The sequence below is a fragment of the Leucopleurus acutus genome (genome assembly GCF_964270905.1).
Source record: "Leucopleurus acutus genome assembly, chromosome: 2".
Classification (NCBI taxonomy): domain Eukaryota; kingdom Metazoa; phylum Chordata; class Mammalia; order Artiodactyla; family Delphinidae; genus Leucopleurus; species Leucopleurus acutus.
In genome coordinates, this window is record NC_139143.1 from 186,309,123 (window position 1) to 186,452,107 (window position 142,985).

A 142,985-nucleotide genomic window follows, 5' to 3' on the forward strand; every position below is an offset into this window, starting at 1 on the left:
ACTAGGATCCTGCATACCGCGTGGCACGGCCAAAAAATTTTAAAAAAGCACATTTGCTCCTGTCCCTCCTTTGCTTATACTCGACACTGGCTGTCCCTTTGTTTTTAGGATGAAATCTGAAATCCCTCATGTGCCCCTCATGGTACCCTTTGTGGGTGGCTTCTGCTCTCCTCCTGGGCTCACCTGGAGCTACTGGCACACTCCCTCCCTGGGTTCCTGCCGCACTAACCTTTCGATTCCTTGAAAGCCACCCCAGGGCCTTTGCATAAGCACTTACTCCCACTTACAGTGATACGTCTCATTTTGCCTTAAAGTTACATCTCCAACCTCAAGGGGCCGTGACCCATGACCTCACAGCTCTTTCAGGTGTGTAATTATGTACTGGGTACTTACCTAAGCCCACCCTCCTGCTCCAGGTAGGCTCTGGGGGGCAGGGGCATCTCTGTTCTGCCCACCATTGTAGCCCCAGTGCCTAGCACAGCCTGGCACATGCTAGGAGCACCACAATAATTACCGCGGAAATCTGGCTGGCAGTGGATGAAGATGCTGCGGAAATCCTGGATCTCTCGCCTCCTTCACTGTGATCCAGCTCGCCCTCACCTGCCAGACCCTTCGGGGACGGAGGGCAGCTTTCCCCACTTCTACCCTCTGCGGCAAAACGTCCTCAGAGCTGCTACCACAGAAACCATTTTGCAGCAGTGGAGCCACTCCGGACCCCTTAAACATCTTCTAATGGGGGGCTTCTGACTCTGATCACCCCTTAGACCCTTCTAAGGAGGTCATCATCTAGGTCCTTCAGCTCTTGTTGCACAGGGGGGTCCAGGCATCACACGGTTGGTAAGGTAGCTAGTATGCTAGCAGCGATTTACAAAACTTTTTCTTTTTAATCTGCAGAACTTTTTTCTGACATACAACCCAAGTGGAGCCCAGCACTTGAAAATTGAGCTGCTCTGCTAGACATGGTGCTGGGCACCCTGCTTGCTGCCCTTCATCCTCCACCAAGTCCCTCCCTGGAGCCTGAGGTGGGGCGGGAACCATCTCTTTACAAATGTGACCAGAACTTCGATCTGATCTTTCCACCCCACCACATAAGCTGTCTGGTAACCAGGTGCAGATTTCCAAAGCAAAAGTCAGCTCCAGATTTTTGAAAAAACAAACAAAAAACAACTCATCATTTTCTGTAGCTTTCTAGAATGCAACCAGGCAACGCATATAAAAAGCTTCAGAATCCTGAAAACCTTTGAATTATCCTAAGAAAAGTCTTCAGTACAGAAGACGTAGGTTCCTACAAGACGCTTACTGCTGTCCCAATTATAAAAGCAGGGAGAAATGATAAGCCTTCTAGATGCTCAGCAGTAAGGGAAGGTAAAATTACCTGCTTGTGCTCACGGGGAAGGCAGCCTTTAAGAGGGACGAGAAGTCACACTTGATATGGAAATAGGCCCATGATGGTGTAAAGTGAGAAGTAAAGTGACAAAATGTTGTGGACAGAAAGATCCCACTTTCGTAAAAGAAGAAAAAAAAAAGAAGATATGTATGTAGAAGAAAAGGGTAGATACCAATATTTTAATTGTGGGATTATGAGTCATTTTTTTTTTGCTCACTTGTATTTCTAGATTTTCTACAATAAACGTATTTCCCTTTTATAAGAAAACAACAGGACTTCCTTGGTGGTCCAGTGGTTAAGAATCCGCCTTCCAATGCAGGGGAACACGGGTTTTGATCTCTGGTCAGAGAACTAAGATCCCACATGCCACGGGGCAACTAAGCCCGCACACCGCAACTACTGAGCCCGCACGCCACAACTAGAGAGAAGCCCGCATGGCACAGTGAAGAGCCCGCGCGCTGCAACGGAAGATCCCATGTGCCGCAACCAAGACCCAATGCAGCCAAATAAATAAATATTAGAAAAAGAAAAGAAAAGAAAAAAAACAGATGACATTAGTAAGATAATAACAGACACACCTAAAGGAAGAAATCCCTCACAGAAACAACTGTGTTTGAGCCTCCCCGCGGCCCCCTCAGCTGGGTTTCCTCTTCCCAGCACAGGGCTGGGTGTGAGCCCTGAGCAAGGGGACCCGCGTGATTTTTAAGGGAGCCTCTGGTTCTTCCTGGGCAGGCACCTCGCAGGCTCAACGGAGGAGAGGGCTCCTAAGAAGTGGGCCCTTTGGCCCCCTGAGGTCACAGCCTCATGGGACATCACACCCCTGAGGTCAGTGAACTCAGGGTGTTTGTGGCTCCACCTGCAGGCAGCTTGGTCCTGCTGCCCCAGAAGGTCGGCTGTGACCTGAGTGCGGTCGGAGTGAGCAGTCCAGCCCCGTCCCTTCCCATCTGCCCCGCTGGCCTCAGGGAGCCAAGCACCCACCACTCACCCTCCCCATGGGTGCTGGGCCCGAATGAGGCCCTCTGCATCGTGTGGTGCTTTAATTATCCCCAGCTCAACCCTGGATGGTGGGCTTGTTACTTCACAGCATCAAAATGAAGCCCATAAAAATGCAGACTCCGCAGTCACCAGGCAGCCTGGGCCCAGAACCTGTGCTGGGACGCTTAGGACGCTGGCCCGCTGGTTGGGACGGGATCTCGCAGAGAGACGGCTAAGCCCCTGCTCACGCTGTTTGCCCAGAGCCTCCCGTCTCTGCTCAGCAGACTCTGGTTCACCCTCCCGCCGCCCAGGCCCGTCCAGGCCGATAACGTCCTGTTCAAACCCTTCAGTCCTTCTGGGGACACTGCCACTCAGAACCCACCACCCCGGGCTCTGTATCCAAGAAACAAGCGAGTGAAGTCACTTCCACGGCAGCCCGGGCTCCCCTGCCGCCACCCCGGCCCCCAATCCAAGGCCTGGGCTGCCCAAAGAGAATAAAGATGAGACAGACTGAGGTATAGTTCAAAGGTTGGTATCTTTTTTGGTTTCCTTTTTTTTTTTGCTTTTGTAAAGAAAAATAAGGTTGTGTTTTTTGTTTGAAAGAAAACGTAAGTCAGCCCCCTCCCCGCCCAGCCTCTCCCCTGCCCCTGGGGGGGCGCTAGGACCACCGGCCCTGGGCAGGAGGGGCCAGGCTGGCCCAGGCGCGAGAGGAGGGGGCTGGGCACTCAGTCAGGGCTTCCTCAGAGCCAGAGAGGAAGGGTATTCGGGAATGGAATTTGGCTTGGTTAGGCAAACAGTAAAATTAAAAAACTCGACGGCCACGCCCACGGTACGAATGGAGGCCAAGAGGCACCACCTCCGAGTTGGAACCATCTCTGGCAGCTGGAGTCTGGGACGTGGCGTGGCCCCTGGCCCCCAGTCCCCCTCGTTCTGGGGTGAGGGGGAGGGCAGGAAACAGTAGCTCTCAGGAGTGGGGGGATGTCAGAGCAACCTCCTTCCCCACATGGTAAAAAAAAATTACTAAAAAAGCACCCAAAGCTTAATAAAACTAAACCTCCCCGGCAGGGAGGACTGGGGGCATCCTGCTTCCCAGCAGAACGCCTTGCCTGGCAAAAATGTGTAGAAAAATAAAATTAAACTTTATCCCTGAATGACAGAGTGAAGACCCTTCCCCTGCCGTCGTGAGCCTCCCCACATGAGTCTCAGAATTCACAGAGGCTGCTGCTTCCTCCTGAAGTGGCACGAACGCGTGCACTGACACACGCACGAGTGTGCACGCACACACGCACACACACACACACACACACACACACAGCCCCACACCTGCGTCCAGGGCCCAGGGCAGCGGGACGGGGACTCTGACACCCACAGGCAGTCTCTCATTCCTCACGGCATCTTGAGGGTCCCTGTGCCAGACTGAGACCCACCCTTCCTCTTCGCGGGGGCAGGATGGGACCCCAGCACAAGGGCAGGTGGAGGGGGCAGACCTTCGGTCGGAAGGGCAGTGGCAGGACCAAGGGGCGTGGGGTAGGAAGCAGGCTGGCCACAGTGGCCTGGAGACAGAGGTCGCGCTGAGCCCACCGCGACAGCAGGATGCTGAGGGTGGGCGTGAGGGTCCAGTCTCATCAGAGACCTGCAGGCTGAGGGGGTCAAACAAGGCCCCCGTGGACAGTGCATGAGGGAGGGGCCTGGAAACGGGGCGGGGCGGGCCCTGGGTAGTGCTCTCACGGCTGCAGCGCTGCTGCCAGGGAAGGTCACCAGAGGTAATAAAATGGGGACACAAGCAGGGACAAGTGAGTCTGGGGGGTGGTGCTTATACGAGTCCAGTTGGGCCCCTGAGACCCAGGAACTCTGAGGGGCCCTGGGCAGGAAACTCACCTGCCCGCCCAGGAGAGCCAGAGGGAAGGCGTAGCCCACAGCCCACAGGAAGGGGCAGGACAACGGCAAAAGATGCCGGCCCTCACCGGGGCCTGCCAGGGGAGGTTTATCCTCCTCCCGGCTGGAGACCTCCCCTCCCTCCTCCCCCAGGGAGCCTGAGGCGGCCCACGGGACAGAGGGGTACAGTACGAAGATGTAATCACAGCCCGCGGCTGCGGGCTCAGGGCCACAGCTCCTGATCCCGTCACAGCAGTCGTGGGGTTCCCGCCAGGCAGGGCTGGATGGTGGGGAGGGACCCCAGGGTCATGCAGCCCCTCGGGGACCCCTGGCTTCAGGATCAGAGTGTCAGCACCAAACACACAACTGATGTCAGCCAAAGAGGTGGGCGGGGAGGGCTGGGACCCCCAAGACCATGCCCAGCCCCGCAGTCTGTTAGGTGGGGAGAAGGCTTCCGGGAACAGGGCTCCCTCTGGCGAGGTCCAGGGCCCTGGAGAAAAGGGCGGAGGCGGCAGCCCCTCGAGGAGGGCTGAGGCCGGCAGTGGTGGAAGCGGCATGCACCTGGGCGCACCCTCCGAGATTCTCTGGGTGCCGGGAGGCTGCGGACCGCGGGTCAGCGCAGGCTCTGGTACAGGTAGGCCGAGGTGAAGAGGGCGTTGACAGTCAAGCTCACGGCCAGGAGGCCCCGGATCAGCGAGGGGGCTAAACGACCTTCCAGAGAGAAAACGAGAGACCTGTGAGCAATGTGGGGCTGAGGCCCCGCCCCCAGGGGAGGTGCTCCTGGGCTGAGGCCCCGCCCCCAGGGGAGGTGCTCCCGGACTGAGGCCCCACCCCAGTTCTTTCGGGGCACCCGGAAGCCTCCCCATCTGAAAAGACCCAGGAACGTGGGGTCACTTAGTTAGATTCTGACTCCTTTTTTTTTTTCGGCTGTGCCCCACAGCTTGTGGGATGTTACTTCTCTGACCAGCTATTGAACCCGGGCCCTCAGCAGTGAAAGCGGAGTGCTAACCACTGGACCACCAGGGAATTCCCAAGTCCTGACTCCTTGAAGATGCCTCTCTTCCTGACCCTGTGCCACCAGGCAGGTACCGGGCTAGGGTGGTACACACCTGCACCTTGCCATGGGGTACACCAGCTTTATAGACAGGACAGGACGAGTACCCTGCCCAGGCCTCAAAGGCGATAAGCTGCTGACTGGGGTCCCCCACCCCAAGCTGATGCTGCTGGGTCACATCCCAGACCCCACCTGATTTGGGAGCAGCGCCCATTTCCAGTCAGCTCAAAACGATCATTACAGGAAAATCCTGTCAACATACACGTCTCCCACCCACCTGGAGGGGGTACCGGGAGCCGACCACTGGGCTTTACGCTGAACCGGGATCTGACGTCACAGCCCGCCCCCATCCCGCAAGCAGAGGAGCCAGGATTTGAACCCAGGCAACTCAGTGCCCTGCGCAGCCTGCAGCCTCTGCACTGGCCCCCAGGGCGCCCACGCTGCCACCCTCCTGGGGAACTTTCTCCAAATGTGAAAGTGTTCTGTATCTGTTCTGTCCAGTCAAGCAGCCACAGGCCACATGCGGCAGTGGAGCGCCTGCAATGCGGCTGGTGCAGCTAAGCAAGTAGATTTTTATTGTTGTTACATTTTAACTGTTAGACGTAAAGAGCCGCCTGTGGCCAGAGGCTCCTGTAAGAGCGCAGATCAGACCCGAATCTGAGTGGGGATGCTGTCGCAGACGGGGTCCAGGAGGCCTCGGGTGGGCCGTCTCACCCTCTTCTGTCACCCAAGAGCCCTCGAGGGGCTGTTCTCGGACAGCTCTCAGGAGGCGGCTGCAGACCCGGAGACCCCGCGCTACCCTGCCCCCCTCCCGCACGTCACACGGGGTGCAGACCTCGCCAGGTGGGGGCCTCCTCCGCGCACCCTCTGGTGGTGGTGTCCACCACACAGGAGGACGACCGGGACGAGTCGTCCTCTTTCTTGATAGAGCGGCTGCTGCACGTGCTGCCCCCCTCCGGCGCTGACTTCATGTCTGCAGGGAGAAGGGGCGTTTCAGTGGGAGCTCATGGCTCACCCCCAGGGACAGACGCGGGGCAGCTCCACCTCCAATCCCAGGATGGTCCTCAGACGTGGCCGGCCAGCCAGCCCTGCCGGTCCCAACTCGCTCGGCCTGCCCCAGGCAGTGGGCAGTGGGAGGCCAGGTCCTCATTCAGGTCCTGTCTGTGTAGCTGCCGTGAAGGGAGCTGGCTTTAGATCAGGAGCAACAAACTCCAACACCGCCAGGCGGTAGCAGACGACAGCCACAAGCGAGGCTGTGGAGGGGGCAGGTCGGTGGGGCAGGGAGTGGCAGAGGCTGGGGCGTGGGACCTCAGCCTGCCCTTCTACCTGTCTGGCCCAGCGTGGCCAGATCTTCTGATATAATACGAGACACAGGAAATCCACACATTCATGTGAAAGTTCTAGATTTTAAAGGTTGAGGCCTAATTTTAAAAATTCTAAAATGCTTTGCGGAAAAACTTCATTTGAGCAAAACAAATACATCTGCAACCAGATGCAGCCTGATGCATTTCTGACCATCCCAAGGGACAGAGGGGCCTCCAGGTCAATTGCAAAAGAAGAAAATAAAATCAGCCAAAAAAGGGCAACGTCCTGGAGGGTTCAAGGTCACCAGAAGCCAGGCCAGCCAGGCCAGGGACTTGGGAGAGTGGCCACACAGTCAGATAAGAGCCAGGACAGGCCCTGTGTGACCTCCTGACGGTGTCCCCACCGCTGCACACTGACCAGAGGCCTCCCACGGCCCGCTGGGCTCTCCTGCCTCCGAGAGGGCGGTCAGAGGGCCGTACCCACGGTGTGCTTCGTGTCCCGCACCGGCTGCCTCTGTGGGATGGCGGGCGGCTCGATGGTGAAGAGGCTGCCGTTGCGGGGCGAGTGTTCGTCGGAGCTGCTGGGGGTGTTAGGGGCCTCCCCGGGGGGCGACGGGAACAGCAGCAGCTTCTGCCCCTTCAGGTTGAGCCGGGCAGGGCTGATGAGCGGCCTGCGGTGGCGCAGGGAGCCAGAGCTGGAGGCCACGGAGCCAGCCACGGAGGGCGCTGGGGAAGGGACGGGGGAGGAGGGGCAGCTCCCCGACAGCAGAGAGAAGTAATCTGGAGGGTGGGAGGGTGACAGAAACAAAGATGACAATATCGTGTCAATGTCTGCTCTGGTTATAGGACCGGCTGTGGTCCTCGGGCTCTTTCCTGTATTGACCCAGGGAGAAAGGCGAGGCTGGGCCTAGACTGGGGGGCAGAAAGGAGCCCTGCTGAGGACTGAGGTAGGAGGGGCCTGCACCCCACCAGGCACCCGAGAGAGGGGAGAGGATCCCGGAGCCTCAGCCATGCCCGCCCCCTCTGCCCCCTTCCCCCTGACTTCTATCCAAAGCCCCTGGTTCCTCCCTCAGCTGAGAGCAAGGCCCGGGGAGAAACCAACCCTGGAGACCTGAGGTCAGCGACCCTGAGCCCCGCTGACGCCGGCACCCCCAGTGCCGCCTCCCTCCGTCACCACTGTGAGGACAGCAGCATCGCAGCTGATCCTAGAAACTCTCACGCCCACTTCCCGGAAGAGGAGACTGAGGCACAGGGCGTGAAGCACTTGCCCAGGGCTGCACAGCTGGGAGGCACAGGGTTGGGGTTTGAACGTGACCCCCTCTGGGGGCCCGTCTGACCCCAAAGCTCACGCTCAATGCGGCTGCTGTCCCGCCCTGCACACGCTCTGGAAACGCCGGCCCACGCGCTGCCCTGCCTCAGGCGGCTTCCCGGTCACTCCTCTTGGCGTTCTGTCCTCCTCACCTGAAACCGGAACCTCTCTGGATCGGGACACCTGAGACGGTGGGCGGCTCCCACTGAACAGATACCCTGAGTCTGGAGAGGAAAGAGAAAGGCAACACAGGTCCCTGCGGAGACAGGGCCCCGGCTCCGGCCCCCTCCCCCCTCGCTCTGCCAAGACCGTCACCCGTGTGGAGTTTTCACGAGGGCACGTTCCCGCCTCGCGGATGAGGAGGCCGAAGCCCACAGCAGGCCGCACGGGAGGTCGCGTCCCGGTACCTGACCTGCGCCTCCTTTGCTTCGGCCGTTTGGAGCCCTGCCCTGCTCCACTAAACCCGTCGCCTGACCCCCTGCGCTGGGCCTTGGTGCGCAGAGCCCGCTGCCCCTCCCTCAGCCGAGTGCGCCCCAAGGGCAGGGGCTCCATCTCACGAGCCCCTGGGTCCCCCGAGTGCCCCGCTGACAGCCGAGCGTGGAGAGAGCCGGCGGCCTCCACGCGCCCGCGTGGGGGCTGCTGCCCCACTGCCCCAAGGGCTCTGAGGGGTCCGTCGGCCACAGAGCCCCGCCTGCCCCTTCCACCCACCGGTCCGGGGACACAGACCCAGGTCAACCCCCAAGTGACTGTGTGAGGATGGCCACGTGGCCCAAGCACAGCCGGAGTCCTTTCGAGAACTGGGGAGGGGCCTTCCTGCTGGGGCTGAGCTGCAGGGACGCCGGGGTGAGGCCTGCAGCGAGAGGTGCAGAGGCAAGTAGAGCAGAGAGAGAGACGGGAAGATGGACCCTGGTACTGCGCCCGCGCCCCGGACCACCAGGGCCTCCTGACACCTGAGCCAAGGACCCGCCCCAGCAACGGAGACTCCAGGATCCCACCCTGAGACCAGCCTTCGTTCCACTGAACTGCTCTGCCACCCTCGGGGCAGGGGCCTCCTGAGCCCTTGCCTCGGGCCTCCCAGGGCAACCCGGAGGCTGCCTGTTGACACAGAGAACAGTCTTCTGGGGAAGGGCCCAGCTTCCGGGCCCTCCAGGTCCCTGGGTCCAGGGCATTCCATGTCCACTCTGCTCCCCTCCCCCCGACTCCAGCTGCTGTTCACGGAGGGCCCGCAGAGGCCCTGTCCGTCAGCCCGAAGGCCTGAGCTGCGACTCGCCGGCCACGGGCTCAGGAACTCTGCTGAACAGCCATTTCCAGAGGAGGGCAGGCGGCAGCCACCCTCCGCCAGCAACACGGCTCACATTCGGTGACACAGAAGTCCCTGGAGTCCAGGTCTTCATACCGCTCGGGGCTCTCACCCCTTCAATCCCAGCCTGAAGGCCTCAAACACTACCCACCGCTCAGCTCACGAGCTGTGTCCAGCGAGCCGTGTCTCCTGCACTGTGGCCCACCCTCTACCTACAAGGACGCTGGACTGCACACAGCAGACGCTGGGCGAGTCCCGGAGGGAAACAGGTCCAGAGGGGTGTCGGACTGGAGGGGGAGCCCCCTGCTTGGGGGAGCTGCTCAGGGGCTTAAGAGAGACACTGCACGTCAGCAAGCCCGGCTTAACCAAGATGCCGCCCACCTTCCTAGAGGCTGGATCCTGCCGCACAGCCCCGCACCCCAGGCCGCACCCCGAGGGTGAAGCAAACCCCGTGGGCACCGGGTGGCTTCCCAAGGTGAGGAGGGTCGTCACGGAAGACCCTGCTGGGGAAGGGGAGGGATGAGATAAAGCCTCCGGTGACAGGGACCAGGTGCTGGTCACTCCGGGGCTCCATAAACGTAGCAGACCTGAACCGAATCCCTGCCCTGTGGACCACACAGGAAGGCCAGGGGCACAATTCCCAGTCCCCAGTGTCTCAAAACAACGGCAGTTAATAATAACGGTGAGAACGGTGATAAAAGACAAAACCCCACGGGAGGGGACGTGGACCCACCGGACGCCTAAGCACTTTAAATCCACCACCCGGTTTAACCCTCACGACCACCCAGAGTGGGTTCCACCACTGGCCTCAAATTTGAAGGCAGCTGAGGCTCAGCATGGTTGAGCCCGTTGGCTAAGGCAGCCCGTGAGTGGACACAGCAGGGTCTGAACCCAGTTCCGCCCGTCTCTAAGCAGAAGCACCACCACCCACCCCGGGCTCAGCCAGAGTCCCCGAGCCCGGCTGCCCCCAGCCCCGCGCTGCCCACCACGGCCCGAGCGCCACTTACCTGCTCGCGTCAGAGAGGGGATGGTTCCCAGTGAGAGGGCCCGGCTGAGGCGGCCGGGCAGCGAGGAGGGCGAGGCCCGGCGGGGAGACCGGAACAGCTGCTGGTTGGCAAGTGGCAGGAAGCCGGGCGGGGCGGGGATGAACAGAGCCGGCGAGGGGCCTGCGACGCCTCGGCAGGGGACGGCCAGGCTGGGGCCGGCGGGGAAGGGGCCGGCGGGGAAGAGGCCGGCAGAGTCTCCCGGGAAGTACCTGCGAGAGAGAGCCCAGCGGGCATGGGAGAGGGGACTGGGTCAGCCCCGGGGGCCCCCGGAGCGGCCTCCGCACGGCGGGCCCCCTCCCCTCCCACGGTGCGAGGTGGGGCACGAGTCGGGGTCCCAGAGGAGGCGTGTGTTAGTTGCAGCAGAAAAGCAGTCCGACCACATTCACGCCATTAGGAGCGGGTGGCTGGGAGGCGCCAGCGTGACCCACCCCTCCCGGCATGCCCCCTCCGATCCCCTCAGCCTCACAGCAAACTAGGTCCACTACAAGTCTCGGTATTAAAGTGACACTGTCGCCCTCACCAGCCTCACGCCAACCCTTCACCTCGAAGCAAAAAACGCCCAGCCCTGCGCTGGCCGCTCAATTGGGCCGACGGCCTTGGGCTCCTCCGCGCCGCTACCCGCTTGGTGCCCAGAGCCTCCCGGCAGCGGCCGAGCTCGGGGAGCCCCTGCTCCCCAGGGCCCGACCCTGGGAGTCCTGCCGCTGCCCTCTGGTCTCAGACACTCCTCGAAAGCCCCTGGAAGAGCGGGGCGGAAGGCAGCCAAGCTTGGGAATCTCTGGGAAGAGGCTCTGGCCGGACACCAACTTGAACTTAGAAAGACCCGTAACGATCGCAAGGCTGCCCGAAAGACGGAAGGTGACAGTGTCTCTTTAACTCGAGAACGGTACAGATCACACGACAGGACCCGGTGGCCCCAAGCCAGAATGTCAACCATGCTTCTGATTAAGGCAACCGATTACAGAGGGGGAGGGACAGAGACAGTTAATACATGATTAGTCCGCCGTCTGGACGGAGCTGCGGGAGGTCCAGCCTTACCTCGGTCCCCAAGGGACAACTGAGCCCATGGATAATGTGCCGACGGACGGGCAGGCTGGCTCAGTCCCTGCAGCAGAGCCGGGGGGCTGCCTAAGGTACCCACCCCATGCCCACCACGACCTTGAGCTCGGGGCACTGCTGGCCAGTATCTCCACGCCACTGATTTCCCTATTTCTCATCCCTGCCCCTCTCTTTAAACAAGTTTTATGAGGAAAGTGTGGGGTCAGCTGACGCCCTCCTGGAGAATCGCGTGGCCTCCTTAAAGCCTTCCAAAGCACCAGGAAACCACCTGGACTTCAGAACCAAAGCCGGGGCCCAGTGTCTGGGGGACACGGGGAAATCAAGCAAATCTACGGCAGAGTCTGGGCAACCTGGCTGGCCCGAGGCTGGACGCGCCTGCATTCCACCCGCTGACCCATCCTGCCTAAGCCTGTCTGACCCCTACACCTCCTTTCCCCCAAAACACCTGCGGAAGGTTCTGCCTCTAAATACAAGATACGATTTTGTGCTGTCATTTTAGAATGACATACCGTTTGGCAGGACAGACGACCTTGAGGAGTGGCCTGCAAGGTGGGGGGACACTCAGCACGACAGTGAAGGGCGGTGAAGGTGCGCTGGGACCTTTGGCCAACTCGCTCCAATCACGCACAAAGCCCCGCCCGCTGCTGGGGCCTGCACCTCCCAGAGGACCCCGTCTGCCCTGTGCAGAAGCAGCCTGATGAGGGCGGGGCACGTGGGCCACGGGGGCGGGCACGCCCGGGCCCTTCCAGCGGGCGGCAGCGCGACTCTGCCTGCGCTGGGCTTCCTGTGCCGCCCCACCGGGCAGCCCACAGGCCAGGCCAGGCCGCGAGTCGGCCGAGGGCCACCTGCAGTAATCGGCAAGTAAGAGGAGAGGGTCCAAGTCGGGCTGCAGGTTTCAGAGGTGGCCAGCTGGGCCCAGGAGAAGCTGGGTCTTCTCAGCCCTTTCCTACGCTTCCCAGATCCTGCTCATACCTGGCGCTGCCCCAGAGCCTATAACCTGAGTCTCTCATCCGCCCGGCACAGGTGCTTTCCCAATCTCTGATGCTACTAAAAATGGTGGCGCCGAGGGGGAGACGGTTCTGTGGTCTGACCCTCTCACTGGGACATGCGGTGGCATCACTCAACTAGCAGATCCTTGTGAAGCGCCAAGCGTGAGCCCTTGTCCTGGTTCCGCAGAAGACAGGCCCCAGGAGGCCCCTGTCAAAGGAGCCCCATCTCCGCCAGGCTCCCAAGCGCTGCACGGGGACCGACACTTCCTCTGGCGAGGCCCGCCCAGACCGCCTGTGCCTTCAAATCCCATCTCAGAGAGGCCCCGGCCCGGATCCAAGTCTGTGTGTCCGCCGGGACACAGGGGCTCCAGCGAGGGGGCGGGCGGCTGGCTGCACTGCCTCCCATCTGACACTGAGGGGGACCTTTGATTTTCCAAGCCAACCCCAGGCCAAGCCGGGAACAACAGGAGAGAGGACTGCATTTTAAGCAGCAGTTTATGGAGACGAGGAGAAGCACGAGCCAGCAGGGTGCCCAAGGATGGTGGGCCCTGAGCCGCTTGGTGCCCACGCTGCCAGCTCCCAACCCTGGCTCTGGTGGGCACCCCCGTCCCCCGAAGCCCCCGCCCCCGGCACAGAAGCCTCTGAAGGAACGTGAAAGAAAAAAACCAGAAAAGACGTGGTGCCTGACGCCCACCGGTCAAAGCAGGGCCCCGGAGGCATTTATTGAAAATACAGCATCAAAAACACTACATCTATGGCCAGGAGTTGCGGTTACAGTAATTGGAGGATCACTAGACAATCATCCACGTCTGCACAAGAGAGGACGGGACACTCGGTGACAGCTGCGGGCAGAAGGGACACGGGCCCCTCCCGGCGGGCTCCTGGGCAAGCGTTACGAGTGAGCCTGCTCGGCCTGGGGCGGGGACCCCAGAGCTGGAGGGAGAAGATGGCCCCTTGATCCCAGATGGTCTGACTGTCGTCCCCAGCGGAGGGGAGAGAGGCCCCAAGCAGGGCCGACACGTTCCCAGGTAATAAGCCACGATCCCAGTGGTGCCCGCACTTCCTCAGCTGTCGCCAGTAATGTCGGAAGGTGCTGGAATATGCTCTATGTAATGAAACTTTAAGGGACAGGTGGGTGATTTTAAAACATCACACCAAACACTAAAGAGGCCAGGAAGCCTTCCTCGATGAGCTCCATCTCAGTGACATGAGGTGTCTTTCCGTCCCCACTAGAGGGCAGGAGCGACATCTGCTCAGCAGGCTCCTGGCCAGCAAGAGAGCTGGTTAGGGTTGTTATAAATAATTTAACTTAAATACACACGTACACACAGATGTCCTGCTTCTACTCAACACCAAGAAAAACAGTAATTAGCATCGCGCTGCCAGCTTCCTTGAGAACGGGAGATTCCAGAGGGCAGGGCACGCACAGCCAACAGACACTGGCTCCCTGCCTGGCGCCCGCCGCGCCTTCTCCCCGAGGCTGGCCGCCGGGCCGAGGGACGGCCAGCCCACTCCCCCTCTGCCTCGCCAGCGCCCTTCCATCTCATGCTCCACCCGGGTGCTCCCCACCCGGCCGCCGAGGGGTGAGTGGCGAGGGGTGGCCGCCTCGGAGCCCGAGAACGGAGGGGCCTGGGCACGACTCCTGTTCCCCGGGGGCTCTGCGAGGGGCCTGAGCCGGGCACGCTCCACCTGCCCCTCAGGCTCAGCCAGCTGGCCGCCCTTTCCTGAGTGTGACCCGCACATGCATGTGATCCGCTCTTGCCTTCCCTGGGCTCCCATGTGTACAGCGGAGGGGCTGGCGCACTTGGGGCCACACCTGGAGGGGGCTCGTGCCTGCAGTGAGGAGTTGCAGGACCCAGGGCCCTGGAGGGGCGCACGGCCTTGGTCCAGCCTCCTGCCACGGCCCTGGGAGGGCAGCCCCCAGGCTGGGAACTGCCTCCAAACGTGGACGGCACGTCAGCCTCCAGAGCACATCCACGCCAAGGTCAGCACTCAGGGGCCCTGGAGAGGGGTCCAGCTCTCCACCCACAGGCAGTAAACAGGCTGGCACAGCAGGGCCTGGCCCAGGGAGAGCGAGGATGAAGCCCTGTGCGGTCTGCGGCTGCCCTACAGGGAAGCGGGAAGCAGGAGCTGTGGTGCCCTCCCTGAGGGGCTCTAGAGGCCAGGAGGAGGGCGGTGACAGGCCAGAGAGGGACAAGGTGACAATGACCTGGTGTCATGGGCCTGCGTGTCCCTTGGGCTCCTTACTCCATGCTAACCTTGGGCAGTTGGGACATTTCCCAGGCATCATACTGGAGGAAGGGGGTGAGAGGAGGAAACTGGGGACACCCCTGGTATGGGGGGAAGGGAACAGGGCCAACGAGAGCAGTTCAGGTCCCGCGCTGCCTGCCAATCAGGGCCGCCTCGGCCCAGGAAGCCTGAACCCCAGTCCCTGCAGGGAATGAGTGGAGGGCTTGGCCATAACGGTTGGGGTCCTGCCTTTCGAGGGCAGAACCCAGGGGCTTCCCAGGAGAGTTGGCAGAGTGTGTGTGCCCAGGTTCTGCCTATCTGGCTCACAGTGGTGCCCAAAAGATAGAGAAGTAAAGGAGAGAGTATTTAGACCTTAGACCTCCCCCCAGCCTGGGCCAATTCTCACCACGGCCTGGCTGTTAAGATACCTGCTGACCACAGGAGAGGCAGGATTTCCTCCCGTCCACCTTGAGAAAGGCCTCCCCCCACACACTCATGGTCAAGGCCTGTCTGGGCCTAAGAACTGCACTCTCCATTCCTGGGGAAGGAGGCTGAGGGATAACAGGGTCTCAGAGCAGGGAACCCAGGGGGCAGCCCTGTCTCCTCCTGGTTTCACCAGCTCCACGGGGCTTACAGGGCAACGGGCAGGACCAAAGGGACAGACCAGAGAAGCGACGGTGGGACGAGGTAGGGGACTCTGCTCTGGCCCCGGCTCAGCACCACCTGCCCATGCCAAGCAGCCCACGTGGTCAGGCCATGCGGCCAGGGCCCACCCTGCAGCCACCACCACCAACCCGTGTCGGGGGCCCAGAGGCGGGGCAAGGTGAGAGGAGAAGCGGGCAGCAGGCCTGCAACGCTCTTCCCGTGGTGTCAGAGCCAGGAAAAGGGCCGTGGCCAGTGTGGGGTGCCTGGAGCTGCCAGCAGGAAGCCACGGGTCAGAGGCACGCAGCATGGGCGCTGCCCGTGTTCCAGGCTCAGGACGGTGAGGGGGTCTTTGGCCAGAGAGGTGGAGGCAGTGAGCAGCTAGAGAGCACTCGGTGGGCTGGGGGCCTGGGCTGGGGAATGGCTTGGTGGAGCCAGAAAGGAAAGGGGGGCAGGCCTGACTCCTCGGGGAAGTGGAGGGGCTGGGCCAGGACCGGGGGCCCTAGGTTGGGCGGGGCCGGAAGTGAGGCAGGTAAGAAAGATGCAAGACAGAGGGGCACTGTCTGCGCTGCGGGCAAAGCCCTGGGCCTGTCCGTCCGTCTGTCCTCCCCCCGCAGTCACTGCTGCTTCTCTGACCTTCGGGGCCGGAATCTCCGTGGGCCCGTCGCCTTCCTCGTGGCCACGGCTGCTGTGAAGCCCACCAGGCAGCACAGGGACGTGGTGCTGAACTTGAGCGTGTCCAGCCAGCTGGGCGAGGCAGCCTGCAGGTACTGCTCGGCCAGGTGCAGCGCCAGCAGCAGGGCCCACAGGCCAGTGGAGAAGGCGTCGATCCTCCGGAGCCTGCGGGGAGAGCGGGAGTGAGGGCCCAGCGAGGCGGGATAAGGCGACCCCTCCCACTCTGCCACCTTCATCCACCCCCAGCCCTGCTCAGAGGACAGAACCCAGGGCCATGAGGAGAGCGTGGGCCTCTGAATGCTGCTTCCAACAGTTACAGGCCGCATGACTCCGAGTCAGTGCTTCTCTGAGCCTCAGTGTTCTAGTCTGTACGATGGGGCTAAGAAACCTCCCTCAGAGTCACTGGGAGATGATGTGGACACCGTTCGGTACAGGGTCTGCAACCGCACGGGGAAGCAGAGCAAAGGCCCAAGGGCACCCACTCGACCCTCCAACAGCCCGTGAGCCAGGTTATCGTCAGCCGACTGTGCAGATGAGGAGTCTGAGGTGGAGCAGCGAGGCGGTGTGGCCCCAGTGGCCCCTCAGAGCCCCGCCCCTCCAGCCTGGAGCTTTGCTCCCACCATGCCCCGCCCGCCTGCCCCCCACGCACCTGAGGCGGCCGGCCAGCAGCATGGCCAGCAGGCAGGTGAGCAGGCCCAGCCCCACGACGCCCATCTGGTGGCTCTGCCCAAAGGCCCAGGCCTCGTGCAGCTTCTCCGCCGCATGCTTGGGCAGCAGGCCCAGCAGCTGCCGCCAGCCCTCGGCCCCAGGGGCTGTGCTGTTGTCAGGCGGGGCCGAGCCATTGCTACCAGGTGGCAGGGCCGGGGGCAGGGGCGCCCCTGGGGCAAAAGGGTTGCTGGTGCCGTACAGCGCGGTGGTCAGCAGGAAGGCGCAGGCCAGGAAGGCGAGGGCTCGGAGCACGATGACCTGGAGCGGGGCCTTCACCACGGACGAGCAGAAGCTCTGAGGGAGGGAGGGAGGGAGAGACTGGTCGGCAAGAGAGACAGAGCCACCGACACCCATCCTGGTGCCCACTCTGTGCACGGGGGCCTGGCCGGGGCCCACCTGCCGAAGAACCCACCAGTTCCTGATGATCAGAGACGCCCTAAATTCTCACACCCTCTTGGCTTTGTTTCTGGTTCACCACTGGGTCCCATTACTCTGTCTCACTTCTGGGCCGTCACCCCACTGCGAGCTCCTGTGTGGGGAAGAGCTGTGCTGCCACATTCTCTACAGAAATCCTTTTGAAGTGATGGTGACCTCTTCTTTCAAGTACGTTTTTTCCAATCGTTTTCAAATTCTCCTAAAAAATTCCTATTGCGGCTCTAACTGGAATTGTAATAAGTATACAGATAACTCTGGCCAAAATTAAGCTTAAAAAAACAGCAGTAAGTTGTTCAGTCTGGGAACACGGTGGAGAGGAGGAAAGCAAGGGTCAGAGCATCCCACTGTGCAAGTGGGCGTGTGGCTGGCGCGTGGCTGTGTGGTCGGGGGCCTGGCTGCAGACTGGAAACCACACACCAACCAGTCAGCGAGATGGCCACAACCAGAGGGTACCTCCGGGGACCCAGGGGGTGGGTGGGAGTTTCTTTGGGGAGGATGGATTTTACTTCTAAACCCACTTGCTACTTATATCACATTTTTTTAAGCCAGGACATTCCAGCATCTGAGTACAGAGATAAAAATGAACAATGGTTTTAGCCAGTCAGTCCTGGGCTCAAATCCTGGTGACACCACACACCAGGTAGGTGGCCCTCTGCAAGTGACTTAACCTCCCCAAGTCTGGTTTCCGTGGCGCCTTGGAGAGCACCCACCACGAAGGCGCTGGGAGGAACCCACACAGGTGTTGGCAGGTGCCCAGGCTCAGCAGGGCAGCTCAGAAACCCCTGTCACGCACGCAAATAACTAACATTCTCCTTAGGACCCCTGCTCCGCTCCGTGTCTGGGGACAGGTTGGGATGTGGCCCCATGGGACAGTTGTTGCCCCAGGGAAAAGGGCCTCAGCTCTGCAGAGCTGCCCCCCAGTCACTGGCCCAGCCTTCTGGGAAGGGGTTTCCTGCACAGACCCAAGGGCTGGGATGCCTGGAGTGCCCCATGGACGCCCCTCGGACCTGCGTGTGCGTCTGGTCGGCCTCCCGGCGCTTGAACTGGTGGCTGAGCAGCAGGGCACGCAGCTGGCGGTTCTGGTGCTTGATGTAGTGCTCGACGGCCGCCTGGCACGGCCGGCACAGCTTGTACATCTGCTCCAGGTGGTGCCGGTACACCTCGATCTCCTCGTCATATCTGCCCTGCGGAGGGAGACAGAGGCTCAGGGTCTCCAGGGGGCGACCGTGTGCAAGTCGTCCCCAATCTGCACCTGCTTCCCCCGCTGCCCAACAGGACAAACGGCTGGGAATAAGGGCCCCCCAGAGGCCGGGACACAGCAGGGCCCTCAGCTGACAGCAGACACTCCAGCCAATTCTGTCGCTCCGAAGGACGCACGTTGAGGCCAGAGTCTGGGACGTGGCCCCTGCTTCAGGCCCTGCTCCCGGACTCCAGAGCTCCAGGAAGGCAGGTGACCCACGGGGGAAGGTAGCTCTGGGCTGACACCACCTGGACGCGGGCAGATGGACAACCCAGAGGTGGGGCTGCTTCTGCCCTTAAGCCCAGTGGTCTAGAAGACACCGGAGAGCCCCTGGCCGGGCCAGGGCCCTAGCAGAAACCAAAGGGCCTTTACGTTTCAGGAACAGCCCAGGAGACTCGAGTCCCCTCCCACCCCTCCTCCCCCAAGAGATGCAGCAACACGCCCCTCCCTCCCTGCTGCCAGGGGAGGGCGGGAGGGTTATCAGTTTCATCTCTTGCTGGGACTGAATGTGCCAGAAGAGGTGCCCTGGCTGCCTCATCGCACATGCCTGCCCTTCTCTCTGCAGCCTCCCTGCCTCTCCCCTCCCAGCCCCAGCTCACCTCCATTTCCCTCCCTCCCCCACTCCCAGGCTGGGCCTTGGGAAAGTCAGTGTCTCTGGGCTTCAGCTGGGATTTTCTCCTGAGGTCACGGAACCCCCAGACTGGGTGAGGTGACACCAGCTAGATGACAAGGCTGCTGGGCTCCACGGTGGACCCGGGGGAGGCAAAGCCCTAACACCAAGCCTCTCGGCAGCACCTGTGTCCCCTCCTCTCCCACAAGCCGGGACATCGTCCACCAACTCCACAGCAAACTGCCCGCCAGCCAGTGGCTAAGACTGACTCAGAGGGACACGGACAGGATGGTCCAACAGGGCCCCAAGCTGGAGCCCAAGGACCCTACCTCCCCCTACCCAGGGACAAAGCCCTCTGGGCTGGCAGGAGCTGGGCTTTCCATGATGCTCCCAGGCTTGGGGCCCCCAGAGCAGTGACATGAGACAGAAAGAGCGAGAAGCGAGTGGCAGCTGAGATGGACTAGATCACACACGCGGAACACAGGGCCAGCACGGGGCTGGGGTGAGGAGGGGCCTCCCCTCCACTGCTTGGACCCCCAGCCCCTCCCACACTCGCTCACCTCGTCGCGCGGTGAGAAGGCGGCCAGTTGCTTGATCTTGGTGGTCTGGTGGTGACTGCACCGCCGGCACAGCAGCACCTGGCTGCTCACCCACTGCGGGGGCTGCATGGGGGCTCGGGGGCCGGGCGCCCCGCTCACCACGTGGTTCAGGTGCTCCAGGTACTGGGCGGGGATCGGCTTGTTGTAGTCGCCGTTCTGGGGGGGGAGGAGGACTTGAGTCAGGGGGAGCCCCTCCCTACGGGCAAGAGCCTCCCCACGGGTTCGGGCCAGGCGCCGGACGGAGGGCCCGCGTGCCCGCACTCCACGGAAGTGGATCGCTAACACTCCCTTGCTTTACGTGCAACGCAGAAGCTCTTCTTCCAAAAAAACTTCACGGGAACCCCCAACACAGGCGATACGCTGAGGGTGCATCCGGGACCCCGCCCCCTGCCCACACTCCCGCCTGGTGTCCCTCCTCAGGACCCAGCAGGGGCTGGCACAGGGGTCGGCAAACTCTGGCGGTGGGCTGGCTGCCCACGTCTGTGAGTAAAGCTTTCCTGGGCTTATTCACAGCCACACGCGCTCACACGTCTGTGGAGGCTCTGCAGTGCCGAGCAGGCGCAGGAGACCGCGTGGCCTGCAAAGCCTGGACTCCTCACTGCCCGGCCCGCAGAGAGCCTGCTGACCCCGGCCTGGGGCAAGGCAGAGACTGGGCTTCAGAGCCAGAAAGATCCGGGTCTGAACCCAAACCTGCCAGTTTCAGAGCTGGGACTTTGCACAAGTCACCCTAGCTGCCCAAGCCTGTCTGCTCCTCCTCAAAGGAGGGGCCCAGGGTCAGGGCCCAGGGCCCGCAGGTCCTGGATGGGAGGGCCGCACCTCCTGGAAGCCGTTGTACTGTTCGCAGTGGGGGCAGTCCCAGCAGTTGCGGTTCCCATAGGGCACCACCGTGTCCTGGTTGCAGAACCAGCAGTTGACGACGGTGTGTGTCGGCTTCATCCTGTGGACGAGCAGAGTGGAATCAGTGGGAAGACCTCCGTACCCATGCGACAGGAGACCAGGGAGAGCATGTGGGAAGCGGGATGGGGACCCCAAGCTGGAGATGCAGGCAGGCGGAGGAGGACAGGACGCTGTGTGTCCAACGGCAGGACCTTGGCTTCTCCTTGGCCTCTGAGGCCAAGCCTCCCCCGAGCTGGAGAGGCACCAAGAACCCAGGGCCAGCCAGGCCCGGGGCCGACAGGGACCAGGCTCTAGGACCACCCTCCACCCCCGCAAGGCCCGCAGACCTGGGCCTGTTCCCAGGATGCGGAAATGGTGCTCCCTGGGGAGTTTCCAGAGGGAAGGCACCTCCTGGGCTTCACAGAAGTCCCCAGGAGAGCGAGGGCCAAGGAGGCCAAGCGGTAGGGACTGCAGAAGGCTGCTCAGCCTGGGGCCACCCCTCCCCAGCAGGGGGACAGGACAGGCTGGCCACAGTGGCCCTTGCCGGCCACATGTGTGCTGACAGGTGGGGTGTGAAGGATAATCCCGGCCCAGACACCGACGGATCTGTGCTCTAGGGCCGTCCATCCATCTCCCTGGCTGGGGGGTGTGTGTGTCGAGGGGGTTGGGGAATGGACATGGCAACTACCAGGCAAACCCCTCTAGTCCCAAGAATCTAAAACAATGTGGGCAACAGGTGGCAGCTGCTTGAACCCTCGGGTCCCGGCCTTGCCACTCCTGTCTCCCTACTCACCCCCAGAGTCCACCTCCAGCTCTGGGGGTGCCGCCTGGGCCTTCGCTGGGATGGGCAGCCATACCACACACGGACACCCCTACTGTCCACAGGACAGCACGGCCCCAACCTTCTGCGAGCCAGAGCCCCTGGCTCTGCCACCTTCTCCTCTCCCAGCCTCGGCCCGCATCTGCAAAGTGGGAGCGATCACAGAACCAGGGCATCTGCGTGTTACAAGGACCCAATGACACAAGACACGTAAAGGTGCTTCGCGACGCAGGGCGCTGGCTGTCACTACCCTGTCCCCGGGACTGTCAGGGGCCTGGAAGAAAGGCTGGCCCCCCGGGAAGCAGAGCTGCTGCTTCTGACACTGCTGATGCTTCCTGGCCTTGCCCTTCCACTGACCGTGGGCAGGTTACTAGAGTTCTCCAAGCCTCAGTCTTCTCACCTGTCGACTGGGGACCTGTCGACTGTCAAGTGTGGGAAGCGCTTACAGTGCCCAGCTAAATACCCAATAAATGACAGCTTACATGGGGAGGGCAGGGGAGGGGAGGAGAAAGCCCGGACAGAGACAAGGACATGAAACCAGACCTTGCAGGGAAGGGTCCCAGGGTCCACAGAGGGCACCTGCAGCTCCAGTTCAGGCCAAGGCCCTCAGAATGGCCGACAAGGGACCGCACGTCTTCAGCATCACTGAACCAGAGGGCAAGGCCCAGAAACAGCAGCACTGGGCAGCGCGGCTCGTGGTCATGGTGTGGCCTTTGGGGAAAGTCATTTCTTTATCTGGCCAAGGGGGATAATGATAATCTCTGCCCACAAAAGGCTGCCGAGGGGCTCGGACGGAAGGCACCTCCTGGGCTTCACAGAAGTCTCCACCCCAGGAGAGCGGCTGCCACCTGTCGCCCACATTGTTTTAGATCCTTGGGACTGGAGGCGTTTGCTTGGTAGTTGCCACGTCCATTCCCCAAATGAGGGAATTCAGGAAAGCGCTGAGCTGGGCAGGTGATCAGCGGAGGCATTTTGACAGCTTCACCGGGCTTCAGGCAAAGAGCAGTGGAAGGAGGCGGCTAGCGGTATGGGAACCTGCTCTGCTGAGAAGCCGGCACTTGGCTTTCTCTTTGTTAATCTGTATCTGCTTTACAGGCTTCTCTGTTAGAGTGCACAGTGGTGCGTCCAAAGGGGTGATGAGGCAGGCCAGAAAACCTCTCCCCTCTGCCCCCAGGTCCTGCTGTCCTCGTGATGGGTCCCTCTGCCCCCTTCACCCCAGAAGCTCACGGCACCACACCCCACCTCTGGAAAGAAGCCAGCAGGAGAGCTGGCAGCCCACGAATAAAGAGAGATGGGAAGGGAATAAAGACGACCGGTGGCAGGTGAGCAGGAACTGAAGCTTTGGGCCAGGGGGCCAGGCACGAAGCCCCTCCCGCCCAGGAAGTCATCGTTTCTACCCTGAACCTCCAGCTCTGTTGCTAGGGAAGTGAGCCTGGCCTGGAAGGAGGTGGCACGAAGGGGAGGCTGGGGATACGTCCTGGTCCCTGGGCCAGCGGCTCTGGCTTGGTAATCCCTGCCCAGGGTTGGTGGGGTGAGGGTCCTCTCTCGCGGACAGGGCAGCTGCCTGCCACCTTGGCCAGATGGGGTCCCCGCGCCAGGAAGTCACCTCCCACAGCTCCCAAGGGGTGAGCCCTGAAAGCACGTGCAGGCCTGTGAGCGGCAGACGGACCAGCAAAGCTACGGGGAGCTGGGTGTGAATGTCGGCTCCCCAAGCACCAGCGCTGCCGCCGCCTGCCGGAAGCGCCACGCGTCAGACACGTGGATGAAGTGACTCACATTCGCGGGCTGCGCTTGACGGCTGACCTCACAGCTCGTACGTACTGTCCCCACAGCCACGGCGCGGGCCTGGCCTCTGGGCCTGAACCCACCTCTACCAGGCCTGGCGCAGGAGCCCTTGGGTCAGCCTACTCTGCGCCCGCTTAGCCGGGGTTCTGCTGCTGCTCAGGGAACAGCCCCTCCAGCCCGCCCCCCTCCTACCCCTCGCCCGCTTCTCCCGCAAGCCAACAACCTCCGTCCCCAGTGAGGCTCTGGGTCAAACCACTCTTCGTGGTGGACAAGATCTGAGGGGACAAGACAGAATGTCCCTGTGACACAGGCAGGAGCAAGTTAGGTGGGTCCAGGCCAGGCCACCTCAGGTGGAAGGCTGGGCCCCAGAGGGTGAGCGGCCGGGAGGGTCTGGAAGGTACTCACCCAGCTCCTGCCACCTGTGTGCTGAGCTCTCTCAGGCTCTGCGGGGGTTGGAGGAGGCCTGAGGCAGCCAAGGGCAGGATGGGCCCCTGGGGGGGAGCCAGGGGCAGCTGCATGCTCTGGAACCGCCCCTCCACACGCCCCAAACCCACAATGGGGAAGAAAAGATGAACAAAGGCCCCCAACAATGGTATCACCCCCTCAGCCCCACACACGGACAGCTAGTTACAACAGAGCTCATGCCCTGGCATCCCGCCGTGCCCTACAGGTCTGGTGGGAGCGGGGGGTGTCAGTTCTAGCCCACCACTGGCCCACCTCTCTGAGGGCTGCAGCTCCAGGCCCTCGGTCCAGGACCCTGCCAGGGGGTGGGCACCTGCTGTGAGCCCAGCACTGTGCCACATGGAAGAGACACTGATGGGGATCAGTCCCTGTTGGGGGGCTGGGGGGGTGCTCAGAATCTGGGGGAGGCCCATGCGTCCACCAGTCTCTGCCAGGCCCTGAGAAGTTCCCCGAGAGGGTCTGGCACACAGCCTGTGACCCTGGGCACCACGTGCTGGCCTGGCGGGGTCTGGAAGATGGTCTCTGAGAGTCAGGTTGGTTCCCTTGGGGGCCGAGAGGTCAGCCTCCAGCAGGGCCCCGAGGGGATCCCAGGACAGGCTCATAGGCGAGGGGTCCTTGTCGGACCCCACACGGCTCCTCACTTGCTCCTCTGTGCCCTGAGTGTTGTCCGATCCACCAGAGAGAATCCAAGGAGCAGGCTCCTGGGCAGCGGGACAGCGGCACCAATGTGCAGCTCAGTGCCACCAGGACCCAGCGGGCCTCCAGCCGCCCGCGCCAGCCTCAAGGCGAATCACACTTAGGCCCACAGCAGTCCAGCCAACACCAAGACAGAAAGCCCGGATCCGCCCTCGGTGGACTACACCGGTCCCTCAGCACAGCGCTGGCTGGGCACACGCTGGATCGCAGGGAGGCAGAGATGAGCGAGGCTCTCCACTCCTGACCCGGACACAAGGACGAGAACAACGACCTCACAGGGCAGCTGGTGACAGGTGCAATAGGAGAGAGCCAACAAGTGGTGCATTTGCCGTCACCCTCAAGAACGGGTTTGCCGGCCAGCAAGGCAAATGAGCAGGTGGCCCTCAAACAGATGGACTGCGGGCAAGGGGGGCACCACCCGGCATGCGTGTGGAGAGCAGGGTCCCCCCAGCCAGAGTGCGCAGCACCAGGAGAGCCTGGCAAGAGGTGAGCGGGAACCAGGGACCCTGGACGCCAGGTCGAGGCTTAACTCTTTTACCTGGGAGGCTGCATCCTCTCTGTTCCCAAACACCAGAAAGTGGACAATCCTACGGGGGCCTCCAGAGGTCTTGAGTAGGGATGTGATGGCAGGAGATGGATACGATGGCAAGCGGCAGAGCCTGGGGGTGGGAGTTTGGGTGGGGGAGGCACAGGAAGCCACCAAGACTGCCTGGGTACAGGGCGCGCCAGCCTGGGGAAGTGTAATTGGGGCTTCCACCTGGCCTCCTATGGGTGCAGAGTGACAGCCAAGTTGCTCAGTGAGGACCCAGAGCACGAGGCTTGGTTAGGAGCTGAAGGGCCAGAGTGAGGCAGGGCTCTGCCGTTTAGCAACTTGGTGTCATAGGGCATGAAGCCCAATCTCCCTGGGCCTCTGTTTCCTCATCTGTAGAATGGGGCCAACAGCAGCTCCTGCCCCACGCCAGGTCATAACACACAGTCCGGTCAAGAGGACTCCGCGGGTGGGAAGCCAGGGTTGGCCCTGCCGGAGGCTCTGGGGACCGCAGCCCTTCAGAGAAGCAGGCTCTTCCCCCTGCTCCCCGGCCGATCCTCCATCCAGGTCCCTCCATCGCTGTGCTGAGCCCCCAAACACCCAGCGGGCCAAGTCCATTTCCAGAAACAACTCTCCTCACATGCCCTCACCAGGGTCATTCTAAACCCACGCTGTGGCCAAAGCCATTCCTCACTGTCACTGTTTCCCCCACAGAGGAGAAGGGCTCAGCCTGGTCTTGCTTCTGAATCGTGACAGTGGCTAATTTATGACCCCCAGACAAAAGCCAGCGCTCTGGTAGAATCTCAGAGCCTCCTGGGAAAGGGCTGGTCCTTCTCAATCAAAAGGTCCCAATGCCACACCACGACTCTGGTGTCACGCCACACTGGTGCCCTCCTGGCTCCCCTCGAAGCAGCTCACCCAACACTGCACCAAGGCCTCAGACTCCTGTCTCCGGGAGAGGGAAAGCTGTGGCTGCCAGCCCAGGTGGGGAGACGGGACCCCCAGGAACAGCTGCAGCACAAGACAGGAGCTTGAGGCACAGTGAGCAAACCCAGTGCGAATCTAGCCACACCAACACAAGTGAGAGCTGCAAAGCCTGGAGACAAGACCTGGCCCAGGCTCTGGTCCTTGGGCTGACATTCCCTGCCCCCGGTTAACTGGGAGGCAAACCGGGCTCTGGACACACTTCTGCCGTCGACACGCTCTGGGAATCTGAGCAACAGCAGGCGGCATGCACCTCTGCACCTCAGTTCCCTCGTGCCTAAGATAACTGGTTTGAACCAGTTGGTCCGGCAAGCCCCTCCAGCTTCCAAATTTTGGGCAGAAGCTGGGACACGCAGAGCTGTGCGTTGTCAGGGACCCCTGAGGCCACCCCCTCCTCAGCCTGCCAGTCTGGCTCAACCTGCAGACACAGCTGATGTCCCTCCTACCCCTTCCTCCCCCAGGAAGCCTGTGACTCAGTCGCCCTCACTTCTTTTCCCTTTGGGTGAGAAGCAGTACACGGTGGTGGCTAAGGAAGAACAGACATGCCTTCCAGGTTCAAGTCCCAGCTCCCCCACTTGCTGCCGAGTGACCGTGGGCAAGTTCCTTCGCTTCTCCCACCTAAGAGCTGCGCTTCCACATCCCCTGCTGAAGCTACAAGCCCACCCATTCTGTCTCCAGAATGTTCTCACAACCCCACCTTTCTCCCCTATCCCCTGGGAAGGTGGATCAAGTGGGTTGACAGTGGGGCTGCCCCTGAGGTCCTCCTGAAGCAAGAGGCCATTAAGCTTTTATCCCTGACCATGGAGACCAGCTGTGCACAGTGGGGTCAGCATGATCTCAGAGCCAGGGTCGGGGGTGGGGAGCCGCCACTGAACCCGCTGGGCAGCCCAGCCCGGTTTAAACACCTCTGAAGTATGTCAGGCTTGCCTGCTCTTGGAGGCTGTGGAGCCCGGGGGTCAGGGATGCAGGCTCCAGGGTCAGGATACTTCAGCTCACACCCTGACTCGTCTAATTAATAACAATTTATGTAGCTCTTTTGTCCCTCAGCTTCTCTAGACAGAGCAGGGGTTGTGACTCTGAAATGGGCTTATGTGAGATTAGAACAACGCCCGAGACAGCGTATGCGGCTCAGAAACTACCGGTCGGTGTTCACGCGACCCAACGTGCCCCTGAGGACCAGGTATCGGGGCTCAAGACGGAAAGGAGCAAGGCCCGACCCCCGCTCGACGCTCCCGCAGGGTTTGGGGGCCCTGCAGACCCTGCAGCTGGGCCAGCGCAGATCTCCGCGGGGGAGGAAGTTCGTACGTCAAGCGCTGGCTGTCCCCGCCCGCCCCACATTCCTGGGGTCCCCCAACCCACTCCTCAGCCGCTTCCCGACTGGGGATCCCCAGTCCGGTTTTCCTTCCGGGGGCGGGGCGTGCACAGTGGGTCTCGGCGCGGGGACACACGGGCCGGGCCCCACCGCCGCGCCGCGGCCTCGCCGCGCTCACGGACAGTGAGGCGCGGGCGGCCCCGGAGCCGGCGGGCTTGGGAGGACAGCGGACGGAGGGCGGGTGCGGGGGCAGGGGCGCGGGCGTGATACTAGCCGGCCGCGTGGGCCGCGCGCACTCACCTCCGTGCGATCCGGTAGAGCAGCACGCCGGCGGCGGCGCACGCCGTGACCCCCAGGCCGCCGGCCAGGCCGGCCGTTGGGTAGCGGGCCAGCAGCGCGCTCATTCCCTCCATGGCTCCTGGCGCGGGCGATGGGCTGTGGGCAGCGGCAGGCGGCAGGCGGTAGGCGGCGGCGGTGGCGCTGGCGGCTGGACCGAGGGCCGCGGGCGGGACGCGGAGCGGCGGCGCGCGCCTCCTCCCGCCGTGACCTTCGCCGCTTTGTAGCCGGCGCGGGCCCGCCCCCTGACTCGGCGCGCTCCCGCCGCGCAGCCAATCGGAGCGTGGGGCGAGCCTGGTGGGCGGGGCGCCGGCGGAAGTCGCCGTACCGGCCAGAGAGCGCCCTCCCGCGGCCGGAGGGGGGAGGTGGCGCGGGGCCCGGCCCGGCCCTTCTCCGCTCCCGCTTCGCTCGCCCGGCGCCCCAACTTCAGCATCCCGGGCTAATAAGTCTTTCCCCGGCTAGTCCTGTCTTCCCAACGCCTAGCCAAACCGGGCCTATGCGCGCGACGCTGTTTTACGGCAAGTCGGAGCTTCTTAAGCCGCTTCCACTGAAGCCACTCCAATGGTCAAAAAATTAGTTTGCAGAAACATGAACCCCGCCCACTCCCGCCATAGGGAGGAAGGTAACTAGATCATGGGACAGCCATGCTACGGAACGTAATTCAACTATTAGAATGTCAGAGCTATAGGTATTGGCCTAGAGGGATGAAACACTTTAAAAAAAAAGCAACATGCACATTAATTTTGATAATACCTAAGTTTGAATAAACTCCTATAATATGTGTATGTTTATTGGAACAGACGATGGTTAACACTGAACTGCAAATAGCTACCTCGGGGGGGATGAAGATTCACTTCATGAAAGTGTTTTAGTATTATTGGTTTGTGCTAAATTACTTTTATAACTTAAAAAAAAAAGAAGCTCAAGTTGGGAATATTTGTATTTAATTCCGCAATATCTATTTCAGTGTTTCACAACTATTCGTGTTTTTTGAGGTCAACATTAGAATCCTTACCGTCCTGGGCAGTGATGGGTGATTTAGCAGCAAATGTTTCCTGTTTCCTGTTGCTGGTTAATCTGTCCCACATCCTAGTCCTGTGCCTTCACCAGGAACTGCAGACAAGGGAGCAGGGCACGAAGCCTGGGCAGTGATGAGAGTCTGCCTGCACGCTCCACTTTCTTGTAAGTTAAGTGTCAGAGTAGAGGCTTTCCTTTGCTTCATTTCTGCTTTCACCACAAATGAATGAATAGCAGTGAAGCTTCCCTTCAAAATGTGAGGCGTCGTATTTAAGCACCATTCTGTTTCCAAGGAAGATTGTCTGCAGAACGTCCCACTCAAAGGAAGGGCTCTGTGATCTATGTGGACAAAGAATGCACCCAACAGTTCTGTCCTGGGCATGGCTAGAAGCTCACCTTGACTGGGGTGGAATCGTAAGCCTTAAGTGAATTGAATGGAATGGTTTGCTGTACCTTAGCTTCAGAGTCAGATCATTGCGTAGGCTCGGATGCCCCTTCCACCTTACATTCATCTACTCAGCAAGCAGCACAGACCCATGATTGGTCCAGTTTACTACTTATCTCCGGCGAGCCAGGCAAGCCTCAGAGCCTCTCTCATTTGTAAAATGTGCATGATGGTAATACGTGCCTCACAAGTTTGTCAGAATTAATTTAAATGAGAAAGTAAGTAACACCTTGCACAGTGCATGGCACACATGGATAAGCAACGAGGGTTTAAAAAGTCTTATACGTATGACTACTGAAAAATGGTGAAATGTCAGTGACTAAGCTTGTGGAAAAGAGAGAAATCAATCATGGGATTTTTCCATTAACAGCTCAGTGATATATGCCACTTTAAAATCCAGTAAGCCCCTTTATAGAGGAAGCATCACTTTCTTCCTGCTTGTTCTCTTCCTACTTCTGGTACTCAACGTTTCTTTCATTTCAATGCCCTGGTGCAGAAGCAGAGAACTAAATTATACCAGCTTAATGTCAAACTTATTACCTCAAGAATGTATAAGTGAAAATTATTTCCAAATAATTCTCATACCCAACTAGTGAATATTAAGCAACCTAACTTTTGACCTTCATATTAGATAAAATCTTGAGGAAAAATTCAGGCTTTCGTATGAACATTAAAATAGGAAGGTGGTGCTAAGTGTCACTATTAACCAGTTAAAATGAGCTTCTGGAATAGAAATATCTTTGCTGTCACGCATTGTAGAATCACTGAAGTTTGACTAAAGTCATTTATTTTGACTTCCATTTAGTGTTGACAGTTGTAGCAAATTATGCTAGAGGGTTCAAAAACACCAACCAACCTCCTTTATGACCAAAGGTGAAGAGAATTAAACTCAATTGTATTTCAATTTGAAAATAACCTCTTCTCATTCCTACCAGAGTACCTGCCACTGAATCTGATGTGACAGTGCATCAGTGATTAGAATCAAGTATCTTTCTAGATATTCAGATTGAAAAATAACCTTAATGTACAGTATATGCAAATTCCAGTGGAAGAGTTCATGGGAAGACCATCTATCTTAACCTGCCTTCTGTCTTATTATCTTTCTGTCCTTTATTAAATTTCCTTTAAAAATGAGGGGGGGTTTAAAACTCTGGTGATTTCTCATTTCTAGGATTTTAACTTTTTAACCTTAAATTCTAGGGTATTTAAACAACACCAATGCCTCCTGTCAGAATAAAAGAGCACTCCCCTAGGGGTGGGCAGTCAACCGTGCTCCCTGCCCCTCTTCTCCAGTGGTGGAGCCCCGAGAACAGGGCTGCAGATGCGCCACGTTCCACACTTACAGCTGACTCGGGAGGCTGCCCTCTGACACTCTCACAAGGGACCTGGGCTTGACTAGGCTGAACTGGGGCAAGTACATCCAGGGCCAAGGTAATTGGTAAACCATTCTTTAAAACTCTTGCCTTTGGGCTTCCCTGGTGGCGCAGTGGTTGAGAGTCCGCCTGCCGATGCAGGGGACACGGGTTCGTGTCCCGGTCCGGGAGGATCCCACATGCCGTGGAGCGGCTGAGCCTGTGCTCCGCAACGGGAGAGGCCACGACAGTGAGAGGCCCGCGTAACGCAAAACAAACAAAATAAAACTCTTGCCTTTGGTTAAAACTGGGGATAGAGGATAACTTCTGGAAAAGGTTTATAGTTTAAAATATTTAGTGTCAGGAAGCTGTACTTATTTTTTTAAACTCAGCAGCCGGAGAGCTTAAATGATCAATCTGTGGGAGGTTTCTGGAGACTAGCTGGGGAGTCTGTCCTGGTCTGCCCTGTGTCATCAAGATGTGGCGCTTCCTACCGGTCTCGCAGTGCAGGATCTTAGTCAGACTAGAAAACAACTGTACCTTGACTTGATAGTTTTTCTCTGCGTTTCTAGGCTTATGCTTCACTGAAGTCCTTAGCTACAGTTTACCCTATGGGCGGACATAAAAGAGGACACAAAACAAATTTATACTTAAATACCATGATTTAATTTACTGGCTGCTTTATCCTGAATTCTCTTAAGTTAAAACAAAACAAAACAAAAACAACCGAAAGTTATAATTAACTGTTAACGTTAATGAAAATAAACCTTCCAGAAAGCATGAATCCAAAAGGAAATGTCCAACAGGTGACACAAGCCAGATATTCTACGGCCTTTCCTGTTTCGGTCTCAAACATTCTACACATCAATGGAAAAAAAAATTCTCTAGAGTTTCTCAGTTTTATTCTTCTAGACCACAATTTTATGGTCTGTTACTGAGCATGGTCTTCTAACAGGTACACAATTAACTCATAGGTAGACAACACAATGGCAGTATTTGGTATCTGCCGGATGAGCTGGGCAAAGAGTCCTCTATAAAAGGCCAGGTAGCCTTCTTCCCGGAAGACCAGCCGAGCAGTCTGGACAAAAGACTTGTACTTGGTGCCCTCCTCCCGGAGCCGTGTCCTTATGACTTCTGCAGAGAGAAACACACATTTCAGGCTACAGATGAACTGTACTTCCAAGCAACATGTGCAGAGAACGCGAAGCACACAGCTTTATAAACGTTAACGTACAGCTATGGCTCTTTGCCATCTCAGCTCTATTTGGTTGGGGTAGTCACAGAGAGACCATGAAAAGTTCTTTTCAGAACATTTTCTAACTCTGGGAATTGGTCAATTAGGGAATTGGTCAATTGTCCCAAGACTGATGTATACATACAAAAGTACCAAATAACTTCTAGGGGTTTAAAAAATAAGCTTAGTTTGAATGGGACTCAATTTTAAGATAGTTTACAGTTTTCTACTCTCAATGAAGTAAACACTGTCATTTCCCTGGAGGTGTATTTGTATCACGTATGGTGACATCTCCAACAAAACTTTCTTTCCATGTACTCCCCAACTTTCTCCTCCTACCAGGATCCTTCTCCACTCCGTCCAGCCTCCTCCTTTTTCATACCCTTGCCCACCTGGCCCTGCCTCACCCTGGCACCCACAGCATGACACCTGTGACTGCCTATCAAGCGGACTTCAGGGCACGTGACCCGGGAAGCATCCAACCCCCTCTCTGCAAGCCCGTGGGGCTGCCCGGTGCCCCAGCACATGACGGGGACTCAATGACCTGTGAGAAGTTGACCATGTGCATTTGTCACAGCTGACAGTGCAGCGGGTGTTTGAAAACAAAACTTGTTTTTCATGGCACAATAAAATAAGCTGTTTTTTTTTTTCTTTTAAAAGTAGTTCAGTAGAACATTAGGTCTATTATTAATTCCTTAAAAAGTAAACTTACCCAAAGTAGTTTTCCTCAGCACTCCATTCAAAATGGAAGCTGAAATTTTTTTTAAAGCTTGGCTCCTACATCATTTTTTTAAATTGAGGAATTTTAAATAAAATCCAGATTTTTGGCTTCTTTGGAAACATCAGAAGTTCCACAACCCAGGGCCCACATTCCACACAGCCGAGTTTTGGCCACAATCTGCCGCAGCCAAGTAAAGCGGAGCTCCCACTGCCCGTGTGAGCTGCATACGTGAGCTGAAGCCAGCCGAGCTGGGCTCAGCTACCCTGTCACCTGCAGGTGCTTGCACGTCCACCTGAGCTACGGAGGTCTGGATACACTGACACAAACTGATGGCTACTTTCCTGCTCCGGAAGGAAAAGCAAAACCTACCATGGGGGTAAGCGACACAGGAAGCACAGCCCTTGGAAAGAGCAGCAGCTGCCATAAGTCCAAAAAAGTTTGTGGAGTTTTTCTCAGTCCCATTTGTAGAAGAGGCTAAGGGGGCTTCTTTCAGATACTTCTTCAAATTTTCATAAATAGCAAAACAGATGATGGTTTCTGAAATTCCAGCGTACGAGGCAGTTAGTCCCCTGTAGAAACCACGAATGCCTTCCGTCTGGTAAACATAGCGAGCACACTGGAGCGTGTTCATCTGCTTGGAGCCTCTCACTCTGCACAAAGGAGACCAACGAGAGGCCGTTACGACACCACGCTCAGGAGCCTGCCTGCTGCACCGAGTCACAAAGATTAGCTAAAGAGAAATTGCATGGTGGGTGCCACAGTCTTCCCTGGTCTGTGGTTGGCTGAGCCCGGCCTGCTGTGAGGCCAGGCCCATCAGCCGGGACACCCGACAGGCCCACAGGATGGGACATGCACCTGTACTGGGTCACAGACTCGTGCTCAGGGTCTTCGATCTACTTTTGGAAAGAGCTATATGGAAGGTGTTCATCACAGAGGAAAATACGACTGCAACAGAATCAAAACAATCCCAACGTCTACACATGGGGACAGATACGTAAACCGTGGTACATATACTAGATTAAAACAGTTGTGAAGGCAGTCAGATGTGGGGAAGTGCTGGACAAAATTACACGTAAAGTATAATTGCGATTACTGTACACATACGCTTTAAGAAAATACTGAAGGAAAAACTCCCCAACATTCCGACAGGGTGGTGAGCGTGAGTATTCTTTCTTATCGTTCTAGTCTCCAAAGGGTGTATTTTGATTCCATTATTTCTACATTTGTAAAATTATAAACAGAATAGACTCTACAATAACTAAAAAGCCTTCGGCTTGGATGCTCCTACCCCACGACAGAAGTTTTCATAAACCGCCGGGATACAAACAGAATCCCAGGACTGGACAGTGTTCACACTGGGCGCACGTGGGAGGCCCCCTGTGGGGCAGCAGACCAGTGTCCTGGGCCCCCCAGCCCCACCCCCTACCTGGTGTGACCTTTGTGACACAAACGCCAAGCACCTCGCTCCCCTGCTTAACACCCTCTCGGACAGGGCTCCTTGACCATGGCACTATAGGTATTTGGGGCCAGGTAATTCTCCGCTGGGGGCGGGCCTATGCGTTGTAGAATATCTAGCAGCAGACCTGGCCTCCACCCACTAGATGCCACCTAAGTCGTGAGAGAGAAAGACATCTCCAGACATTGCCAAATATCCTCTAACGGAGGACAGACAGGCCCCCTGAACCACTGCTGCCTCAAAATAAAGCCGCGTCCAAATGCCCATCCCTCCCCAGGGCTTTTAAGGATGTGGCCCTCTCTTTTGGCTTCTCCCGTCTTATCTCCCTGCACCTCCCTCCTTCTCCAGCATATCTGCATGCAGGACACACCCCTTCTTTCTGCTGCTCGGAATGAACAATGCTTTCTTGCCTTCAGATTTTCTGCACAGCAGATTCCCTGCCTGAGGCACCTTCACACCTGCCGCTGCCCACCGGCTATCCTGTAGATGGGAGGGTGGATGCCACAAGAGCCCCTCCCTGGCTGCACGTCCTGCCCAGACTGCATTAAGGACCCTCCAGGGTCCTGGAGCACCTCAGGCCTCTTATCCCACCAGCCTAGAATTCTCTTTATTTTCTGTGAAGCTGTGAGCTTCTGGAAGGCAAGGCCCATGTCTTATTCCCTGCTGTTTCTGCTGTGACTAGTTGCACAGGAAGCATGCAACAAATACTCATTGTTGAGGGCTATGTTAACAGAGCCCACACAAACACGGCTTTCAAATGTCCTAAGCACAGGTCATTTCCAGCCAGATTTAAAAGAATGCGTATAAAGGAAGGCTCTCAGCTGACTCATGCATTTATCCGCTGCTAAACAGAAGTGACATTAGGACACTGTATGCACACCTGGAACTGGGAGCGATTGCCAAAGGTTTCCAGGAGAGGACACTGGTCTGCAGCTTGCAGGACAAGGTGTTCTTGAGGGACAAGAAGGGGAAACGGGATTCCTGGTGAGGGGACGGCAGATTCAGGGAGATGGAAGCATGAGAGCACATGACATTTTTAGAAAATCGCAAAGGACCTTGAATGTTAAGCTGAGGAGTGAGGATTTGACCCTGAGAGTAACTGACATTCATCGAAGGATTCTGAGCAAGCAATCTATTCAAAATGATTAGACCTGATGCATTTTAGAAGGTTCTTTCAGACAGAATGGATTAGGGGAAACACAGAATCAAAGACCAATTCAGAGGCTATGGGGGTCACTGAAGAGAAAAAACAAGCTAAGGCAGACCCCAGCTCCACTTCCAGGGGGCGCACTTGCTCGCTCTCTCCCCTGCTTTCTTTACTGGGTAGCTTAAGGTTAGACTGGACTAGCTGGAAGTTTCCGGCGCCCCACACAACGTTTCTAGGCAACCTAGTAACAGAAGGGCTCTTAGAATCCTATCACAAAGCATCGTTTACCGTCTTCACTAACTTGAAATTACAGTAGTTATGGGGCTGCTCTTTGATCTTGTTATTTAATGTGTTAAAGAATTATATTACTATATTGCAATTAAAAAAACCCACTGATAATTGTATTTCAATAATTGGTTTTCACTGCTTTTAAAAATATTGTTCTAAAAAGCACCTGCAGCCTTCACCAGAGACTGCCAAGAGAACCCACAGCACGAAAAAATCCCAAGAATCCCTGGCTAGTTTCAGCACAGGAATCTCGGATATCTGAGGGCCTTGGAGATTAGAATGCCCCTTCTGAGACCAGGGGCATTTGCTGTTCTGTCCTTCCTGGCATCTTCCCACTTGAAAGAGAGGCCACCTGGAGGAGAGCCCGCAGCACTCCAACTTGGGGGCGGTGGGGTCATCCAGGAGCAGAGACCCACCGACTACCCTGTAGATCAGGGGCCACAACTGAGCGAACTTCGACACCCCCTTGTGTGTTATTTCTGTTGGCCTTTGTCTCCCCACAAGGCTTGGCAGTATCAACCTCAAGACAAAAGGGGTTTCTACATATGCTTATATTCAGACAAAACAAGGATGGGGATGGCTAAGGACGATCTCACTCCACAGCTGGAACTGGTGGAAGAAAAAAGCCCTAAGAATTCTTATATTAAGGAAGGAACAATTAACAACTTACTTCCGTTCTAGCTGCATCCGGGTTTTAACCATCCATATAGGATTCATTAAGGAATTTGTGACAAAAGCTGGAAGAAAAAAAGAATAGAAAATGTTATCAGTGAACAGAGTCAATGCTTATTAAAGCTGTCTATTCCATGTGATAAACTTTGAAATCAGGCTTTCAATGGCTTAATAATAAAAACGGATGGTAGGAAGCAGTTATATTTCCATACTACAGATGGAAGCTATAGTCCCCTAAAATGTAACATCTACTGGTATGTAGGACCTAACATATATCTATTTTCTAGAGCCCTGTCTAGTCCATTCAGCCGCTAGGTGGTGCTGTTGATATTCCTGTTAGTGTGGTTCCATTGGTAAATATATACGAAACTATTCTAAAACTCAATTGAAAGGTTCAGGTTCAGAAATAAATTGTTTTAAAAAGTTGCTGATCTTATCCAAAAGGGTACCTGATATATAACTTAAAATAGAAGAAACTAAATCTCCATTTACCTGAATCCAAACTTCAACATTTTAATACCTGACCATTTTAGGAAATCAAAGTTTTAAGACTGATCTGCCTATAGTAACCATTTTTAAAGTAAGTCTTCTCCATCTTAATATTGTTAATCATTCCAGGCCAACCAAAAAAGCAGTATTGACCTGACACGCAGTGAGTCCTCTGGAATACCTCATCCCCTCCACAGCCTAAGTAGATTGATTAGATAATAGGACCCTAGATAGTGGTTTAAAAATCTCCCTCCACAGATGAACAACAAGGACCTACTGTACAGCACAGGGAACTATATTCAATATCTTATAATAAACCATAATGGAAAAGAAACTGAAAAAGAATATATATGTGTGTGTGTATATACATAAGAAACTAATCACTCTGCTGTACACCTGAAACAAAACTTTGTAAATCAACTATACTAGAATTATAAAAAAAACCCAAAAAACTGAATGTTACCAGGAAGGAGGAAAAAAAACAAAACAAAAAACAATAACAGCAACATTAGCTCCTTAAAACAGCAAATTAAAGACTTCATTAAAAAAAAAAAATCTCCCTCCAGGTCTGTTTTATTTACCAAGGTTCCTCTATGTTAATTTTGCAAAAGTTACAAAACTGGGGCACAGCCTTTCGCGTATGGCTAACTCCCTATCGGCCTTGGCAGTGAAGCCTGGCCTCCTCTGAACCCCACGCACTCCTCTCAGGCTCCGTATTCTGTAAAACACCTTTCTTGTTGTGAAGCAGCTCTGCTAATGTCATTTCCCATTTGGGGTCCAGAAATTACTATCCGTAACTACTCAGATGGATTGATTACTAATACTTTTATTTGGAGTAACAGGGACAAGACTGATATGTACAACTTGGAAGGTAGAAAGTTTTCATAAAATGCCAATTTAATTCTCTAAAACACCCTTCTATTTAAATAGACATAAAATTTACATCGAAAAAGACACAGTCTTCTCTCAGCAATCTACATGTCCATGTTTTTGCCAAGTATTTCCTGGGGAAAAAATCCTTTTGTGAATTTTCCATGGTAGGTGGAATGATTCCCTCAAAAAAGAACAGAAGCTACCTAATCTATCACTGATCCTACTGCAAGAATCCCGCTACAAGCCCTGAGCCCTCATCATAGAATCCAACTGTTAAGGACAGAAGTGCCAACTGTACTCAGGGTAGGCTAGACACCGTCGGGAGCCACAGAAAAAGCAGCTCGAACTTTAGAAAATAATGTAATAAAAAGGCATGAAAACACATTAATATTCCTTTAAAAGATACATCACACTAACCAGTAGCATGCATGAGAACATGTCAATTTTGAGGGAGAATAAAAAGCTTCAGGGTAAAAGGAAACGGAAGCAAGTTACAAACTGCTCTCAAACACTCATGTTTTATCACTTCTAACATAAAGCTTTAGGAAAATGATTTTAGATGCAAAAGAAGCAGAGACCTAATTTCTAAATCCTGGAGAAAGCTGTTTGGTACAACACATGCTTTAGGAAAGTGAGCAACTCATCTCCACTCACTACGGTAACATACCTGCAGAGCCAGCTGAGAAAATGTGCACAGTATTGCTATTAGGCACGAAAATGCCATTGAACTGCTCTTTGGCTTTGGAGTAGCATGCAAAGTACACAGCCCTGTTAGAACAAAGAGAGAATGCTATCAAGACATTGGTTCGACGCTATATAATATGTATGTCCTTCCACAACCCCTGAAAAATTTAGCAATATGGGAAAGAAGTTAACACGTAACCGAAAGCTTGACCTTATCTGTGCTAAAAACCAAAACTTGTTGCAGGCATCTTCAGGAAGCTCCTGATTGGCCCTCCAGAAAGTACTCAATGATGACAGGAGTGCCCAAAACAACTGAGGAAAATGAGGTTTTGGTAATATACATACAAAGTCCGTTTACAGTCTTCATCCTGGATGAATGCCAATCCTTTTAAGCACCAACATATACCACAACTGTTAAAATTTATAATACATTTCTAAAACATACCACACTTGTCCTGCCTTACACCAAAATGAGTATGTCAGATGTACTGTGAACTTTTTTCCTGATGACTCAGGATCACATAGGAACATGTACGGTGGCACACGTGTTTTCATCAAGTGCACCCTCCACTGATGTGCTCTCAGCCCCAAAAAGGGACTGCTGGGGGTGGCGGGTGCCCCACCTTGGCTCTCCGGTCTTCTCTGCCTCTGTCTGCTTCCCCGCTTCTGTCTCCTCTCCTGTTGGGGCTGGAGAGCAGAGCCTGGCTGTGATTTTCCCTGCTTCTTCACCAGCAATGTCGGGGAAAATGCTTTTTTTCAGCTGGCCCATGGATCAATTATAGAATGTATTTTTCAACTTAGGATCCTGACTACATATCATGAATGTGTTATAGAACAGTCTTTCGTTTTTTTCTAGGTCCCAACTGTTCTAAATGGGTGTGGTGGCCAGGACTCTATATCAGATTGACAGGTGTTACCAAATTAGCACTGTCCACAAGTAGATCTGACTCCATTTTAAAAATTTACTACATATATGCAGTATGTTTGCCTTCTCTTAACAATGCATACCTCATATAACCTCTATATTTTCAATAGATTATACACATAAGCTACAGAATTCCAAAGGAACAAAAGGATTTAATAAGAATCTGCATTTTTTTATTGGCGTATAATTGCTTTACAATGTTATGTTAGTTTCTGCTGTACAATGAAGTAAATCAGCTATATGTATACCTATATCCCCTCCCTCTTGGACTTCTGCATTTTTACAACATCCTCAGGAGATCTGCGTATAAACTGGAGCACTGATATGCAAGTATTCTAGAAGCTTTTAGTCTTAACTTTGTATAAAACAAAATTCTCATTTTTGTTATAAAGATGAATTTTGCTTAAAGTCTATTCAAGTACTATGTGGATTCACATAAGTGACCCTTGTCACTGTGCTCCCCCTCCCAGGAGGTAATTTCTAGAAGCAGTTTCTTACCTACTTTTCACAGATAAGCTGCTATGCACACACACACACACACACACACACACACACACACACACACACACACGCAGAGACATTCACTTTCATATCCACACACGCCTATCCTCTGTATCAGCACTGTCGAAAAGAACTTTCTGCAGAGATGGAAATGTTCTATACCTATGTTCTCCAATGCACGAGCCACTAGCTACATATGAATGCTAAGTAACTTGAAATGTGGCTGGTGAGACCAAGGAACTGAATTTTTAATTTTAATTGATTTAAGTAGCCCCACATGACCAGGGGCTACTGCACTGGGACAATGCAGCTTGATATATTCAAATAAGCTTTAAAGAGAATTAAACCTTGTAACACAAATAAGAATGTTTTAAATAAAGTAAGCTTGGAAGCCTTTAAAATTGCTTTAGATCAGTGCTTCCAAGTGCATATGAATCACCTGTGGGTTTTGGCAGAATGCAAATTCTGATGCAGGTCTGGGGTGTGGTCTGAGATCGTGCAGTTTTAACAAGCTCCTAGGTGATGCCAACGCTGCTGACCACACGCCATCCTTAGAGTAGCAAACACTCAGAGAAGACACCACGTGACGGGAGCAGAATAATTCTCCACTTAAGAATACAATAACTAAGAATCTCTTTCTCACGCACACACTGAAAGACATGCCAACAGTTATCACTACTTCTATATGTCAGATGCACTTTGGCAAATCCCCCACAGAAAAAGAAACTAGACATCTAGCGGTATTGCCCCTCCAGTAAGAAAGGACTCAGGGTATTAGATACTGTATGCAGTGAGCTAGCTGAAGGATTAATGCTTACCTTGATGGTGCAACTCCAACCAAATTTGGACCCAAGCCTCTAAAAAGTGACTTTGGTCCTTCCTTCTCCAAGATCGACCTGAATAACGAGAAAAGATGTATCTTTAAAAACCTTAGGCAAGGCCTGTGCAAAATGATAAGGGTTCAGCCTTCACATTAGCTCCCTGAATAAAGAACAGAATGTTTACAAAACCCCAGGGTCTTATCTGATTATATTACAATACAAAATCAGAAGACTGATGAATACTGCTTTCATTACTACAGTGAAAAAACATGCTTCAAAATCTCCCTTGTTCAGGCAGGAGCAAGGTGTTCAGGGTTTGCACTACCCACCGACATCCCAGGAAGGCAGAGAGCAGCAAAGGGTCTGATACAGGAAATGATGTCCTTGTTACGACAAGATTCACTGAGAAACAGGTTGAGAAATTTCTTCGGATGGTATTTCTTTTGGATTTATTCCTTATTTCTAACCTATCTTCTAGATCTTTACCCATTACAGGAGAGCCCTAAACAGGGAAATGAGGAACAGAAGAATCCAGTAACTTTCATGGGACGATGACTGCTCTTTAAAGCTAACGCTGAGTATCTCAGGTTCAAAGAGAATACTGTGCCTGCTCTTTCTTTAAAAACTTGTTTACTGTGGTACATAAATTTTTTACCATTTTCCATTTTTAAGTGTATAGTTCAGTGGCAATAAGCACATTCACACTGTTGTACAACCATCCCAGCATCCATCTCCAGAACTTTTTCATCTTCTCAAACAGATTCCAGAGATGGCCTCATCCACCAGAGGGCAGACAGCAGAAGCAAGGACTACAATTCTGCAGCCTGTGGAACAAAAACCACATTCAGAGAAAGACAGACAAGATGAAAAGGCAGAGGGCTATGTACCAGATGAAGGAACAAGATAAAACCCCAGATAAACAACTAAACGAAGTGGAGATAGGCAACCTTCCAGAAAAAGAATTCAGAATAATGATAGTGAAGATGATCCAGGACCTCGGAAAAAGAATGGAGGCAAAGATCGAGAAGATGCAAGAAATGTTTAACAGAGACCTAAAAGAATTAAAGAACAAACAAACAGAGATGAACAATACAATAACTGAAAAGAAAAATACACCAGAAGGAATCAATAGCAGAATAACTGAGGCAGAAGAACGGATAAGTGACCTGGAAGACAGAATGGTGGAACTCACTGCTGCAGAACACAATAAAGAAAAAAGAATGAAAAGAAATAAAGACAGCCTAAGAGACCTCTGGGACAACATTAAACACACCAACACTCACATTATAGGGGTCCCAGAAGGAGAAGAGAGAGAGAAAGAACCGGAGAAAATATTTGAAGAGGTTATAGAGGAAAACTTCCCTAACATGGGCAAGGAAATAGCCACCCAAGTCCAGGAAGCGCCGAGAGTCCTATACAGGAGAAACCCAAGGAGAAACACGCTGAGACACATAGTAATCAAACTGGCAAAAATTAAAGAAAAATTATTGAAAGCAGCAAGGGAAAAACGCCAAATAACATACAAGGGAACTCCCGTAAGGTTAACAGCTGATTTCTCAGCAGAAACTCTACAAGCCAGATGGGAGTGGCATGACATATTTACAGTGATGAAAGGGAAGAACCTACCTACAACCAAGATTACTCTACCCGGCAAGGATCTCATACAGATTTGATGGAGAAATCAAAAGCTTTACAGACAAGTAAAAGCTAAGAGAATCCAGCACCACCAAACCAGCTCTACAACAAATACTAAAGGAACTTCTCTAAGTGGGAAACACAAGAGAAGAAAAGGACCTACAAAAACAAACCCAAAACAATTAAGAAAATGGTAATAGGAACATACATATCGATAATTACCTTAAACGTGAATGGATTAAATGCTCCAACCAAAAGACACAGGCTTGCTGAACGGATACAAAAACAAGACCCATATATATACTGTCTACAAGAGACCCACTTCAGACCTAGGGACACATACAGACTGAAGGTGAGGGGATGGAAAAAGATATTCCACACAAATGGAAATCAAAAGAAAGCTGGAATAGCAATACTCATATCAGATAAAATAGACTTTAAAATAAAGAATGTTACGAGAGACAAGGATGCCTACATAATGATCAAGGGGTCAATCCAAGAAGAAGATATAACAGTTATAAATGTATATGCACCCAACATAGGAGCACCTCAATACATAAGGCAACTGTTAACAGCTATAAAAGAGGAAATCAACAGTAACACAATAATAGTGGGGGACTTTAACACCTCACTTACACCAACGGACAGATCACCCAAACAGAAAATAAATAAGGAAACAAAAGCTTTCAATGACACAACAGACCAGATAGATTTAATTGATATTTATAGGACATTCCATCCAAAAACAGCAGATTACACTTTCTTCTCAAGTGCGCACAGAACATTCTCCAGGATAGATCACATCTTGGGTCACAAATCAAGCCTCAGTAAATTTAAGAAAATTGAAATCACATCAAGCATCTTTTCTGACCACAGTGCTATGAGATTAGAAATCAATTACAGGGGAAAAAGTGTAAAAAACACAAACACATGGAGGCTAAACAATATGTTACTAAATAACCGAGATCACTGAAGAAATCAAAGAGGAAATCAAAAAATACCTAGAGACAAATGACAATGAAAACACAACAATCCAAAACCTATGGGATGCAGCTTTAAAAGCAGTTCTAAGAGGGAAGTTTATAGCAATGCAATCCTACCTCAAGAAACAACAAACATCTCAAATAAACAATCTAACCTTACACCTAAAGGAACTAGAGAAAGAACAAAACCCAAAGTTAGCAGAAGGAAAGAAATCATAAAGATCAGAGCAGAAATAAATGAAATAGAAACAAAGAAAACAATAGCAAAGATCAATAAAACTAAAAGCTGGTTCTGAGAAGATAAACAAAATTGATAAACCATTAGCCAGACTCATCAAGAAAAAGAGGGAGAGGACTCAAATCAATAAAATTAGAAATGAAAAAGAAGAAGTTACAACATACACCACAGAAATACAAAGCATCCTAAGAGACTACTACAAGCAACTCTATGCCAATAAAATGGACAACCTGGAAGAAATGGACAAATTCTTAGAAAGGTATAACCTTCCAAGACTGAACCAGGAAGAAATAGAAAGTATGAACAGACCAATCACAAGTAATGAAATTGAACCTGTGATTAAAAATCTTCCAACAAAAGTCCAGGACCAGATGGCTTCACAGGTAAATTCTATCAAACATTTAGAGAAGAGCTAACACCGATCCTTCTCAAACTCTTCCAAAAAATTGCAGAGGAAGGAACACTCCCAAACTCATTCTATGAGGCCACCATCACCCTGATACCAAAACCAGACAAAGATACTACAAAATAGAAAATTACAGACCAAAATCACTGATGAATATAGATGCAAAAATCCTCAACAAAATACGAGCAAACAGAATCCAACAACACATTAAAAGGATCATACACCATGATCAAGTGGGACTTATCCCAGGGATGCAAGGATTCAATATATGCAAATCAATCAATGTGAGATACCATATTAACAAACTGAAGAAAAACCATATGATCATCTCAATAGATGCAGAAAAAGCTTTTGACAAAATTCAACACCCATTTATGATAAAAGCTCTCCAGAAAGTGGGCATAGAGGAAACCTACCTCAACATAATAAAGGCCATATTTGACAAGCCCACAGCAAACATCATTCTCAATGGTGAAAAGCTGAAAGCATTTCCTCTAAGATCAGGAACAAGACAAGGATGTCCACTCTCACCACTATTATCCAACATAGTTTTGGAAGTCCTAGCCACGGCAATCAGAGAAGAAAAAGGAATACAAATTAGAAAAGAAGAAGTAAAGCTGTCACTGTTTGCAGATGACATGACACTAAACATAGAGAATCCTAAAGATGCCACCCGAAAACTACTAGAGCTAATCAATGAACTTGGTAAAGTTGCAGGATAGAAAATTAATGCACAGAAATCTCTTGCATTCCTATACACTAATGATGAAAAATCTGAAGGAGAAATTAAGGAAACACTCCCATTTACCACTGCAACAAAAAGAATAAAATACCTAGGAATAAACCTACCTAGGGAGACAAAATACCTGTATGCAGAAAACTATAAGACACTGATGAAAGAAATTAAAGATGATACCAACAGATGGAGAGATATACCATGTTCTTGGATTGGAAGAATCAATATTGTGAAAATGACTATACTACCCAAAGCAGTCTACAGATTCAGTGCAATCCCTGTCAAATTACCAATGGCATTTTTTACAGAACTAGAACAAAAAATCTTAAAATTTGTATGGAGACACGAAAGACCCCAAATAGCCAAAGCGGTCTTGAGGGAAAAAAATGGACCTGGAGGAATCAGACTCCCTGACCTCAGACTATACTACAAAGCTACAGTAATCAAGACAATATGGTACTGGCACAAAAACAGAAATATAGATCAATGGAACAGGATAGAAAGCCCAGAGATAAACCCATGCACCTGTGGTCAACTAATCTATCAAAGAAGGCAAGGATATACAATGGAGAAAAGACAGTCTCTTCAATAAGTGGTGCTGGGAAAACTGGACAGCCACATGTAAAAGAATGAAACTAGAACACTCCCTAACACCATACACAAAAATAAACTCAAAATGGATTAGAGACCTAAACGTAAGACTGGACACTATAAAACTCTTAGAAGAAAACAGGAAGAACAGTCTTTGACATAAATCACAGCAAGATCTTTTTTGATCCACCTCCCAGAGTAATGGAAATAAAAACAAAAAAAAAAACAAATGGGTCCTAAAGAAACATAAGTTTTTGCATAGCAAAGGAAACTACAAACAAGATGAAAGGACAATCCTCAGAATGGGAGAAAATATTTGCAAATTACAGACAAAGGATTAATCTCCAAAATATATAAACAGCTCATGCAGCTCAATATTAAAAAAACAAACAACCCAATCAAAAAATGGGCAGAAGACCTAAACAGACCTTTCTCCAAAGACGACGTACAGATGGCCAAGAAGCACATGAAAAGCTGCTCAACATCACTAATTATTAGAGAAATGCAAATCAAAACTACAATGAGGTATCACCTCATACCAGTTAGAATGGGCATCATCAGAAAATCTACAAACAAATGCTGGAGAGGGTGTGGAGAAAAGGGAACCCTCTTTCACTGTTGGTGGGAATGTAAATTGATACAGCCATTATGGAGAACAGTATGGAGGTTCCTTAAAAAACTAAAAATAAAATTACCATATGACCCAGCAATCCCATTACTGGGCATATACCCAGAGAAAACCATAATTGAAAAACACACATGCACCCCAGTGTTCACTGCAGCACTATTTACAATAGCCAGGACATGGAAGCAACCTAAGTGTCCATCGACAGATGAATGGATAAAGATGTGGCACATACATACAATGGAATATTACTCAGCCATAAAAAGGAATGAAATTGGGTCATCTGTAGAGACATGGATGGATCTAGAGACTGTCATACAGAGTGAAGTAAGTCAGAAAGAGAAAAACCAATATCGTATATTAACGCATATATGTGGAACTTAGAAAAATGGTACAGATGAACTGGTTTGCAGGGCAGAAATTGAGACATAGATGTAGAGAACAAACGTATAGACACCAAGGGAGGAAAGTGGCGGGGGTGTGATGAATTGGGAGATTAGGATTGAGATGTATACACTAATATGTATAAAATGGATAACTAATAAGAACCTGCTGTATTAAAAAAATAAAATAAAATTCAAACAGATTCCATACCCAGTAAACACTAACTCTCCATCCCCCCACCCCAGCCCTGGCAACCACCCTTCTATTTTCTGTCTCTATGAATTTGACTGCTCTAGGGATCTCATACAAGTAGAATCCTACAGTATCTGTCCTTTTCTGACTGGCTTCTTTCACTCAGCACAGTGTCATTAAGGTTCATCTATGTTATAGCATGTGTCAGAATTTCCTTCTTTTTAAGGCTAAATTATAAGTCCATTATATGGATGCCCCACATGTTGCTCACCCTTGGGCTGCTTCTGCCTTTTGGCTACTATGAACGTGAGTGTCCAAGTATCTGTTCAGGTCCTGGGGCAACTAAGCCCATGCGCCACAACTACTGAGCTGGCGCGCCTCAACTAGAGAGCCTGCATGACACAAACTACAGAGCCCACATGCTCTGGAACCTGCGTGCCACAACTAGACAAGAGAAAACCCTCAAGCCACAACTAGAGAGAAGCCCGCACACTACAACAAACATCTGGCGTGCCACAATTGAGACCCGACACAGCCAAAAAAAAAAAATAATAATAATAAATAAATCTTAAAAAAAAAAAGTAGGTTAAGTGAAAGGAGCTGGACACAAAAGGCCATATGCTGTATGATTTCATTTAGATGAAATATCCATGAGACAAATCTATATAGACAGAAGGAAGATTAGCAGTTGGTTGTCTAGGGCTGGGGTCCTAGGGATGGGGAGTGACTGCAAACAGGTTAGGGGACTCTTATAGTGGGGATGAAAACGTTCTAGAATTGTTGTGATGGGTGCACAAAACTCTGAACATACTACAATAGGAGAACTGTGTGCTCTAAGTGGGCACATTGTATGGCATGTAGATTACATCTTAATAAAGCAGTTAAACAAACAAAAAAACCCCAGAAAGCCTCACTGAAAAAGTTCTTGAAAACAGAAGACATATTTGTAGGAACAGAGTTTTAAAACAAAATTTAACCCTTGTGCTAAATCAATCGCTTAACAATAGATAAATGATAAAACTGGAATATAGACTGTAGTTAAAAAGCAGTACATCAGTATTAAATTTCCTGAATTTGAAAACTGTACTGTGGTTTTAAGAGAATATCCTTTTTGTAGGAAATAAATGCTAAAGAATTAAGGGTAAAGGGACATAATGCAATGTAACCTATTTTCAAATGGTTCAGAAAATAAAACCTGTATGTATATAGAGCAAAAACAAATAAGCAAATGTGGCAAAATGTTAAAGACAAGTGGCCTGAGGTAGAGTATATGAGCAAGTTATTTGTACTGTTCCTGTAACTTTTCTGTAAGTTAGAAATAATTTAAAAAAAAAAGTTCTTAAAAAAAAGCTATAGGTCATAGGTTATAAAAATACTGAACTCATGTTTGTAGCCCACAAAGCCATGAAACAAGGGTTGGGGTAAAGACAATTCGTGGGTTTCTGTAAACCTAACACTCCAAATGAAGGACACGGAGTTTCAGTGCATTTTCACACTGGCCAAAACCAAGCCATTTGGTCCTTAATACAGGCATCAGAGTTTAGTGTTTTCAACTTTAAATACTTTACTGTTACTCTTTCTCAAAACAGGACTGGGCTTTTAAAAAGCCAGGCTCTCTCAACCAAAACTTCTCTCAAATAACACCCTGAAGTGACCTACACCTTATAGTATAGCACGTAAAAGATTTCAAACGGTCAATACATTCAACATTTTTTAAAGTTCAGACTCCATCTTTGGTCCCCACGAATGTTCACCGTGCAGCCGGCCCAGGGGTCACCTACACACAATTAAGGGAATCTCTGGCTCCAGGGAGCTGGGAGCCGCTCATCTATAATGCAGTAGGGAACGCATGTCCTCAAGTGACTCAGGCCTTTTAAGAACTGCAGAAAGGCTGTCTCCATAGTTACGCATATTAACAGTGGGCAAAAAGTCAAATCTGTTACATAATTCAAACTGCTAACCTAGCTGGATGTTTACAAAACTTTTCTGGAACAATCAAGTGCCTACTATAAATGGTACTCCTCAGCTTGTTAGGACTCAGACTAATTTTCCCACAGTCATAGAAACTTTCATTTAGGAAAGAAATGCAGAAAGAAATTAGAGTCTCGTTTGGAGCGTTTCATTCTCTTCACTATTTTAGATCATACTATGCATACCACAGACCAATCCAGGACAAAGCTCTCATCTGAACCCATCAGTGTTTAAAAGAGAAACGGGGCTTCCCTGGTGGTGCAGTGGTTGAGAGTCCGCCTGCCGATGCAGGGGGCGCGGGTTCGTGCCCCGGTCTGGGAGGATCCCGCGTGCCGCGGAGCGGCTGGGCCCATGAGCCGTGGCCGCTGAGCCTGCGCATCCGGAGCCTGTGCTCCGCGGCTGGAGAGGTCACTGCAGTGAGAGGCCCGCGTACCGCAAAAAAAAAAAAGAGAAACGACCTCACTAACATATTACTTTTCAAAGAGGTACTTCAAAAAACAAAAATAAAGTAACCTGAAGTAGTTTAAAGAACAGGAGTTCTGATTAGGAAAAAAAAAAGACTAAGTCCTAAGACATTTTAAGGCAGATGCCTGAATAAAAGGATTATTAATTACCCCTTGGTAAATTTAATATTGAGAGCCTAATTGTTTTAACATCTGCCTTTTTTCTTTTTAAGTAACTATATTCAAAACATAAAGGTAATTGATGCTCCATTGGAGAATATTTTTTCTCTGATAGGTTAACCTAACACGAGACACAAGCAAACACTGATTTGTACTTTGAAAAATAAACTTCCTGTACACAAATTCTGTTGTCTGCTAAGTCTTTAAATGCAGTACTTCTTGGGCTTCCCTGGTGGCACAGTGGTTAAGAATCCGCCTGCCAATGCAGGGGACACGGATTTGAGCCTTGGTCCGGGAAGATCCCACATGCCGCAGAGCAATTAAGCTCGTGCGCCACAACTACTGAACCTGCACTCTAGAGCCCGTGAGCTACAACTACTGAGCCCGCGTGCCACAACTACTGAAGCCCATGTGCCTAGAGCCCGTGCTCCGCAACAAGGGAAGCCCGCACAGCACAACGAAGAGTAGCCCCTGCTTGCCGCAACGGGAGAAAGCCTGCATGCAGCAACCAAGACCCAACGCAGCCAAAAATAAAAATAAATTAAATAAATAAATAAAAAGAAGTAAAAAAAAAAAAAAAAGATAAATGCAGTGCTTCTTGGAAGAGTAAGACTAATAATAAGCAGCTTACTTTTAAATGAATAATCATCTGATAAACCCAATGGCTTCTAAAACTGTGAACAGACAACCTTGATGGGCTTTGTGGCATAGAGAAAAGGCCTGGATCTCTGTCCTGGTTTACTATTTCCTGGATAAGGAGCTGGCTCTGCCCTAGCCTAGGGGTGATAAGGGGAAGAATCAGAAAGCAGTCCAACGAGCCAGATGAGCCAGGAGGGTGGTGGTAAAGTGAAAAGCAGTCACCTTCCATTAAAGCATCCTAAAAGATATGCTGCTTATGCTGGTACACTGTCTGATGTAAGTACTGGGTAACAGACTGCTTTCAGAACTGATTAACAGGAAATGACATACATCTGCCCCGAAGAGCAAGTGTGCTTTCTCCAGATGAGAATTATGTAGTATGAGAGTCCCCTTTTTGCCTTGGCTACCAAGAAACTCAGTTATAATTCTTACGTTTCAAAAGTACAGAAAGTGTGTATTATGATAGCAGCTAATATTTATTATTTACACAGTGGGGGGAGGACTGTGTGTTAAGCTCTTTATATTCAGTATCTTACTGATGCGCCATGTTCTGTTTGTCCTGAATTCTTGCTGTGTGACAGGCGGCATTCTCAGTGCTCGGGGGTACCTCGGGGGTCAAAACAAACCGAAGTCCCTGCCTCTGAGGTACTTCCGTTCTGGTGGGGGCAGGGAGAGAAAAGAAACAATATAAATAAGTAAACTACACTGTGTGTTGGATAGAGGTGAGTGCTGTGGATAGAAATAAAGCAGGAAGGAGGCACAGGGCGTGATGGAAGGGCTCAGTTTTCAACAGCATGGTCACTGCAAGGCCTTCCCGCAAAGGTGACAACTGAGGGCCAGCCATGCAGATAATGTCCAGTAGAAAGGCCCTGATGTGGAATGTTCCAGAGTTCCCAGTCTTTTAAAGGGACAGGAGGAAGCTGATGTAGCCGAAAGGTTCGGGAGGGGAAATACGAGGAGGTGAAGTCAGGGAAGTAATGGGAGGGGTGGGTGACAGGGGTGCTGAGACCGGCAGGCCCCGGAGGTAGCTTTGGCTTTTACTGGGGGGTGGGGCATGGGCCTTGGAGGCATCTGGGCAGAAGTTTCTCCGCTGCTCCTGAGGATGGAGCAGGGGGCAAGGTCTCTCACCAGACCACTTAGGAAAATGGGTTGTCTTGCGTGCGGTGTGGGCACTGTTCATGTGTTTTAAAAGATGGAGAGGTTCTTCTTCCCCTTTGGTTTACATTTTAGTAAACAATTGTCCTAATTGGGGAAAAACATACATGGAGAGAGATTTATTGGAGATAGAGAGACAGAGGTACTGGGGGCGCAGAACACGCATCCTGAAACACTTGAACTAGAGAAGCAGTCCTATTTACCTTATGGGCTTGGCCCCGGTGACACCCTCAACTTCCGGGCAAGAGTTTCCCAGTTACAGTAAGTAGATGAATCCACTAGTCATGCGTTGTTGGCAAGCATGTAAGAGGAAGTTCACCTTGGATGTTAGCAGAATTGGCAAATTACTTGTTTCACTAGGTCCAAAGCATCTTAAGTTCCTCAGAAGAAAGGCGTCATTTGAGACACTGCTAGTGACTACACTTATAAAAAGGCGAACTGAGATGGGGTGTCTTCAGAGCCATGTTTTTGGAGGAAACGGGCTTGTCTCTCTCCTTACTGAGAGCAAAAGTGTGCCTCCCGTCTCTGTGCTTCCGCCTTCCCTGTGCCTGCCCCTAACTTTCTGCCTTTTGTGCCTCCCCAACATTTCTCAGCGTTCAATTAAAAAAAAAAAAAAAAAAAAAAAGATTCTCCTCGAGTCTTGGGTAGCAGCCGCCTCTTTCCCAAGTTGGGTTTCTGACTCTCCCACTTGGGACCTTGCCCTCGGCAGCTGGCCCTGCCGCCCAGTCTTGCCCGAGCTTGGACGCACCCTCGTACGTGTGTTTGGCATGGGTGCCTGAGTGACTCAGAAGTCGGCTTTACAAACAAAACGTACCTAAAAATAAATTAAGTGCTTTCCAATCCATTCTGCCTTATCTAAAATGTGACAGAACTCTGCCCAAAGTGCAAAGCGTTGTGGTTATTACGACAGAGCACTTCCACTGTACTGCATCTTTTTCTAACACTTTCCCAATTAAACATGCACACTCATACACAGCTGTGTCTCTCCTGAACCCATGCTCTCCCAATGATCAGTGCTAGAGTTCTGAATATCAGTGTAGTCAAATTCAACTATCATTTACTGAACATCTCTTTTAAAGCACAAGGCCCCAAGCTAAAACGCAGACACTGCCAAGCGCTCTTCTGAGTTACTGATTTTGCCTTACACATAGAGACTGATGAGCCAAATTTGACCTAAGAATATTTAGCTACTTTGTAAACAAATGAGATATTTTAATGCAGTAAAAATAATAAATTAGGCAGATAGCCTAGGTATGAAACAAAAATTTTAAAGACCATTTTACTAAATATATACTTCAGCTTTTCTATAAATGTAAAATTATTTCCAAATAAAAAGTAAAAAATTGCAACATTTTATTTCCATATTACTTCCTCTTAAAATATTCACAACCCTCCTCTTGTGTAATCTAAAAAATTTTAATTTCACCACCACCTCAGAGCTTCTCGCTAGCCCTCAGAAGATTTGGGGCAAGAGCAACACTTTGATGCAACAGTTTAAACATGGATGTTGGGTTTGTTTTGCTAGGTTTACTTTAACTGTCCTTGGACGTTGATCACGTGCACACAGGGAGCCCTCAGGCCAAGAGAGCAAGGTCAAAGTTCAAAGGTATTGGTACAGAAACCTAATTCTTAAATTTGGACAAAGCCTGTACAAACAGAACATTCCATCCGATGGGCCTGATAAACATTCTGCATTGACAGTGGGGGCGGGGGGCTGGGGGTAGGAGTTGGAACCGCCACTGAACTTACTTCAGAACCTGTAAGAGTCCAGGCGTCACTGACGTTGGTCTCACCATCCCAGCTCCGCTGATGGTCCCCAGATGAACCTGAGGATAATAGACTGTCCGAAGAGCTAATCTTGAAGACTGCAACCTCGTCTTAATGACTTCTAGTGGACAAGTGAAAATAGCACCAACCGTGCCTCCACACCTGTAAGAGAAGAAATCACAACAGGATCAGAAAAGCTATACTGTTCTGTACACAGATGAAATGGGAAACTGAACTTTTCTCTGTTAAAAAAAAAAAAGGTACCTATGTTCATCTCATAATTAGAGCATACCAAGAGTTTAAAAAAAAATTAGTCGAAATCCCAGCAGCTTAAAAAGATAACCACTGTTAGTTAACACGGTAGTACATCTTTTAGGGCTTTTCATTAGTGGTTTTTCAATCTCACATATTTTTCTTCTTATCTAGATATCGTGAATGTCTTTCCACGTCAATAGACACCTACGCCACCATTTGTAATGACTGCATACTATTCCTCTCTATCAGTGTAAAATATTTTAACCTATTTCCTACTGTTAGACATTCATGTCATTTCCAATTTCACTCTCATGTTGCAATGAATATTCTAGAGAATGCATCTTTTCACAGTGAAACAAAATAGTTATTCAGGTAATGCTACTATTTTGAAAATCAGTGTTTATTACAACCCAGATTTTCATTAAAATCTGATTAATCTGGACTCCGTTGAAAATCAAACTAAAGCTTACTTTTTAATCATTAAGTCCTTATGTTTCCCTCAGTCAGAACTAATCAATTCATCCTCTGAGATTTCATTAGATGCACTGTCTCTGTGGGTCAGCGTTCCCCAAACTACCCTTTACAATTTGTTCATATTGAAATATTACCTGAACTTAAAATTTAAATATTTTTCACCTATTTATCCTAGAATACCTACTTTCATCTTTTCTTAAACAATAATATCCACGAAACTGCACATCTGATGGGCTGGTTCTAGGTAACAATGTCCTGTACCATCTAAAGCCACCCCCATACCACCAGCGACACAGGTTCTACTCTTTGGAAAACACTGAAGATCAGGACCTGCGTTGTATTCATCTTTGTATCCCTAGCATTAAAATGCACAGGTTCGGGACTCCTCTAGTGGTTAAGATTCCGCACTCCCGATGCAGGGGGCCTGGGTTCGATCCCTGGCCAGGGAACTAGATCCCACATGCATGCCACAACTAAGAGTTTGCGTGCCACAACTAAGAAGCCCGCGTACCGCAACTAAAGAGCCCACCTGCCACAACTAACACCCAAGTGCAACCAAATAAATATTTTAAAAAAAGAGCCATGTGCTTGAAAAACAGTATAACATTTTAAACAATGGAAAACTTACAAGCTCCAGAGTAAGATAAAGAAATATCTGAAGTCAATAACCTGACTTCATGTCGCTGAAAAAAAATAAAAGTAAAAAAATAAACAGAGCTTTGGGTAAATTCTTTCAACAGAAAGTCGGAAAGTTCCAATACGACACGGGTCAACCACCTTTGGTTTGTCCCCAGGTCAGCAGTGCTCCTTACCTCGGCCAACTGTCATCCACACCAACGCCACCGATCAGAGGATGGCCTGCCGGACGGTGCCCGCTAACAAAGCGAACGCCCAGCGATAGCGAGCCAGGCACCTCCTGGGGATGGTGGGCCACACTCACTCCACAACCACCGTTCTACACATTACACCGTGCCCAGGGCAGGGGTGGGGTGGTGAAAAGGTCCTGGCCTCCTTCAGGGCAAGCTGAGGCTCTCCAGGTGCCTCTCCCACAAGAGGGATGAGGCAGCCTCACAGCATCGCGGGGAACAACTAAGAACTGGGAAAGCACTGCCAGCTGTAAACTCAGTAGCTAAGCCCGTCCTCATCTACCAGGAAAAAAAATCTTAGATGAAAAATACCCAAAGGACTTTTGTTTTTTTTCTTGGCTGCACAGCTGGGCATGCAGGTTGGCATGCGGGATCTTAGTTCCCTGACCAGGGATCGAACCCATGCCCCCTGCAGTGGGAGTGAGGAGTCTAAACCACTGGACTGCCAGGGAAGTCCCCCCAAAGGATATTTTAAATCATTAAGCTGTGTTGGATACAAATTCACGAAAATACTCTTAATTAGAAGACAAGTTCTGACATTAAACTAAATTGTCCAAAGAAGATTCTTCCTGAAATTTAAGACATTTCACAGCAGAATTTTAAACGTTAATCTTTCAGTTCAACTGCTTTTTCTTTCTTCACGAACCACATGTACTGGACATTCATCAGTCTGAGGAGATAACATCATATGAATCAAAACACTGCCTTCTCTAGATTGGCTTTCCAAATTTTCTAGAGATATTTAGTGAAGTTGAGCCCAAAGCACTTCAGAGTACAACAAATTATATTCTTTGTAGGAAAAAAACGTCCTGTCAATTCTCAATTCTTCAATGCAAAGACCTTCAATATTAGCCCGGCCCCTCACCCAGTCAACCAGCTGGGATGAAGCCCCATCCACCCTGACTCTGCAGAAGGCATTAACGGAGCTTTTCAGGAATCTCCATTCAGTCGGTGTAGACCTCCGCTCTGTTGGCCAGTCCTCCCTGGCACTGCTTTTCAGCTGTGCTCCACCGAATCCTGCCTCTCCTACCCTTGCAGTTGTTCAAATTCAGTCTCGTGAACACACTGAGGGGACTTGGTCTGCTCTTCCGTCTTTTTTTTTCTTCCCTTCCTTTTAGGGATCTCTGGGCATGAGGACTGGGAGAGAAGCAGTCTTATGTAAATGGTCCAGGTCTAGCTGTGGGTCCACCTGGCCATGTGTTACGTATATTGGTGGCCTCAGAGAACGTTAAGAGTCAGTGTAAATGGTGTGCAGGCCTCCCTGGGGTGGCGCTCAATCTCCCCAAGAGCCCCGACACTGAGAACCCCTGTATTCGGCCCACCAGCAGTCCAGCCCCCAACCTCCTTTTGGCCTAACTTGGCCTGGGAACCTTGCAGGCAGCACTTCCTCTGGTCCGCATGCTTCTTGACACCAAGCCAATGGAACCCACTAGTGTCCTTCCACACCCACCATGAAGCAACAAGACTGGCACTGGGTAGGAAGTCAGCCCTACATCCTTCCCAAGCACACCACACTGCCCCTTCTCACGCTGCTGGCATGGGCCAATAATGCAGCAGCCTCCCACCTTCAGGACGCCTCTGGACACAGAGCAAGGTGCCCATCTCTCAGCCTCACAACCTCCCTCAATCTATAGACCAGTAGGGGCTGGTGACAGGGAAGGGGACAGTGACGGGAAAAGCCTCTCTCAACACTCCAAATGCCACGATGCTGACAACCATAAGCTTTCTGCTCTGCATATACAGCCTGGGGTGCAGCGGTCAATGGCAGTCAGGCAAATTCTGCCACCTCCTGCTAAGTCTTAGAGTAGGTTCAGCTGAGGGTCCTGGTAGCCAATGCTCAGAAGGCAGGAAAAGTCACATTCGACATTGAGTTTCATGGTGACGCGGTCCTGGCATCACACAGTCAGGAAACTAATTCTGATTGGATACCCATATCCTGGACCACTAAAATATGCTAAGTACTCTCCTGAATCACCATCCTGCCACGTTGCTGCTTGTTCAGCAGTTAAATTACACATGTCTCAAAGCAGCCACAAGAGGTAGTTGTTCTCTGAAACCTATTTGCCTAATTTTCTAAAAAAAAAACCCATTACCTGTATTTTTCTGCACCTTTTTCATCTTTTACTACTTGTTCCTTCCCCTTCCCCTCATTCTCTACCTTCTCTCATTCTTCCTGCCCAGAACTGAAGTCTTGTATTTATTACATAAAGATGTATTTAACTGTTTACCTTTACCCACATAGAGCTTGCTTGTTTCTTCCACCTGTGGATCAGACTCCTCCCCTCCACTTTACAGCAGAGCAGAACTGGACTATTACTACTACAGTATGTACACTACATTAATCTACAATCTTTATGTGATCAGAGACAAAATTTTTAAATTATGTACACAAATTTTTACCTTTTAACTCTGAGTTTCAAGCAACAAGGAGGATTTTAAAACCTAGATGTTTTCAACAAGAAGCTATTTTCTATACACTCACTCATTTTAGACACTAAAGCCAAGACCAAGATGCTCTTTATTATAATTGCTACCCAACTGATAGTAAACTGGTTTCCAGACTCACAGCTTATACATTAACTACAATATGGATTCTACTAACTAATAATATGGCCAGACACCCTGTGATCCCAATCTTTGGAGCTTTTGGTAATTTCCTCCTTTTCATCTGCTACCTCTATTGTCACTACTTGAAAAAAAAGAGTGTCTCTTTATACACAATTGTCTGGAATGTTTTATTTGAATACCTAGCATAGGGCTCAGAAGATTTTGATTATGCAAATTCTGTATTCACTCAGTAAAAGCAAAACGCGTATTTTTTGATGCAGGTAGCTGTCCTTTAGATGCCATTTTCTATATTCTACCTCATTTAGAAAAAAAAATCTGAAACAGCACCCGAATAAAAAAACTCTGTAGGCTTCCCTGGTGGCGCAGTGGTTAAGAATCCGCCTGCCAGTGCATGGGACATGGGTTCGAGCCCTGGTCCGGGAAGATCTCACATGCCATGGAGCAACTAAGCCCATGGGCCGCAACTACTGAGCCTGTGCTCTAGAGCCTGCAAGCCACAACTACTGAGCCCACGAGCCACAACTACTGAGCCCTGTGCCACAACTACTGAGCTTGCATGCCATAACCACCGAGCCTGCGTCCCTAGAGCCCATGCTCCGTAGCAAGAGAAGCCACCGCAATGAGAAGCCCGCACACTGCAACGAAGCGTAGCCCCCACTCTCCGCAACTAGAGAAAGCCCTCGTGCAGCAACGAAGAGCCAACACAGTCAAAACTAACTAAATAAAATAAAAAAATTTATTTAAAAAAACCTCTACAGTACCTGCTGAATCTGAAGAGAATCATTATCTTTCACAAACACACAAATCCAAAATAATATTACCTTATGCCAATTCAGTTTCAGCAAATCTTACTACAGAACCATGTTCGTAATTCACAAATAAAGTACTGCTTTTCTTTATTTGGGACAATTTAACAGGCCACATCAATTAGTTACTCGTTAAACAAGTATCTCTAACATGTGGGGTGGGCAGTGTACTTAGGATGGACCAGTGAAGAAAACAGACACGGGTGCTACCCTCATGAAGCTTAAATTCTAGCAGGAATCTTTCATCCAAACACAATAAATTTTTTAAAAATGTCACATATATGAAATCAAAGTTAATTTATAGCCTTAATACATTTATATAAGCCTTATATAAGATAAATGGGCACACTATATCAAAACTTCTTTCATCACTGCAAATAAATCTTGCATCTTCTCTACATCGTTCCTTAGCAGATACATTAACATGTGTCTAACACTTCAAAACTAACCATTAGCTGATACAGATTAAATCGGCAGGGACAAGGACAGTATAGGAGTACACCAGGTGACAGCTGTCCGTAATGGGGGGAAATACTGAATTATGAACATTATCTTAGGTTACATATTTTAAAAACCTTAAAGACATACCGTATCCCCATTAAAATACATTTTAAAGGCTATGTAAGTACATTTAATGACAAAACCATGCCATAAAAATAAGGCTTAATGCAATATTATCGAGGCCATCAACCTCTAATCTAAGAGCAGCTTAGCACAGCTATTTCAGGTGCTGAGTACTCTCCTGAATCGCCACCCTGCCACGTTGGTTGCTTGTTCAGCAGGCGAAGGACGTCACTAACACTACACGCACAACCAGAATTCCCAAGTCATTTGATAGGGAAAGTTTAAGAAGAGATTTTTCTCAACGGACATAAGGCCTTAGACACAGAAGGGCCACTTCGGAGGATTTCAGTGTTTCTCTTAATGGTCTGGTTTAAACAGTAGAAAAGGAATGATAGGTTTACAAAAAAATTTGTTTAGGTTTTTTGTTTTGACAACAATACTACCCAGATTTTGGGATAGGAGGAGAGAAAGCAGAAAACAGCAGAATTCCTAAAAATACTAAAAATCGACATCAAATGAATGAGGTTCCCTCACACAGAAGCAAACCACCCTAAGAGATGGCTTATGAAGATGCTGGTAGCTAGCAAAAGCCTTAAAAATGTGTTTTGACTCAGCAATTGTACTTCTAATGGTTTATCCTAAGGAAGTAATCAGACAACTACACAGGTACACATAAGGATGTCCAGTTTATAAAGGCAAAAAATTAGCAATGAAAGATCAGAAAGAAATTATGTAATCAGAATAAATTAGGTAGCCCTGTCATAAATCACTATAAGAGCCTCCCTGAATTCCTGTCACTGGGCTTGGAAACTGTTTACCTTCTTCACTGCAACCACAGAACAGTAACGATTGATTAGGAGTACACTCAGAGAATTCACTACCATGCTGCCATCAAAACCCAACATATTTCTAAGGAGGAAGCAATGTATAAAGAATGGGAGCCTATTTTATTTTTTATTTTTTGTGGTACACGGGCCTCTCACTGTTGTGGCCTCTCCCATTGCGGAGCACAGGCTCCAGACGCGCAGGCTCAGTGGCCATGGCTCACGGGCCCAGCCGCTCCGCAGCATGTAGGATCTTCCGGACCGGGGCACGAACCCGTGTCCCCTGCATCGGCAGGCGGCTGCGCCACCAGGGAAGCCCGGGAGCCTATTTTAAAATTAACTATGAAATTACATTTGGTGCACATACACACACAGACCTGATTCTTAAGTGCTTATTTCTAGGTGTTGGTTTGTGGGTGGTTCTCCTCCAGTTCTCTTCTTTCTTAAAAGGCAACACTATATTAAAAAGATAACTATTACAGGTTAACTTAGGAGTATTTTTGCCTTGCAAAGAACACACAAAACTGCTTAAAAATTTTTTAAGAAATTTAAAAGACAGTGAGTTATTTTGGGTGTAGTTTTTACTTTCCAGGATCTAAAATTAATTTTCAACTATTCATAAGCCTGTTATACCTGATAAAAAAATTTACTCAGTATCATTAATTAGTTATAGCATTAAACTTGTTTGATGTTAGTTTCCAATGGCTATTCAATAATCAGGAGAAATGTCACAGAGCACCCCTTAAAAAGCAGGGGCTCTGACTCCTTTTCAAAGAAAGTACTCAGTTCTTTGGAAAGAGGCCAGCTTAACAGTGGAAACTAGTTACTTGGAGCAAAGCAACACAGCCCTCTACCACACAGGGGGGGACCACTGCACCACTGATTTTCACTGCATGACACACCCATTTGATACTTAGCTCCTTTAATGATCTTCCCTAAAAGAAATGGAAGTAGTATATTTGAGGCTAGTGGGAATGAGTCGAAATCCAATTAGTTACTCTGAAAGCATCCTTTCGAAGATTTATTTTCTTTCTTGAATATCTGCAAGGAATCCCAAACTGCTACTGAAGGAAAGGAAACCTATTAAATACAATAGCCCCAGGCACCCCTCTAATAAACTCCAAGTTTTAATCAGTCCAGAGCTGTGCTGGCTCCTGCAGTTTTCCTCCATCACAAGGTAAGAGGCTGGTGCTCCGGGAGGGGAATCAGCACCCAGAGGGCACTGTGAAGGGCGTGTAGGGAGATTCATGTCGACAGGGGAATCAATTACCAAGCAAGCCTCACAGAGGCTGCTCCAGAGCAAGTAACTCTCCCAGTTCGGAATACAAGAATTTTTTTAAAGACCACCTCACTTAAAAACTGTAAATCAAAATCACTGAGTATAAAATCATTAAAAAGAAAATGATTAGCTATCCTTCTTAGCTTGAGAAATGACTTAAATAACATGGTCAACTTGTTTAAAATTCCCCACAATGACAAATTAATGTACTGTCTTAATTTAGGAATCCCTCCCCAAACCTTGTGTTACTCTCAAAGTAAGTATCAAGGGGGAGATGAAGCAAAAGGAGGGGGATTGATAGGGAAGAGGTGAATGAGAAATCGTTCCTGTGTATGAAGAACCACCAATTTTCTGACCGGAGAAACAACGTAACTGGGTAATCCACTACGATAAAAAGGACAGAGCGCTCAGGAACACTTTCATCATGGTCATTTTTGCAAATAAATTCTCAACCATTACTTGTTTGTAATAAGGAACATATCTGGGTAGTAACTAAAACACTAAGCTGCAACTAAAATACACAAATCAAGATAATAATCCAGGATAAATTCTACTTTATGCAGAATGTCCTACACTTAAAAATGGCTGTGCCAGGCCTGTGAGGTCCTCAAATAAGACTCCAAACATCTAGAAGACTCCAAAAGGACCCAAAGGTTGTATTAAAAGAAAACAAATTACTAATACAAAACATTTTTACTTTTATTTTCTGAAATTAACAAAAACAACAGCTCCCTTCCTAACCCCCTACCACCCCACCTCCCTAAAAATACGTTGCCTCCACTGAAAAAATTCAAGGTGCCATGACGATTAAGCTAATGATACTTCAAAACAGGGCACATCTTAGATTTAATGTTGTTTCTGACGTTGGACGCTTCAACCAGCAGGTGAGAAGCATTTCAGCACACTTTCCCGACTCCACTTAGTCCCGAGGTCCCCCATCAGCTCTCCCACAGGTTGTTGACCGCTGCATCACGGTTCACTAGCACTTTCCAGGCCCCTGCTGATGCCCAATACCGGCAGCCCTCTCGACCATCTGAACTCGCCCCTGCGCTACCCTGAGGGACTCCCGGGCCAAACTAAGCATCCCCAAGACCGCCCAGAGCCTTCGGGAAAAGGCCCAGGAGGAGAATCTAGGCAGAGGGTCGTTAAGTGCAGCGTGGCCTGGCAGGACCGCCCCCGAGTGACACTCGTCAGACCCGCCGCTAACTGTTTAAAAGGAGAAAAAGCTGGAGGTGCCGCGGGGATGGGGGTGGGCGTGGGCGTGGGCGCGGCGCACGCGGCGTAAAATCACCCTCTGCGGATGCGGCCAGGAGGTGGGACAGGCCCTGCTCCCCCCGGGGCTCCCCACCACCCCCACGCCGGGACTTCCTCTTTCGGCAGGCGGAGCTTCAGCCCCGGGAGGGCCGGTAACCGGCCCCGGCGCACCGAGGGCGCGGCGCGGGGGCGCGGAGTCGGGCCGGGACACTCACCCGCCGGCGAAGAGGTGTAGCAACGTGTTCTCCTTCTGCTGACTGCCCGTCGCCATGGCCGCGCCGGCTCCGCGGCCCGCAGCCGCCGGGTGCCGCGGGCTCGAGGCGGCTTGACGGATGCACGAGGTGGCCTCTCCGCTCTCCCGGTTGTCCTCAGGCGGCCGCCGGCACCGCCTCCATGCGCGCGCGCCCCCACGACTGGTTCCCTCGGCCCGCGCCCTCTGCCGCGTGGCCACAGGCGCCTCACCTGCCTCTGCGGCGCGAGCCCGGCAGTCAGCGGGAGCCCAACGGCCAGCGGGAGCCCGGCGCGCCACTGTCACGTGCGGGGGCCGGGCCGTGACGTCACTCGGCGGCGCGGGCCCGGGGCGGTGCGCGGCGGGGGTGTGGACCCGGATCCCGCACGCCCATTGGCTAGCGGGCGGACATGGGCGGGGAGACTGCCTGAGCCAATGCGCGTGAAGCGAGAACCGGCCAAGGCTGCCTGGTCCCCGATGAGGGAGGTACAGAAACGGGGTCTTCGTTGAGCGTTGTGAGACCCTGCGCCTGGCCTTTTTTCCTTTTTTTAGTCAAGTTTACTTTGTGATACGCTGTGTAAAAACGTATATAAATTACATATGACATCTCACAGCTCTGTATTCATCGCCCAGTTTAGGGGAAAAACAAGATCCAAATAGCCTTAACCCCCAGTGTACCCGTGGTATCATTTTGTGTATCTTTGATTTTTCTAGAAATAGCATTATATGCTGCGATACGGTTTTTGGCCTCTTTTCTGATCATCTCCAGCCCAAATTTCTGAGCTTCTCTATCCGAGCTGCTTCTCTGCTTGTATGTCCTTGGGTCACCGTCAAACTCAGCCTGGCAACTTCTTAACTCCAAGTCTGGACACACAGGCCTTCCTTGGCCCCCCTTGCAGCACACTCAACCACACGACTCTGCTTAATTTCCTCACATAGGCTTCTGCAGTTACTTTGTTGTTTTATTTGTGTAAACTGTCCTTCCGCCCCTGGAGTGTAAGCTTCAGGATTGCAGGGACTTTGTTTCTTTTGTTCATGGTTTTTCTGACAAGGTATCTCCCACTAGCAATGCCCAAGAAACGAATGAATAAATGTCCTGAACAGAACTCGTGACTTAATTCTTCCCCTCCCCCAAACCTGTCTGCTTCTTGTATTTCCTGTCCTGGAAGATGGTGACACCACCATCTGCACAGTCACCAACGCCAGAAACTTTCCTGTTACTTTGGACTCCTCTATCTCTCCCCTACCCCCCCACCCCCAGTCCACCTGGCACTTCTGTTTCCTGGAATTCTCCCAAAGTATCCCCCTCTCTGTGCTCCTTCCACTGCTGCTGCTGGTTTCAAGTCCTCATGTCTCTTGTAACAAAACTCTTCTACCTGCTCTCACAGGCCAACCCTTGAGTCTGTCGGCCTCCACTCTCACCCCTCTCCAGAGGCACCAGGTACAGAATATACCAACACTTTGTCTTCAGTCTCCCAGAGCTGCTAAAAGCAGTACCTTGACCAGACCAAGCTGCTAGATGTCCTGTGTGTAAACACAACAAGAGCTTGAGCAGAAGGGAAATTGTGTGCAAACACAGGAGCTAGGTATTTGATTGCTGGGAGGACTCTTTAAAAACAGCTCTTAGGAGCAGTCATCCAAAATACAAATACAGTGAATGCTGTATATTAAAGCCATTACTGCCCCTGGGAAGGGGGAAAGCCATACTAGTGCTCCATATTTGGGGAAAAAGAAGGAAGGAAGGAAATGAGGGAGGCAGGGAAAAAAGAAAGGTTTTTCTTCATGCTTCCTGGATCTCCCAAATCCCTTGATTCAGTTGCTCAGAAAGTCAGTGCTGGTTTTAGCTGAAGACGATTTATGAGGCATGAGTAGAAACAGGAGAGAGTAATGCAACCCTATTAACCAGGAGGGAGCTGTTCCCATCCGGGTGGGATTCTAAACCCAAGGAGATTCCATCCTTGGAGCATAGCCCTCCATCTTGGCTGTGCTCCCGTAGAGGTGTCTGAGACTGGGACCCAGGCTTCTCACACCACAGCAGCACCCTGCCCCCTCCTTCTTTCCCTAAGGACTGTCAGTCTAGGCTGTGCTGGACACATAAACAGGCTTCCCCATCCCCTTGTTAATAGTAATGCTGCCTTCATGTTAAGAGTTTTTGCAAGGTCTTTCATGTATTTATCTCATTGGATACTCACACTCTTTGGCAGCCCTGTTGTTTTCCTTCCCTTTTTATGGATAAGCAGGATAGATTTGCCCAAGGTCACACATCTAGTTAGTGGCTGATGCAACAATCTTTCATGCCTCCCTGCCTTGGAACATGCTGTTGCTTAGGATGTCCCCTTCCTCCATTGGCCAGACTCCTCTGGACCTTTTCTGAGACCAGCTCAGAAGTCACCTTCTCTGTGAAGCTGCCCCCTGCTTGCCTGGGGAAGTGGAGTGCTTTTTTCTCCTATCCCTCACGGCTCAGCCAAGGGACTGTGGCTGTGGTTACCACGCCATGTTGCTGTGCCGTGTGGCAATGAGCTGGACCAGCATTCATTCCCTGATGTATGTGTTGGTGGGAGAGAAGACTGGGACATTTTCAGAGGGAAGTCTGGACATTTCTGACAAAATGTTGAAAAGCATATATTGTTTGATCCCCATGTCAAGGAAGCTATCTGATTCATTCATTCATTCAAGACATTTTTATTGAGTATCGACTCTGTGCAGAAAAAGCATTTGACAAAACAGGATACCCATTCCCGAAAAGAGTTCTTAGCAAACTGGAGCAAGGAATTCCTCTACCTGCTGAAGGGTGTCACAATAAACCTACAGCTGACATCATAATTAATGGCATAAGACTGCATGCCTGCCCCCCTAAGATTGGCAACAAGGAAAGATGTCTGCTCTTGCCATTTATTCAACATGGTACTAGAGGTTGTAATCAGTGCAATGAGGCAAGAAAAAGAAATAAAAAGCATAAAGATTGGAAAGGAAGAATTATAACTGTCTTTAGTCATAGGTGATGTAATAGTTTACTAGGAAATCCTAAGGAATCTATATAACAACTGCTAGAACTAATTAGTAAATTTAGCAAGCTCAAAGGAGACAAGGTCAATACACAAAAAAAGAAATACTTCTTTTGCTAGCTGCAAACAGTGTGAATATGAAGTTTAAAAATATTTTATTTACAATAGTATCAGAAAACCCCAACAATAACAACAAAGAAGCCGGACATAAAGGAGTACACGATTCTATATATGAAATTCTAGAAAAGGCAAAACTAATCTACAGTGACAGAGAACATATCAGTAGGTGCCTGGGGCTCGGGCTGAGCCTGGGGCTGGGAAGGGGATTAACTACAAAGAGGCCAGAGGAACTTCTTGGGGTGATGAAAGTGTTCTGTATTCTGGTCAGGGTATACACACTTGTCAAAACTCATTACAACTTACTCTTAAAATGGGTGCATTTTATTGTATGCAAATTATATCTCAATAATATTCATTAAAAAGAAAAAAGTAAGGCAGACTACATAACTGCATATGTGTACATCATATCAAGTTCAGAAATGTGGAAGGGCACAGACAGATAGCTACACCCAGAGACCCACTTAGGCATTGCTTAGTTTCAGACGTGGACTGCTCCCAGACTTGGTGGGGTCTGGAGGAGAGACTTGCTTGGGTTTTTGGTAACCAAACCTGAGGTTTTGGTTTTGAAGGTCCTGAGCCTTCCTGCTGACCTGTTACCAGTTTCTTTTTGCTTTCTTCTTCTGACAGCTGGCTGTCAAACCTGTAATTGCTTCTTTAATCCTTGTTTTTCTGCAAAAGGGACACTATTGGGAAAACATCCCACTACCCATCCCACCCCCAGGGCCTGAGATTTCATTTCTTTGCAGAGATTCGTAAGGAGCATTTCAGGTTCGCAGAGTCTAAGGCTGGGTCAGGGACAAGTCTCTCCTGAGGGGTCCCACATCTCAGGAGATGCTGAAAGGACTGTGCCTGCCTGGGGGCTGGAGGGAAGCAGGGGCAGGTGGTGTGACTGGGGGCAAAGGACACAGGCCAGCAGTCTCTCTCCCTCCTTTCCTTTCTCTTTACCAGACTCAGCCTGAGCCGGGTTTCTGGTTACAGTCCTAATGAGGCTCTGCAGGCCAAGCCTTCTCGTTAATGAAAGGCTGTGTTGTTCTGGCTCCTGCAAGGAGAAGCCTCTGCCAGTGGGTCTCCCTCTCCTTGTCCACAGGCTGGAACCTGTTTTTCCAAATGTTTTGTGAGCTCGTTATTCCCGACCCCACGTTTTCCTGACCGTTTCTTAGAAGGAAAGCGCCTTCGGTAAAATGTAAATTCTCGGAGGCCCGGACTTGTGCTTCTGCTATATTTTGAATAAAGCTTGGGACTTGACTGGACAGTCTGTCTGGCTGGGCAGGCGCTGCCGGGGTGGATAATGCCCTTTTTCTTCCCTCCTCCCTCCCTCCCACTCCTCCCTTTGTCCTGACTTCTGAGAGGCAGTGGAATATAGCACTGTGTCACCCAACTGCCAAGTTACTCAGTCTTCCCATGCCTCAGTCACCCCACTTGTTCAACCAGGCTAGTTATGGTATGTACTTCAAAGTGAAGATTAATAATAATAATTCTGCTAACACTGAGTATGTGCTACATGCTGTCCTAAGTCCTTCTAGGACACTTTCAGTTGGAACTATGACTGTATCCCCATTTATTATGTCATGGGGTGGGGGGAGGTCATCACACAGCAGGCCGTGCTAATAAGTGACAGAGCTGGGATTTGAACAAAGGGAATGTGCTTAACCACCCAGCTACGTGGTCTGAGGTAGGACACATGAAGAGCTTAGAGCCCTACCCATGATCAATACTGAATATACAGTAGTTATGACCAGGATTCTCACCAGGTATCTATTTGCATCCATTGAAATGCACAAGAACTGTCATTTCCAATTTAAAAGAGCAGAGCAGGCTGGAGAGAAGGGTTAAGGACGTGTGTAACCCTAAAAGAAGAGAGAACGGTTATTTACTGGTCACCTGCTATATGCCAGCCTTGTGCAGAGGATGCTATAAACACAACCCCTTATCCAAAACGCTGGGGTGTGTGTCACAAGTCAGAGCTATTCTGATGACTTTAGAAACACTGGACGGTGCATATACTGCATGCTAGATGACACCCCAGGCCCAGGGCAGCACTCCATCCGCAAGCACAGAACAGTTCTGGATAGTCACACTGTGTGGGATTAAAAAACACCGTGTAAACAGCTTCAGGATCCAGCAAGGTCAGAGTTTGCTGCCACATGAGGTGGCTCCAGGTCAGGTTCTGCTGCCGAGGGAGTTAGCTTCCAATTTGCGGGGCTTTCTGCATTTTAGGATGGTGGATGAGGGATTGTGGAGGAGTGGTTCACTTCATCCTCCCATCAAGGCTGGGAGGTGGGTATTATCCCACCAGGGCAGCCAGGCTGAGGACTTTGCCTGAGGTCACAGAGCCCTGAGACCATGGCAAGAGCATTCCCGCTAGCCAGGTCCAGTGCTATCTCATTTAATCCTCCCAACAAGCCACGACCTCTTATTATACCCATTTTGCAGCTGAGCAAACTGAGCTTAGGGGAGGTTAAGCAAGCTCCCCTGCCTGCAGAATGGGAGTGCTTTACCACCAAGTGGTGGCCAAGGTTAACCATACCCACCTAGAGTTAGGCCATGTGGGTTCAAGTTCAGGAACTTTGGGCAAGTCACTTAACCTCTCTGAGCATCTGTTCCCCTACTCTAAAGAGGAGATAGATACTAACGGCGCTTGCCTCTCGGGGTTGTGGAGAGGATTACATAAGCTAATTGTGCCTTGGCCAGAGAAACTGCCAGTAAACATAAGTCTCATTATTATCATGCTTTTTGGCTCCCCAGCCCCTTGATATGGGTTTAAGCTACACTGATTGGGGAGGGGGCTGCTGCTGGCAGTTGGCAAGGCTGTTGGGTGAGAGTCTTTGAGAAGTGGGGTCTGGGTTTTTGTCCACAGGGTGGGGCCTTGAACTGGGGAGAGGCCCCTTGCTCTCCTCAACCTGGTACCCAGTGCTGACTGTGCTGACCTCTGAGGGATGCTGGGCCAGGAGCATCAGCGTGGATGCAGCCATCCCACAGGGAGAGGCAATGGTGTCTAGACCCAAAGCAGCTTCCAACCACTGAGGCGGTTGGGGCTGAGCAGGAGAGAGAAACAGGGCAGACACTTCTCATTCATTCGTTCATGCATTCATGCAACAAATACTGATTTGCCCGCTTCTCTGTTGCAAACCTGAGCCTGGCACACGGCATCCTTAGTGGACGAATTTTATAGGGTCCTGCATGCCTGGGGCTTCAGTCTCTTGGAGACCTGAAGACTGACCTGGAATGAACCAGGCTAAAAGGAGGGGGGAGAATGGCCCATGGAGGAAGAGCAGCAGGGGCAAAGGGCCTGAGGCCTGGAGAGAAAACAAGTCCCATGGGGCCGGAGAATGGCAGGGAGAGAGGACAGCCAGGTCAGACCAATAAAGCCCAGGATTTTGCACTTTATCCTGGGGGGAATGGGAAGCCACTGAAGGGTGGTGGTTTCAAAAGGGCAGTGGTACGACCTGAGAAGACCTCTGAAGAAGATGCTTCTGGCTGCTGTGTGGTCAAAGAATTGGTTGGTGGAAGATTAGAATCAGAGAGATGTTTGGATGGTGCAGACAAGGAAAGAGTGGTAGCCTAGAGCAGGGTCAGGACGTAGCGGGCAGAGGAAAGGGCTGTGCATTTATTTAGATGACAGACCATGTGAGGGATGGCTGTGAGGTGGGGATACAGACGATGGTCCCTGTGGCAGACAGCTGGTTTTCTGAGCCCATGTATAATGGAGTGGGGGGCACTCCTGTTACAGCCTTCGGCTGGCGGGAGAATGGCTTCCTCTACCTCCTTCCTACAACTTGATGACTGTCACGCTGGGCTCTCCTGGCCTAGCCTGAACCAGTTATGATTTTAAAGTGGGGGCCCAGGGACTTCCCTGGCGATCCAGTGGTTAGGACTCAGCACTTTCTTTGTTGTGTCCCCGGGGTTCGATCCCTGGTCGGGGAACTAAGATCCCGCAAGCCGCGCGGCAGGGCCAAAAAAAACAAAAAAAAATTGTGGGCCCAACGTAGATGGCCTAGAGCCAGGGTGCTCGTGCCAACTCCAACGCTGATGATGGCGGATGTCAGAGCCCAGTGACGACCCCAGTGTTCCCCTTCACCCTGCTCTGAAAACCACCCACCCGTGTAAGCAAAACAGGAGAAAGGCACTGAGGATCTGCCTTGGGGAAGCTGGGTGGAGAAGGGCTCTTTTTCTTGGGGCAGCTTCAACTCAGTTGTACCTGACAGAACTGGGGGAAATTACAGCTCTCTCTGGCTTTCTGTAGGACCACAGGGGAGTTGGTAGACAGGGGACATGAGAGTAGGGGTGGAGTCCCGGTGAGTCCCTGCAGATGTGCAGGAGGGCACAGGTGCCCGTGTATCCTGGGTCTGTCCTTCAGGCTCTGACGGCTGACTTCTCAATGGGCTTCTTTCCTGGGCTGCCTGGCCCAGGGAGGGGGAACCAGGGCACCAGGGTTTGAAGGCTTCATTAGCTCTTGGCAATTATCCCATGTTTGCTGTCCTCCCAGGGGGAGCTGGCTCTGGTTGCAGGCCTGGCAGCCCCCCAGTCTAAGTGGGGCAGAGCTGGGCTGCTATTACCCTGGGCCCAGGTCAAGGGAGGGGGCAGGTGTACAAAAGGGAGCCAGAATCCTAGTAGCCTTTATAGAGCACCTGTGTCTGTATTAACTCACGCAACTGTCCCAACAATCCCGTGAGGGGAGAATGTTATTCTTGTCCCTATTTTACAGATGAGGACACTGAGGCACAGAGGCTTTGAACCAGTGTGGTTGGGCTCCAGACTCTATGTTCCAACCTGCCAGGACTGGATTAGGGGCTCTCAGCGGAATGCATAGTTATTCTTTCTCCCTGATCTGTAAGCCACCTTGCCATCGATCACCCCTCTTTGTGCTGATTTGTAAATCTATTACTAGTGAAGGGAGAGGAAGGCAGGGGTAGGGAAAGAAGACAAGCTGGGTTCTCATTACCAGAGGGCTTTGGCTGCCACGACCATGGCCATGAGCATCAAAGCTAATGATAGCCGAGCATGTCACTGTGTGCTCTGCCACTTACGGGCTGTGTGACCTGCAGTGAACCTGACTTTCCTCTTTTATAAAAAGATGCTTAAAATGCTTACTTCATCGGGGTGTTCAGAATCTCCCCAACACACACCCTCTCTCAGAGTTAGAAGTGGTCCCTCCTGCTTCCTTGGGACTCAGCCCCCTCCTTCCTTGTAGCTCTCCCACTAAACTGTGGGGTCCAGGACAGGGACAGGTCGTTCCCAACACCAGCATGCGAGGGCACTGGGGGAGTGTAGTTGGACTATTGATAAATAAAGTAAGTCATGTGCCCCACAGTAATTTTACAGATGGGAAAGCTGAGGCTTAGAGACGTTGCATCTCGATAGCTCTACAGATTGTAAGGGACAGAAATAACAGGAGACCTGAGTCTTATCATTCCCGATTCCATGGGATCCCAATGCCCGTCACTGAGGGCTACGTGCTGGGTGGTTGACAAAGTGTTTTAAATGTGGTCCCTACCGCTCAAAGACAGCCAAGCCACCCAATGTTGTGATTGGGGGCCAAACCCTCTCTCTAGGTGACGTCATCAAGTTCCAAGACTTAAAAAACCATCCATATGACATTCGTGTTGACTCCCAATTTCTATCTGCAGCTCCACCCTTTCCCTAGATTTGTTCTGGAATATCCACCTACTTGACACTTCCAGATGGGGATTGAATAGGCAGGTGGGGACGAACATTGACAAAGCCCGTCTACTGATTCCTCAGCCCATCCTCCCCAGCCCACCTCACCTGCCCCACTGGATGGTCTCCATCAGAAGGACATCGCCACCCACGTGTTGCTTTCTAGGCCTGGAATCAGTTCAGGACTTAATGGAGTCACTGAATCATGAAAAATCTGATTTTTTTTTCTTTTTTCACAGCTTCTAGCTGAATTCCTTCTGATCTGAGCGCTAGGGACTCAGGTAAGAACAAGAAGTGGTCCCCACCCATCATGGAGCTCAAATTCCATTAGGCAAGACCATCAATAAACAAAGGAACAAATGGTACAATAAACTATAACCTCGTGTCCAATGCCACGAAGGAAGTAAGTGGAACACTGTGATGGTAAATGCTTTAAGTATCTAACATTTCCTTTGGAGAGGGTGGTCAGGGAAGGCCTGTCTGCAGAAGTGGCATTAGGCTAGATGTGGAAGATGCAAAGGAGCTAGACATGTAAGGACCTGGGGTGAGTGTCCCCACCAGCGATATAGCAGATGCAAAGGCCCTGAGGTGGGAGTGAGCTTGGATTGTGTGAGAAGCTGGAAGAAGGAGGCCTATGTGGCTGGGGGCTGGTGAGCAGGGGAGGGGAGATGCCAGGGGATGGAGAGGTAGGTCCTCACCAGGCCAGGCAGGCTGTGTGCACAGACACGGACTCCAACCTTCAGGACCTGTTTTTACCCCACCCCCACCCCCTCCCCCTGAGTCTGGGGATTGGTTTGCGGCAACTTACATTCTGAATACATCCTAGTTCACATGCCGAAACTTCACCGATTCAAGCCCCGTGTGTCTGTAGCAGTACAGACGTGGCTGAATCACACAGTCAGGGAGGAACAGGCTCTCAAAGCAAACCAACCGGGTTTACAAGTTTGTAAAGGGAATGGTGACAGGGACGCCGAGGGACCCTCAAGGCCCTTCACTCCTTGGTCCCAGAGCCTCTGTTTCTGGAAATACGGCTAATTTGAGGTCCCCAAAACACCCTTTGCTACAAAACTCCTCCAAATCCAAGATGAGACACAAAGGATAACGTTTAGAACACAAAACCAAGTTATTCTCTGTGTTTATTTTTAATTGTAGTAATACAGACATCACACGATTTACCATTTTAACCTTTTTCAAGAATACAGTTCAGTGGCGTTAAATACATTCACCTTGTTGTACAACCATCGCCCCCATCCATCTCTAGAACTATTTCATCCTCCCAAACAGAAATTCTGTCCCCTCTAAACATTATCTTTCCATTCCCCCCAGAGCCGCTGGCAACCACCCTTCTACTTTCTGTCTATGGATTTGACTGCTCGAAGTACTTCCTATACGTGGAATCCTACACTATTTGTCTTCTTCTGACTGGCTTATTTCACTCAGCATCATGTCCTCAGGGTTTGTCCATGTTGTTTTTGTCGGTCCTTCCTTTTTTTTTTTTTTTAAAGATTTATTTATTTATTTTAGGCTGCGTCGGGTCTTAGTTGTGGCACGCAGGATCTTTCATTGTGGCACGCGGCCTTCTCTCTAGTTGTGGCGTTTGGGTTTTCTCTCTCTAGTTGTAGCGCGGGCTCCAGAGCGCGTGGGCTCTGTAGTTTGAGGCACGCGGGCTCTAGTTGTGGTGCGAGCTCAGCAGTTGTGGTGTGCGGACTTAGTTGCCCCATGGCATGTGAGATCTTAGTTCCCTGACCAGGGATCGAACCGGTGTCCCCTGCATTGGAAGGTGGATTCTTTACCACTGGACCCCCAGGGCAGTCCCAGTCCTTCCTTTTTAAGGCTGAACAATATGGTACCATACTTTATTTACCCATTTATGCGTTGATGGTCACCTGGGTTGCTTCCACCTTTTGGCTTTTGTGAATAAGACTGTTCTGAATGTGGGTGTATAAATAAATGTCTGTTTAGGATTGCAGACAGCTTTCAGTTCTTTTGGGTATTCCACAGAAGTGGAATTGCTGGATCATGTGGTTGTTCTATTTTTAATTATTTGAGGAACTGCCATATTGTCTTCGATAAAACTTCGAGAAATTACTCCAGGGGATCTATGGAGAGGGAATCACGACTACCCTTCAGTTGTTGGCTGAACTTTGTAGCCAGGATGTTTGGCATGAGGAGACTGAAGGAATAAGGGTGCAGGGGCCCCTCCAGGGCCCAGAGCCTCTGTGAAGGTGGATTTTAACATAACTGCCAGCAAAGACAGGTGAAGAAACGTGTCTGTCCATCTGGACTCAGGAGGAAAGCAAAAAAAAGCTCCTCTGAAAATTTGTGGACTTCCCTGGTGGCGCAGTCGTTAAGAATCCACCTGACAATGCAGGGGACAAGGGTTCAAGCCCTGGTCAGGGAACTAAGATGCTGAGGAGCAACTAAGCCCGTGCCCTACAACTACTGAGCCCGCGAGCCACAACTCCTGAGCCTACGTGCCACACCTACTGAAGCCCATGCACCTAGAGCCCGTGCTCCGCAACGAGAGAAGCCACCGCAATGAGAAGCCCGCGCACCGCAACGAAGAGTAGCACCTGCTCACCGCAACTAGAGAAAAGCCTGCGCGCAGCAACAAAGACCCAATGTAGCTAAAAATAAATAAATAAATAAACTTATTTTTTTAAAAAGACAATTTGTGCCCACAGGCCCGCCTTCATGTGAGTCTGGGCTTTGAAGTTATACCGCCTTGGTGACCCAGAAAGACCCCAGGGCCTGTGAGAAAGCCCGGCTGTGGGCAGCTGGTGGGGCACATGGTCCCAGGCTGAGCAGGGTGGTGAGTGGAGGGAGGGAGGGTAAGCAGGTGCCAACGAGCTGTTACCACTGCGGGGATGTGGAGCCAGACCCCACGGGGCCCCAGGGAGGCGGAGTGGACGCAGCTCAGGACGTCCCCGAGGGGGCTGGGGGCTGGGCGTCTCTCCCTCAGATTTGCTCCTGGGCGACCAGCTCCTGGTTCCCTCCAACCGTGTGTGTGCCCGGCCCGGGCATGTCCTCATGGAGGATTCGGGAAGCCACTGGGGCTTGCCTGGGAAGTGCCCGCCATGACTCTGGGGCTGGCTGAGGGGATGCAGGTGGATGCCTGAAAACACTTAATCCATTAAGTTAAATAGTCCGGGGAGCAGGGTTGGGGGCGTCTAGCAGAAGGCCTATGCCCTCAACCATGGCTCTGCAGGATTCCCATCCTAAGGCGCAAGCTGAGTGTGAACTCAAAACCACCATTTCAAAGCACAATCAGGACTTCCCTGGCCGTCCAGTGGTTAAGACTCTGTGCTTCCACCGTAGGGGGCGCGGGTTCGATCCCTGCTGGGGGAACTAAGATCCTGCGTGCCCTGCATCTCGGCCAAAAAAAAAGCACCATCTACCCCGGGAGCGGTCCCAGATTCTTCTGCCGCGTGACACTCTGTCATGCCCGCGCCTTTTTATATGCTGTGCCCTCAGCCTGGGACTCTTTCTCCTTTCCCTGCTGTAGGTTTACCTTCTCCCCGACCCAAGCATTCTTCCCCTCTGCACCCCTAGGACACCTCAGCCAGATGTCCCATTTGTTTACATTTGTCTTTCCTGCCTTAGCGTTGACTGCCCAGCCGGTGGCCAGCCCAGGAAGTACACGTGAAGTGAGTAGATAACAGAGTGGTGAAAGGTACTGCCCTGCCCAGACCTCCCTCTCATCCCCTTGTCAAGGGTGAGCCTTGCTATGGGAAAGTTGGTCAACTTAGTTTCAGTAACCCTGTGTCTGCGAATGTAATAACACTTAATTCTTTAAAACAGTCTGTGAATTTTAGACCAGGTCTCCCTTGAAAGTGTGGATATCTATGTTTTTGTCTTTGTTTTAAATTGAGGTGAGATTCACCTCCCATTCAGTGTAGAGTGAGGTTTGTTGTGTTTTTTTAAATTTATCTTATTGAAGTATAGTTGATTTACAATGTTGTGTTAATTTCTGCTGTACGGCAAAATGATTCAGTTATACGTATGTACATATATATATACATTCTTTTCCATTATGGTTTATCACTGGATATTGAATATTATTCTCTGTGCTATCCAGTAGGGCCTCGTTGTTTATGCATAGAGTGAGGTTTTAAATGTGTCTCTTGGTTTGGGGCACGCACTGGCCAACTCGCTGCTGCTTCCTTTCCTTCTCTGTTTGTCCATCCCTGGGAGACCAGCTGGTCCTGGCAGTGGTCCCGGGAACTTGCTGTACTGTGAGGTTGGAGATGTTTCCTTCCTCCGGCTCTGCCCTCTCTCTCCAAAGGCCTTCCCCTGGGGGAAGATAGGGGGGCTCAGCTGATGCTCTAGGATAAGCCTGGGGTTGCCAGCATTTCTTAGGCAACCACAGGGCCAGGCCAGTCTTCCAACAGAGGAGCAGAGCCAGCACTTCAACCCTGGTTGTTAGGGACACCATGCAGGGACTTGGCCCCATCTGTGCCCTCACAGGGGACCCCACAGTCATGGATCACATTTCCATCCGCAGAATTTTAGAAGCAGATTGGTCACAAGTCACAGGTCTTGAGTGAGGAGTAAACTGGGAAAGTGAATTTAAGTGAATGTTTTCATTCCAGAATCAGCTTCCCAGGAGGAGCCGGAGGTGGGGGTACCTATCCTGCAGAAACACTCCTATCTTTTTTTTTTTCTTACTTTCTTTTTTTTGGCCATGCTGTGCAGCATGTGGGATCCTACTTCCCCGACCGGTGTTCCCTGCAGTGGAAGCGCGGAGACCTAACCACTGGACCGCTAGGGAAGTCCCGCCATCTTTTTCTTTTTTAACTGACGTATGGTTGATTTACAATGTTGTGTTAGTTTCTGCTGTACAGCAAAGTGATTCTTTTATATGTATATATATATATATACACACACACATTCTGTTTTTAGTATTCTTTTCCATTATGGTTTATCAAAGGCTATTGAATATAGTTCCCTGTGCTATACAGTAGGACCTTGTTGTTTATCCATTCTCTGTATAATAGTTTGCATCTGCTAATCCCAAACTACCAATCCATCCCTCCCTCGTCCTCCCTCCTTGGCAACCACAAGTCTGTTCTCTATGTCTGTGAGTCTGTTTCTGTTTTGTAGACAAGTTCATTTGTGTCATATTTTAGATTCCACATATAAGTGATATCATATAGTATTTGTTTTTCTCTTTCTGACTTACTTCACTTTGTGTGATAATCTCTAGGTGCATCCATGTTGCTGCAAGTGACATTATTTCATTCTTTTTTACGGCTGAGTAGTTTTCCATTGTATCTATAGGTCACACGTTCTTTATCCATTCTTCTGTCGATGGACATTTAGGTTGTTTCCATGTCTTGGCGATTGCGAATCATAGAAACAGCCCCATCTTAGCTTTGATTTTTGTAGCTCAGATATGACATCAAGAATCATATCCGTCAACAAGGACTGAAATAGAGGAACCCTGATGAATCAGTTAGACCCGGGGTCATCTTATACATCTGGTTCGATGAATTTTTTTTTTAATTAGAATAAGGGTCCTCAAACTATAGCCTGTAGGTCTGCTTTTGTATGTCTCGGAAGCTAAGAATGGTTTTTACATTTTTACTATTTTTTAAAATTTATTAAGAAATAAATAAATTTTTTGGTCATGCCATGCGGGATCTTAGTTCCCTGACCAGGGATTGAACCCGTGCCCCCTGCACTGGGAACGTGGAGTCCGAACCACTGGATCATCAGGGAAAGCCCTGGTTTTTACATTTTTTAAGGATTGGGAAAGAAGCACCAGAAGAATCATATTTCGTGACAGGTGAAAACTACAGAAATTTAAATTTCTGTGTTCTTAAAGTTTTGGTGGGGCACAGCCATGCCCATTCATTTACATATTGCTTGTGTGCTTTCCCTACGAAGGCAGAGCCATGTAATAGAGACATAGATGGGATGGCTGCAAAGCTGAAGTAACTCTTTGGCACTTTGCAGAAGGTTCACGGAGCCTTGGGTTGGGATATTGGCGATAAAGGAGTTCATGATGCTGCCGCACCCAGTAAAACGCCCCGCTACTGAGCATTCCTCGCATATCGAAGGACAGACGAAGGAATGGATGGAGTGAGGGAGCAAAAAGATCACACGGTCTCACGTGGAGACCATTCCCAGATCCAGGTTGCACCAATGTCAAGGCCTGAAAGAGGACGTGGTGGTCATGGCCCCCTGGAAACCCACACACTTCTGGAGAATGAAGGTTAATGCCAGCATGATGAGACTCAGGGCATCAGGAGACTGCCCCCTGGCCAGCCACCCAGGAACCCACCCACTCTACTCAGGAATTCACCCCTCCCCTCCAAGTGGGTGTCAATGCCATGCCCTCTTCTCAAATGTCAGGTTACCTAATGTCTTAGTCTGCTTGGGCTGCCTGAACAAAATACCAGACTGGGTGGCTTCAACCACAGAAATTAATTTCTCATAGTTCTGAAGGCTGGAAGTCCAAGATCAAGGTGCCGGAGGTTTGGTTTCTCCTGAGGCCTCTCTCCTTGGCTTGCAGACAGCCGCCATCTCCCTGTGTCCTCGCTCACCTGGTTTTCCCTCCCTGGTGTCTCCCTCTCTTCTTAGGAAGACACCAGTCCCATTGGATGAGAGCCCATCCGTATGACCTCACTCAATCTTAATCACATCTTTAAAGGCCCTGACTGCAAATACAGTCACATTCGGAGGTCCTAGGAGTTAGGACTTCTGAAACTGAGTCCATCTCAAACCGAGTTCTCCTGCCAAGTTTATGATTAACCTCTTTTTCCAAAACTTTATTCTCTTTCTCATCCTGTCCCCTGTTACCCTCAGGATTGAGGAGTATCTAAGAAAATGGGGACTGAAAGTAAGCAGGACCCTCCGGGGTCCTATTGGGTACAACAGCCCATCCGTGTCCCGTTTCTTTTTTGTAGAAAAAAGACTTTAGTCTCCTAGGCTTCCCCGCCCGGAGTTTCAAAGAGCAGATCCAGCAGTTAATGATCATAACAATACAGTTACAACAGGACTCCTAGTTCCTCCTGAAGAGACAGAGATAACAATCTGATGCACACCTTTGAGTTGTTCTGCAGAAACTAAGACTCCCACCTAGTGGAGGACGATGACGGCCTGCTAATCGCAAGCACTAGACCCCAGACTGGCTGGACCAGAGGTTGCTGATTGAGATTCTGGAAACATCTCCCTATTACCTCACCACCAACCAGTCAGAAGAAGGTGCATGAGCTGATCAGGCAACCTACCCCCTAACTCTGTCTTTAAAAACCCTTGCCTATAAGCCATTAGAGTTTGAGTCTTTTAATCATGAACTGCCCCTTCTCCTTGGTGCCCTGAAAATAAACCTTTCTTTGCTTCAAACTCTCTGACATTTTGGCTTGTTTGGTCCCACTGTTAGTCAGGCGCATGGATTTGGGTTCGACAATAACTTCAACATATGAATTTGGGGGGACACAGTTGACTCCATGACACTTTATTTTCTTCTTTTATTTTTTTGTTTGTTTTGCCGTACGCGGGCCTCTCACTGTTGTGGCCTCTCCCGTTGCAGAGCACAAGCTCCGGATGCGCAGGCTTAGTGGCCATGGCTCACGGGCCCAGCCGCTCCGCGGCATGTGGGATCTTCCCGGACCGCGGCACAAACCCGTGTCCCCTGCATCGGCAGGCGGACTCCCAACCACTGCGCCACCAGGGAAGCCCTCTTCTTTTTTTTAAATGGTAGCATGCCATACTTATTCTTTTTTTAAAAAATTAATTTATTTTATTTGGCTGCGTCGAGTCTTAGTTTTGGCATGCAGGACCTTTTGCTGTGGCGCACAGGCTTTTTGTTGCAGACGTGTGGGCTTCTCTATTTGTGGCGCGGGCTTCTCTCGCGCGTGGGCTCTAGAGCGCTTGGGCTCAATAGTTGAGATGCGTGGGCTTCGTTGCCCAACGGCATGTGGGGTCTTAGTTCCCTGACCAGGGATCGAACCCACGCCCCCTGCATTGGAAGGCAGATTCTTAACCACTGGACCAGCGGGGAAGTCCCCGGACACTTAATTTTCTTTAAATCAAAGTGTATCTGCTCTGGGGCTGGGTCATGCAGTACGGAAGGGAAATTCATGATCAGGCTTTACTGCAGCTCCGCCGTCCTGCTTTCCCACCTTCGGAGATGCTGAGGGTCCTCTCAGGCCATTGAGACGTTGGGGCAGGACTCTCGGAACTTCTGGCCTCACTGGTCGCTGCTGCTCTGCCCTCCGTCCTAGCTGCCCACTTCTGGATGAAGCTGGGAGGCCCAGTCCCACCTGGTCCCCACATCCTCCAGGTGGTTGTTGCACTTGGGCCCCCAAGGACACAGGCCGGCCCTCAGTCTGCCCTTTCCCTGCCTGCCACTCCCTCAGCTCCCGGCTGCAGACAATTCAACTCTTTTTGGAGACTAAAATACCTCTGAACTTTGTCCCAGAGCAGAGAATTCTGGGCGTCCAGCCCCGGAGCCCAGTCGGTGTGTCCTCAGGTGGCAAAAGGGGGAGAGTCACAGACAGTTGCGTTTTTTTCTTTTCCAAGAGTAGGGAGGCAAAATGCTCGTCTCCCATAGTTTAGTAGATGACGTCAGCACATTCAAGCTCTCTGCCCTCCGCTGGGTGCTCTCCCAGCAATGGCCTCTGCAAACCTCCTCTTTGCTCGGACTCCACCCACCCCCCTTCCCGGCCCCAGAAGACGCCAGCTTGTCTGCAAAGGGAAAACAGATGACGGGCTGCTGCCTTGAACTCCCGTGGCTTCCTGCCAGGGACCCATGCACACAGGCACCATCCCTTCTCCCCTCCTTCCTGGGAGGTGGAAGGGGGTGGGGCCCAAAGCTCCCACAGCCGCTCCAGCTCCATCCCGGTCCCCTCTTATACGTTGTGGCTCTGTTTTCAAATAGACCTTTTATGTTTAGAATTGTTTATGATTTACAGGAAAGTATACAGAGTGTTCCCATACACAGCCCTCCCACCCAGCTATACATTATTATTAACTAAAGTCCATACTCTATTCAGATTTCCTTAGGTTTCTCCTAATGTCCTTCTTCTGTTCCAGGATCCCACCCAGAACATCACATGACATTTCGTTGTCATGTCACCTTAGGCTGCTCTCGGCTGTGACAGTTTCTCAGACTTTCCTTGTCTTTGATAATCTTGACAGTTTGGGGAAGTGCGGGTCAGGTGTTTCTGTAGACTATCCCTCGTTCTGGGTTTGTGTGGTGGTTTTTGTTTTTTCCTCATGACTAGACTGGTGTTTATGGGCTCTTGGGAGGAAGACCACACAGGCAAAATGCAATTCTCGTCACGTCATATCGAGGGTGTCTGCTGCCAACATATCAGCTGACTGAGGTGATGTCTGTGAAGTTCTTTCTTGTCCTCCTTCCATACTGTGCTCCTTGGAAGAAGGCACTAGGTGCAGCCCCTACTTAGTGGGTGGGGAGTCACGCTTCACATCCTTGAGGGGGTCGATATATATATTTTTTAATCGGAGTATAGTTGCTTTACAATGTTGTGTTAGTTTCTGCTGTACAGCAAAGTGAATCAGCTATACGTGTACCTATCTCCCCTCTATTTTGGAGTTCCTTCCCATTTAGGTCACCACAGAGCACTGAGTGGAGTTCCTTGTGCTATAAGGAGGTCCTCATTAGTTATCTGTTTTATTCATAGTTGTGTATATATGTCAGTCCCAGTCTCCCAGTTCATCCCATCCCCTGAAGGGTCAATATTTACTTCAATTATTTAGAATTTTCTGTACGGGAGATTTCTCTCCCCCATTTATTTGCTTATTCAATCATTTATTTGTATCAGTGTAGACTCAGAGATATTTATTTTATTCTTCGAGTTGTTATCAAATACATTATTTTTTGTTCAAATTGTTCCAACGTTTGCCACTGGGGCTCTTCTGTTGGCTTTGTGTTCCTTTGACGTAGCCCCATCGCTTTGTTTTGGGAGCACTTCCTTCCTGACTTTACAGGATGCTGCAGGCTCCTCCCCCAGGCTAGAATCAGCCACTTCTCCAAGGAGCCCTGGTGTCTGTTACTGAGGAACGGGCTTAGGAATCCAGGTCTGGGTGCTGTGTGTGCTCCCTGCTATGTGGGTGTCGTTGCTTCCAGCCCTCTCAAGGGACAAAACTGGAAATGTATGTGTAAATATAAGAAACCTGTGTATAGACACGTACTTAGGATTTCTGTGTTTACGCATCTATATTTATATAAGCTAAACACGAGTCCCTACTGACGTCTCCAGCCCTAAACCAGTACCACGTGGTTCATTCTAGCCTCGCCTTGGCTTATCTGTAACTTCCCTCTCTGACTGGGAGAGACCAGGCTCCCACCACCCGTCATCCCTTTACTTGTTTATTTATCCGTGAGGTTCAGGGTTGTTAGCCTGTTTACCATGAGAAACGACTCTATCAGCAAGAGCACAGTGCTACGTGCAGCCCCTTTTGTCTGAAGACCCTGTCTAAAGTCTTATGGTTGCCACTCATTCCCAAAGTTGCTTAGGTAACTTTAGATCAGCACCTCTTCTCACCCACCTCCTTCAGGGAGGTTATGTCACTTTTCTAACGCAGTTAGATTCTCTTCTCACAGTCTGCATTCCATGCTGTCATCCCTCAACCTCCTAACTGAGTTTTTAAAAATTTGCCTCCATTAAGGTACTCTGTGCTGGGGGCTTGACAATGGGCAATGTCACACGTCCACCATCACAGTATCATACAAAACGGTTTCACACCCCCCCCACAAATCCCCTGTGCTTCACCTATTCAGCCCTCCTTCCTACCCTTGGCAAGCACTGATCAGTTTTCCATCTCCATCTTCTGTATTTTATTTATTTATTTTATGTTATTGTCTTTTCATAGCTTTATAGCTCATTTTCTTTTTAAAAAATTTTTTTATTGGAGTATAGTTGATTTACAATGTTGTGTTAGTTTCAGGTATACAGCAAAGTGAATCAGATATATATATATATCTCCACTCACTTTTAGATTCTTTTCCCATATAGGTCATTACAGAGTATTGAGTAGAGTTCCCTGTGCTATATACAGTAGGTCCTTATTAGTTATTTATTTTATATACAGTAATGTGTATATGTCCATCCCAATCTCCCAATTTATCCCTCCCTCCCTTACCCGCTGGTAACCATAACTTTGTTTTCTACATCTGTAACTCTACTTCTGTTTTGTAGATAAGTTCATTTGTACCCCTTTTTTAGAGTCTACATATAAGTGATATCATATGATATATGTCTCTGTCTGACTTACTTCACTCAGTATGACAATCTCTAGGTCCATCCATGTTGCTGCAAATGGCATTATTTTGTTCTTTTTTCCATCTTCTGCATTTTGACTGAATCGATTTTCTCCATGGGCTCCTGCCCACCAGCATTTAGCATCTTTGAAAACCCTTCTCTCCGATCACCTTGGGTATCTCCCACTACAGCATCACCTGTCATCTCCCTTTCACAGCCAAACTCTGTATTTGCCCTCAGCCTGACTTCTCTCTTCGCCACTGAAACTGCTCCTGCCAAGGTCCCCAATGGCTTCCTTGTTGCTAAACCCAGAGGGCCCTGCATCTCCTCTGTGGTCACCTCCTGGGGCTGGAAGCCTGGGCCCACCCTTCTCACTCTGCGGTGTCTCTCCTTGGTGACTCATTCCCTCTCTGGGTGCTAATAAGCTTCCACGTGGACCCCTCCCGCCTGAACTTGTTTGAACATCAGCTCCTCCGGATCTCCACTGGACCTCCCGCTCAGATGTTCTCACAGGTGCCTCTAGCACAGCAGGACCCAAACCAACCTCTGTTTCTGCTACCCTCCATGAGACAGGAAGAAATCATCACAAAGTGGGGAACAGACAAAAAAAAAAATCAATCCAGAAAAAAAAAATTTTTTTATTTTATTTAAAAATTATTTATTTATGTATTTGGCTATGCGGCATGCGGGATCTTAGTTCTCCGACCAGGGATTGAACCCATGCCCCCTGCACTGGGAACATGGAGTCCGAACCACTGGACCATCAGGGAAAACCCTGGTTTTTACATTTTTACATCCTAACCACTGGTCCGCCAGGGAATTCCCAGCATTAAAAAATTAACCAGCAGGACTTCCCTGCTGGTGGTGAAGAATCCGCCTTCCAATGCAGGGGATGCGGGTTTGATCCCTGGTCGGGGAACTAAGATGCCACATGCCGCGGGGCAACTAAGCCCGCGTGCCACAACTAGAGACAAGCCCTCGCGCTGCAATGAAGAGACCGCGTGCTGCATCTAAGACCCGACGCAGCCAAAAAAAAAAAAAAAAGAATAAATATTAAAAAAAAAATTAACCAGCTGCCCAGCAGGCAAGTTTCCTAGTGCTCTTTTCCCCACATTTGGCTGCAGGCTCTCTGACCTCGCACCACCGTCGCTGTGGGAGACGTGGGAGCAGTGGAGGCATTTCCGGCAGACTTTTCCACAATAACTTCACATATACCGACTTGACCATAAGCTGTATAAATATTCTCCACCAAACCCAACTCATCTTCCCCTGACCAGATCCCCAAACATGGTTTGCAGCCACTGTAATGTCCCCTGACAGGAGGGGAGGAGAGTTGGAGGGAAAGTCTGAATGGAAAGAAGCAATGTTTAACTAATAGCAGTTAAATATCTCACTTCTGCAAATATTTGACCACAAGAGGACCATTGCTAGGGTCCTTGATGCTTAAGTCACATCCACCTCTGTGTCAAGCCATTGAAGGATTTATAACCCACGCTTTCTTAGTGCTGCAGGCTAGACAGTGCGTGTGGCTCTCTTAAGGGCATTTGTACATCTTCTGGCTGGTGATTTCAGAAGGAAAGCAACATTTAAAAAACTTGCATACATGAATATTCATAGCAGCGTATTCATAATAGCCGAACAGCATAAAGATCTAAATGTCCATCAACTGATGAATGGATAAACGAAATGTGGTCCATCCACGCCATGGAACGTTACTCAGCGTAAAAAGGAATGAAGTGCTGAGACAGACTACGGCATGAATGAATCTTGAAAGCATTAAGCTATGGGAAGGAAACCAGACACAAAAGGCCACGTATTATGTGATTCCATTTATATGAAATGTCCAGAACAGGCAAATCTAGAGCCAGAAAGAAAAGACTAGTGGTTGTCACTGGCTGAGGGGAGGGAGAATTAGGGGGTGATGGCTAAGGGGTAAGGGGGGATGAACACGTTCTAAAATTGATTGTGGAGATGATTGCACAAGTCTGTGACTACACTAAAAACCATTGAATTGTACACTTTAGATGGGTGAATTGTATGCTATGTGAACTACAGTTTAATGAAGCTGTTACAAAACAAAACAAACAAAGCCATACCCTTATCGATTGCTTTAAGGTGATAGTCCACTGAGATTAGTCACACTCACGGTGAATTCTCAGGCTGACTCAGGGTTACTTTCATGACAGCGCCAACTGCGGCTTCAGGCTGACTCAGGACCTGCCAAGGAGGCTTATTCAAAGGTGCCCAGATCTGTCCTTACACAGGAGCTGGCCATGCACACCTGTGAAGCCTCTTAGGCTGTGGGTCCCAGAGGTGGAGAAGGTCGTGCACAAAGAAAACAGTCACGGTCGTTTCACCTTTGGGCCCTCGCCTCCCTCTGCTCTAAGACGCGAATTGGGATTGGAATGGGGGACAGTTTTGCAAATGACAGAATTTTAGCCCCGTCTGCAGGACTGTGGCCCTGTCTCGGGGCAGGGACCACTTTCTGATGCCAGATCAAATGTGATTACAGCAGCAGGGTTAGGAAATAGCAAAGCAGCCAAAGAAATCAGTTCCAGAAGCTAATCTGAGAGGGAGTGTCATGTGTACAGAGTCACACGCATCTGTTCTCAATGAGAGTGACTTGTCACGGGGGAAGCAGGGGGAGGCCAGGTGGCTTTTCAGAGCAATTACGAAGAATTCGCTCTCCCTCCATTTCCAGCTCTACCTGCAGACCTGTTGGCCTTGCTTGTAACCTCTCAGCACGTCGGTGGGGAATCTGGACGCTCCGTGTTTCCTGGTGCCCGGTTCTCCCCGTCCACCACCGGCGGGCACCGAAGGAGCTGGTTTATCTTCCCTTTCACCATGAACTCATATGGGGTGTTAGGCCCCGTGGTGGGTTGAATGGTGCCCTCCCTTCCCCAAAACATAGGTCCACCCAGAACCTGTGGACGTGACCTTATCTGGAAAAAAAGGATCTTTGCAGATGTAATTAAAAATCTCTACTTGAGATCATCCTGGATTATCTGTCATTGGCCCTAAATCTAATAACTGGTATTCTCACAGAAGACAGTAGGAGGAGAAGGTCGTGAGCAACAGAGGCAGAGACTGGGGTGGGGCAGCCACAAGGCAAGAAAGGCCTGGAGCTACTGGAAGCTGTTAGAGGCCAGGAAGTTTCGTCCCCTAGAGCCCTTGGAGGGAGCCAGGTCCTGCCGACACCTTGATTTCAGACTCTGCCTCTGGAACTGTGAGAGAGTACATTTCTGTTGTTTTCCACCACCCAGTTGGTAGAAATTTTTTATGACCGCCCCAGGAAGTTAATACAGTCCTGAGTCTCTGTTCTTCATCTGTAAGGGATCTTAAAATAGAGCAGCCTTCGCCGTGTGTCAGGGACTATGTAGGCTAAGCCTTAACCTACTTACACCATCTAATCCCTGGAATAACCTGCACGGTGGACACTAGTATTCCGCTTCGCCCACGCGGGAGGGAGATGCGGTAGGAGGCTGTGATCGGGCCGTGGCCGGGCAGGGACCTGCTCTGCGGTCAGCTCCCCCAGGGCTCTTGCCCTTGGCTCCCTCATACTCAAAAGAGCACTGGGAATCTAATTCAGAGAGCCTCTGGCCTGGCCTCTCCCTGAGATCTTCCATTCCGGCACCAGCTAGCACTGCAGGAACCTGAGGGGCGTGGGGTGGGGGGCTGGGGGGGATTAAAGGGTTAAACCCAAACCTCAGCGGCCAGGCCTTGGAAGTGGTCCTGGGGGTCATCCACTGCCCTGCCCAGAAGGTCCTCTCCTCGGCAGCTCTCCCCACCCCTAAAGTACCCTAGTCAGGAAAGGGATGCTTAGTCAGGCTGGGAGCCAGAGGTCAGACCCGGAAGTGGCCCCAGAGAGCATCTTCTCTTTATATAGGGAGACACTGAGTCTAAGCTGGATGGTGACAGGCAGGTTGGCCTGTTGCTTCTTTTTGGTGTGTGTAAGCGGGAGTGATGGCAAGATGTCGACAGCTTGGCAGGGCACAGACAGGCCCCGTGAGAAGGGACAGTGCCCACGGGACAATGGGCTCACTGAGACCCCCCAAGGGTGGTGACCGCTCGTCCCTGCACACAGCCACAGCTTCTAAGCCCGATGGCTCTTAGGAGTCTGCCCACATGCACCCCTCCTCTCGCATCCTTTCGCCCTGGAAGAAAGCAACATGGGTTGTTAAAACACATTCAAAAAGAATGTACCAAAATGTTCATTGCAGCTCTATTTACAGTAGCCCAGAGATGGAAGCAACCTAAGTACCCATCATCGGATGAATGGATAAAGAAGATGTGGCACATATATACAATGGAATATTACTCAGAATAAAGAGAAACGAAATTGAGCTATTTCTAATGAGATGGATAGACCTAGAGTCTGTCATACAGAGTGAAGTAAGTCAGAAGGAAAAAGACAAATACCGTATGGTAACACATATATATGGAATTTAAGAAAAAAAAAATGTCATGAAGAACCTAGGGGTAAGACAGGAATAAAGACACAGACCTACTGGAGAACGGATTTGAGGATATGGGGAGGGGGAAGGGTGAGCTGTGACAGGGCGAGAGAGAGGCATGGACATATATACACTACCAAACGTAAGGTAGATAGCTAGTGGGAAGCAGCCTCATGGCACAGGGATATCGGCTCGGTGCTTTGTGACCGCCTGGAGGGGTGGGATAGGGAGGGTGGGAGGGAGGGAGACGCAAGAGGGAAGAGATATGGGAACATATGTATATGTATAACTGATTCACTTTGTTGTAAAGCAGAAACTAACACACCATTGTAAAGCAATTATACCCCAATAAAGATGTTAAAAAAAAAAACACACATTTCATAATAAACATGTTTGGGTCCCAGGCTGCGGGGCTCTGAGGGACACTCGTTCAAAAGGCAAGTAACATTAGCCCCGTGACCTTTCCCACGCTGGCTGGCTGGGAGCCTGTCTACTTGTGGGACCAGAGCAAGTGCACCCATGAAAGTCACCTGAGCCGCCTTCTGCCACTCCCTCCTTCTCTAGCAGCAAATAACAGCTCGCTGATGCCACGGGTGCCAGCCGAGGCCCAGGCAGGACGGCCTGTACGCGCTGGCTCCAGGGCTGGGGCCACGCCACGGTTATTTATAAGCTCCGGCTGCCGCCAGCCCTCCTGGATCAGAGCGGTTTGTTTGAGTCTCTGGTGCCAAGTGTTTTCCTGTTTCTCTTTCTCCAACGAGAATCTGAACCTGACCATTGCCAGGGAAACCCAGAATCAATCACTGGATCAATACTTTCTGTCATCCACCGTCAAGGCCTCGAAGGTCCAGATGTGTGGTTTGTCTTCCGCTCTCCCTCAGGACAACAGTGGGGCTGTGGGCATGGTGGGGGGGCCCCAAGAGCATCTGCCTGGAATTTGTCCTCCACTGTGTCCTTTTCAGAGCTTCGTTGTTATTTGCAAAGTGGACTGACATCCCCGAAGAACGGGCGTCCAGAACGTTCGCACACTGTAGGGCTCAGGGCTGTGCTGCGACTTCCACGGGCCCCGAGAACTTCTGCTTTCCTGGGTCCCTTCCTTCATTGAAATTGTTTTAAGATATATTTTATAAGTGCACTGGTATAAAGACAAACATAATTCAGGCTGGATTTGCCGCTATACATTCATTACTAATATATTCACTTTTTTTCTTCCGATTTTGTAAAGTAATTAAAACAGGTATGTGGTCTCCTAAAGGCCCCAGAGCCCGGTGCCTCTTGCTGGGCCTCCATCCCACTGCTGTTTTATTCTCTGATGGTCACCCGCATCCGGGTTTATGTGCTAAGCGATTTACATGCAAAGTCCTATTTCTACTCCGCAAAAGGCCCGTGGGGTGGGTGGGTAGCCTCGCTGCCCCAAACCCACAGATGTGGAGGCTGAGAAATGAGATGACTGGCCCAAGGCCACGCACAGCTGGGGCTGAACCCGTTGTTCACCACACCCACAGCCTCGTTCTCGATCTCCATGCTAGATGCCTCTTCACCCACACTTGACTTTGAAAAGTTTACACGCCCACAGCTCATGGTAAGAGCCACACACAGCTGCCTGGAGGCCTCCGTTAATCAGTAGCCACTCGAACCTGGCCCAGTGGGAGCCACCAGGAGCAGAAAGTCCAGAACGGGGGAAGCCCAGGGCTGAGGCTGCGTCTGGAGCCATGCTCTCCCCTCCCCCTCCTTCCCTCAACTTCCCTGGGCCCAGCGTCCTGTGTTGTTCAGCACTCGAGGCAGCTGGCTTCCTCCAGCCTCGGCTACCTCAGGCCCAGGGCCATTGCCCTGTGAAAATTCGTAAAAGGCATCCCTTCCTCAAGACCCTTGATTGTCAAGAAACTGGTACACTAAACATACAAATCTAGGATGTCCAGCGTGCCCGTGATGTGAATGGTACCCCCTTTGATGTGCGATGTGCACATCCCGCCCAACCATACAGGGTGGCCCCGTCCGGGCTCCCAGTGCCCAGTGCCACTGAGCGCTTTCAAGGATGCTTTAAATGATGCTTCTCTAGTCTTGGGAGAAGGCTGGAGATTAAAGTGCTTGCAGCAGAAAGGAGGGGGACTGGGGAAGGTCTCATGCTGGCACCAGAGGGAGAATTGGGGGGATGCAGTTGGAGCTGAAAGCAGAAGCCCAGGCTGCCTGGTGGGACATGGTGGCCACATAGGGACCAGCATTACACTCTCCTAGGGAGTTGTACTTGGGGTCAGGAATATCCAGTGTAGCGTGAACCAAAGGTGGGCCTGGAGCATGCATCAAATGCTATAAGAGCAAAGACCAAGGGGCGATTAAGTCTGCCTGAGCAGAAAGGACAACCAAGAAACGATTCATGAAATAGAAAACATTTGAGCTGAGTTTTGTAGGATGAATAGGAGTTTGCTGCACCAAGAATCCAGGAAGAACTTTCTTTTTTGGCTGTGGCTCGTGGGATTTTAGTTCCCCAGCAGGGACTGAACCCAGCTACAGCAGTGAAAGCGCCGAGTCCTTAACCACTGGACCGCCAGGGAATTCCCCAGGAAGAACATTTAAAAAGGTGAGTAGGAGAGAAGGAACAGAGAGGCTGGAGACTGCAGAGCTTCCAAAGACCCCTATGTCACCCTTGTTCTGGCACTGACTCCCCAACTGTGTTACAGGGGTTGGTTTACTCACATCTCTTTCCCACAGCACTGAAGGCTCCTGAGAGCAGGGACCGGATCTAGTTCGCCTTGTATTGCAGAACCAAGCTTAGGGCCTGGCATAAAGGGGCCTTTGGTAATTATGTACAGGATGAATGCCCCACCCGTTGATTTATAGTCTGTTGTAGCCAGAGTTTAAGGGGCCGGGAACTGGAGTGCGGAGGTAAGAGGAAGCAAGGCTGAAAAGGCCAGCTGGGGACATTGTGTGGGCCTAGGGGCTCGGCCACGGAGCCTGTGTTTCACCACGTAGAGTCAACAGAAGGACGATCCAGACCTGCTAGGCCCCTGATCTGTCGCCTAAGTTTTGGGGTGGCTTCCAGTTCAAGTGGGCAGAGCCCTGAGGTAGCAGAGGAGAGAGGAGGAAAGTGTCAGGATTGTGGGCTCCTGGCCATATCTACTTGCTCTAAAAAGTTGGAAACTGAGGGAAGGAGGGAGTTCTCCAAATCAGAGGCATGAGTCAGGACGAGCATTGCAATCTCACGCACCAACTTGGTTGGGGTGGGCGGGTGTGGTAGCACTTGAGATGCATAACCTGTCACAGGGCTAGTGCATAACATTATTCGCTCAACACCGTGACCAAATGGGATTTATGCCAGGTATGTAAGGCTGATTCTACATTCAAATATCAGTGAATGTAATCTATCACATCAACAGCGTAAAGAAGAAAAATCACATGATCATATCAATAGATGCAGAAAAAGCATTTGACAAAATCCAACACTCATTCATGACTAAAACTCTCCGCAAACTAGGAAGAGGGGAACTTCTTCAACTTCATAAAAAAATCTACAAAAAAACTACAGCTAACATCATACTTTTTTAAAATGTATTTTTAAAAATTTAGTTTTGGCTGTGTTGGGTCTTTGTTGCTGCACGCGGGCTTTCTCTAGTTGTGGAGAGCAGGGGCTACTCTTTGTTGAGGTGTGCGGGGCTTCTCACTGCGGTGGCTTCTCCTGTTGCGGAGCACGGGCTCTAGGCACGTGGGCTTCAGTAGCTGTGGCTCGCGGGCTCTAGAGCGCAGGCTCAGCAGTTGTGGTGCACGGGCTTAGTTGCTCCGCGGCGCGGGGGATCTTCCCCGACCAGGGATTGAACCTGTGTCCCCTGCATTGGCAGGCGGATTCTTAACCCCTGTGCCACCAGGGAAGTCCCAAGACTATGGGAAACTTAAATGTATGTTAGTAAGTGACAGAAGCCAATCTGAAAAGGCTACATACTTTATGCTTCCAACTACATATATGACATTCTGGATAAAGGCAAAACTGTGGAGACGGTAAAGGATCAGTGGTTGCCAGGGGATGGGGAGAGAGAGGGATTGATAGGAGGAGCCCAGAGGATTTTTAGGCCATCAAACTGCTCTGTATGCCACTCCAATGATGGATACCTGTCCTTACACATTCCTCAAAACCCATAGAATGTACACCACCAAGAATGAACCGCACAGTCAGGTATGAACTTTGGGTGATGACGTGTCAACGTAGGTTCATTGACTGTAGCCACAGTACCACTTGGTGGTGGATGGTGGTAGTGGAGGAGGCTGTGAGTATGAGGGGGCAGGGGGTAAATGGGAAATCTCTGAACTTTCCCCTCTATTTTGCTGTGACCCTAAACCTGCTCTAAAATATAAAGTCCATTAAAAAATTATTCACTGGGCTTCCCTGGTGGCGCAGTGGTTGAGAGTCCGCCTGCCGATGCAGGGGACACGGGTTCGTGCCCCGGTCCGGGAAGATCCCACATGCCGCAGAGTGGCTGGGCCCGTGAGCCACGGCCGCTGAGCCTGCGCGTCCGGAGCCTGTGCTCCGCAACGGGAGAGGCCACAGCCGTGAGAGGCCTGCGTACCGCAAAAAAAAAAAAAAAAAAAAAAAAAAAAAAAAATTCACTGAGCCAAAAAACCCCTCACCCTGGTCATCAGCCCCTGAGCTGGGAGTGGAAGGAAAGCTGGGGCTCACAGGAGAAGGGTCCCCAGGAGAGGCTGTCTAGAGAGGTGAAGGACAGCCGTTGTCCCACATCCATGCCTGCCCGGGTCATCCTCATCTCCCCAGGCCTCATCAGCCTTGGAGGGGACACTTGAGGTGCCAATGGTGACCATAAAACAGGGGCTGGGTGGAGACTTCCTTGGCGGTCCAGTGGTTAACACTCCACGCCTCTACTGCAGGGGGCGTGGGTTCGATCCCTGGTCGGGGAACTAAGATCCCACATGCCGCGCAGCCGACAACAGCAGCAGCAGCAGCAGCAAAAATAAAACACAAGGGCTGGGTGGTTTCCCACCTGTGGGCAGACTGCGTCTGGGCTCCAGTCCTGCTTCACCACTTTTCAGCGGGGAAACTTGCCAAGTCTGTGGCTGTCTGTAACATGGCGATGGCACCCCCCGTGGGCGTCGGTGAAGATTACCGAGGTGACACGGGTGGATGGCCCGGGGTTGACAGTTGGACAGCAGTGGCGGGAGGGCATTGTTGGCGGGAGGGAATTGTCAGTTCCCCGAGTTCCTGCTGGCTCCGCTGCGTCGCCTGGTGGCCGCATCGGGAGCGGCCGCTCTGGCCGTCTCTTGGCCACACTCGCCCCTGCAGCTGCCTGCAGCTTGCTTTGCCAGCGGTTTATAACGTACTAATCAAGGTCCCCAAAGGTGGCCATGCTGAGTTTTCTCCCAGCTTCCTCTTCTCGGGTCCTGGGGTCGCCATCCCCAGGCCAGGACTGGTGGATGCTTGCAGGATTCTGCTCTAAACCCTTTCACACACCCATAACCATAACCCGGATGGAGACCCTAACCCTGGTCCTCTATCTCCGCCTACACCATGGCCCTTGGGCTCTCCCAGGACACATCCGCAGAGGTGAAAGGAGACAACCCCTTCCCCTCTGGAAAGCCCCACTAAGGCGGACTGCTAGGGCTGGGTATACAGACAGGTCCTCCCTTGGGACCCTCCCTCAAGGGGCAGGAAGTCCAGAGAAGGGCCCTGCCACCTGGTTTTTGAGGGACGCTGAGTGCCAGCACTTGGAGGGGATTTACCCACTCCCATCTTCTCCAGCAACCACAAATAAGGATAAAAAAATTGGCAAAGTACGTGTTTCAAATTCCCAGATTGATGGGACTACTGGTTAACTCATGAAAGGAAGAAATTAAGAGAAAATGATAATGTACTGGTGAAGTAATTGATCGGTCATTAGGGGAAAATTCTAGAGTCCACTTTAAAAAACCCTATTAGTAACGTGTTTGTAAGGAAAAGTATTTATTTATTTAAACATTTATTAAAAAAAATTTTTTTTAAATGTCATGAAGAACCTAGGGGTAAAACGGGAATAAAGACACAGACCTACTAGAGAATGGACTTGAGGATATGGGGAGGGGGAAGGGTAAGCTGTGACAAAGTGAGGGAGTGACATGGACATATATACACTACCAAGCGTAAAATAGATAGCTAGTGGGAAGCAGCCGCATAGCACAGGAAGATAATTTCCGTGCTTTGTGACCACCTAGAGGGGTGGGATAAGGAGAGTGGGAGGGAGGGAGACGCAAGAGGAAAGAGATATGGGAACATATGTATATCTGATTCACTTTGTTATAAAGCAGAAACTAACACACCATTGTAAAGCCATTATACTCCAATAAAGATGTAAAAAAATAGATAAAAAATAAATAAGTAAAAAATTTTTAATGTTATTGTTTTTTAAATTAAATTTATTTATTTTTGACTGTGTTGGGTCTTTGTTGCTGCGTGCGGGCTTTCTCTAGTTGCGGTGAGTGGGGGCTGCTCTTCGTTGCGGTGCGCGGGCTTCTCATTGCGGTGGCTTCTCTTGTTGCGGAGCACGGGCTCTAGGTGCGTAGGCTTCAGTAGTTGTGGCTTGTGAGCTCTAGAGCACAGGCTCAGTAGTTGTGGCACACGGGCTTAGTTGCTCCGCGGCATGTGGGATCTTCCCGGACCAGGGCTCGAACATGTGTCCCCTGCATCAGCAGACGGATTCTTAACCACTGTGCCACCAGGGAAGTCCCGGAAAAGTATTTATTAATAACATCTTTCTGGATTATTTTCTGGTGCTGTCCTCAGTTGACTGATGGCAACTTTCATGTCAATGTGCCCTCAGCTCTAGCCCAGCTAAAAAGCCACCCTCAAGCCCTCTGATGAGGGAGCCCTGGAGCCCCACCCACCTGGCCATTAGTATCTTAGTAAAGGTACCCATCCCAGGACATCCTAAGTGTGATTGGATTCTGGAGGAAACTGGCAAGGGGCACAGGTCTGCTGACCAGAAGCTGAATGGAGGTCCCCCAACCGCCACCACTGCTGGGAGAGCAGAGTGGGAACCACGGGGGAGGAAGGGAGAACACTGTGTGTCGTGTGTCCATTTGGGGTTTTGGTCTGGACCTGAGCCGGTTGTGAAATCAGGACATCTGAGCCATGTTTATCTAAATTTCAAAGGGCCAAGTTGGCCCAAAGTGACATCTGAATCGGTCACAATATTTAAAATCACTGATGTTGCCTTGGATATCAGAGTGCTGCCAGCAAACAGGCTGTGTGACGGGGCCACCAGGGCTGGAGGATGGCCGACTGTTCTGGAAGGAGAACAGAGGAGGGCCTCCGAGCTCAGGGAAGAGGGGCAGCTAAGAGAGAGAGGTCCAGGGCTCCCCGTGTAGACTGGGGCCAGCCTGGGAACCGAGCGGGGGCCTCACCTGCCCAGACCTGGACTCAGGATCTCAGAGATCCTTGTATTTCTCGCCGCCTCCTTCACAGGCTTGGAAATCTCAGAAGGACTTGGACAAATTTTAGGTTCTGGTCATCTGAAAGACATCAATTGTGTGGTATTTGTCAGTTTTCTCTGACAGAGTATCAGGTGTATTTTCTGTCTTAAAAATCGTTTTTCTACGATAAAAGTAATAGAGCTACAGAGAGCTGGGAAAACTGGGACAGAAAAGCAAATAAAACTGTAGCTCCAACCACAAACACGGTCGGCATGCGGCCATGCCCTCTGTTTGTGAACACGGCTGCAATCCCAGGCCACTTGCAAATCTAAATTATGTGTTAAAATAGAAAAACACTGAGAGAGTAGGTCTTAAGTGGTCTCACCACCACCACTCACCCCCCCCCCCCCACATAACTATGTGAAGTGATGGATGTGTTAATTAGCTCGATTATGGTAATCATTTCACAACGTATACGTATATCAAATCTTTTTGTTGTACATTTAACGTATATAATTTTTTGTCAATTTGCCTCAATAAAGCTGGAAAAAATAGAAGAGCAGTTTTCTTCAACAAATAAGAGGCAAGATGAACAGGGAGCCTATAACCTTTTTATCTAAAAGAAATTTAAATGTCAGACCAACCAAACTTAGTGGATCCTGATTCAGTCTGTTTAAAAAAAAAAAAACGAATATTTTTGGCATCGAGGAGACTATTGATAATAGGACACTAGTAATTTAATTATGTTGAAGATTTTTTTTAGGTGTGATAGTATTGTGATGAGATTAAAAAGAGTCTATCTTTCATGCATTCAGAAATATTTACAGATGGAATATTAGGCTCTCTGGGATTTGGTTTAAAATAATACAGTTGGAGGGAGTGGACGGAGGTCAAGACAAAATGAGGATGAGACTGGCCACACGTTGGTAATTGTTGAAGCAGAGTTGTGGCTACGTAGGGGTTCGTTAGACTATTTCTTTATTTTAAAAATGTTTGCAATTCTCTATAATAAACGCCCATAATAAAAAGGATTTAAATTTTTTTAAAAGGGTCACACAGGGGCTAGAACTGACCTTCTTTGGGTGCAAAGGGACTCAGACACCAAGAGGTACCCCTGTGGGCTGGGAAGAGTATGCCAGGCTCTTCAGACTGGTCCAGCCGCCAGCTCCCTCCGTATGCCCCTTTCTAAGGCTCAGTCCCCAGTGTCCACCAGGGGGCGGCTGAGACCACGTGAATTGACCCAGAGCAGAGGGGCTGGACAGGTCCTCCTGGCTCTTTTCTCCATCTCCTGTGAGATGTGCTGAGATTTGACTCCTCCGTGGGGGAAAGTTTGGGCACAAACCTAAGAGATGTGCATGAAGGCAAGGCGAGGACCGAGAGTGCAGGAATGTTGCTGAAAACTTGTAGATGAAAACTGGGCTTTCCTGCTGCTTTCTTCAGAGAACTTTATTTTGTTGGCTTCTGTCCCAGAGTTTCTCCAGTCTCCCTTGTGGGTTTTTTTTACACAATTGTTTTGGGGGATATAATTTACATATCATACGGATCGCCCACTTGAAGTGTACAATGCAGTCTTTTTTAGTATATTCAAAGATATGTGAAACTATCACCTCCTACAGTGTTAGTTCTTTTTTAAATCACTTTAAAAGGAAACCATATATGGTTTAGTTATCCCCCGACTATCTTCCCATCCCCTGTCCCCAGCCCTAAGTCACCATCAATCTACTTTCCGTCTGTAGATTTCTCTACGCTGGACATCCCCTTGTGGTTTTGATGAACGAGGAGGCTTTTTTCTCTCCCACCCTGGAAATGAGAGCATCACGGGACACCCCAGGGGCCTCCTGCCCCTCCCTCAGCGAGCTTGGTCCAGAACACGGAAGCTGCAGGTTGCCATGATACTCTCTAGACTGGTCGATAAAACTGGCTTCTCTAAAATTAGAGTCTAAAGAGGTTGGGGTCCACTGGATCACACCCACCCCATACACACATGTGTGCACACACAAAGAATTAGAGCAGGGTGATGAGCAGTTACAGTTCAAAAAGACTCTGACTGCCCTCATACATGGCTGGGGGATTGTACAAGGGCGCAGCCCCTGTGGAAAGTGAGCTGGTAGTTCCTCAAAAACTTAAAGTCACCACAAGACCCAGCAATTCCAAGACTAGGTTTACACCCAAGAGAATTGAAAACATAGGTCTGTACAAAGAACTCGTACACAGATGTTCATAGAAGCATTACGCACAATAGCCAAAAAGTGGAGACAACCCAAATGTCTATCAACAACATACAAGGTAGTATAGCCGTACCGAATACTATTCAGCCATAAAAAGCAACGAAGTGCTGATCCATGAGTGAACCCTGAAAACGTGATGCTCAGTGAAAGAAGCCAGACACAAAAGGCCACGTGTTGTATGATTCCACTGATAGGAAATGACCTGAATAAGCAAACTCACAGAGACAGAAAGTAGATTAGTGGTTGCCTGGGTTGGGGGAGGGGGAGTAGAAGTGACTGCCCATGGGGGTGGGGTTTCTTTTTGGGGTGATGAAAATGTTCTGGAGTCAGATAGTGGTGACGGTTGTGCAACATTGTGAATAGGCTCAAAACCAGTGAATTACACACTTTAGAATGGTTAAAATGGTGAGAGAAAAAAAAGACTGGACCTGGGGGGCCGTCTTTCACCCAGGTGGGCAGAAGGTCTGAGGTTTCCTTCTAGAACTGGGGTGCAGAGCGAGCTCTGGAACGTTCCCAGTCTCAGGCTCCGGGCTGCTGTTGCCCTCACCGTTCCCCTGAAATGGCTCTTGGGTCATGGGTGATGCTCCCCTGGTTTTCTCCTGCTTCTCTGGTGGCTGCTTCTCAGTTCCCCCTGCTGGTCCCTCCTCCTCTGCCAGCTGGCAATGCTGGTGTGCCCTACACCGAGCCCTTGGACCCCTGCTCTTCTGGTCACCCCCAGGTGCCTCCCAGCCATCAGTCCAGCCCGAACTGTCCCCTGACTCCAGACTGCCCCATCCACCTGCCTCTCCATCTTGCCGAGTTGCCCAATAGGAAGCTCAAACCTAACTTCTGCAAATCCACTTCTGCCCTCCCCACCCCAACCGGCTCCTGACCCCTGTGACCTGCACTCCATCCTGCCAGTTGCCCAGGCCAAAGACATCGGGGTCATCCCTGGCTCTTTCTCTCACACTCAACATCCAACCTGTCAGGAAATCCTTTCAGTTCTACGTGACATGAGAAGATGATCCGGATTTGACTGTTCTCACCACCTCCCCTCGCCCGATTACTGTAATAACCCCTTATGGAGTCTCCCTTTTGCCCTTCTAGAATCTTCTGAACACAGCAGCCACATTGATCCTTTTAACCATAAATCGGATCATGTTTCTGCTCAAAACCTCCTGTGGCCCCCATTTCACTCAGAGAAAAAGCTGAAGTTTGTACAAGGTTCACAGGACCCTCTTCGATCAGACCCCTTGTGTGGGCCAAATAACAGCGTCCCAAAAGATGGCCATGTCCTATCCCCTGGGACCGGTGAATATGTCACCTTACCTGGGAAAAGGGTCTATTGATGATGTGATCAAGTGAAGGATCTTGAGAGGAGGAGATCATCCTGGATTATCTGGGTGGGCCCTAAGTATGGTTTCAAGTGTCCTTATAAGAGGGAAGCAGAGGGAGATTTGACCCCAGAAGAGGAGAAGCCTCTGTGACCACAGAGGCAGAAGTGGAGGGGCCATGAGTCAGGGAATGCGGGCGGCCTCTGGAAGCTGGAAGATGCCCGGGAGCCTCCGGAGGGAACCAACCCTCCCCACACTTTGATTTTAGCCCCATAGGACTTGTTTTGGACTTCTGACCTCAGGACACCACAGGAAAATAAATTACTGATGTGTTAAGCCACTAAGTTTGTGATGATTTGCTACAGCAGCATCAGAAAACAAATACACCCTCCTCATCTCTTTGAACTCATGGCCTAGTCCCTGCTCCCCCCCTTCTCGTGGTGCCTCCAATTGGCCAGGCACTTGCTGGCCTTGGGGTGTTTGCTCTGGCTGACCTCTCTGCTGGGAACACCCCCAAATGAACCCATGGCCAGCTGTCTCGCCTCAAGTCCTGAGAAAAGCCACCTTCTCCGGGAGGCCCACCCTGACCACTCTGTTTAAAAAGACAGCCCACCCCCTCCTTCCACCCCGAGCACTTCCAAAATCCTTTCCTTGCTCTGCTTTTCATAGCACTTACAAGTATCACTTTGAGCACAGCATGCCAGTGACTTAGTAGCCAAAGCCAGGTACCACTGATGATAAGCTTCCGAAGTGATAAAGCATAGAACTTAGAGCATGATTTGCACATGCGTGTGGAAAAGACCCGGAGAGGATGGAACGAAGACACCACCAGGGATGGTCTCCAGGTGGTGGTATTCTAGATGACTGCTGCAGTCCGTAAACTTTCCTATATTTTCAAAAATTTCTGCCAAAGCTTAAAAAGTACCATTTTCATTTTTTTATTATGGAAAATGGTGAGCATATGCAGAAGTGGACAGAATATCATATGCATCTCTACTCGCCTGTCAGCCAGCGTCTGCAATGGTCAGCTCATGGCCAGTCCTGCTCTGCCTACATCTCCACTCACTCCTCCGCATATCCCCATCCTGTATTATTTTGAAGCAGATCTTGGCCATCATACTGTCTACAAATGACAAGACCCCCCGAGGCTAACTCCGCTTCGTTGCTGTAAGGAAAACGCCTGGGCCTCCATCGTATCTTGGAGGGCAGAATGGGCAAACGGGCAGTACGAGATCATATCAGGTTCCCTTCCAGCCACTTTACCCGGTGAAGGATGGTAGAGCTGTTGTGTCCGCCAAGAGGGGTCTGCAATGCCAGCCTGGAGCCCCATTTAATTTTCGTTGATTGCGGTAAAATACACATGACATGAAGTGTACCATTTTAATCATTTTAAAGTGTATACTTCAGTGGCATTAAATACATTCACCGTGTTGTGCAAGCATGACCGTTATTTAGTTCCTGACCTTTATCATCTCCCCAGAAGGAGCCCCCCCCCCCCATTAAGCAGCCACTTCTGGTTCCTTCTTCCCTCCAGCCCCTGGAAATCACTTGTCTGCCTTCTGTCTTTATGGATTTACCTATTCTGGACATTTCTTTTCTTTTTTTTTTTTTAATGAAAAAAAGAACTTAAAAAAAATTTTTTTTGGCCACGCCGCGTGGCTTGCGGGATCTTAGTTCCCCGACCAGGGATTGAACCTGTGGCCCCTGCCATGGAAGCCCAGAGTCCTAACCACTGGCTCACTAGGGAATTCCCTCTGGACATAAATAAAATGGAGTCATAGCATATGTGGCCCTTTGGGTCTGATTTCTTTCACTGAGCACGTTTACAAGGTTCACCCGGGCGGTGGCGTGTGCCAGCGTTTCGTTCCTTTTTGTGACCGAGTGACATTCCATTGCGTGGCTGCGCCACCCTGTGTTCATCCAGTCGTCTGTCTACGGACACGTGGGTGGTTTCCCCCTTGTGTGAATAGTGCTGCTGTGAACGTTCGTGTCCAAGTTTGTTTCATGTATTTAATGTTAAAGGGGTAAATGTTCAGGCCTACCTAGAAGAACGAAACACCACGTGCTCAAGCACAGGACAGTTCTGGGCCCCGAATCTGGAGCTTCCTGCATTCTCACCTCAGTCAGGACCGACGGTGCGATGCAGTGTTTGGGGAAGTAGATGCTCGAGTGGTCATTGGAGTATCTTTTGCTCAGCTTGGATCAGAGACCAGAAGCGCATTGGCTGTTTACTGTTGGAGGTAGAGCAGTGTCTGGAGAACAAGTCCCTCTTTTTTTTTTTTTTTTTTTTGCGGTACGTGGGCCTCTCACTGCTGTGGCCTCTCCCATTGCGGAGCACAAGCTCCGGACGCGCAGGCTCAGCGGCCATGGCTCACTGGCCCAGTTGCTCCGCGGCATGTGGGATCTTCCCGGACCGGGGCACGAACCCGCGTCCCCTGCATCGGCAGGCGGACTCTCAACCACTGCGCCGTCAGGGAAGCCCGAACAAGTCCCTCTTTACCAGAAGTACCAGCTCCATGGTGTCCCGGCTGATCGGCCACAGCCATTGAGGCATTACAGGTTCCACAGGAAAGGTGAGGCCTTGGGTTCAAATTCCAGTCTGGCTGCTTTCCGACTGTATGGCCAAGTTTGTTACTTAACCCGTCCAACCCTAGTGTCCACTCCCTATAATGGAAACCCTCTAGGATTGTTGCTTCAGAGGAAATAAGATAATGTGGCCAAGCCCTCCGGCGTTACCTGCCACATGGAAGATGCTCCACGGACATTTGCAGGGGCCCTGGGATGCAGGAACAACCAGCAGAGGCGGCTGGCGCGGGCCCAGGGCTCCAGGATTACCTGCTGAGCCCCACGGCTTTGTTCCTCAGGTTGAAAGTGCTTTAGGCAGAAACAGATCATAACACAAAGCAGTTTCCTCTTACAGCTTGATGAAGAGGATCCAGGGAGAGCAGGAAAGCAGGCTGGGAGTGGGGAGAAAGCCCACGCTCAGATAGAGCATGTGATACCACGAGTATCGCAAATATGCTCGATGCAGCCAAAATCGTGTCTGCAGTCAGGCTGATGAGAAGTCCTTGCACAAAAATAGCACCTTGGAGATAAGAGGATGGTTCTTATTGGGAGAATTTGCTTTTGGGTCTTCACATGGAGAGTGCACCGGCGACCCTGGAGGGAATTTTGAGGAGAAAAGGCAATAAAAGTGATGAAGAGGCTGGAGGGCCTGATTATGAGCAAAGATGAAACGACAGCTTGGCTGTAGCACAGATTTTGGGGAGACACGGCCTCATCTGGCAGATGTGAAGGGTCCCAGATGGAAGGAGAGGTTGGGAAAGTCTGGGAGGATGTAAGTAGGAGTAAGGGTGTGATATTATGAAAAGAAAGTGATAGGCTGTGGATCAAGATGATTTCTGGGCAAAGAGCCTGTTTAGGAGAATAATAGGATCCCAAGGGCCGTAGACATGCTCCAGGGCTTGATACAGCTAACATTTGACAAGATTAAAGTCTTAGAAGCTGCTCTGTTGGAAGTGGCCACCTCCTCCCCAACTCAGATGTTTCATCTCCAGGCCCCTTGTCTCTTTCACAAATTTGGAAATGCCGTGTGGGTTTGCAGCCCAGGTCTTCAGGGCGGTGGACAGGGCTCTGGCCTGTGAACACAGGCTTAGAAGAGAGCTTAGCAAAGAGAAGCAGATGCGTGAGCCGGCTGGAGAGCATCTCTATCCACACGGGGAGCGAAGGATGGATGGAGGACCAGATGAAGGGGATGCTGTTGGAACCCTGGGGTAAGCAAGCAATGCCCTTCCAGCCTCAGGTCTGAGCCGGGCACACGCTGGGCTGGTCGCTCCCAGGCCAGTCTCTGATTTCTATGGCTCCTCTGCCCACGGGGTCATGATGCCTCAACGTTTCCGGCTGACAAGGCACTTGCATGCCTATTACCTCCTTTATTATTGTTACTACTTGAAGCTGACCTTCAGAGCGGCAGAAGTACTCGCATCATCTTCTCTGGTCCCCCGATTCGCTGATGAGGAAATTGAGGCCTGCAGAGAACAAGTGACTTGATCAGAGGCAGCCAGCGCTCCCAGGCCTTGCACGTATAATGCGGAGACCACGGCGCATGACTCCATGCCCGTGACACCTACAAGGGTGACGCTTCTGAACTCCAGAAGGTTGCCTCTGGGAGGAGTGGGTGGCTGTGGGTGGACAGGGGTTGGAGAGAGATTTACTGTATTCCCCTTGCGTACATTAAATTTTTTTTTAAACATATATTTATTCTTTTTTGGCCACACCACATGACTTGCGGGATCTTAGTTCCCCGACCAGGGATCGAACCTGGGCCCCAGCAGTGAAAGGGCTGAGTCCTAACCACTGAACCGCCAGGGAAGTCCCCCCTTGTATACATTTTAAATTCGAGGCCATATACATGTAGTACTTATTGAAAAATAATATTTACAAGAAAGAAAGAAGGAGGGGACTAGGGTACCTGGGACAAAGGTGCTCCCTTTCTGGTGGAGCAGCTGACCTCAGAGAGTGTGATCAGGAAGGCCAGTGTCACGAATTTGAGTTCTATCATGGCTATAGCTGTGTGGCCTTGGGCAAGCTACTTAACCTCCCTGGGCCTTTGTTTCTCAGGCCCTACCTCAGGGCTCTCCTGAGGGACAATGAGTGAAGTGCTTCAGTGGTGCCTGGCAGACAGACCCCTCTTAAGATCATGTACTCGTCCATGGAGATGGGCGCCACGGGAGGGCTCTGAGCAGAGGCGTGACTTGCCCGAGAGCTTATGCTGTCACAGGGTCCCTCTGGCTGCTGTGTGAAAGGGGGTCAAGCAGAGACCAGGGAGAGAGGAGACCAGTTAAGAGGCTTCGCCTCCATCCAGGTGAGAGGCCAGTGGCTGGGGCCAGCAGGAGCAGTGAAGGTGGTGAATGTATTTTGAGAGTCTGGCCAATAGGATTTTCTGATGGATTAGACAGGGGCTGTGAGAGGAAGAGAGGGCTCAGGAGCGACCCCAGGGTTTGGGGGCATGGCACCTGAGATGGGGAAGCCCGTGAGAGGAGCAGGTGTGGGGCATGGAAGCCTCGAGATGCCTGCCCCATATCCACCTGGAGATATGAGTGGGAAGCTGATGGCCTTAAAGCCCCGACGTGGGGTGAGCTCACAGAAGGTGTGAGGGTGGATGGAGAAAAGAAGAGCCCAGGCCTGGGCCCTGGGGACCAACAACCTTAGGGACTAAGAGAGGAGGGGGAGGGGGAGGGGGAAGGACAAGGAGAAGGGGAAGAGGAAGGCTGAATTTTTCCTACAAGCCTTTATTGAGCACCTACCATGTTCCAAGCCCCGTGGAGGCCCTGGGATGGGGATGGAAAGCCCAGGCTCTGCACTTAGGAGCTTCCAGGCTGATGCCTGAGGCCAAGGAGCAAACCGCTGTCCTCAGACTTGGCATCAACCGCACCGGGGCCCAGTTTTGCGGCTCAAGCAATAAAGAGAAGGGCATCTAAACCCGACTGTGTATTGAGAGAGGCTTCCCAGAAGTGGGATGCTTGAACTGGGCCTTGAAAACAATCAAGCGGGGCTTCCCTGGTGGCGCAGTGGTTGAGAGTCCGCCTGCCGATGTAGGGGACACGGGTTCGTGCCCCGGTTCGGGAAGATCCCACATGCCGCGGAGCGGCTGGGCCCGCGAGCCATGGCCGCTAAGCCTGCGCGTCCGGAGCCTGTGCTCCGCAGCGGGAGAGGCCACAAGAGTGAGAGGCCCGCGTACCGCAAAAAAAAAAAAAAAAAATCAAGCGTAGGAAAGGGAGGAAGAATGATCCAGAAGAGCCCACAAGAGAGGTGTGAACTGAGAACCGCAGATGTTATGTGGGGTCCGTGGGGTTCCAGGGGGCCCTAACTGGCGGAGTGTGAGAAGCCTCGTGCTTGTGTTTGATCCCAAGGGTTGTGCAGCCACCACGTCAGGGGTCGTTGGCCAAATCCAGCTACAACCTGTTTTTGTACAGTCTGAAGACTAACGGTGGTTTTCACCTTTTTAAACGCTTAGAAGGGAAAAAAAGCAAAAGAAGAATGCTATTTCATGACACGTGAAAATAACATGAAGTTCAAATGTCAGTGTTCATAAATAAAGTTTTACTGGGACAAGCCAAGACCGTCCTTATGTACTGAACAAGGCAAAGCAGCTGTGGCAGAGTGATGGTCTCATACGGGTGGCGGGACCTGTGGACTTAAACAGCGGGTTGTCTTGTCCTTTACAGGATGATTGTGGGGCTTTGGGATGACAGACGTGGTGAAGAAGACAGAAGTCGGGCCCTGGTGGAGTTTCCATCTGGGTGAGGCTGTCCCAATCCAGAAGGTGCCCCTTTCTGAGAGCAGAGACCATTTGGAACATGATCCACTCCTGCTTCTAGAATTCACCTGTCCATTTTCCCAGGAGACAGTCAGCTCTCACGAGGGAGGCTGCAAGCTCCTAGCCGGGCCGCCCTCTCAGGCTCCCTCCCAAACCCCTGGGAGAGGCGATGAGGCCGCCGGGGCCTCGGAATGTTCTCTCTGGCTGGCATTCACGTGGTGGTCAGCGGTCCAGGCGGAAGGGACCGCATGGGTCCCGGAGCTCCCTCTCGGAGCCCATCCCCCCTCACTGGTAGAAGGAGAGGCCCTTTACCCAGTGTCAGGTTTCATTGTGTTGCTTTTCCTTCAAAAACAAACAGTTCATTCAAGTTGAATGGGGGTGTAAAACCTTGTTCTGAGGGGTGGGAGGCCACCTCCTGCTCTGCACTGCAGGGACCCATGTGGCTCCTGGAGTCCCCCCCTGATGGCTGGTGGACAGAGACAGAGCTATCCAGCCTGAGAGTCCTACAGCCCTGCGTGGAGCCCTCAGCTCGGCTGACCTCTGACCTCAGAGTCATTTAGATCCTGGTGGGCTGGTAAGAGCAGGGCCACAGCCAGACTGCTGGGGTACAAAGAGCACTCTGCCACTTAGCAGCTGTGTGACTTTGGGCAACTCAACCTCTCTGTGCCTTGTGCCCCCCAGCTTCCATAAAATATGGTTATAATAATACCGACCCCACAAAGCTCTTAGGAGAATGAAAGGGCCTAGTGTCTGTCCTTAGAACAACGCCTGGCACCGAAGGCTCTGTAAGTTCTTGTCACATAAACTAAATCAGGGAGGGCGAGAGCCTCGGAGGGACCCCAGCTCTCTCGTCCTCTCCCAGGTCCCAGAGCACTCTGTCACCGTGCTCTTCTGGCACTTAGCAAATGTGTTTTGTTTTTGGCATGCTGCACATCTTGCGGGATCTTAGTTCCCCTACCAGAGGTTGAACCCGGGCCCTTGGCAGTGAAATTGCAGAGTCCTAACCACTGGACTGCCAGGGGTTTCCTGGACACTCAGCTATTTTTAACTCATATTACTGTTATTGGGTGCAGGGTGGGCACTGCACCCCACACACTACCTAGCACAGCATCTGGTTCATAGTGGCTCTGGATGAAGGTTTAATAAATGAATAAGTGAATGAAACATCCCTCTTCTCCCACATGAATAGACTGTTCCTGGAAAAATGAATCCTTAAGAAGCAACCTTTGACTCCCGGGGCAGCTGGGTCCTGTGCTCATCCGCCGGGGCAGCTGGGTCTGGCTGGGAGCTTGTAGGGTCACTGAGTGACCCTGGAGGGGAGTACAAGGGCCACGCAGGTGCTCCAAATGCAGGCAGCTATCTGGTGAGTGGCTTGGCTTCTCAGAGGATGAGGCTTCCAGTGTGCCCGGTCCTGACCTGCTGACCGCAGGAGAGAAGCCAAGAGTGGGTTCCCCAATACCTGCCAGAACAGTGGGACCCATTCTCCCTGAGTGAGTCCTGGGATGGGCCGGGTCATTAGAATTCTAGGACCCAGGTGTGCAGTTGGTCCAGGGAAGTTAGACCAGCAGTTGTAGGAGGCACGAAGTGTCCAGAGAGGCAACATTTTTTTTTTAAATGTCATTTCTACAAATATATAGACTTCCTTTTATTTTTTTAAATAATTTTATTTTTATACTATTTGGAATACTGTGCATTTTAAATTTATTTATTTATTTATTTATTTTTGGCTGTGTTGGGTCTTCGTTTCTGTGCGAGGGCTTTCTCTAGTTGTGGCAAGCGGGGCCCCCTCTTCATCGCTGTGCGCGGGCCTCTCACTATTGTGGCCTCTCTTGTTGCGGAGCATAGGCTCCAGACACGCAGGCTCAGTAGTTGTGGCTCACGGGCCTACTTGCTCTGCGGCATGTGGGATCCTCCCAGACCAGGGCTCGAACCCGTGTCCCCTGCATTGGCAGGCAGATTCTCAACCACTGCGCCACCAGGGAAGCCCCAGAGAGGCAACTTTTACTCCCTGACAAGTAACTGGAGGGACTGGTGGGGGAAGGAAACCACTGCGAACCAGCTAAAGTTGCCTATTATTGAGACATCTTCATCCTTTGACTCAGGATAGCCAGTTCCCAATGTCCCCAGTACCCAGCTCAGCCCCACCCCACCTGTTCACACCTTAAGCAGCATCCAGAGGGGGGGGTCCCTTCTGGGACACCCAGAAACAAGGAAAGGCGTGCCTGGCAGGCTCCTAGCCCCACCCTGCCACTGTCACCTCCTGACGCCCCTCTCTGCTCACGGAGGCTCAGACATTGCATTTAAGTGCATGGAGCCAGCTAGCCCGAGGCAGGCAGAGGCCTGACATGATTGCCTCGGCCGGTCTGCAGATCAGTCATCGGTGAGGAAGAGGGGACGACAGGTGACCCCCTCTGACAGCCTCCGAGCTCTCACATTTAAAGACATGATTGTGGCCGCTACAAAAAGCCTTAGACAGGCTTTGGGTGGCATCGAAGGGCCTGATCGGGATCATCCCAGGCTGGGGGGGAGATCTCCGTGCTTCCCGGCCTCAACAGTAGGAGTCAGGCCTCCCTGTGAGCGGGTCCCATCTCTCCGCATTCTCGCCTTCCCCCAACCAGGGGCGGGGGTAGTGTGGCTCCAGGGAGAGGAGGGGTCCAGAGTCCAATCTCAGCCCAAACAAAGACCAACCACTGAAATATCAGATGTTGCATCCTTTTTTTTTGATTTTCAGAATCTGAATTTTTATTTTTTTATTAATTAATTTTTATTGCAGTATAGTTGCTTTACAATGTTGTGTTAGCGTCTACCGCACAGCAAAATGAATCAGCCACACATAAACATATATCCCCTCCCTTTTGGGTTTCCCTCCCATTTAGGACATCACAGTGCATTAAGTAGAGTTCCCTGTGTTATATGGTATGTTCCCATCAGTTCTCTATTTTATACCTAGTATTAATAGTGTATAGTGTCAATCCCAATCTCCCAGCTCCTCCCACCTCACCCTCCCTTCGCCCTTGGCATCCATACATTTGTTTTCTCTGTCTGTGTCTCTATTAGGACATTGCATCCTTAAGTACAGGACAGAACAGAGCTGACGCTTGCCTGGATGAAAGCATAAATTGAAATCTTTGGGAAAAACTTGGGAAATAAGCTTTCTTTGAAAGCAGTTCAGGGACCTCCCTGGTGGTCCAGTAGTAAAGAATCTGCCTTCCAATGCAGGGGATGCGGGTTGGATCCCTGGTCGGGAAACTAAGATCCCACATGCCTCAGGGCGACGAAGAGCCCGCACCACCGCATCGAAAGATCCTGCAGGCCTCAGCGAAGACCCCACATGCCGCAACTAAGACCCAAGGCAGCCGAAAAAATAAAGGAAAAAAAAAATAAAGCAGTTCAGCCTCACTGTGGCCCAAGCACTGTACTGTCAGCAGAGCCAGGCACACACTTGGCCCTGGAGGATCCCTGTTTGGGTGGGGGGGCGGGGGGGCGGGGTGGAGACCAGACTTGGGCAGATAATGAACAACAATGTGTGGGCAAGATCTGTGACTGAACCACACTCAGGGCTGTGTGGAGCCCGGGGGACACGCCTTTCTGCTGGAGGAGAGGTGGGACACTGAGTCAGGGAAGGCTTTTTGGAGGAGGTCATGCCTGAATCAAGTGATAAGGGATGAGTAAGTGTTTGGGAGTCGGGTGGGGGTGATGAGAGCATTCTGGACAGAGGAGACAGAAAGAGCAGAGACCCTAAGGCAGGAAAAGCATTGTGTGTGTGTGTGTGTGTGTGTGTGTGTATGAACTGTGTGGCTGGCATATTAAATGAGGAGGGGTGTTACAAGGGATGAAGGAAGAAGGAGACAGGGCCGCATCAGGAAGACTGTATGTTCCTTGCTAAGGAGTTGCATTTTATTTCATAAAGGATGGGAGTATGCAAAGGCAGGTGCGTGAAATGCCACATGTATTGTTTGGGTCCCTTTTAGTTGTGTATTACAGAAACCCAGTTCCAATCAGCTTGATCACAACAGGATGTGATCGACTTTCAAAAGTGAAATGTTTTGAGGATAGTGCTACCTTCAGGCAGAGTTGGATCCAGGTGCTCAGACAATGTGGACAAGAACCAGCCTCCCGCTGAAACCGACTAATTTATAATTAAGATAATTTATAAATAAAATTTAAAAATCTATAATTATAATTAAAATTTATTAGTCATTATAATGACTAATTTATAATTAAAATAACACCCAGGTTTCTGTTCTTGGTCTTCTTATTCCTCTCTGTCCTAGGCCATACCTGTTTGATCACATGTTTGCCTAATTAATAAGGAGTAGCGAAGGTCATGGGCCTTGAGCTGCAGCTTTCCAATAAGCATCGCCGTTTATGTGATGTTCTGGGATATCTTCCAGGTCAAGATGACCTGTACAGATTATGTTGACACAGATGCCCCCGGTTCACAGACCACAGGTTCAAAGACACATAGACCACAGATGATTAAGATGATTAACCCCAGCTCCTTTGTTCTCCGCCTTTAGAAATCCCTAACTCAGAGACCAAGTTGGAGTGGATCTGAGACTTGTCTCCCGTTCCCTTGCTTGGCACCCTGCAACAAAATCCTTGCTTTGTTGCAAACGCCCACCCTCAGTTTGGCTTTCTTTGCTCCGGACACACGAGCCCTTTGTGCGGATTCAGTGCTTTGTCCCTGCTTTCCTTCAGGTGCGTTTCTTTCCCAGGTGGGCAGTCCTTCCATGGTGACAAAGGTGGCTGCCAGCAGCCTCAGTCTCCCGTTCTGCTGATTCAGTGAGCCAAGCAGAGAAGCCGCTTGCTCCGGAAGTCCTGTGGCTGCTCTCATTGGGGGAGATCGAGTCACAAGCCCATCCCTGAACCAATCACGCTCACTGATTTGCCAGCTTTGAGTCATGCGCCCGCCCCTGCACGCAGCGGGTGGGCAGCCAAGTGGACTTAGGGGAGCCGTGGCGTGGCTTCTCCAAAGTGAAATATGGTCGCTGCGATCAGAAGAGGGGGAAATGGAGCACTGGGCAGCTACGAACAACAGATGTCTAGTTTCTTGTTGTATGACTCCATTTATATGAAACGTCCAGAACAGGTAAATCCAGAGACAGAAGGCAGATTGGTGGTTGCCAGGGGCTGGGAGGAGGGGTAACGGGAGTGATGGTGGTTTAATGGGCAGGGGGTTTCCTTTTGATGTGATAAACATGTTTTGGAACCAAATAGAGGTGGTGTTTGCCCAGCACCGTGAATGTACTAAATGCCACTGAGTTGCTCACTTTATAGTGGTTCATTTTATGTTATGTGAATCCCACCTCAATAAAAAATTGTTTAAAAACCCCAGAAAAGTGGCATACCCAAATTACGAGAAGAATTTCTTTCGAGAGGCATTAGATGAAGAAAATGTGACTCTTACATTGGTTCCAGTTAATGAGGGAATTGTTGAAGACCGTCAAAGGGAACCAGGTGTTTCTTCAACTTCACAAGTCAACGTGGAGGGACCTCCCTGGTGGCCCAGTGGGTAAGACTCCACGCTCCCAATGCACGGGGTCCGGGTTCGATCCCTGGTCAGGGAACTAGATCCCGCACGCACGCCGCAACTAAGAAGTCCGCGTGCCGCAACTAAGAAGTCTGCATGCCGCAACTAAATGATCCCACGGGCCACAACGAAGATCCCATGTGCCACAACTAAGACCCGGCACAGCCAAAATAAATAAATAAACAAAAATATAAAAAAAGAAGTCAGTGTGGAGCCACTGAATACAAATGATCAAGCTCATTCTCCTGAAACAAGTGAAGGGTTCAAGGCTTGCCCCAAATCTAGTTGTAGTAAACCAGTTTATCTCTTGCCGACCATGATGCCTCCAATTAATAAAGTGAGTTGGGCCGCCTTATGGAACTGTACCGATGGCCAGAAAATAGGGGTTTATCTGAGACTCCAGAAACATGCTTATCCCAAAAAGGATCAGTATATTCCTCAATCATCACAGGAGTCCAGATTGCAGTCACGTTCAAGGAAACGCGAGATGGTGACCAACAGAACAAGTGTTCGGAAAAGTAGGATGAGGGAGAGCAGGAAAGGACTACTGTGGGTGGAGTGATAACTTCAGCTCAGGAAGCCATGTTGGCAGCATGGTCAAGAATTGCTGCAAGAACGTTCAGCCTAACGCTGTGAATTCACAGCCCCTTCCCACCTCCGTTGAGTCCCTTCTGCCGCAAGCCTCAGCTGTCCAGTGGTGTGTGGTCCCTGGCAGACCGCTCTTGGCAGACACAGAAGGTTGGGCTCGCCTGCAGTTCCGTGCAGGTCAGGCCTGGGTGCCTGACACTCCCTGGGGGATGATCTCTCTCTTCATGTTACCTGCCTGCCCTTTCCCATCCCCAGACCTAGAAGATAATATGTTATACCCTGAATGTGCTAAGAGGAATAAGAAAATTATGAAAAGATAAATTGCAATGGGGAAGAGGAAGAAACTTGGTTTGGACACACCAGCGTCATTGCTTCTAGATGGTCCATGTCGGGAATTCCCCGGTGGTCCAGTGGTTATGACTCGGTGCTTCCACTGCACAGCCAAAAAAAAAAAAAAAGGAAGTTAAAGAAAAAAAGGGGTGCTTCCCTGGTGACGCAGTGTTTGAGAGTCCGCCTGCCGATGCAGGGGACACGGGTTCGTGCCCCGGTCCGGGAAGATCCCACATGCCGCGGAGCGGCTGGGCCCGTGAGCCGTGGCCGCTGAGCCTGCATGTCCGGAGCCTGTGCTCTGCAACGGGAAAGGCCACGACAGTGAGAGGCCCTCGTACCGCAAAAAAAAAAAAAAAAGAAAAAAAGGAACATAGATGGTCCATGTCTTAATACAAAATAAAAGGTTACCAGAGGAGAAGGGGGAGGGGTGGGTGAAATCGGCAAAGGGGCGTGATTGTATGGTAATAATGGTAACGAGACTTATTGTGGTCTATTATTTTGTAGTGTACACAAATTTCGAATTACCCTGTTGTACATCTGTAACATAATGTTATATACTAATTTTACCTCAATTAAAAAAATGTTTGTTAGAAACAAACAAACAAACAAACCCCAAACACAGTGGATGTCTACTCTCCAGGCATCTTGGGATGCTTCCTTATTTCACAGGGCCGCCTGGATGGTGCGACTCCTTTCTTTCCTTTACTCCCTGTTCTTTCCCTTCTTAAACCTCAGAGGGTTTGGGACTTGCAGTGAATTTTAAGCCAGAGGTGACTCTGGGTGTGGCCACCGGCAGAGCCACTGCCCACTGCAGTGGCCTTGGAGACCTGGGTGGTTGGTCCAAAAGCTGAGCTCATGTCTTTTCATGAGACCTGGTACAGAGGGCTCTAGTGAGATGCCAAGGACGTCTTGTTCACCAGCTGTACCTGTTTTCCTCCCCGCTTTGGGTGGTGGACAGGAGCTGTACTCCGTAGGGTACGAGGCTGCAGCTCCAATTGGCCGGAAAGACTTGGATGCCGATTTCCATCATCGCTTGGCACTGAGGATGCGCGGATGACGCCGCTCTGAAAGGGCTGGTTTGGGGAAAAGCTATTGGCGCTGGAATTGTAAAGGGGAAAGAGGCTTTTGGCTCATTCTCTGGGCCTTTCCAACTCCTCCGTGCTGGGGTTGGGCAGAGCCCAGAGCTGCCTTGGGGCTCTCCCAGAATGAGCTTGCATTAGCTCCTTCAGGAATGGGAGTTTGAATCCAAACACTCCTCCTTGGGTTGCTCGGCACCAGCTGGCTGTGGCGGGATGAGGCCCTCTGGTCCCTGGCAGGCCTGGCCCTCTGGGCTCATCTGGCACAGACACGGGGAGCGGTCGCTCTGGCTGAGCCGTGCTCCCTGCTCCTGCCTTGAGCTGTGACGGGCTGATCTCAACCCCAGGGTCTGATCTCAGTGATGCTTCGGGGATTCTCAGGTCATGGCTTTGGACCCGCCTGTATCACCTGTGCCTGGTCATCTGGGGTTTAGGGTCCTGTTTACAATGCAGGCCCAGCTGACTGGGTCAGAACCTCTGAGAGGGATTTTACAAACTCCGTTCGGGGATTTGTTCACCAGCTGAAGTTAGAGAGTGACTGGAGGATGGGGCTATGTTTGCTCCCAAAAGCTGAGGATTTCCTACTTGCTTTACCTCCTGCCTGGATGTGCAGGGTAGGAATTCTTGCAGATGCTGGGCTCTGGCAGAAATATTACAGTGGGTCCTGGGGCCATGGGGCCTGAGTTTGAATCCTGACTCCGCTCTGTCACTTTCCAGCTGGGGGACTCCGGACCAACCACCTTGCTTCACTGGTCCCCGGTTTCCTCATCTCTAAAAAGGGGTCCCTCAGGAATTCCCTGGTGGTCCAGTGGTTAGGACTCCTTGTTCTCATTGCTGAGGGCCCAGGTTCGATCCCTGGTGGGGGAACTAATATTCCACAAACCACACGGTGTAGGCAGAAAGTAAAAAAATAAAAAAACTAAAAAGGGGGCTCTCGAAATTCATGTCCACCCAGACCCTCTGAATATGACCTTATTTGGAACCAGGGTCCTTGCCTATGTCATTTGTTAAGGACCCCCAGATGACATCAGTCTGGATTTAGGGTGGACCCTAAGTCTGATGACTGGTGTCCTTGTAAGAAAAGGAGAGGAGGGGACTTCCCTGGTGGTGCAGTGGTTAAGAATCCGCCTGCCAATGCAGGGGACACGGGTTTGAGCCCTGGTCTGGGAAGATCCCACACGCCATGGAGCAACTAAGCCCGTGTGCCACAACTACTGAGCCTGTGTGCCGCAACTACTGAAGCCCGTGCACCCTATAGCGCATGCTCTGCAACAAGAGAAGCCACCGCCGTGAGAAGGCTGTGCACCGCAACGAAGAGTAGCCCCCGCTGGCCGCAACTAGAGAAAGCCCGTGCGCAGCAACGAAGACCCAACACAGCCCCAAAATAAAATTAATTAATTTAAAAAAAGAAAGAAAGAAAAGGAGAGGAGGACACACGGAGATATACACGGAGTGGAAAAGGCCATGTGAAGACAAGGCAGAGAGGGGAGTGATGTGGCCATAACCCAGGAAGGCCTGGAGCCCCCAGAGCTGGAGGAAGCCAGAGAGGATTCTCCCCAGCAGCCTTCAGAGAGAGCATGGGCTGCCAACACTTGGATTTCCAGCCTCCGGCCTCCTGAACTGTGAGAGAAAGAATTTCTGTTCTTTTAAACCACCCTGTTTATGGTCATTTGTAGTGGGCACCCTAGGAAACAAAAACACTGCCTCAAAGGACAGCCATCACCTAGAACATCTGACACACAGCATACAGAAGGGGCTCAATCACTGTGTAGACGGAACAGCAGAGAGCTCAGTAAATTTTCAGGGAGCAGCCCGTGGCTCTGGAGAGGACCAACCAGTCAAAAGGAGCATGCCCAGTGTGTCCGGGCCGGCCCTGCCGGTGCACTGCCTCACTCCACTCCCTCCTGGCTTCCAGAGGCTGGAGCCTGGGCAGGGAGCCGGGAGGGGACAGCACCAAGGAGAGGGCCGGGAAGGGCAGCCCTGGCCCAGGGAGAGGAATGCCCCCGCCCCTCGAATCATGGCATGCGGGCCAGTGGCTGCCTGCTGACATATCACACCCCAGGGGCAAGACAGTGGTGACCTAATGCTGGTGTCAAACACTCAGGGCCCCTCCCAGCACCGCCCTCATGCTTCAACGTTGCCCAGAGGGAGCTGTCCCCACCCCACCCCTGCCCAAGCTTGTGTGCTCTTCCCTCCCTTGCACACACAGCAGGACAAGCAGACTGCCTGAGCCAGGACTTCAGTGGAGGTTTATTATTTGGATGCTTCGGAATGGGCGAGGCGAACAGTTTCCACTTCCCCGAGGGCAGCCGCATCGTAAATCCTGGAATACGCACTGCACATCTGCCACAGCTGCCTGGGGAGCGTGTGATGGGATGAGCTTCGCAGGGACTGTTCCTGGGGCTGGAGTCCCACTCTCTCTCTCACCTCCGTCTATAAAAATAATGGCCTACAGGTGGGGAAATTGAGGCCCAGAGCTGCTGAGGACCTGTTATACACCTCCAAGTCAAAGAGCTTCTTGGCAACAGAGCCGGGACTGGAATGGAGAATTTATCTTGGGCAAAGTTCTGTTCTACTTCCTGGACCAGGGTTGTCATCTTCTCGGCCACTGCTGCTAATCTCGGCTCACCTGCTCCTGGGTCCTGGAGGTGCTCCCACGCCCACCCCGCCCCCGAGTCAGGGCATGGTGGCTTCTGGGCTCTAGAAACAGCTCTTATTTTCTTGGCCCTCACCTTCTGAAAGTGAGTCTATCTTACCTTCAGCAGTGACTTTAGCTCCATGAACTTCCTCTGCGCCCACCCCACCTTCAGAGAGAAAGTTTTCCCGAGGCTCTGGATTGGGGTTCTTGGCCTCTGTATCACCACACGACCGTGAGCAAGGATTTTAGGACAGTCTGTCGCGACCGGGCATCTAGTATGGTGAAGGGTCCCTGAGTATCCGGGACACACGCGGCCCCTAACCTGTGCTCCGTTCCCCAGGAGAGAGCTCCATGCTTCTCTGCTGGTGAGCCAAGTCCAAGTCCTCGCAAGGGCTTTGACAGGCATCTGGAACACCGGGCAGGGCCACTTAGAGCTCCCCAAGGCTTCTGCTTGTTTATTTTACCATCATAACCTGAAGCCAATATTTAAGCATTACCAAGGCAACAGCCGAAATCTCCCAGCCCTTGGCCCCCGGCCAGCCCCACATGGAGGGGACAAGGGCAGGAGGGGAGAAAGGAAAATGAGTCAACCGTCCCCCCACCCCCCCCCGACCACCTGGGAAAACAGTGACCCAAAAAACAGATCCCAGCTTCTCTTACAGGGTAACTGTTCTTTTCGGGGGGCCTACGACTCGGCGCTTTTCACACAACAGGAAGAGAATAGAGCAAGGCTCTACCCCGATATTTTATTTTGTTTTCGCCATTATGGTTGGAAACGAGAGGTTCTTCCAACGTTTATTGAAGCATAATGTGCGTGAGGAAAGTGGACAAGTTATAAAGGTACAATTTTTTTCCGCAAAGTGAACTCTCCCTTTCACCAGCACCCCAACAAGAGCAGCCCCCCCCAAAGGTCCCCTGTCCCCTCGTCACTATACCCCCAGGGTGACCATGATCCTAGCGGCTCACAGTTTTGCCTGTTTTTGTACTTCACATAGAGGGAAGTGTACGCTATGTTGCATCTTGGGTTGAAGCCAACAGCATGTTTAGGTTCTAGGAGGTTCCCGTGGCCCTTCTCACCACCATTCCGGGGAAGAGAGAACGCAGAGGAGGAGAAGACACCTTCCCTGTCCCACAGGCCATGTGGGTGTCAGGAGAGGGACGGAGAGCATGTAGAGAACGGGGCGGGGGTGGTCTGATATTAGAAAGAAGCCACAGCATCCTTTTCCCTTGTGCTGTGGATCTCAAGTCTCCACCCGACGTGCATGATGGGAGAAAGGAGGGGCCCGCGGGGTCACAACAAAGCCTGCCCAGTGGGTCTCCAGAGCCCCATTCCCAGAAGTCCTCGTGTCTCGTGGCAGGACGCTGGGGGCACCCACATCCTCTTTACTGTCCAGTGAACCTCTCCACTGCAGGGCTGGCTCTGATCGCCTTCGTTCTTATGCCTGGTCGGGGCAGGGCAGGGATAACCCTAACCTGTGTGTCTTGGTGGGGTTGGCAGTCCTGGGCTCAGTACCCCTGTGTAGCCCCTGCTGCCACGTGGATTTCACTCTCTGTCCCGGGATCGAGGGGGGGGTTCTTTTTTTCTGTCTCTCTCTCTCTTTCTTATTCGGGGGTGTCAGCTTGCGGGATTTTAGTTCCCCAGCCAGGGATTGAACCCGGACCCCCTGCAGTGGAAGTGCGGAAGCCTAACCACTGGACCGCCAGGGGAGTCCCGAGGAGGGGTTTATTTTCTTCGTGCTTCACATCCCTTGGGCCAGTGAGTATCTGCAGAGAAGGACCAGTTTTCAATATTTCCAGGCCATCACAGACTGCTGCCTTTGTGAAATACAACAGCCATGACACAGGTGAGAAAAAGAAATGCAAGAAATAAAAGCCATCCAAAGTACAAGCTCCCGCTTCTTTTCTTATCATTAGACTCAATGGCCACAAAATCGCATCTCACAAGATCGAACAGGACAAACCTAGCGAGGGGCAAAAGGCATGTAGAAATTTCTGAGTGCTGACGCTCGAGTTCTATACTTATTCCGTGGGTTGTGGGCACGCTGTTCGCTGACCAGCGCAGGTCTGTGGGCCACACTTGGAGCAGCCTTGCCTTAGACCGCCCTCTGCCCCGCCCTGGGCTGACCTGGAGTGGTCCCTGCTGTTTGCGTCTCCCTTCCCAGCTCCTTGCAGGTCCCATCCTCTTCCTATTCCCGTGTATGTTGCTTTAGCGGAAGTAAAAGAGAGAGAAGCCTCTGCCCACCTTGTAGGAGCCCCTGAGCGCAGAAGCCGTGCTCTTTTCAGTTTCTTACAGATCCTTAGGGATCACACCTTGCTCCTTTTGGCACCTCGTGGCTTCTCTGCCTTAGATGTGGGACAAGTTTCCTCTGGGGCTGGGCTGGAATACTGCACTGCTGACATGAAGACGGTGCCGCACCCCGATTTCCCTGTGCTGCCCCCCTCCCCAACCCACTGTATCCTGGCAGCCCGATGTCACCCTCCGGGAGATGCTGAGGGCATGGGAAGGGGGTTGCTCGAGGGGGTACGGGGCATCTCTGTCCCTTCCTTGCTTAAGAGTCTCCGTCCTGTGGTTCAGTCCTGAGCCCGCACGCCCTGGGCTTTTCCTTGAGGGGAGGCTCTCAGGATCCAAGTGGGCTGGCAGCTTCGTCCCGGCTGAGGTCACCACCAGGGACGTAACCACGCCCTCCGCCCACTTCGTCCTCCGTATTCCCGCAGGAGATCCGTGGTCTCGGCTCGTTTCGCTCAGGGGCGTCTCCGAGGTTGCTCATCGTCCGTCACCGTTGCGGAGGGACAGCTTCCCTGTGACCAGCCACGGTGTGACCGGCCCCTCCAGAGGGCAGCCCACGTGACCTCTGTGGCTCTAAGAGCCCCCAGCCCCATCTGGCCAGAGTGTCATGGGTACGTGTGGGATGGTGAGGAGGGAGGAGTGCGTTTTCTACCTGCGATTGGTTTTATTGGGGCTTCTTTTGGGACAGATGGGCTCAGTGAGGACCCAGGAAGCCCAGCCAGAGACACATGCAGAACCAGTGGCACTGGGATTTACGAGCTGTCACCGGTCCTGCTGTGTACAAGCCTTCCTGCCTTTCCCTTTCCTCTCCTCATTTTTCTGCTTTTTTTTTCTTTTAAACCCTGGCTGCATATTTTCTCTAAACCAAACCATCTGTTTACTAGCTTTTCTAAGCAGTAATAAAGACAGCAGAGACCTGAGAGCCCCTTGGGTCCAGGAACCTTCTCTGGCTGTCCCCAGGTGGCCCAAGGAAGGAGTTAAGTGCCCCAGAGTGGGCCCTGGAGGTCGCGTGTCTGGCAGGGTCCTTTCCTTTCTACCTGAAGTTGCCTGTGCAAAGCAGTGTCTCCTTGGAAAGGGGCTGTGTCTGCCTCTCCACTGCCGCCTTTTGCAGTTGATCACAGGACGGTGGGGTCACCTGCCCGCGGCAAGCTGCCTGCTGGATGCGGATGAAGCTGGAGCAGAGGCGCTGGGCAGTGAGGCTGCTGGGCCATCCGGGCTTCCCGGGCGCCAAGTTCTCTCCGAGGGAATGTACTGAGTTACCAGGATGGGTGAGCCCAGGAAAACATTTCGACAACAATGCCGAGCGCCTAGGTGACAGAGGAAGAAAAAAGAGGAGTCTGTTTGGGAACAGATTTCGGCCCTCACATCCAAGGCATTAGTAATTCAAGCAGCAGTGAGTGTCATATTTACTTGGGAAAGTATGAAAAGTCAAATAACAATGTTCTCTTTACAGCTTTCATCATCGGCTCGCTGGGTTCCCAGTGCAGTCAGCCACCTGATCATAAACAGGGGTGCGCTCTGCCATCTGGCAGCAAGGGTGAGCGTGCTGCTGGCAGCTGGGACCCAGGCCCCTCAGTGCCAGGTGGACTCCACCCCCGGGCCTGGTGTCAGCCGCGCGGCCCCTGGAAGCCCAGAATGTCCCCCCCAGGCACTGTTTTCAGGACGCACCACCGCACACCGCTTGGACGAGGAAGCGGCCGGGGATGGCGGTGCTGACAGCACCATGTCTGGCCCAGCAAGCTGGCCGGAGGAAAGATGAAATCTTAGGTCAAAAAACCTCCACTTTTTTGTGTTATGTCATGTCATCATTATTATTTTTTTGGCCGTACGGCACGGCTTTTGGGATCTTAGTTCCCCGACCAGGGATCGAACCCGGGCAGTGAAAGCACTGGGTCCTAACCACTGGACTGCCAGGGAATTCCCTCGTGATATGTTTTTTGTTGGGAGAGAAGGATGGAAAGTGAGAGGGAGGGTGACCAACCATCCCGGTTTATCTGGGACTGAGAGGGTTCCAGCCTACAGGACTTTATGTTCTAAAACTGGGATAAGCCGGTCACCTTGGTGGAGGAGATGTTCACAGCAGGAAAAGGCTCAGGCTTCAATGTCAGCATTCATGGTTTGCCCCTAACTCACTATTTGCAAAATGGGGTAAACTCCCTGGGGTTTATCTATAAAAAGGAGAGACTGACTATTAGGGGAGGAACAAACTCAGTTCTTTACAGGCAGAGTAGACAACCTGACAGGGAAGGGGGCAGGTCTGGGGACACAGGTGGCCTGTGGGATGGTGAGACCAAGGAGACCTGGAAAAGAGGCTCCTCCCCTCAGCCAGCCCATCACCTCCAGGCAAAATGTGGGCCCTGGGCTGCCAGACATCTGATTTTTTAAAGAATTTTTTGTGAAAATTCCCAAATTCTGAAATGTTGGCTCACAAGTTAAGGACATCCTGTATAGGCCACACAAACACCTCCGGTTGCCAAGTTGGCCTCTGGGCAACCAGTTTGCAACCTCTTCACTACACAATTTCTAAGTTTCCCGTCAGTTCTAAAGTTCAATGATTTTATTTAACCAGCCAGCCGTCCCCTCAGTTAACCGGAAACGAATCACATGGTTTACTTTGAGTGAGATATATAAGCAGATATATGTGTTACAAAAGCTGATTCCAGGGGGTTCATTCTAAAAAGCGTTTTCTCCAAAGGAGGCATTATGCTTCCAGAAGAATCTCAAGGGAAAGTATTGCAAGCAGCAGTAGTAGCTGTTGGATTGGGCTCTAAAGGAAAGGGTGGAGAAATTCCACCAGTTAGTGTTAAAGTTGGAGATAAAGTTCTACTAGAATGTGGAGGCACCAAAGTAGTTCTAGATGACAAGGATTACTTCTTATCTGGAGATGGTGACGTTCTTGGAAAATATGTGGACTGAAATACTTCACTATTGAAGTGGCAACATGTGAGGGTGCCCATTCCACTGAAGTTCTGAAATCTTTTCATCGTGTAAATAATTTCCATGTTTCTTATAATAAACTAATGATTTTTTTTTTTAAAGAGGTTTCTGCAAACTTTCCAAGTTGGTCTACCTCTCTGTTGATTTAGATGCTGTGGATCAATATTGTTAACATGTCTGTTATAACCTAGATGAACCTGGGGAACAATCTGCTCAGTGAAAGAAGCCTGACACAAAAGGTCACATGCTGTATGATTCCATTGATAGGAAATATCCAGAAGAAGCAAATTCATAGAGACAGAAAGTTGATTAGTGGTTGCCTGGGGGGAAGGAGCAATGGGAATTAACTGCTAATGGGTACAGGGTTTCCTTTTGGGGTGATGAAAACGTGCCGGAATTTGATAGTGGTGATGGTTACACAATGTCGTGAGCATACTACAAACCACCGAACAGTACACTTTAAAATGGTGAACTTTATGGTATGTAAATTGTATCTTAATTTAAAATATACTGTCAAGTTTTTAATTCTCAGATTGGTCTGTAGATTGTATGCAATCTCAGTCAAAGTTCCAGCAGGCTTTTTTGGGATAGAAATTGACAAACTGATTCTAGAATTCAAGTGGAAGTGCAGTGGACTTAGAATAGCCAAAACAACTTTGAAAATGAAGGGCAAAGGAGGAGGTCTCACACCACCTGATTTTAAGCCTTGTAACGCTACAGTAATCAAGACAGTGTGGTATTAGCATAAAGACAAATAGATCAGTGAAGCAGAATAGAGAGTCCAGAAATAGACCCAAACAAACACGGACAACGGATTTTCAACAAAGGTTCAAAGGCAATTCAATGGAAAAAGGAGAGTCGTTTTAACAAATGCTCTGGAAAAACTGGATATCCATATGCCAAAAAAAAAAAAAAAAAAAGAAAAGAAGAACCTTGATCCATACCTTGCATCATTTAAAAATATTAACCCCAAACAGACTTAAATGTAAAACTTAAAACTATAAACTTCTAGAAGAAAACACAGGAGAGAACCCTGTAATCTTGGGTTAGGCAAAGATTTCTTAGATATGTCGCCAAAAGCACAATCCATAAAATAACAAAAAATTGAGCTTATCCAGATTTAAAAGTTCTATTTTTTTGAAAGACACTGTTAGAGACTGAAGACAAGCCACAGACTGGTCGAAAATATTTACAAATCATATGTCTGATAAAATATATAAAGAACTTTCAAAAGTTAAGAAAAGAACCCATTAAAAAAGGGGTGAAATATCTGAACAAATAAATAATGCGTATTTTGTTTAATAAGCTTGTATTTTTGGATGGTCAATAAGCCTATGAGAAAATGCTAAAATCATTACTCACTAGGGAACTGCAAATTAAAACCACTGAGATAACGGCTACACACCTATTAGAATGGCTAAAATTCAAAAGACTGACCATGCCAAGTGATGGAGATGTGGAGCCACTGGAACTCTCATATATTTCTGGTGGGAATGAAAAATAGTACAACCACGTTGGAAGATAGTTTGGCAGTTTTAAAAAGAGTTAAACATACGCCAGCCTTGGGCTTCCCTGGTGGCGCAGTGGTTGAGAGTCCGCCTGCCGATGCAGGGGACGCAGGTTCGTGCCCCGGTCCGGGAGGATCCCACATGCCACGGAGCAGCTGGGCCCGTAAGCCATGGCCGCTGAGCCTGCGTGTCCGGAGCCTGTGTTCCGTAACAGGAGAGACCACAGCAGTGAGAGGCCCGCGTACCGCAAGAAAGAAAAAAAACAAAAAACAATACACCAGCCTTATGACCCAGCCATTCGACTCCTAAGAATTTATCCAAAGGAAAAGGAAATATATGTCCGTACAACAACAAACGTTCACAGCAGCATCATTTATAATAATCAAAAACTGGAAACAACCTGGGCCTCCATTAACAGGCGAGTGGATAAATTAATTGTGTATCCGTACAATGAAATATTGCTCAACGATAAAAAAATGAACTAGTGATACATGCAAAAGCATAGATGAATTTCAAAATAATGATGCCTCATGAAGAAAGAAAAAAACCCACACATACTTATATTAATTTGTTAGGGCTGCCATAACAAAGTACCACAGACTGTGTGGCTTAAACAACAGCAATTTATTTTCTCACATCTCTGGAGGCTGGAAGTCTGAGATCATAGCACTGGCAGGTCTGGTTTCTTCCCAGGCTTCTCTCCTTGGCTTATAGATGGACCTCCTTCTGGTGTCCTCACATGGTCATCCCTGTGTGTGTGTTTGTATTCTGATCTCCTCTTCTTATAAGGACACCAGTCGTATTGGATTAGGGCCCTCTAATGACCTCATTTTAACTTAATTACCTCTTAAAGACACTATTTCCCAGTTTTCTATTTTACATTTGTTCAATTTTTATGTTTTAATATATTTTTTGAACGGCCGCACCGTGTGGCATGTGGGGTCCTAGTTCCCCAGCCAGGGATGAATCTGCATCCCCTGCAGTGGAAGCATGGAATCTTAACCACTGGACCGCCAGGGAAATCCCCCTGAGGTCATGGGGGTCAGGAGTTCACCATATGAATTTGGGAAGGGGGGTACAATTCATTCCACAAAATACCGTATGATTGTTTTTATGTAAAAGTCTAGAAAATGCAAGCCAATCTATAGTGGCAGATCAGTGGCTGCCTGGGGATGGGGGAGCAGAAGCGGTAGGAGGAAGAACTAACAAGGGGCCTGAGGAAACGTTTTGGCATGATGGATATGTTCATTAGCTTGATTGTGGAGGTGTTTCCATGAGTGTATACGTATGTCAAAGGTTTCCAAATTGTACACTTTAACTATGTGCTGTGTATTGTGTGTCAGTTATATCTTAATCAAGCTATTTTTTTAAAAAAAAATAAATTTCAGGGGTTTAATTTTCAAAGGCAGTCTCCTCCAAGTGTCCTGGGCTTGGTTTACTTCCAGCTCTGCCCTGTCCACGGCTGTCTACCACAACCCTGATGGTTGAGAGGGTCTCGCCCTGCAGCTCACCCCCTCTCAAGCCATGCTCCACGTCACATGCTCTCCTGCAGCCCACGCTGGCCTTTCCGTCCCTCACACAGACCAAGCACCTTCCTCCCCCAGAGAGGATGCTGCCTCCAAAGCCCACATGTTCACCTCTTCCTCCTGCTCCAGGTCTCAGCATCAACCTCTGCTTTTGCAATCCCACTCCTGGGCATATATCCAGAGAAAGCCATAATTTGAAAAGATAACTTGCAACCGCAGTTCACTGCAGCACTATTTACAATAGCCAGGACATAGCAGCAACCTCAGTGTCCATCGATGGAGGAATGGATAAAGAAGATGTGGTACATACATACAATGGAATATTACTCAGTCATAAAAAAGAACGAAATAATACCATCTGCAGCGACATGGACGGACCTAGAGATTGTCATGCTGAGGGAAGTAAGTCAGACAGACGAAGACAAATATCATATGATATTGCTTATATGTGGAATCTAAAAAAATGGTACAAGTGAACTTGTTTACAAAACACAAATAGACCCACAGACGTAAAAAACAAACTTATGGTTACCAGGGGGGACTGGGTGGGGATAAATTGGGAGATTGGGATTGACATATACACACTACTATATATAAAATAGATAACTAATAAGGACCTACTGTATAGCACAGGGAACCCTACTCAATACTCTGTAATGACCTATATGGGAATAGAATCTAAAAAAGAGTGGATATATGTTGTATAAATGATTCACTTTGCTGTACAGAAGAAACTAACACAACATTGTAAATCAACTATACTCCAATAAAAATTAATTTAAAATATATAATAATCTCTAGGTCAAACAAACAAATAAACCTCTGTCCTTGGCAGAATTATAAAAATGCCCTTCCCCATTCTATGTCCTAAACCCTGGAAGCTGTGAATATGAGGAGACATCACATCACTCCTGCTGTTGTGCGATGTTCTATGACACAGCTGACCTTAAGGTGGGAAGACACGAGACCTTAAAAGCAGAGTGCTTTCTCCAGCTGGTGACAGAAGAAGTCGAGGGCTGCAAGGTACGAGGAAGACTGGATACTACTGTTGCTTTGAAGATAGAGGGGTCACGTGAGAAGGAATGTGGGTGCCGCAGAGCTGCTGAGAGTAACCAACCCTTTGCTGACACCGGCCAGAAGATAGTACCTCAGTCCTTGCTTTCGTTTTGTTTTGGCCGAGCCACGGGGCTCGCGGGATCTTAGTCACCAGACCAGGGATCGAACCCGTGGTGCCTGTAGTGGAAGTGCAGAGTCCTAACTATTTGACCACCAGGGAATTCCCATCTCAGTCCTTGCTATAGACTAAATGTTTGTGTTCCCCCAAATTCAGATGTTGAAACCTAGTCCCCAGTGTGGTGGTGTTTGGAGGTGGGGCCTTAGGGAGGTGATTAGGTCGGGAGGGTGGAGCCCTCAGGGATGGGATTAGTGCCCTTATAAAAGAGACCCCCGAGAGCTCCCTGACCCACTTCTGCCATGTGAGGACACAGCCAGAAGAGAGCTGTCTACGAACAAGGAAGTGGCCTCTCCCAAGACCCTGAATCTGCTGGCACCTTGATCTTGGACTTCCCAGTTTCCAGAACAGTGAGAAGTAGATGTTTGTTGTGTAAGCCGCCCAGTCTATGGTATTCTGTTACAGCAGCTCCAACAGAATAAGACAGAGTCCTATGGCTGCAAGAAACTGGATTCTGTGAACAACTGGAATACGCTTGGAAGTGGATTCTTTCTGAGAGCTTTCAGGGAAGACCCCAGCCCAGGCGACACCTTGATTTTGGCCGTGTGAGACCCTAAGCATAGAACCCAGGTGAGCCCAACCAGACTTCTGACAGAACTGAGAGCGAATGAATGGGTATTGTTCTAAACTGTTGAATTTGCGGTAACTTGTTATGGCAGCAAAACTACTCTACCTCCTCAGAGGGAATTCCCTGACCATCCTGTCTGAAGCAGCCCACCCCTGCCCCCGGCCACCCAACATCTTTGTAATTTTCTCTCATTCCTCTGTTACCTTCAAAGAAATAATTTTGTCTGCTTTGTCTGACTCTCTCTGCCACACTACAACTTAGCCCAGGAAGGGAAAGACACTGTCTATTTTGTTTGCCTGTGGATCTGGGGCACCCAGCCCCCAGGCCTGACCTGCAACTGGCCCTTAGTTCGTGCTAGTGAGGGGCGGAGGGAGGGAAAAATGAGGAGTTTGGGATTAACAGCTACACACTACTATATATAAAATAGATAAGCAACAAGGACCTACTGTACAGCACAGGGAACTATATTCAATATCTTGTACTAACTTATAGCAGAAAAGAATCTGAAAAAGAATACATATATATATGTGTAACTGAATCACTCTGCTGTACACCTGAAACTAACACAACATTGTAAATCAACTGTACTCCATTTAAGAAAATATTAGTGAACGGATGAGCGATCCTTGCAGGTGGTGCATCCTGGCTGACAAGGAAGGTCAGATGGTCTTCCCTGCGCCCTTCTTTCTGAGGGATGACATTGTAACGTGCCAAATTGGATTAGCATATTTCCCAGCAAAGTTAAAACAAAATGGGATTTTTAAAAAGTATTACCATTAATTTCTTCTACAAAGCAGCCAGTTAGCCAGCTTTCTTAGCGAAAATTGAAATTTAACCCTGGTACTTGTTTAGAATCTTTCTGGAAAGGTCCAGTGATTCTGTTATTGTTTTGCCAGACATGACTGACCAACTCTTAGATGTAAAGTGACTAGGGGTGGAAACAGCCTGGAAGTTCCTGGAAAGATTAAACATAGAATTTCCATATAATCCAGCAATTCCACTCTTTGGTGTCTACCCAAGAGAAATGAAAACCTATGTGTAAATAAAATTGTGTTCACAAGTGTTCATAGCAGCATTACTCATAATAGCCAAAAATTAGAAACAACCCAAACGACCATCAATTGGTGAATGGATAAATAAAACGTGGTATTTCCATGCAATGGAAAATTATTCATACCTAAAAAGAAATGAAGTAACGATGTATGCTACAACATGGATGAACCTTGAAATATTAACTAAAGAAGCCAGATACAAAAAGCAGAATATTGTACGATCCCGTTGATATGAAGTGTCCAAAACAGGCAAATTCATGGAGACAGAGAGTAGATTAGTGGCTTTCTAGGGCTAGAGGGGATGGGAAGACTGGGGATGATGGCTAAAGAGTGCAGGGTTTCCTTTTAGGGTGATACAAATGTTTTGAAATGGACTGTAGTGATGGTTACACAACTCTGTGAATATACTAAAAACCACAGCATTGTATAACTTTAAAAGGGTGAATTGTATTGTGTGTGAATTATATCTCAATAAAAAATGTATATGTCACAAAAGTAAGAATAAGAAAAAAGTGAATAGGGGTGAGAGCTGTAGACATCACAAAGATGAAGAATGGATTGGGACTTCCCTGGTGGTCCACTGCTTAAGACTCTGTGCTCCCAATGCAGAGGGCACGGGTTCCATCCCTGGTTGGGGAGCTAAGATATCCCACATGCCACACGGCCCAAAAAAAAAGAATGGATGGGGCTTCCCTGGTGGCGCAGTGGTTGAGAGTCCGCCTGCCGATGCAGGGGACGCGGGTTCGTGCCCCAGTCCGGGAAGATCCCACATGCCGCGGAGCGGCTGGGCCCGTGAGCCATGGCCGCTGAGCCTGCATGTCCGGAGCCTGCGCTCCGCAACGGGAGAGGCCACAACGGTGAGAGGCCCGCATACCGCAAAAAAAAAAAAAAAAAAAGAATGGATGGACACATCAGAGGGAGGAAGGGAGTGTGGAGGACTCTTCCCCCCAAGCCCAAGTCCCTCCTTGGAGGGCAGACTCCCCCCAGCACCACCACCAAGGCTCTGAATCTGAGACAGCTTTTGCTTTCCTGCTCCCCTGAAAGGACAAGGATGTTTTCAAGTTTGCTCATTGGTGCTCTTGTACTTCCAGAAAAAAACTATCTGAAATCTGGCATGTTAAGACCAGAGAGTATATGCAAGCTTCAGACTGTCTCTAGTGGGGCCCATAATGTTGTGAAGGAATCTTTTGAGTTTCTTTCTCGGGGTCCCTTCTGGGCCTTCCTAGAGCCCAGACTCAAGGACCTTCAAACCCTCTGCAGGAGGTGGGCGTCGGCCTCCTCCACGTGTCAGGGTCCACTGAAGCCCCTCTTGCCTGGCTCTGAGTCTGTGGCCAATCCCTCCAAGGAATATCAGAATGCTTGGAAGGAGCTCAGCTTCCAAATAACACATATGGCGGAGAGAGAAATTCCTGTTGGATCCCCGGTGACTCGCGGTTCACGCCCAGATCCCCTGATCAACGCTGCGCAGCCACATATGTTATTTACGGGAATCAGATCATCCGCCCCTGAATGGAATCTCGGTCTGGGACCTGGAAACGTCAGGCGTGTAAATCTGAGCCTGGAGAGACTCTTGCAGCATCGGGGCTGCGTCCAGAGCTCACTCCCTATAACTTCCTCTAGGCTGTAACTGGGCCCTGGAAAGCACAGAATCCATCTTCTTTGGCCTTTCGCAAACTTTTCCACTTGACCCAGAAGACGAGTCCGGGTGTTGGGTTGTTCCGAGAACAGGCCCTTTCACAAGCTTGTGGCTTTTGTTTTGAATCTTCCCTGGGAATTTCTGTAATCATATCTGACAAGTGTGCTCTGATCCCAGATGGACAGAGATGCTTGGTTCAACTTGGAGGCTTCCTGGTGTCTGCCAGGTCCTTCCTTATCTTGGAGGAACACCCTGGGGCCCCAGTAGTGACAGCTGGCCGGTTACGGCTTCCTTGCCTGAGTCCTGTGGTCAGCGTTTGGGACCACGAGGCCTGGACCCCTCAGCCATCTGGCTTTCCGTGATCTCAGCCCCTCCACGGTCTGTGTATCTCCCCTGGGATAAACACTTCCCTCCCCACTTGGCCAAATTCTCAATTAGGTCTTCCAAGATTGAACCGCGTCAGCTCCACACTGCCCGAGGATGCAGACTCCGAAGGGCCACGTGCAAAACTAGTCATCTTGGGTTTTGCACAAAGGTGGGAAGACGTTGGGCCTTAGGAGAAGGAGGCCCGAGTCCACGGGCGCCCACTCTGGGCGCTCGGGAGGGACGTTTTGATCCGCTCTCGCCAGAGGGCGCCACACTCCTTTACTGCTCCCCTGGTCCCGCTTCCAGATTTCAGAGGCTCAGGAAAGCGGGTGGGCGTGCCTTCCAGATTCTCACGATCACCATTTTGCAAACTACTCACCGGCATGGCATCAAGGTTGCCTCTTGGGGAGCCTGACGATTTTATGAGAGAAAACTCAGTGGACCTGACAAGGGCCTTCGATCAAATAACCAACTTTTGTACTGAACAACAGACTGCAAACGGGGTTTTCTTCTTCGTTTCCATTCCATTTAATGACTCAAAAATAATGTCCCCCTTTTCCAAGGACAGCATCAACCCCATTTGGGATCTTCAGTGGTAAAGAGATCTGAGAAAAGTACATCTGAAAAAATGGAGGCTTTCTCTAAGAAGAGCCTGTTTACAGACCTGTCGATCTTGGCTGCAGCTGCAACGCCGAGGAGCTACACCAAGACATTTTCCTTCTTGGTGCTGTTGGTCGTTCTAAGGAGACCAGGACGGAAGCGCTCAGCCACACAGGGGGTGGGCCACGGTCCTCGGCCAGGGGTGCCAGGGGAGGGTGTCCAAGGACAGACTCTCCAATGTCACAGTACTTCCTGTGATGGGCCCCATGCGTGAAAGCTGCTCAGAACACTATTTGGGGGAGCCCAGCCCAGGAGTCCTTGGAGAGGGATCTCAACTCTCCCACCAGGTGAGCGAAGGGAGGGGGTCGGACCACAAAACGGCGTGTGTGCACCTGTGTGAGGGCCTGTGTGTGTAAAAGTCACAAGGATGCAATCCGGGATGGTCCCTCCCCCCCTCCCCCCGCCCCATTCTGCCCATCAGTGCAGTTTGCATTCGGGCAGCAGAAGCGAGGCCCTAGAGCAGTCAACGTTCTTGGCCTGGGGGTCTGTGTTGTTTCTATTTCCCCAGGTGGCCGGTCTCACTGTGCCTCTTCCACCCATGGGTGTTTCTGGCCTCACAGGGCTCCATGTCGCTGACGATACAGGTGGCTTTCCCACCTGATCCCCACCCACCTGCTCCAGGGAGCCCGGAACGTTGGGGAGGACGGCCCAGGAGGCATCACAATCTAATACTTTAATTGCGGAGCCCCCAGGCCGCTCCTGGGATGGCTGGGGGCCCTGGATGGGAAAAGCAGCTCTGGTTTCAAACAGGGCCTCTACAGGTCAGCTTGGCCCTTGGTCCCCTGGGATCTGTGTTCTGGCCACCACCGGCCCGGATGGGACCGACCTCTGTGCACACACGCCAGGTCCCTGAGCCTAGTTTCAGCAAGCTTTTGCCCTGGGACATTTTTACAACAGAGACTTCATGTGGTGATTGTTGCGGGGCTGGGGGCGTGGAGAGAAAAGGAAGCTCGGTCTCGTTCCCAGAAAGAAGTCAGAAAAACTTGTTTCTCCCCCGCAGGCCTTCCTCTGGAGCTCTCCCTGCAGAGGGCCTCGCTTGCCAGTGCCAAGCTGGGCGATGGAGAGGTGCCCTCAAGTTCACGGCCTCCCAGAGCCACTGTTTTCCTTTTTAATTGGAAGGACTTAATGTTTCTGACTTCTTGCTTTGCCAAGTAAGAACTTTAAGGGCAACAGACACATACTATTCTTTTTTTTTTTTTTTTTAATTTGGCTGCATTGCGCCGCTGGCGGGGATGTTAGTTCCCCGACCAGGGATTGAACCCGTGCTCTCGGCTGTGAGAGCCAGGAGTCCTAACCGCTGGACCGCCAGGGAAGTCCCTATTCTGATCATTAAAAAAAATATTTTTTCATCTTTATTGGAGTATAGTTGCTTTACAATGGTGTGTTAGTTTCTGCTGTACAACAAAGTGAATCAGCTACACGTATACATATATCCCCATATCCCCTCCCTCTTGAGCTTCCCTCCCCGCCTCCCGATCCCACCCCTCTAGGTGGTCACAAAGCATCAAGCTGATCTCCCTGTGCTATGCAGCTCCTTCCCACTAGCCATCCATTTTACATTTGGTAGTGTATATATGTCCATGCCACTCTCTCACTTCGTCCCAGCTTGCCCTCCCCACCCACTGTGCCCTCAAGTCCGCTCTCTATGTCTGCATCTTCATTCCTGCCCTGCCACTGGGTTCATCAGTACCATTTTTTTAGATTCCATATATATGCGTTAGCATGCGGTATTTGTTTTTCCCTTTCTGACTTACTTCACTCTGTATGACAGACTCTAGGTCCATCCACCTCACTACAAATAACTCAATTTCGTTCCTTTTTATGGCTGAGTAATATTCCATTGTATATATGTGCCACATCTTCTCTATCCATTCATCTGTCGATGGACATTTAGGTTGCTTCCATGTCCTGGCTATTGTAAATAGTGCTGCAGTGGACATTGGGGTGCATGTGTCTTCTTGAATTATGGTTTTCTCTGGGTATATGCCCAGTAGTGGGGTTGCTGGGTCATATGGTAGTTCTAGTTTTAGTTTTTTAAGGGACCTCCATACTGTTCTCCATAGTGGCTGTATCAATTTACATTCCCACCAACAGGGCAGGAGGGCTCCCTTTTCTCCACACCCTCTCCAGCACTTACTGTTTCTAGGTTTTTGGCGATGGCCATTCTGCCCAATGTGAGGTGACACCTCATTGTGGTTTTGATTTGCACTTCTCTAATGATTAGTGGTGCTGAGCTGATCGTTTCTGAAACAGAAAGCTCTTCCCAAGGAACCGTTTACTCTTAGAATGAATGACCAACGGGTGGCCTTTTTTTTTTTTTGGCTGCACCACATGGCATGTGGGATCTTAGTTCCTGGACCAGGGATCGAACCCATGCCCCCTGCAGCGGAAACATGGCGTCTTAACCACTGGACCGCCAGGGAAGCCCTTTAAATGGCCTTTAAATGAAATGTAGGTTTGCTTTATGAAAAACTTGCCACCTTTGCCCTGGTGTTTTTGCATTTCCCTGCTCATCTGTGACCTGTCCTCAGGGCCCAGCAAGCCCTGCAGACCTGGGGCCTCTCTCTTACTGTCCTCTTCTACCTTGGGTCCTGTGTCTGCCTCTGGTGGGATTGGCACTGCTTTGTCACAAAGACACTTACTTGCATTGTAGCCTTTTGCACGTCTCTGCGTGCTTGTCCTAGTGCATGTCTCTAAGGCTCCTCCAAAGTGGCCTCATTACCTTGAATCATGGTGGGTGGGGGCGCTGCTCAGAGTGGCTGGACCGGTGGCACCCAGCTCGTGTGTTTCCTCGCTTCCTCTGCTAAGCCCTGACCAAGCCAAACGGATATGGGACAGAAATATATAAGTGAGGGGGGAAAAGTCTGGCTTTGCGTTGAAAACCTTTGAAGCATTCCAAGAAGAAACCAAGAGTTTGAGTCAAACATCGAAGGGTCGGGAACATACCAGAACTTTCAGCAAGTTCCCAATCCCTCTAAGACAAGGCACACTGAGAATCTGACACCCCCTGGGGGCTGAGGACCAGGTGCTGCCCCTGGAGATGTTCTCTGCTGAGCACGGCCCACACCTGCTGGTCCAGAGCATTCTCCAGGCCTGGCCTTGGTGCTGCCGGGCACTTCTTGTTCACAGCTCGCGTAGCTGCCTCTCGGCTTCTTCTACTTCATCTATTTAAAACTTATAAAGCACCGAGCTGATCTCCCTGTGCTATGTGGCTGCTTCCCACTAGTTTGGTAGTGGTGGGATAGGGAGGGTGGGAGGGAGGGAGACACAAGAGGGAAGAGATATGGGAACATATGTATATGTATAACTGATTCACTTTGTTATAAAGCAGAAACGAACACACTATTGTAAAGCAATGATACTCTAATGAAGATGTAAAAAAAAAAAACCAAACATATTTTCTCCTTCCTCCAAACGGCTTCTCTTTCCACCTTCCCCATTTCGTCATCGCCCTTCCCCACTCTCCCTCATCCCCAGAGCTGATCCAGCGAGCCCCTCCTCTTCCCTCCATCAGCTCCATCTCGGAAAACCAATTAGCTGCCCTGGAGTGTTAATTCTTCCCATACGAGGTCATGGGGAAGAGCGCTTTTCCCGTCCTGTCTGCTCCCAGCACCACGGGCACGTTTCACCTCTGCTTTCTACACTTTATACAGTGTGGCCACCCGTGGAACATGTGATTAAATACCAAGTCAAAGTGCTCTAGGTTAAGTCTTTTTTCCTGCTAAAGAAAAAATTATTCAGTGACAGTTGTTGAAGACGGGAAAGCAGACTTTATTCAAAGGGGGGCCATGGCGATGGGCGCAGGGACCCCTGCAGTGGGGTCTTGCAGTGGGAGAGAGATTGGTCTCAGCTCTGAACACAGCACAGGCAGGTGGGGATTTATAGCCAAGGAGCAGGGGTGGGGTCGGTGGGTGGAAAATTCCTAAGAGGAAACATCAGGGTTTAGGGGAGTTCTGGCTAAATGAACCTCAGAGGATTCTTGCTGAAAACAGGCCAGGGTGGGCAGACAGCCCTGGGGGCTAGTGGGGCATAAGAAACTGATCAAATATCAAGGGTTGGGGGCTCTTGCTGAACTGACTTAGCGGGGTTCTTGCTAAAACTGGATTTTACAAGGAAGGGCACAGATGGACCTAGAAGGTTCAGGAGTCTGAAAGAATTTGGTCAAGCAAAGAATCTTTGTCGTTTTCCAACATTTGCCCCAAGGACAGTTTTTATTTTTCTTGTCCCCTATGGTGCCAGGTATAAACTAAATCACACAGCTGCTCCATCATGCTGTGATATGGGAAAAAGGACTTTCTTACCTTATGGGACCAGCATTCTTCTTAGGGAACAAAAGGTCTTTGTTTACGAAAGTACACCACTAAAGGGTGAAAGGTGAACCGGTCAGAGTTCGCAGGAAAGGAGACCAAGAAACCAAACCAAACCCCAAACACCTTAAACTATCCCGCATAGTCAAAGAACAGGCACTTGGGAAGAGAGAGAAGGGGAGAAGCCTGGAGGGAGAGGAAGAAGCAAGAAGTGGGGGGAAGCAGAAACGGCTTACGGTTGTTTAAGAACAAGCAGAAGGCTAATACTCCGTTTTAAGTTGTTAGCGTTTGTAAACTTGCTTCAACTCCCCAAACCTTCAGCCAGAGCACACAGGAGTGTCTTTTGTTGTTGTTATGGTTATCACTTGGGTTTCAAGTAGAAGGCCTGAGGCCACACCCGTGCCAGGGTGGATGCCAAGGTGGAGATAAAGCAACAGGCAGAATCAGAGCGGAGGCAGGGCAGAGCTGGACTGTGGGGCAGAGAAGTGAGATGGGAAGAAACCTTGGGGAGGCTTGGACCCGCCTAAGGGGCTGGAGGGGACGGTGCCTGCAGCCGCCATCCGGCGCCCAGCGAGTCTGCCCGGACTCATCTCATGGACGGTCTGCACACATTACCTCCAGACAGGGGTGTAGATTGGTGAGTCTGCTCTTTCAACAGGCATTTATGCTGTACCAGCTGTGCCAGGCATGGTGCCACCAGAGACACAGGAGGAACTTGCCCACAGATCCACAGTTTCCCCTGCTCCCTGGAATAACGACCGCTTCCCGGCTTAGAAAGCTTTGCCAGCTCCTCCTGCCTGAAGGCGCAGTTGGCATTAGTGCGCATTCCTGGGCATGGACAGTGACCCTTTTCGGTCCAGCCCTGCTCACCTGTTCAGCCTTCGCCTCCGAAATCCCTCAGGAAGCCCCTCTCCCCTCAGGTCACGTCTGATTTCTGGATGTTCCCAGAATGCACCAGGTCAGGCTGCAAAACCTCCACACCCTGAATTCTATTCCTTCCTCCCTGGACCTTTCCTGTCCATCCCACTAAGCCAGGTTAACAGTCATGGCCTTGTGGTCCTCCCTGACCACTCCTTCCCCTCTCCCCACCCCATCTCCATTCCCCAAGGCCCAGCAGCCTCCATCACGTTGGTGTCTGTGTTCCCGGGGCGCTCTCAGCGGGCAGAGCTGGACCACATCATCACGGTTTACTTTCACAAGGTCTCCCCTCCTGGACTGTAACGAGGAGAGGGGCCTGTCTTACCTCAGGGCCTACCTGGCACCTGGTGCCCCACCAGCACCTGCTGAATTGAACTGTCTAGGCAGCAAGGCTGAGAGGTATTTTCACCTGAGGATCCCGAGGACTTTCCCCAGCGTTGAGAAGGCAAGGAACACCAACTATGGCTGCAGCCCGCCCTCTGGCTAATTTTCATCCAACTCCCGGTATAAACAGCTTCCTTTCCCCCTATCAGAAACCACCTGCTCCCACTAGCTGCTCTCATGTAGCAGCGCTATAAATATCCAGCTGGATCTAGCCTGCCTTGGCCCAGGGGCCCAGAGGACTCGGAGAGAGCCAGCACCAAGCGAGATGAGGGCAGCGGGGGTGAAGACGCAGAAATTGCCCAATCTCGTGCTTTTTGCACCTCTGGACACAGGCTGACGACGCTTCCCACATGGGCTTGGAAACCCCCGTGGTATCCCTGGGAATTCGACAGAGACAGATAAACATCAGCTACTCCTGGTCTGGTGGTTTTCAACACACTGTCTGCCGTGTCTCTCACCGGCTGAGACACAGCTTGGAACTCGATTTGGGGCCACCCTCCCAATTCCAGCGGGATTCTTGCAGGATGGGAAATGATACGGCTTTGGAAGGAGTTGCTTTTCAAGCACATTTAAAACGGAACTGTGTAATTCTATGCTCCTTGAAGCTACTTTTTACTTTTAATAAACCAAAGGTCTCAATTCCACACGTTATTGTGCTCTAAAACCTACGCAGATTGCCAAGGAGGGAGAAAGGAGTTTAGCGTTTGGGAGAAGAGACCTGGGAAATGTTTGGGTTCTGCCTAAACACACAAATCATCTGCAGGCGTCACGCACCATGTTTGTGAAAACGAGGTGCGGCGCTGATGGGGTTTGTGGGTGCAGCAGAGTGAAACTCTCTTCTTTAGTTTCCAGGGCCCCTCCCACACTTCCTGGGGGGCTGGTTTCTCTCTAGCCACCGCCACCCCCCTCCCCAGGGCAATCTCTGCAGCTCTGTGACCTTCCAGCAGCCGGTGGATGGAAGAAAGTCTTCTGGTAATTTCAAGTCCACAGGGTCTCTGTGCAACATGGATGTATAGAGGTTACATTTCTTCCCACTCAGCTCCAGAACTCCGCGCCCCGCCAGCAGCCTGCGGTGGGAGACGGCAGAGGTGCCCTTCTCGAAGTTCCCCCTGTGTTTAGGCTGGGGTCTCCAGAGGACGGATAGGAGACAGAGATATATATTTACCCTAAAGAACTGACCGTCACGGATCATGCAGGTGGAGCCGTTCAAGATCTGCAGACAGCAAGCTGGAGACTGAGGAGAGCTGAAGCCGTGAGTCCCAGTGCGAGCGTGAGTCCAAAGGCAGGAGCAGATGATGTCCCAGCTGGAAGACAGTCGGGCAGAGAGGGAACTTCCTTTCTTACTCAGGCCTTCAATGGATAGGATGAGGCCCACTCACGGGTTGGGGGGAGGGCGATCGGCTTCAGTCAGTCTACGGACTCACATGCTAATCTCGTCCACAAACACCTTCACAGACACACCCAGAAATAACGTTTGGCCCAGTATTTAGGCCCCCCGTGGCCTAGTCAAATTGACACATAAAATGAACCCTCACACTTGGTTTCTCCCCATTTTCTGTCTACTCTCTTCCCTCCCACTCACTGGGCCCCTCCAGAGTGAAGTGATTGGGGCCCCCATGTAATCAGCCATTGCCTCCTTTGGCCACTCAAAGCTGTGACGGGCTTTGGGGTTTCTCGGAGACTCCCCATGAGCTGGGGGATTGGCTCACATGTGGCTCCCTCGAGGGGGATGGAGACTTGCCCAGCCAGTGTTTTAGCCTCGTGGCTCAGCCCCTTTCTGCCGGCAGCCCTCTGGGGCCAGCTCTGCTCCGTGGGAAAACCAGGGGTGGGACTCTGTCCCTAATTGTGCAGCCACCTCTCCTGTAATGACTTTAGGGCTGCTTTCTTTCTTTCTTTCTTTGGTTGTGTCGGGTCTTAGTTGTGGCACGCGGGATCTTTGTTGTGGCGCGTGGGCTTCTCTCTAGTTGCGGCATTCGGCCTCCTGAGCACACGGGCTCAGTGGTTGCGGCGCGCGGGCTTAACTGCCCCGAGGCATGTGGGATCTTAGTTCCCCATCCAGGGATCGAACCCGAGTCCCCTGCACTAGAAGGCAGATTCTTAACCATTGGACCACCAAGGAAGTCCCAACTTTAGGGCTTCTTGCTGTTAAGATTTCTCGGGCACGTGACAGACACCAGTTGTCTGGTCCCCCAAACTACTGGGCACGTATGTCAGCCCTGTGAATGGCCTCCTCAAAGTCCTCCATAGTAGGCCCCCACCTCTCGTCCACAGCTGGGGCCACAGCATCCAACAACTACCTTTAAAGAAATCATCTAATTTCCAATCTCTCCCTCTAGGCCTTGCCACCTCCAACCCGTGGGTGGTCACAGCTCTGCAGGCCATGCAGACGTGGTCTAGTGCCTCCTTGCAACATGAGAGTAGTTGGGAACTACTGGTACTGCCTCAGGACCTTCGCCAGAGTTGAAACAGAATCATTTTTTAACATCTTGTTCCATTCGTATTAGCTGAGGGTAGTAGGCCAGCAGTTAATTTTAATAGTGCAGCTTGTCTTCTTTGGATTAATGATGTTCCAGGCATTTCTGATGTCCTGTGATGGCCATAGTTACACCCAGGGGAGAGAAGGTTGGCAGCTAGAGTAGCTTTTGTGCACTAGGCTACTAGCGGCTGTAGAGAGTTGGTTGGTCACCTCATGGTCATGAGTGGCTGCTGCCACTCCAGGAATCATGCCCACTGTCAAGGCAGGGAGAAGGGGAAGGGGCATCACCAGTTCTATCCACCTCATAGAAGAAAAGCAAAACCTCTTGCAGAGGGCCTCCAGAAGACACCCATGCCTGTGTCCTTTGGTAGAACTGGGCCAGGTGCATTTGGCTCTTGCAGCCTGAGTTGAGGTAGACAAGGGAGGAGGGGGCTGGGAATGGTAACTTGTTAGCCACAGTGAGTCAGTGTCTGTCTCACTGAGCAGCCCACCTCAGCCAAGATGGTAACTGAGCTCGGGAAAACCTTTTCCATCATCATCGCCATCCTCCTTCCCCAATTGTCAAATATTAATGGGCTCTCATGAATGATGCTGTGTGGACTAGACACACGACATATATGTAAATTAGATTTTGTTCTCAAGGGGCTCATCGTGGTTCTTGTGTAGTCCCTACGTAGGCAGATACAGAAACATTACACTTTTTACTGTCGCTGTCGATGTTAATAAGCCATGGTGGTATTTCAACCTTGGCTCAAGAAAACTCAGATGTTACCAAATGACCTGGATGTACTGGGATGGACTCAAGACATGAAAATGTGTATCAAACCATTAGGATGGGGGCTTCCCTGGTGGCGCAGTGGTTGGGAGTCCACCTGCCAATGCAGGAGACGTGGGTTTGAGCCCTGGTTTGGGAGGATCCCACATGCCGTGGAACAGTTAGGCCCGTGTGCCCCAACTACTGGGTCTGTGCTCTAGAGCCCGTGAGCCACAGCTGCTGAGCCCACGTGCCACAACTACTGAAGCCCACGCGCCTAGAGCCCATGCTCCGCAACAAAGAGTAGCCCCCGCTCGCCGCAACTGGAGAAAGTCCACGCGCAGCAACGAAGACCCAACAAAGCCTAAATAAATAAATAAATAAATAAATAAATAAATAAATAAAACATCATTTAGGAAAAAAAAAAAAACCATTAGGGCAGAAGAGGGAAGTTTTCTGCAACTCCTGATAAAAATTTGGATGTAGTCTTAATATCTGTTTTCTTTCATGGAAATTTTAGTTTGCAGTTGGTTCTATGTAGACATTTCCAGATAGACTTGTTGTATAGGCTGTAAGCAGTTAAATTTCTGGTCTAAAGTTAGTTTTTCAGTTGGATTTCCCTAAGGGATCAAATGATTACCTGAAAGTAGGCTGGCTGTGCTTCCAGGCTAGCTCAGTGCTTTTAATTAATTTACTACCTCAGTTCACTAAATCTTGTCCCTTGGGCCTAAAATAGCTTCAAAGTTACCAGATTCAGTGATGGTGGAGACACTTTGGCACCAGTAAGAATCTGGCTGATAAGGTGCTAAGAGCCTGTCAGAGCCACTCATGATGACATTATAGGTTTGGAAGTGGGTGTCCTCCCCACTTAAATCAGGACAACCAGTCAGAGGTAGGAGTCAGAGAAAATGAGATTGGGATGCTAGTGTCATTATTCTTATGAACCTGTTTGTAGGACATGGCTTGGGTGTGTGGGCCAGTGGGCTTCCTGATGTCACCTTCCTGAATTGGACCTGCTGATTTACACAGGCTGGCTGAGAGCTGACCAGCTGACCAGTGCGTGCTCCACAGCCAGGCTATCCCAGAGAGGAGCTGGGGGATACTCTGAGCATGCCCAGTTCTTCCCCATCTACCCAACTGGGAAAGTGGCTCCTCCTCCCCTGGGGTGCAAGGAGGAAGTGGTGTGGGGAGGCGGAGAGGCAAGGAGTGTTACTCTAAGGAATTCCCTTTGCCTGGCAACCTGAAGAGCTGGGAGTAAGGGTCCGTCCCCCTCCCCACATTTATCAACTTAAAACACTACTAACGGGCTTCCCTGGTGGCGCAGTGGTTAAGAATCCACCTGCCAGTGCAGGGGACACGGGTTTGAGCCCTGGTCCGGGAAGATCCCACATGCTGCGGAGCAGCTAAGCCCATGCACCACAACTACTGAGCCTGCGCTCTAGAGCCCGCGAGCCACAACCACTGAAGCCTGCGCACCTGGAGGCCGTGCTCCGCGACAAGAGAAGCCACCGCAATGAGAAGCTCGCACACCGCAACTAAGAGTAGCCCCCCGCTCGCCGCAACTAGAGAAAAGCCCACGCGCAGCAACGAAGACCCAACGCAGCCAAAAATAAATAAATAAATTTATATTAAAAAAACCACACTACTAACGTATTATTACGCTCTGATCTGAGCTAGAGCAAACAGCTGGGATTCTAGACTCTTCTGTTCTTTTTATGGATCTCCCCACACTAACTTAACTGTCAGGTCGTCTCTGTGCCTCAGTTTACTTATTACAACCAGAAGGATTGATAATAGCCCTCATATTAATAGGGTTGATATAGAGGTTGTTCCATTTAAGCCAAGTGTTGCCTTTATCTTATCATAGATTTTATTAGTAACTTATGTCACCCCATTAAAAAATCTGGCTGCTTAAATATATATGAAGATGGCTACATCTAGACAATGGCATATTGTTCAGCACGAAAAAGAAAGGAGCCATCACGCCATGAAAGACATGGAGGAACCTTACATGCATTACTGAGCGACAGAGGCCAATCTGAAAAGGCTGCATGATTCCGACTATAGAACATTCTGGAAAAGGTAAAACCATGGGGACAGTGAAGAGATCCGTGTTTGCCAGGGGTTGGAGGCAGGGGAGGGATGAATACGGGGAGCACGGAGGATTTTTAGGCCGTGTGACACCATGTCATTATACATTTGTCAACATTTTTGAATATGCAAAACACGGAGTGAACCCTAATGTGAGGTGTGGACTTTGGGTGACAGTGACGTCAGTGTGGTTTTGTTGAGCATGACGAACGTGCCGCTCTGGTGGGGGACGTTGATAGTGAGGAGCTGTGCGTGTGGGGACAGGGGGTAGATGGGCACTCTCTGTACTTTCCACTCACTTTGGCTGTAAATCTAATACTGCTCTAAAAAATAAAGTCGATGAAAATATATGTACATATGTGAAAATGGTTAATAGAGAGGCCTGGGTATATTTATCTTGAGAAGTCCAGCTCATTTCATTCCCAAGATCTGCCAACACGTTCTTCCTCCATATTTGAAATGGATTTCTTGTCCGGCGGGGGGAGAACACCCCCGATGTTCTTCCATAAAGACATTTATTCAGGCGGCCTCACCTTCCTCTGCCTCCATCTCCCTCCAGGCCGCCGGGGGCTCCTGGTGCCTGCCTCGCGCAGAGAACATTGCCAGGTCAGCAGTATACACCGTCCCTCAGACACAAGGAGTAGTATTTAGTCTACGAACTCTCAAAGGAAATATCCGCTTGCACGTGAAAAATCTCTGGAATTTCTCTGTTCCTCTCACTCCAACGTCCCTGTATCTGTGAAACCGCCTTGAAAAGCTTCTATATACACAAGTGCTGCCTTGTTCCAGGGCTGACTACTGCAGGCCCAGCTCCAGCACACCTCTGTCCCCACTGGTGTCACTCTTGCCCCTTTGTGACTGGCTGTGCCCAGGAGGAAGAGGAGGGAGATGAGGCGGGAGGAGGGAGATGAGGCAGGAGGAGGGAGGAAGGAAGATGGAGAAAAGGATGGAGGAGGGAGGAAGGAAGATGGAGTAAAGGATGGAGGAGGGAGGAGGGAGGAGGGAGGAGGGAGGAGGGAGGGGGAGGGTGGAGGAGGGAGGAGGAGGAGGGAGAAGAGAGGGAGGAGGGCTGATGAAGGAGGAGGGAGGAGGGAGGAGGGAGGTGGGAGGACGGCGAGGAGGGCCCTCTGAAGATCAGAAGGGAGAAGTCTTACGCAACTGGGGAAATATAGGAACAAAATCCACAGCCTTAAAGCCCCGGTCCTCGAGTACCCGAGCCTCACCACTTTTCATTCCGTAATTAAGGCGAGGAAGATTGGGGACCTACAAGATAATAAAGACTCTGGGCTCCCGTCCTGACACCCAGCTCATCCTTGGTCTCTGCCTTCGATTGCTTGTGCTGCAGATCCCTCCATTTCCCCGTTTCCAGCCCCGCTCACCCCACTTCTGAATTCTCCTTCTTCCTCTCTTGAGTGTCCCCTGCCCGCCATAGGCAACTGCTGTCCAGATCTGGAGTTTACTTAGATTAGGCGTCCTGGATCCCAGGGGGCACCCAAGGGCCTTACTAGACAGGTTGTGAAGGGATAAGTCCTGGGTGCCTGCCTTTGCCTCCTCTTTCACGCAAAGCCAGGGAAACACTCCTTCCTCGCCATCTCTGGCCGCTCTCCACCCCTCGCCCTCCAGCACTGTCTCCAGGGCTGTCTTGTCTTCATCTGAGCCTGGTTCCGGCAGCACAAGACCATAACTTCCCTGCTCCTTTTATCAATGTCCTTCTCTTCATGCCTTTGGGTTGGGTTTGACCCAGCAGGTTGGGTTAAACCAGACTAGCGTGGAAAACAATCCGAGGGAGAGAGGGTGCCCTTCGGACAACAAGAACTAGTCAAGTACCAGCTGTGAATGTTTTAAATAGAAACCTGCTTACACTGCACTTGTCATAACAACAGCTGGCACTCAGAGGTCCCAGTTCTTTTCAGAAGACTGACACTTAACTTCCAGATGGTTCCGGAACAGTCTTACCATCACATGAACTCATGACAGAAAATGCCCAGTGGCCTGTCTTGTCTGTGCATCTCAGATTCCTGGTTCTAAGTGATATGCTAAACCTCTCACATTCCGACACACACACAATGACTCCATTTTTCAAAATGCAGTCATACATGGGAATTTTATGACATCAAACCCTTAAAAATGTGGAAACTTCGGTTTCAAAATACTGCATAGGGGAGAAGAATAAACCTCTTGATTCGCAAGTTCTTCGCTCTGCTGCTGGTTCGTTTCTGAAACTGTGACTGGCTGGCGGCTCAGGAGGCATAATCGAGTATTCATATATGCCCGGGCTTGGCACTGCCGACTGCCCACTCTGATCTGGAAATATTTTCCCTTCAGACAGGAATAGAGAGGTTACTTGTGGGTCACTCCCAATCTCACAAAAGGCTTTTCAAAAGGGAGGAAAGAAAAGAAGTTCTGATTTGTTGGGAGAAACCAGCGAGCTTTTAAATGATCCAGAGGCAGGGAGCCTCCCGGGCTGCAAATCTCTGGGGTGGGGAGGGGGTGAGAAATGCAGGGTTACAGCGAGGTGGAGAGGGACGGAGGCCCCTCTTCCTCTAGGTGTCCTTTACGCAGACTTTCCAGCCAGGCCGCTGGCTGCAGGCTGCAGCCTCCGTCCCTCTGCTGTGGCTGAGGCATCAGCTCAGCCCGCCAGCCTCCCCCCTCCCCCCATCTCTCTGGAAAGCTTGTGTAACGGCCCCAGCCGCCTGCCTCGCCCACAGCTCCGCCAGTCCCAGGGCTCTCTGTTAACGACCGGGAGGTGACAGCACGTCAGATGCGTTTCCTCCTCAGAAGCTCATAAAGAGCAGGCTCAGTTGGCCCCGGCAGAGCGAACACCTGTGCTCCTAAATCATAGAAGGTTCTGCCTTTCCTCTGGAATGAGCCCCCTTTCCTGTGTCTGTTGGGAAAGCAGGATATACAGAATCAAGGGGGCAGCGAAGGAGAGGGAGAGAGGCAAAGTATTTATCCAAGTCCTCAAATCTCTGCGAGGAATCAGGAGACACACAGCTTCTTTCAGCTGATAGGACCTACTGAGCCAATGCCTCAATCAGTGGACAATTTTTTTTTTTTTTTTGCGGTACGTGGGCCTCTCACTGTTGTGGCCTCTCCCGTTGCGGAGCAGAGGCTCCGGACGCGCAGGCTCAGCGGCCATGGCTCACGGGCCCAGCCGCTCCGCGGCATGTGGGATCCTCCCGGACCGGGGCACGAACCCGTGTCCCCTGCATCGGCAGGCGGACTCTCAACCACTGCGCCACCAGGGAAGCCCTGGACAAACTTTTGCAAAAACATCCAGTGTCTAGACTGGTGCCTGGTGTGCAGGGAACACTCAGTAAATATTTCAGGGTGGATAAGCCAAGCACTGTTACAGGTACGAGTCTGTGACAGCGTGGAGCTGGCGTTCCAATGGGGGAGGTAGGTGGAGAACAGACAGGTAGTGGGTGCTGTCTGAGATGGGGTTAAAAGCTCCAGGGACAAACATGTATGGAAGGAGGACACACATGGGAGGGTCTGGGGAGGAGAGTGGTTGGGAAGGTCTCACTGGCCAGCAGGCATGTGGATGAAGACCTAAAAGAAGGGATTGATTGATGGAGCCACGTGGACAACCCAGAGAGAGTATTCCAGGCGGAGGAAGCAGCGCATGCCAAGGCCCTGAGGTGCATGTGTGTCTGGTGCGTTCAAGTGTCAGCAGCGGCAGCCAAGCGGGCAGAGGGCCAAGGTGACGAGGCCAGAGAGGGTGAGGAGTGAACTTTGTTCAGGGCCTCATCTTCAAAAACTTCCAGAAGCATATTCAAGGGAAAAGATCATCTAGACTAGAAGTTGACATGACAACGGTGGATACAACGGGCAACAGAATCGCCAGCAAGTAACGGGGGTCTGGGTCACAGGAATGGGTGGACGGAGCATCTTGGGGCTGAGGCAGGTTGTGCTCTTGAGGGAGCATGTCGGGGAAGTGATCTGAATCTGACTCGAGTCGAACAGGCTCTTTAGACCCTCCGGTGGGCAGAGACGTTCTGAAGTCTCCCGTGGCCGCTGGACCAACCCTTGAGATGAGAGAGAGAGTGAAGTCTTTATCCTAAAACGCCCTCTGCTGAGGTCAGTGGAGGAGAGAGCTCACCTCTTCACATCTGGGACTGTGGCTCCTCCACGCTGTTCTCTCGCACCTGTGTCAGCAGCCCCCGGTCTGTTAGGCGGTGACAACGTGGGTTGTGGCACATACTCTGCCTTGTCAGCGTGAGCAGGAGGAAGCCTCCTTGTTGAGTCTGCCTTTGCCTCATGCTCCTAAACCACGTCCTACTCCAGATTCCCCCCACAGCCCACAGATTTTGCGTGAAACTGTCTCAGCATATGATTGCCATGATCGTTGTGCAATCCAAACCAGGTCGCTGTCCCTAAGCTCCTACCACCTTCTCTCGCTGAGGTAAAGCCACCTGCCAGAGCTGAGAGGGCCGCTCCAGACTTGGACCCACGCTCTGTCGCTGCTGCTGTCCCAAGGCTGCGGCTCGGGACGCAGGGGAGCAGATCGGTGACGCTGAAGACCCCTGCAGCCGCTGCTGCAGTCACCTGGAGCGCCGCCCCTCCTCTCTGCCCTCGGCAGGCGTCCCTGTCACCTCCGTGAACCTTGGGGATGTCACTCCGTAAACGAGTGTTCTGAGCCCTCGTGAGCTTTTGTTCTTGTTTTCCCCAGTGTGGGGAGTTGGCCCAGAGAATGCTCTGGCCTGTGGGACACAGTTACCTCTGGAGGTGGCTTCCAAGGTATTCTGAGTCACTCTCACACCACACAAGTGGAACCAGCCTGGAATAAATAATTTTAAACAGCGACCCGGTTTCCTGGCAGTTCTGAACCTCAGAAGGGGCGAGATGTCGCAATGCTGGGGGGCAGGTTGAAGAGTGAACCGCTGGGCTGTGGGAAACTTGGATGTGATCTCATCACATTCAGGCTGCAGCTCGGGTTCCGTCTGCAGAGCAGGGAGGAGAGCCAAGCCCCAGAAAATGCCAGAGAGAGTGGCCAGCGTGGGTGAGCTGTGAGAAGGCGGCCCTGACATCCACGCTCAGAGGTGATTGGGAACGCTGTCTGCTGACCAGCGGCTCTGGTTCCTTTGCTGAAACCCCAGCTGTGCTGGGAACTGACCTCATTCATGAAGTAAACACTGAATCAGATACCAGCAGGCCTAACCCTGGATAAGTGGAAACAACACGGACGTTTCCATAATTATGAAGCTGCCAGTTGGATCTGGAGAGAGCAACTCTCAATATGTCAACTGGAGTGAGTTCATTACCTGCCCTTGCCAACTTCATCAGAAGCCAGTTTGCCTCGTTGCGGTTGAAATTATTTGTATGAAAATGCTTTCCTTACATTTTAGTTTTTATATCCCTAATCATGTACTGGAAAGCAGCGTAGTCTAGCAACTGGAAGACAATACTGGGACTCTGCCGATCAGAGCCCAGTCCTGGCCGGGTCTGCAGCCCTTCCTTCCCCTGCGCCAGTGGTCACTGCA

General features: G+C 50.6%; 2 protein-coding genes and 1 pseudogene across 5 annotated transcripts; 1 reads left to right on the plus strand and 2 right to left on the minus strand.

Annotated features, from left to right (window-relative positions):
- Positions 1–4,850: 4,850 nt before the first annotated feature.
- TMEM201 (transmembrane protein 201) lies at positions 4,851–27,310 on the minus strand (the record flags this gene model as incomplete). 3 transcript variants are annotated; one of them, XM_082832312.1, is made up of 11 exons in its annotated part: positions 4,851–4,948; positions 6,127–6,264; positions 7,076–7,321; positions 8,057–8,128; positions 10,212–10,459; positions 15,803–16,006; positions 16,491–16,843; positions 17,992–18,168; positions 19,395–19,589; positions 20,250–20,370; positions 27,198–27,310. In XM_082832312.1, 11 exons carry the CDS (start codon positions 27,308–27,310, stop codon positions 4,851–4,853), a joined length of 1,965 nt encoding a protein of 654 aa, XP_082688438.1. The 3 variants fall into 3 exon arrangements, with proteins under 3 accessions (XP_082688438.1, XP_082688437.1, XP_082688436.1); XM_082832311.1 differs by having other exon boundaries at positions 7,076–7,375; XM_082832310.1 differs by having other exon boundaries at positions 7,076–7,375; positions 20,250–20,394.
- A 3,399-nt stretch (positions 27,311–30,709) lies between these two features.
- On the minus strand, positions 30,710–61,188 carry SLC25A33 (solute carrier family 25 member 33). Its single transcript, XM_082865471.1, has 7 exons — positions 60,909–61,188; positions 51,786–51,965; positions 39,856–39,933; positions 37,595–37,695; positions 35,564–35,630; positions 32,372–32,652; positions 30,710–31,181 (listed from the first exon to the last, which is right to left on the minus strand). Exons 1-7 carry the CDS (start codon positions 60,962–60,964, stop codon positions 30,979–30,981), a joined length of 966 nt encoding a protein of 321 aa, XP_082721597.1. The 5' UTR covers positions 60,965–61,188; the 3' UTR covers positions 30,710–30,978.
- Positions 61,189–108,485: 47,297 nt separating this feature from the next.
- Positions 108,486–109,461, plus strand: LOC309975262 (developmental pluripotency-associated protein 2-like; annotated as a pseudogene). The gene has a single exon. The product of its transcript is annotated as a developmental pluripotency-associated protein 2-like (transcript).
- Positions 109,462–142,985: the final 33,524 nt, after the last annotated feature.

Coding starts and splice junctions, on each gene's coding strand:
- SLC25A33 (XM_082865471.1), bottom strand. CDS start 60,964: ATGGCGACGGGCAGTCAGCAGAAGGAGAACACGTTGCTACACCTCTTC. Junction 39,934..51,785: donor GGACTCTTACAGGTTCTGAA/GTAAGTTCAGTG, acceptor CTCGTTATTCAG/GTCGATCTTGGAGAAGGAAG. Junction 35,631..37,594: donor TTTCTCAGCTGGCTCTGCAG/GTATGTTACCGT, acceptor TTTTTCTTCCAG/CTTTTGTCACAAATTCCTTA.